General features: G+C 45.6%; 1 protein-coding gene and 3 long non-coding RNA genes across 5 annotated transcripts; 1 reads left to right on the top strand and 3 right to left on the bottom strand.

Annotated features, from left to right (window-relative positions):
• Positions 1–1,279: 1,279 nt before the first annotated feature.
• On the bottom strand, positions 1,280–54,022 carry Gm2694 (predicted gene 2694). 2 transcript variants are annotated; one of them, NR_033430.1, is made up of 4 exons: positions 53,874–54,022; positions 5,021–5,098; positions 2,407–2,538; positions 1,280–1,602 (listed from the first exon to the last, which is right to left on the bottom strand). It is a non-coding gene; the product is annotated as a predicted gene 2694 (long non-coding RNA). The 2 variants fall into 2 exon arrangements; NR_125722.1 differs by lacking the exon at positions 53,874–54,022 and adding an exon at positions 53,604–53,718 and having other exon boundaries at positions 1,282–1,419.
• A 219-nt stretch (positions 54,023–54,241) lies between these two features.
• Positions 54,242–57,981, top strand: Cbln1 (cerebellin 1 precursor protein). Its single transcript, NM_019626.3, has 3 exons — positions 54,242–54,857; positions 55,023–55,142; positions 56,383–57,981. The coding sequence occupies exons 1-3, from the start codon at positions 54,594–54,596 to the stop codon at positions 56,578–56,580; spliced, it is 582 nt and encodes a 193-aa protein (NP_062600.2). The 5' UTR covers positions 54,242–54,593; the 3' UTR covers positions 56,581–57,981.
• A 5,060-nt stretch (positions 57,982–63,041) lies between these two features.
• Gm19872 (predicted gene, 19872) lies at positions 63,042–66,315 on the bottom strand. Its single transcript, NR_166506.1, has 2 exons — positions 65,970–66,315; positions 63,042–63,327 (listed from the first exon to the last, which is right to left on the bottom strand). It is a non-coding gene; the product is annotated as a predicted gene, 19872 (long non-coding RNA).
• Positions 66,316–67,396: 1,081 nt separating this feature from the next.
• On the bottom strand, positions 67,397–68,396 carry 4930535O05Rik (RIKEN cDNA 4930535O05 gene). Its single transcript, NR_166505.1, has 3 exons — positions 68,249–68,396; positions 67,894–68,087; positions 67,397–67,675 (listed from the first exon to the last, which is right to left on the bottom strand). It is a non-coding gene; the product is annotated as an RIKEN cDNA 4930535O05 gene (long non-coding RNA).
• Between the last annotated feature and the right edge of the window lie 53,500 nt (positions 68,397–121,896).

Here is a 121,896-nt window from a genome sequence, read left to right as displayed (position 1 = left end):
TGTTACCTGAAAAAGAAATGCTGGGCTTGTTGCTTCTTGCCAGCTGTGTCCAGGGTCCTGTCGTGTCTTTGTATACTCTCCCTGGAGGCTCTGTGTGGTGCAGGGTGGTTAAGGAGACCCCAGGAAGCTTAGACTCATTCTTCTGATTTAATCATGAGCATTCAACTCCCTTCATCTCAGGCACTCAGTTTTCTTCAAATAGGTCAGGCACATCCCTGCCCTGGGATGCTGGCACTGGCTCCTGCAAGTGCCTGGAAATTCTGCCCTTCCCCTCTACAGCGATCCCTCCAGCTCCTCCACCCTCTCGTGGTGGTCTGGCTCACATTTGCCTTCTCTGTTTAAAGCTGCAATTCTCAGTCTTCTTACATTGCCTCCTTCCTTCTACTGCAGTCGCTGACTAACCCAGTCTAACCAGCATTTATTCATTACTGCTGTTTGAGAGCCCACTGGAATGCCTGTTTGGTTCACTGGTAAATCCCAGAGTTCTCCTGCCTAGTCATAGCCCAGTGTGTGAGATGAACCAATGAAGCAGACAGGTACATTTATCTAGCATTCAGACATTGTGCATGTAGCAGCGAATGAAGCTAAAGATCTCTGAGTGTCTGTGTTTCCCTTTTCTGGTAGGAAGGACATGATCCATTCCATAAGGCTAGAAGAAGACATTGTGACACTCACTGGATCACTAAACCAGGCCCACAAACCCAGAGAGGTGTGAGCGAGCTGAATCTGCCATCAGTAAGAGCTGTGGCCTTGAAATGGGCCACATCTGTTTTACCTCACTATTGTGGCTCTCACTGCGCAGCCTAGAAACATATAATACTCTTCAACTCCACTGTTACTGCTAATACAAGTAACACTTGTAAAATTCATACCCAATAAACAATTTAGAAGTGAAAAAAAAATTAGGAAGAGGTTCTACCTGAGATTCAGGTAGCCTACCTGCCGGGTAGGCAAGCAGGGCAGCTGCTCAGAGACGGTCCACACCTCTGCTCTGTCTTGGAAGCAGAAGACAAGCAGTTGCTAAGGATAGCAGTGAAGCGTCTCCCAGATATGCTTGTAAGTTGTATTCGCTTTATCTTCATTCCCACTCACTGGGGTATGGGGTTAAGTGGGCAGCTCCCCGCCAACCCACCATGCCCTTGATATTTCTCACTCACATGGCTTGAATAAAGGAAAGTGCAGGCTGACCAGGAGCTGCTGGAGTATGGAAGCCTCTCTTGGAGGCAGCTGGTGTGTGGAGAAGCAGAACCCAGACCAACAGGAGGAATGGACACACTCGGACATTAGTATCTTTTTATTGACAAAAGTATTTGATCGAAATTGGTCTCAGGGGTAGAATGTCCATCTTCATATTGACTTAAAATATAAGATAATGCAGGGTGGGTATCCTGTTTACGTGCTTTGGACCTCTGCATGCGGCTGTGGATAAATAATCAATATTTTATCACCAAATTATGAGCTAAGCTTCAATGTTTTGCAAGAAGAATCTGGCGATGCACAGTGAAACACAATAATGCTTTCCATATGCACAGTGTACTTTTTACATTTCAGGAGAAGCAGGCTCCTCTTGGCTTTCCTGAGCAGGCAGTATCCCCTCTGGTCCTAGGAAGGACAGGATGAAGTGACAGCAGGCCTGAAGGCTGCCTTGGCTTTGCTGTCTGTTTGGATGGTATGCTGGCTACTATTTATGTCATCTCAACACAGCTAGAATCAGTTGGGAAGAGACCATCAACTGAAAAAAAATGTCCCTCCACAGAATTGGTCTGTGGGACATTTTCTTGACTGATAATTGATGTGGGAGGGTCCATCTCACTGTGGGCAGTGGCACCCATGGGTAAGTGGTCCTAGATGGTATAAGAAAACAGGATGGGCAAACCATGAGAACAGGCCAGTAGGCAGTGTTTCCTTGGTTTCTGCTCTAGGTTTCTGCCCTGGCTTTCCCACAGTGGTGGACTTAGAAGCTGTAATGTAAAATAACCTCTTTCCTACCCAAGTGGCTTTTGGTCACAGTATTTCATCACAGCAGTAGAAAGCCAGACAGTTGTACTGACAGACACAGGCACCCCACCCAGGTCCTCATTGCTTCCTGCCATTGCTTCGGCACACATGCCTGAGTTTCTGTGTTCCTTGAAGAACCCTGCAGTCTGACGTTTAGGAGTGGAGGTGAGGGGGACAGCCCAACTCCAGTGCTCTGCCCCCTCACCCACCCTTGTCCTATCTCTATTCCCTTATTTTTGTCCCCTGGAACACTCCCTTCATATGGCACATGAAGTCTCATTGCCAGGTCTGCTACTGGGGACACCAACACACTACTCATTCCACAAATATGAGCAGTCTACTTACTGCTTGGCAAGCACAGAGGGGAGAGATGGGGGCAGAGTGGGAACGGGAGTAGATCTGACCAACCTGTGTTCAGCTGGGGACAGTGAGCAAGGAAACTGCTCCGGAGAGCTCCAGGGCTGATGCTCCAGCTTCTCAGACAGGGGCCCGGAGAAGGGCAGTTGTTTCTCTGTTCACTGATATATGGTGTGGCTTTGCCTGTGGGTTACAATGCTCTAGATATCACTTTTAGAAGAGACAAAACTGAGGAAGGAGAGACCAGCCTTTCTCTTCCTTCCTTCCTTCCTTCCTTCCTTCCTTCCTTCCTTCCTTCCTTCCTTCCTTCCTTCCTTCCTTCCTCCCTCCCTCCCTCCCTCCCTCCCTCCCTCCCTCCCTCCTTCCTTCCTTCCTTCCTTTTTTTTTCCCCCAAGACAGGGTTTCTCTGTGTAGCCCTGGCTGTCTTGGAACTTACTCTGTAGACTAGTCTGGCCTTGAACTCAGAAATCCTCCTGCCTTTGCCTCCCAAGTGCTGGGATTAAAGGCGTGCACCACCACTGTGCGTTGAGACCAGCCTTTCTTTTTCTTTTTTCTTTTTCTTTTTTCTTTTTCTTTTTCTTTTTCTGTCTCTCTCTCTCTCTCTCTCTCCTTCCTTCCTTCCTTCCTTTGTTTGTTTGTTTTTTTTTTTTTTTTTCCGAGACAGGATTTCTCTGTATAGCCCTGGCTGTCCTAGAACTCACTTTGTAGACCAGGCTGGCCTCGAACTCAGAAATCCACCTGCCTCTGCCTCCCGAGTGCTAGGATTAAAGGCGTGCGCCACCACACCCAGAGACCAGCCTTTCTTATGGCTTTCTCTTTAAATCTCAGATACTATCCCTAGAAATGCTTTTACTCTCTAGCAGTTTACCTTTGCCTCATTGGCTTGAGAAAGTACCACATTTCCTCTTGAGGCACTGTGGGGGTGGGGTGGGCACTGTAAGGACCCTTTGTTCTGTGAAGCCTGCCTAGGACCTATGGGTAGGGGTATATATACCATCTTGTAGGTTTAGGGGTAGCCAAGCTGGTGATATCTTAATGCCACTGGTACTCTGCTAGGAAGGGAAATGGTTGTTGTAGCTGATGGGGAGCTCTGTCCCCTGCACCTCTAACCTCTGGCTACATAGCTTGTCTGTGATTTGATGTGGTCAGCTTCCTGTAACCAGAGGGCAGCCTCTTGTCTGTTCCACTCTGTGTTGCTGTGGGGATACTTATGCTCAGTAAAGATCTGGCGGATAAGGAGATGTTGAAGCTGAGTGAAAGCATGCATGGATCTGTGTACTGTGGTACAGATGCAGAGAAGGCTGGGGTGGGTTGGTCATCTTCTCAGTGTTCCTTGAGGATAGCAGGGGTGAGGACCCCGGTGAGGGCAGCAGCTTGGGATAGAAAGCCTCAGCCCCTGTTTGGATCTGATCCTAACCCAGCAAGTTCCTTGCTCTCTTACTGTTTACTCTGGACACAGCCACTGGACAGCATTGTGAGCAACAATTATATGAAGGCACTGGGGCTGCATGCCATTAAAGGACAGGTATCGGGCAAACACAAGGCTCTAATGCTAGACACAGAGCCTGCACTCTAAGCCATTTTCAGGGGTATATGGGCCTAACCTGTGTAGAAAGGGGATACAGGTGGAGGATGGGCAGGACCGGAAGCCACATAGGGGAGCCAGGCTCACCTGAAGTAAACACAGCTAGCCAGGTTGGCCCTTGAGGGTGGGGAGCATCATATGAGAGGAGAAAAAGAGCAGCTGGGGACTGGTTGAAGGCAAGCTGCAGAGCCCACACACACCTAGGATGCCAATAAACATGGTGAATGCCCTGCAACTAGATTCCAGGGGTCTGGGTGGAGCACAGGCCTTGGCAAAAGACACTGTGCCACATACGGCCAGAGGAGGGCTTCTGCAGTTGAGACAGGAAGGCAGTTTACACTGCAGCATAGCAGGGTATAAGAGTAAAGTGAGCAGGTCTGGGGGACCTGGATCTGCAGACTCAGGGGTGGAGGGCAGCTAGGAATTCTGTTATGTCTGGGCTTCAAGGACACTTGTTTCCCCACTGCTTTTACTGAGCAAATAGGCCAGTTATACCCAGCAAGGAGGATGCATCCCAGGCGCAGTAGAGAGAATCCCTCATTCTGTGCTCAGGGAATGAAGCAGGAGTAATAATACAGTTAAGAAAGACCGCACCACAATCCATCACGCTGGCTTAAATTAAGGGTGACGTCCAAGTGGGCTGCTTGGCAGAATCCCACGGCAGAGGCCAAGGTGGGTTATCAGCACGTCTAGGTTGCTACCCTTTGAAGTTAGAAAAGTGTTCAGGATTTCCGGAGAAATGAACATTGTGTTTGTATGTGTGCACGCGTGTGCTTGTGTGTGTGCACACATGTGTGTGGTCTAGAACTTAAGCATAGTATTTGGGGCTTAAGTTCTAGACAAACATCCTGTAATGTCATGGTAACTATGTGGACTAGAATTGCCTTTGATGCTCACTGGCAGGGTGACCTTGGTGGATCAGTTATCCTCTCTGGCTCCTTCTTTCCTGCCTAGCAGAGGGCGGTACCAACAGTTGCTCTGAAGGCTCCTGTGGGTTTAGATCTATGTGTCTTGTCAGCTTATAAGCACAATAAATGCCAAGGGCTAACAGGAAAGCCCCTTTTAAGCAAAAGCACCTACCTGGGGATACTGCTGAATCAATATTTGCTTGGAGACGTTAGGCTGAGAGTATCTTCATCTTCAGGACATGCTTGGTAACTATGTAGGAGTAAAAGACAAAAAAAAAATGTTCAAATGGGTTCGAACAAGCAGCACTTCTTAGAGAGAGGCAGGGGCCTTCTGTAGGTTCCTCTCTTAGAGAGAGGTAGTAAGTAGCCTTTTGTTGTTGTTTTTTTTTTTTTTTCTGGACAGCTAGAGTTTGTCATCTTGACATAAGGTAGAGTCATATGGGACCTCCATTTAAAAACCACTGCCATCACACTGGTCTGTAGGCAGGCCCAGGGAGCATTTCCTTGAGTCATGACTGATGTGGGAAGGCCCAGTCCACCGTGGGCAGGTGGTCCTGGGTTGTATAAAGAAGCAGGCCAAGGGACTGGAGAGCTGGCTCAGCTGCTGTCTCTGAAGACTCAGGTTCAGTTCCCAGAACCCAGATGGTATCTCACAACCACCTGCAAGTCCTGCAAGTCGATTACAGGGAAGAAGCTAATGTTTCCTCTTGGCCTCTTTGGGCACTACATGCATATGATGCGCACACATCCATGTTGGGCAAACGCATACACAGAAAATAAAAATAAATCACCTTCAAAAAGGCAAGCAATCAGGCTGAGCAAGCCATGAGGACTAGGCGCATTTTTCCATGGCCTCTGTTTCTGTCCCCACCTTTACTCGGGGATGGAGAGTGACCTGAGCTGTGAGCTCAAAAAATCCTTCCCTTTCCAAGTTTCTTTGTGATTCTGTTGTGGGTTGATCACAGCAACAGAAACCGAACTAGATCATACCCCACATCTGTCTTCTTCCTCTTTAAAACCTGAACTCAGTCTATAGTCTGAGTAAATGACAGCTGCCTCCCCCTCTCCCTGTGTGTGTGTGTGTGTGTGTGTTCGAGTGAATGTGCAGTATATATGTATGTGTTCATGTCAGGTTTATTATTCGACTACTCTACTTTATAAACATGTTTTCTCTCTGAGCCTGAAACCCACGGATGTTTGAAGACTGTCAGGACAGGAAGCCCCAGAGATCCTCCTGCCTCTGCCTCCTTAGCCCAAGGACTACAGGTACACAGAGTTGCCTCTGCCTCTGCCTCCTTAGCCCCAGGACTACAGGTACACAGAGCTGCCTCTGCCTCTCTGCCTCTCTGCCTCTCTGCTCCTCTGCCTCTGCCTCTGCGTCCTTAGCCCCAGGACTACAGGTACATAGAGCTGCTGCTTCTTTCCTTTCTCCTCCCCTTCCTCCTTGCCTCTTCAGCTGCTGCTTCTCCTGGGTTCTGGGGATTAAACTCAAGCCCTCATGCTTGTGTGGTATTTTATCAAGTGAGCCACTTCCTCAGGTTTGATGATGGCTGATCTTGTCTAGCTGACTGGGTGAAGAGATGCCTGGAGGACTAGTGGAGCATGACTGCATGTATGAGAGGAATTTCCAGAGATGATTAGAACACCATGTGTCCCAACATGATGCTGTTACCGGGACGTGGTGGCAAGTAGGAAGTGGGGCCTGGATACAGGAAGCATGTCACTGGGGAATGGGTTCAGGACTATATGTCACCTGAGTCCTTCCTGAATGCCCTCTTTCCAGTTTCTGGCCCACCACTATGCAAACTTCCACCATAGCCCCTCACCATAATGTACTGATACCCCTGAAACCAGGACCCAAGAGAAACCTGTTCTACAGTGATAAAAAAGTAACGACTACCAAGAGCAAGGGCAAGGATAAGCTCCATAATGCCAGCCTTCATGTGTCTGGAGCTGGCAGCAGGCTAGGGAGAGGGAGAGGACTAGCTGGAGAAGGACCTCCTCTAACAGGGGCTGGCCGACAGAGAACACATCCAGTCCCCCAGCTCCTCGACAGCTAAGTAGGAAGGTGTCACATCATGGGCAACTCCCTCCTTTGCTGCAAAGTTAAGACAAGTTGGTCTTGGAAACTTTGTCCGTAAAGTCATAGAGATTATGTCCTTGTGACTTTCCAACACGAGCACCTAAGGATATGTCAGGGCTGCTTCAGTATCAATGGCCTCCACAGTAGACAGAAGGAAAGTCAATGGGCAGGCACAGCCATACAAGAGCACCCTTGAGGCCACCTCCCATTCTGAGGCCCCGAGGCTAGGAGACTGTCTTGTCTCTGACCACCACCAGCATCTCCCCTTGCAGTTAAGGACAAAGAGGGCCTTCTTGTTTCATTTCCTTCACCATATCTTTCTCCCCCTCACGTTCTAGACTTCCCCTCTGGTGGTAATGAGAAGTAAAAATCAGAGGAAAAAAGGAAATGACACTGAAGTGGAGGAGGGCCTTGACAGGACCATGGCCTCATGGGAGAGGAGGTAGAAGCCCACGGTGTACTGTGTTCATGGAAATCCAGATGCTAGCTGATGGGTTTTGGAGGCATGTTTGGCTTTTAGAGCAGACATAGTCTGTCCTAGCAGACCGTGGTGCCCTTGATCTGCTCTGTACTTACTCTCAGCCTGTGTGTGGTGTGTTACTGCCTACAGGCAGCTCCTCGGGGCACTGGTCCCGGAGCCCAAGGTTGTGAGACGCTAACCCACATGGAACACAAATATGTCCCTCTATTCTTCCTTCCCAGCTTGGGTGGGATATCTGCTCCATAGCTATAGCTACCCCAGGTCAGGACAAGCCCTGGAGTGTGGTCCCAGTTCTCCTCATGGCTGCTCCATCCTCCCTTATGGATCTGTTTCAGAGCTCTGGAGAAGATGGAGCTATGATATCACACAAGTGGTTTGGGATACACACAAAGCTTCATGGAATGTTGCAATGATCCCAGACCACAGCACGTGAAGGAACGTTGCAGTGAGCCCAGACCACAGCACATGAAACCTGGAAGCTCTCAAGCTCCCCTGCAGGTGAACTTGCGATTGAGCTGCACATGTTTAGCTTCTGACTCAGGAAGGACCAGGGAGCCAAGTGTGTGCAGAAACATAAAGTCCTCACTCCACAACTACCTGGTCCTGCTTTGTGTAATTCCTGCAGGGCTAGGGATCAAGAAGTCAACAAAGGGATGGGATGTTTGCTTGGGCCTGGGTCCATCTTGTCCCCTGAAGTCCACTAAGGGTCCTTGCCCTTTGTGATACTAGGATTCGTCGAGTGTGTGTCCCAGGTGATATCCCTTGTTATCTATTTCAGTCATTTACCTGGAATACATCAGCACTTCCTAGCCCTGTTATACATGAGATTCACTCCAGAGTTCTTCCAAAAGCACACATATACTCAGCCCCATCTTCATCCCACTTTCTGCCCAAGCATCTTCGGTACAGGCAGGTTTTAAGCTCCTGTGTGACTGCACCATACAGACAGCTGAATACTCAGAACTGTACCTCATAGGGAGGAGCATGGCCTCGAGAGCCACCAACTGTCAGGTCTTCCTCAGGATCACATGTACTGAGGTTGTCTTCCTGTGACCCTAGCTTGATGGCTGCTTCCACTCCCAACAAGGGGCTGCAATATACACATGGCATTCCTCCTATGGCCCTCCTGGGTCATCTTTGTATTTGGTAAAATGCTGTGTTCTTTAATAATTTACATCTGAGGTTTCTCTAAAATTATGGTTCCTGCCACTTGATACCTGTGGCTTTCAAGGTGACCAGTGGGATGAATAGCTGGCAATCCAGCACCGCTCCCCTTGATGTCACAGGTGACACTGTGAATTCAAAAGATGGAAGCATTGGCTGAGGAGGGCTATACCTCCTGTGTATGGAACTTCTTAGCACATGCTACTTTGCTTTTGTGAAGAACATATTGGATTGCAGACAGTGTTCACAAACATCACAGTTTATCACTATGCTGGACTATCACAGAGGCCCACAGTCATCTTCATCTTCAAAACTCATGGCCAACTGAAGAACATAAATTCAGCTATCACCTACCCACACTTTGGGCCTACTTGCTTCCATAATTAGGAAAGTCTCTGTCTTAATAAAAATTCTTTATTTGATGAAGTGTCCAACATTTAATACTTGGCTTAAAAGAAAGCCATGGCCACTCAACTTAGCCCCATAGAAGGAAAATAATTGTTTGATGAATGCTATGTGCAATTTTAAAATCAGTTCTTTGGAGGTAGACAATAGGGAAGTGGGCCACTTATCTGCTGTGTGACTAGCCTTGGTATACTACAAACCCTGTTTTCTGTGTACAGTTACACACCAAAGAAACATGCCAGCCATCGACAGCAATTCTTTGGTTGGTTTGTGGTCTTGGTCTTCTGCAGCCATTCTTCCGACAGGCCTGTGGGTCTCAACCTGGCTGTTCATAAGCAGAGCTTAGAACTTAAAACATTCTGGACAGATGTGAAATCCCTGTCCCAGAGATCCTGACTCAGCTGACCTAAAATGGGACTTTGGTTCCAATGATTCTAACATACGGGTGGGGACAGGAACAACTCCCAAAGACTGCCAGCTCTTGCCAGCAGCTGAGCAGCATGGCTTTCTCCATTTGGCTTCTCTGGCACCTGCTATGGGGCCAGGAACAAGACAGACTCATGAGTCCACTGTGAGTTATATGCACAAAGTACTTGGAATCTTGTACCATCCCACCCCAGCGCCTCCTTCGCCAAACTGCTCAGATGCTCTGCACAAAGCAAGTCCTAGACTGTCAAGCCCATACAGCAGTGTTACTCAATTGCAGTGCCTCATCTGGGTTGGTCTCATCTTGTAAAGACAGTGCCACAGCACTTTAGTCAGTTGAAGCAAGTCAATGTGTTGAGAAGACCTCATATAGGGTTTAGAAATGTATGCCAATAGATTGTACTGGGTGAAGCCAAACAGCACAAATATTAATGCCACCTGGTCAGAATGAATATCCTTTTCTTCTATGTGGGTCCCTGGAAAACATTTAAATAGCACACAACAGCAGAGCTCCCAGCCTTCCTCTTCAGATTCTTCACTGATCCGTTCCAGCTTCCTTAGGCCCTTCACGGGGCAGGTATGTTGTAGGCATGTGGACACAAAGCTGACCTTGAGCAACACATGCTGGGGTTCACAGCACTCAGAACGCAGTGCAGACGATCCTGAGAACCAAGTTAGCAGATAGCATGTCATCGAAGCAGAGCAAAGCAAAGCAACGCTGAGATCCCTGGAGGCAGGGGCTCTCTGAGAAGGTGTCTGGGGCACTGAGGACTGCATTTCTAAGGATCACAGACAGCAGAGATTCGGGGTAAGGTCAGATGACCTGAGGTGAGATGAAAGCTGGGAAAGGGTAGTGTGTCCCAGAAGCAGAGGCCAGTCTCGTCTCATCTCATCTGTGTGCCCTGGTTGAGTGTGAAGGATGTGGTGACAGTGGCAAATGAGGCCGTGTGTTTACTTAAACCAAAAAGCTATGACAGAAGGGTCTATACAAGATAAGTGACAGGGTGGGCTTTCTGGTCCTGGGAAGTCATCCCAGTGGGTTGAGTTTCACCTAAGCCATAATTAACTAAAACCAAACCAAACCCTCATACGCCAATTTATGTAGGGGTTACATCCCAATAAACCAAGTTAGGGATACCTTAGGAATGCCTTTAATACTCTTAATCTATAGGACTCCTGGCTCACATCTTAATGACAGAGAGCTTTCCTTAGCCTAATGCTGGGCCGAGATCTCCAACACAAAGCCTATTTTTAACAAAAGTGCTTAATATCTTATAGGATTTGTGGAGTGCTTATATCTAAAATGCTCCGAACATGCATGTGCCCTCATGATTATGTGGCTGACTGTGGGCCGCTGCTACTGTCTAGCATCATGAGGGAGGGCGGGGCCTTCCACCAGCTGGAGAAAAGATTAAACCAAAGGACTTTCTACCACATGCTTCCCTCCCTCACCTGTGTAAAATCTGACATTCCCAAGTAAAACCATCCGTCATCAGGTGCTATCTACAAAGGAATTCTCTTTCTTCTTCAGTGGTGGGTGGAGACTGGGGTGCTGGACCCAAAGCTTTGCATCCTTAGATCTTCATTCTAACTTCCCTTCAGATGTTGACAGCTTCTCCCAAGCTGTCACGTATGCACCTGCAGCCTCCTGCTGGGTTTTGTGGCTGTATACTAAGGGGATCACACTATACAGCCATCTGCCCTGAACACACTGGAATGTCATCCTGAGGTCACGGAAGGCCTCTGCAATGCTTTCTGCTGTGTCCACCACAGTCTAAGGCACATGGAGTGTGCTCATCCATTATTTGTTGAGTAAAATTGGAATAAACAGCATTCGGTTCTGTTGCATTCTTCTGGGCACTGAGGACTGAATGGATCCCCAGTGTTCCTGGGCTCTCGTTCCCAAGCACGCTCATGTCCTTTCTAATCTTCCTGCCTTAATCACTTTAAATGGGCTGACAAGCACAATTGACCAATTAATAGTGCTTCTGCTCTTGTTACATCATTTGTAATCCATGGTGCTCTTTCTGTTTGCAATGGCCTCTCAATTTTTCATGACTCAAAATGGAGGACGTGCATCATGAATACAGATAGCAAATTGATTAAATGTAACGCACACCCTGCTGCTTGCTGGGTTTATGCCTGTTATTAATGACAGAAATCCAACAAATGATCATGAAAACCCAGATAACATACAACCTCAAATGCAGGATTTTGGAGCAGTAGGGCCCTAAATTTCCCTAATTACAGAGTAAAAGCAGACATTAATTTCTCAGACGGCAACCTCTGTAAACAAGAACATGGCCGTGGCTTCTTTGTCTGAGTGCTTGTGGCTGAGCACAGACTTCCAAGCAGCCCAAAGACAGTGTGAGTCTCAAAAGCAAAAACAAGCCACTTCAAGGAACCGCCTTACAAGCAAAGGCTAAAGGACACTTGTGTGGAATCAAACGTATTGTCTTCTACGAGGATTGCATTTTTCCCTGGTGCTAATCTGCTCTGATCTAGTCACATCCTTTGCTGGTGCACTGTTCTGTGTGTGAGCATAAAGTGCAACAATGGAGGAGAAAGGAGGGGACCTGGCTGGACGTGTACTAGGGCCTTGGAACGCCAAGGGACAAGGTGGTATCCTGAAACAGGTTGCAAGGAGTACCCTTATTTCTTAAGGTAATTTAAAGTAAACGTACCTGATTTACCTATTAGTGGGAGCTGTGGGGAGGCAAGGGTTTTCTCAGCCTCAGACTTGTGTTAGTTAGGCCTGAATGGTAGAGATGGCTCGGCATGGTGGCTCCCCCACTTCTAATCTCAGCACTCAGGTGGTTTGGGAAAGGAGGACTTCTGTGAGCTTGAAATCTATCTGAGCTCTATACTGACTTCCAGACCCATCTGGACTACAGAGCGAGTCCCTGTCTCAAGAAACCAAACCAGACCCACCAAGTACTCACGTGCCCACCCACCCAGAGGAGATAAAGTAGGTAGGGGTAGACACTGGGGCCTAGCCATGCTCAGAAAGCACACACTCACAGTGCTGAGCACACCAGGCCAAGCTCCTCTCCTCTCCTCCTCGAACACAAACTGGATATCCCAAATTGCAGGAGGACGAGTCAGGGAGGGATCAGGTAGCTGTGACCCAAGGCCACTCCCACTGAGGGCTGCATATTAATAGGTATGTACTCATGATGAGCTTAGCTCTGTTCCAATTTTAGTATATGTGCTGCCGAAGTGAGCACATGAGCTTAGCTCCGAATGTTTGTCTAGGAGTTTGGCAAAAATGTGTCTTGGCAACTTAGGGTCCACAGTGAATTTGGCAAAACCAAACTTAAGACTTTTGTTGTGGGAAGTGTACAGTCTTAGGATGGAAGCCCGAAAAGAGATCTAGAATGGAGCACTTTGAAGTGAGTGGTTGGTTGAGGGTGGCAGGTGCTGGGGAAACTCAGGGAGAAGAGACAGGGACAGGTGGTGGCTGCTGCCGGATCACAGAGGGAGCACTGGTCAACCTCAAACCACATGTTCCAGAATTGCTGGATACATACTTTCCTGGCAGTGGCTGGGTAGGGCTGCCTCCAGAAATACGATTCAGGGGCTTCTATCCACTCTACGGACAAAATGGATTCCAGAAGCCTATAAGACAAAACACGGTGGATGTGGGTGAAGTATCAACTAAGATGGCTCCCAGAGTTACCCGAGGATGTGGAATCCCCTCTGTCCACACAAGCCCGCCCCATTTCACTCCTCTGAAGCCTTCACTGTGCTCAGGACAAATGTCTGACTGATGTATGTGGCATATTGGACATGCTACTGAGTACGATTTGGAGGAAGCTGAGACTACTGGATGCTCCTCCCTAAATTTCCACTCTTTGGAGATAGCAAGACAGATTTCTTGTGAAAATTTAGGAAATATGCATGCTCTCCTCCCCCACTGTCATATGTCTATGTGAGAGAATAAAGAATTCACAGCTAGATCTAAAAACAGAGTCAAATTAGGAAGAGAAATACATTTACAGACCACAGCATAAGAGAAAGCAGCATACCAAGACAGGAAGGAAGGGATGAGAATTTAATTTATTATAATTAAAAAAAAAAACAACACCCAAACTCTTGGTACCTTTAAGCATCTCCCCCAGGTGAAGCAGATGTGCACATGCCTGGATAGAAGCGTCCTAATGTCAGATGGTATCTGACTGTCAGCTCGGACACATTCTATCCTGGGATTCACCTTCTAAAGCCAAAGAATTCCCCAGTGTCTCCACCTCTTTTGATATTTCAATTGTAAAAATATTTTTCTTAATGCTTAAAATAAAAACTCCACAAGTTGGCATTACTTCCTGCTAAGTACAAGTTGTTTTTATATGCATGAATTCACTTAACAAGCCTGTGGGAAGGTCTTGGTGTCCCTGTTCACACAAGAGGGAGCTGAGGCAGGGAGGGGTTGAGTACTCGCCTGGTGCCACTAGAAAAGTGGAGCTGGGTTTGAGCCCAGGTGAGCAGACCCTACCAGCTGTGTCCTGCATGCTGTGGTCCAGGAAATTTGTCTGGGGATGAGGGAGTGAAGAAAGCACAGGCACACAGGCACACAGGCGCACAGGCGCAGAGACAAGCTGGGATCAGGTGGGCCAAGCTCTGCTGGAGCAGCACCAACTCTACAGCAGACACGTGTGCAGCACAGTGGGCGGGGTTAGCTAGTCTCAGTTGGACAGGCTCAGGATGCAGTCACTTAGGAGGAGGATGCTATGGTTGAGAGCTTCTGCACATACTGCTGACATTCGAACTCAGACCAGAGGAAGGGTTTCTCTGAGCCTCACCCTAGGGACAGCTTTGTTTGCTCCCATGGGTCTGAGGCATCAGGCCCTTGATATGGCTGCACTCATGTCAATAGCACACCCTCACTCAAGGCTTCCTCAGGCCCCATACACATTTTATATCTCTATATCATCTTTCTTCCCTGTGCCCTATTACCTGACTCGATAATCAAATGTTTTGAAAAGCATAAATCCTGCCATAATTGGTTGAATGTGTCTTCATTGATTTGGTCATTGGTCAACCAGGACAACACAGGAATAACATCCTAGAACAAGAGCCTATTCAAGTAGCAAAGACACCGACATCCCCAGCATGCCCAGACTGTCCTAGCAAGGCTGTAGAAATCTCATCTTACATCTATCTCAAAGACATCCGGTCTTGTAATCCAGGGAAGGTCACAGTGGGCTCCAGGAGACTGAATTTGACTCTCTATGCAAGCCTGCTCAGTGGCTGGACTCCACACTGGGTAGTGTACATCATGCAAATGGCACTGCCTCCTCCCCAGCTTTCACTGGCATTTACTAGATAAAAGAATGCATGTGATTGTAGATGCGAGGACTGCTTAGAAAGCACTCGCACACTTGCTTACATTCACATTTATTATAGTGTGATCCGGAGCCTAAAAAAGAATTGACATTTTACAGCAAGCAAGCTTATCAACTCAGACCGGAGAAACCTCTCATTCTCCTAACCATCTCCCCAGGAGGGATGAGAGAAGGAAGCCTCCGGCCTCCACAGCGATGCTGAAAGCCTAGGGTTTGCTTTTCCATGGTATTTCTATTACCACCTAAGTGTGGCTGTGGCAGAGCACATATGCACAGAAATGCTCTTTGCTAAATTTAAAAGAAACATTCTTTTCCCACTTACCACAGCTAAGCACTTATGAAAGATAATGTCTGGAGAGCCAGCGAAACCCACCACTCAACACGGATAAAAGACCCTCTCTGTTTTGCTAAACACTAGAGAACCGGTGGGGTCTGAGCACAGCAGCAGCTGTTGGTTACATGGTAGGGCGCATCTTAAGAGCAGCATCCCTGCCTGCGTCCATCACACTCTAGAGAGATCCAGCAACGCTAAGGCAGGCACTCAAGAACCCCATTGTCTTGTCTTGTCTTGTCTTGTTTTTCCCACATGCTCAGTAATAGCAGCAGCTTTGGCAGTGTCAGGCCTCAATCAGTCAGGAAGATTTGTTTAGAAATTGTGACCGGTCACAATGTACCCCTACTTAATCTTCACTTTTACAACAAGTCATTTTGATTACTCAGGCTGCTGTTTGGTGGAGTGTGGCCTGCCCAACTGAAACCACATCCTCAGACACCCACAGAGCCACTGTCATGGATGCCTGCAGGGCACTGATACTCCAGAGTGGGAGGTGGGGTGAGTGCATCTTTGACACTCTTTTGACGGTTGCCATATCTGGTGTGGCCCAGGCCTGGTCTATATTGACAATCTAATGGTAATGGGGAAATTTTGATTTTAGACTCATGTGCCTCATTTACTTGTGAGGTTGACAAACCCTTGTAGATATAAGATTAGGTTGTGACAATGTGCACAGAAGTCTCCCATGGACAACATTATCTAGCCCAAGATGACTATGGTACTTAGTGTTTCTATTGCTGTGATAAAATACCGCAACCAAAGGCAACTCTTGGGGGAAAGGGGCTTATTTTAGTTTTCATGTCCTAATTACAGTCTACCTTGAAGAAAAGCAAGAAAGGTAGGAAGGTGGAGACAGGAACCAAAGCAGAAAACAGAGAGACTCCGCTTACTGTCTTTCTTCCCATGGCTTACTTAGCTTGCTTTCTTATAATAGCTTGCATTCTTACACAACTGTGAACAACCTGCTTAGGGGTGACGCACTGTTACTTGGGCCCTCCTACATCAATTATCCATCAATAAAATGCACCAAAGGCTTGCCCACAGGTCAGTTTGTTAGGGATGCTATCTCAACGGAGGTTCTCTCTTCCCAGATGATTCCAACTTACCAACGTATCAAGATGACATAAATTAGCCAGGAGAATGACTAAATTAAACAGTAAGTTAACATAAATTTCAAAAGCCCATTAGCCAAGTCACAGCTACAAAACACTCTGATTAAACCTTTTCAATGGCTTATAGTCTTAATAACAGAACCATGGCATGTGACGATGGTGACAACCCAGGCAGATGATGCTAAAGGGAAGAATTTCCAAACACTAATAAAACAGACTGAAAAATGGAACAGAAATGGTAAATCAGGAGTCTGTCCCTAACAACTTGGAAATATTCTATATGCCACAGATGTTTGTGAAGCTGGAATACTACAGAACACAGGGGTACTGAGTTAGGAAGGGCTAGAATAAGGTTGCAAGCGTCGCTAATGGTGTGGAAGTGTCCCAGTAAACAGCTCCGGCACAAGATGACTGTGGCTTTGCAAGCTCTCTAGCAGCCCTGTGGGCTGGGAAGAGGACAGTTTGGAGGCAGAATTTAAAGCTGAATGGAGAAAAACTGTAGATTTTGTCTGAAATGAGATTCTAGTACCGGTGTAGACTTTAGGTGATGGTGACCCAGGGAGATCAGCATGGGGGCAGTGTCACGGCTGCTGTCCTGAGGGCCAGGAGGCAGCCAGGAAGGCTTCTCTTTCCTCACTACTCAACTGCTTTCCAAAATCACAGCGTGCTAACACTGTCATTAACAATACATAGTAATATAGTAATGCTTATAGAAGGGGTCTTTCCTCCTTGGAAAGGGTAGACTGGATAAAATGCTGACGGATGGAACAAACCTTATTTTTATTTTGTCTGATGGCTTTCTGAACTCACACCAACGCTCACTGCACTCACCATGGAAGAGGGTAATTCATGGTGTTTCGTAACAGTCAGTTTTATCATCTTAACGGCTCGAAGAGACACTGTGATGACAGCACTTTGTAGATAGAACACCTGAGGCCTGGCGAGCTGGGGTTTCTTGCCTAAGACCACACGGCTAGCAGGAGCAAAGCTGCACTCCCAGCGACCAGGCTCCATGGGACCTGAATTCACTGTGTGATACTGCCTTTCAAGCAAGGGGTGGGGCATGGTCTGACTTTCTTACTCTAATTTCTCAGGTTCTGAACATTCAAAAGATTAAGTCAACATATGAAACAGTTCTAATGCTCTGGGAAAGGAAAAATAGTGAGAAAACTCAGCCTTAAAATGCACCTACTGTCTTCATAAATTATACATTGGACCTTAAGAGAATTATACATTGTACAATATATGTATATACACTGACCCTTAAGGCCAAATGTATAAAATTATATATATGTATGTACATATATATGTATATATGTGTACATATGTATACATGTATATATGTGTATACATATATATAATTACACATTGGACCTTATGTATCCTTTTGAGAATTAAATTGCCCAAAAATGAAACAAAAAGATAGACAGTTGGAGAGACATTTTTTTTACATAATTCCATGATAATTTCACACTGAGATCAGATTAGAAGAGGACTAGGACACATCACCAAGGATAAATTCCCCCAAGTGACATTCAGACTGATCCTAACAGAATGAGGCATGACAGCATTCGTGTGAAAGTGCTCCCCGCCACAGCAGCAGGGCAGGTGCTAATGTTAACAGCTCCCAAAGAGCTGCAGCCTGAAAGAGAGATGTCCTGTAGGGTAAGCTGCCTTTCCCTGTGAACACATCAAGAAATACTGTCACCTGTAGTCTTGATTCCCAATAAAGCAGCACCCCTCACCCACTCACTCGGCAAATGTCTCCAGCACTCCAGTGAGCCTCCAATTAACAAGATGCACTTCCTACTCCACAAGAAGTCCACTTAGAGGATATGAGTTTGGATAACCAATTACAGTTCTGAGCTAAACATTACCAGTGCTTCCATGAGCATTGGTGTCTTTAAGAAATGGGCAAGAGTCTTCAGCCCCTACTAAAAACAAAACAAAACAAAACAAAACAAAACAAAAAACACCATGCGAAGTGAGGAAAGGAGAAGAGAGGATGCACAGGAGGAGAAATGAATCAAATGGACCAAATCATCCCAGTGAGCACCCAAAGGCATGCTCAGAATGTTAAGAACACACACACATACACACGCGCGCGCGCACACACACACGCACACGCACACGCACGCACGTGTGCACACACACTTCAAATTCATATTACACAAACACACACACACACACACACACACGCACGCACGCACGCGCACACACACTTCAAATTCATATTACACAAACACACACACACACACACACACACACACACGCACGCGCACACACACTTCAAATTCATATTACACAAACACACACACACACACACACACACACACACACACACGCACGCGCACACACACTTCAAATTCATATTACACAAACACACACACACACACACACACACACACGCACGTGCACACACACTTCAAATTCATATTACACAAACACACACACACACACACACACACACACACACTGGAGATTCGAGAGGGAAGCATCAGTGAACGTGAACATGTAGATTGCCTATAGAAAACATTAGCCATGAAACACAAGCGAGAAGGATTTTATAAATCAGAGAGCAGCATAGGCTCTGAGGGAACTCCCTAAGGTTTAAAAATGAGGATCCTCAAATTCCAATTGTAACCAAATAATAAAACCACAGATTGATGAATTGCAATGGATACACAGCAAGTTCCAGCAGGGTATGCTATTGCCAATCTGTACGGTAAACATAATGCTGCTTTCCAGGCAGAAATAACAGCCATGAGAAGACAGTGGCCCGTCTTCTCCCTACCCCTTACAGCACACAACAGATACCAAGTAGCTTCTTACTGAAGGGGATTTTTTTTTAAAACACCCAAACAAGTGAGGTGTGCAATTTTATATCACTGCAATTTCTGAGTCATAGAAATACAAAGAGGATCCCAAATCCCACACCCCCCAGAAACAATCGAGTCACCTACAGTGGGCGGAGGACGACAGTGGCCTCAGACAGATGTCTCCATAGGAAAACCATAGTGAAGAAGAAGAAACGGAAGGGGTGATGGTATTGTATAAGCTCCCACCTGACCCAGGGGAAATGTTTCTAGACATTTAAAGGTAGAAAACTACTAAGTAAAAGTGTGAGCATTTTATTTTACATATAAATCAATAAAACCCAGCAGGTCTGCACATAGACTGGGTTACAACTGCCTGCCTTTGGGAGTGTAACCAGGGGAGAAGATGGGCCTGTGTATAAGCCAATAACTAAAAACCTACTCACACGACCTGTCTGAAAGAACTCCAAAATGTCTCCTAATGCCATGAGATGGTCAATGAGCTGCGCACATGTGCCCTGCTGTGACACCTCAGCTCAGGGCAGAGGGCGGTGGAGTGAGCTGACCACAGACTGGAGTCTCTGGAAGCTAAAGTCAGCCTTCCTTCCTCACCACAGGATGATTGATGGGAAGCTGACTAGGGAAGCTACGCCCTGATGTCAGAATTTGCCCGTCAGTGGGATATGCACGCACTTACTCCAAAACCACGGACTTGGGATTCCACAGACGTTCCAGCCACTGCCTGTGCCGTGTGCTCCCAAGTGTGGGAGAGTGCATTCCCAGACTGGCTTTTGACCCTGCAGCTGAGTCTGTCAGGAAGCAGGGGATTCCTCTTTCCGTTCTCCCAGGAACTCCTGTTATATAACATTACCTTTTGTTACTCTGCGTGCCTCCAAAACAAGATCCCTGCCTCAGAGTATGAGAGTACCCTCCTAACTGTGTGCACTCTGTCCACTGTGTATTTATATATGACAATAAATAGCTTTCTGCGGTGACTGTAATAAGGGTTGAACTTTTTCAGTTCATTTATGATTAGAAGTAGGTAATTTAATGACATGGGTGGGGGCTGTCATTAGGGCAGGCCTTGCTAAGGTAATTTCCAAACCCCATGTGAGGACATGTCTACCTATAGGCCTATCTTTACTCCCCCTTACTGTGCAGGTCCCAGCAGGACAGTGAACCCGAGAGGAGGTTGGTCTTACTCAAGTCTTCAAGCTGGACACCAGAGCATTTTCTGGCTGAGCCGCTGAACTTGCTCGTGGTTTTTAATAATCACCCAATTAAATGCAACTGTTGAGATATATCCCAATTTAAAGTGCACAATAAAAACCTGGAATATAGCTCTGGGAGTGTGGAACAGTTTCTGAAAAGCAGGCAGCAAGGAAATTGCTGAGCTAGGTTTTTCCTTCCCAATCACACACACACACACACACACACACACACACACACACACACACACGCACACGCACACGCACATGCACACACACGCACGCACACAAAGACTCCCGTGTATAATGAATGCATGCATCATTTCCACACACCCTTCCTACAGACCTCCAGCCTGCGACTCAGACACAGGTATGGGAGGCATCTGCCACTTCTGGCGGCTTGAATGTGAGATGTCCTCTTGAGAATTACATGCTGAACACTTGGTCTCCAGCTACTGCTGGTGTTTGAGAAAAGTCTGGAAATGTTAGGAGATGGAGGTCTAACAGGAGGAAATAGGCCACAGGTGGGGGGGACACCTTTGAAGGTAGCTTCCTCAGTCACAGGCTGCTCTCCTCTGCATGCTCCTGTGGACGCCATATTCTGCCTCACTACAGGCCCAGAACCAAAGGAGCCAAGGACGGTGCATTGAATCCATGCAAATCATGAGGAAAGGAACCCTTCCCCTTTCAGTTGTTTATATGTCAGCACAGGGAAAGTCTAACACAATGCCCGGCTGTTCTGCCACTGGGCTGGGAAAATGGGTGCTGGCGACAGATGCATCCCGTATCTGCAGGAAGTGCTTCCAGCACCCATCACTGCAGTCGCAGCTCCAAGCTTCAAATGAGCACAGCCATTTGGAGGCATCACCCACGTAGGATCATCCTGCCATATGGGTTCATAAGGCAGTTTGGGTAAAAGAATAAGAACGGGAAGAGACAGCCAAGGTCAAGATCAATGGGGACAAGAGATAGCATAAATGAATCTAAAACAGGAGATGTGATCTGGGAAGAGGTTAGGACTTGCCTAGCTGACATGGGATCATAATGCAGGATACACCCCTCCACAAATACTAACACCCCACACTCTACCACACACCCCACATATACTACACCACTACACCACACACACACACCCCACATATGCTATACCACACACACACACACACACACACACACACACTCACACATACACTTACTCTGCATAACTTCCACGGATAAGTAGGATAAACATCCCAACAGCAAATGGGCAAAGTGTTCGAGTGGGTACATCATAGGTAGGAAATATCAATAGCTGATAAACATGAAAAGTGGCTCGGTCTCTTCAGTAATAAGAGAAGTATACACGGAAGCAAATCATGCTGCCTGGCAACTATGGAAGGTAGCGACATTTCAGTGTCTAAATAATATTAAGAGTTGGTGAGGATGCAGGGAAACAGGTGGGAATACAGACGGAAACCTCCATTTTGGAGCGGTTTGCTGTTGACATCACTTTCTTATATGGTGAGCTCTGCATATTCTAGGACCCAGCAATCCCACCGGCAGGCGCACAGCTAGAGAAATCACAGATGTCAGAGGTTTCTAACAGCAGAAATCCGGGAGAGCCAGTGGCCTGGGGTGGGAGAAGAGCTCTGCAAACTACAGCCCAGGCATGCCGTGAGAATGAATGGGAACCAAGTGGATCCGGCAGATTAACGATCATGGGAAGGATGTAAAAGGCTGGTTGCAGAAAGACACACAGACAGTACTGGTAGAGGGGACAGGACCTTTAAAGAACAGATCTATCTAGCTGCCCAGTGCTATTGCCTTCACACTGTGCTTGGATGTATGGAAGTGCAGACACTGATCTCGGAAGGGGAAGGAGTGACAGAGGAGATGGAATAGCGATCTGTCTTGGGAGGAGTCTAAGTGACTAAGTTCTCTGTAATGCTTTAGTTATTTTTCAAGGCTTTGGTATTTATGCATTATTGAGTAATTTAAACCACACACCAGGAAGTCGAAGGGAACCGTGGGAACGCTCTAAGAAGGGCAGAAAGAGGGGAAAGAGGTGCCCAGAGATGCAGGGTCTATCACCTCACTGAATTCCTAACAACAATGACTGTCCCAAAACCATCTTTGGAAGGCTGCTGGCATGGAACACCCCCTCCCCCAGTCCTAGGCAACTCTGTAGGGCTCACAGGTATCCTCTGCCTCTGGGGGCAGGGAGGGGGTGTGCTCTCCTCTCTCCACAGGAGAAGGTTGAGCTCCAACTCACAGGACTCAGGCTGCAGTCTAGGAATCGCAGTAGGTGGGAGCTCACAGGACGATACACTGTGGGCAAAAGACTCTTTATCAGCTCCTGATTAAATGGTTACATCCACGTAGCAGCCAAAATAAAGTCCCCAAATGTAGTCTCAGGGTAATCATATTGCAAAACAATACAAAATGGCAATAACTCTGGTTTCTTAAGGTGGAGGTCTGAAACCTAGTTTTCACCAGGAGCTCCAACTTGCTATAACGCACAGCCGTTAGAGAGCAGATTTCCTTCCTAAATGTTTTGAAATCCACGTCCTTTTTAATTGCCCAGAATTCATGTCACTTGTGTGAAAAAGCTATAAACATACACAATCATAAAAACACACTTAGACATCCTGCACAAAATCAATGGCGTATTATTGTAGTTTATTATTCCTTGTGGAGTTCACACTGGTCTTCCTCCTTTGATATTTATTTATAAGGAAGAAGCGAAAGAGCATAAATGTCACACTTGGGACAATACTAACACTAGAGCTGAGCGGAATACAGACAGCAGCCGCCTTAATTTAGGAAAGTGGAGCGGTCTCTGCGAAGCAACCTCCCATAATGGAGGACAAAGCTGAAGGTCACGGTATTATTCATTTAAAAAGACACTGATAAGGGTGAGAATTGAGGTTCTTAAGATCTGGAGTACAGTTTTCTTGCTTAAGTGACTAGTTCCTTCATGCCTGGTATGGCAAGGCAGCAGGGGTGGGGGTGGGGATAGTAAATACTGTAAGAAAGAAGACAGTCCCTGCTCCTGGGTTTTGTGGTTTTTCTACCCTCAGGGAAGGTCTTCTTAACTTTACTGCTCTTACAGAAAATTAGCTGTAACCTTCTCTTTAAGAGAAAGGTCTCATTTTACCCGAGATTGACAAAGTGTTGTCAGAGCAGAGCGAATCCCTCTGGGGAAGCATCCCGCACACCAACACACTTACAGCTGAGGTTCTCTCAGTTCAAAGACGGCAAGTGAAGACCATACGCAGCCTGGCACAGGCAGAGAACACAGAAGCAGCCAGCCTCAACAGCAGGCCCCACTCTGCCTCCTTCCCTGGTCCCTTTACATGCTAGGCCTGCAAGTTCTCGTTTGGCAGGCCATGAGAACACTGTGGTGATGGGAAACCGTGAGTGGTTATCTCATAGGCAATGATTTCAGCTGAGCCATGGTGAGCAGGAGAGGAGCTGAAGGAAGAACTGTGCTTGCTCTAGGGTGACGGCCGGCCGGGACGAGGAGAATGTGGTTTAGGTCCTTTTGTATGCATGCTGACCGTTGTTCTAACGCAGCTGTGATGCTCAGAGTAATTTTGGGGAGACTCCATTCTCACCGTTCTCCTTTTGATGTTAACCGCACTCCAACTTGAATGGTGGTTTCTTCCTCAGAGCTGAAGAAATAGAAGCGGAAGTTGGGAGGAGGGTTCCCTGATTCTGACATTTGGCTTCTCACCCTGAGTCCCGTGCCTGACTGAGCTGGCAGAAGGGAAGCCTCCTACAAGGCTCCAGGGTACCCTTCAGCCAGGAACTGTGCAAAACAAATGACAAGATGTTTGCTAACAGCAGTGGGGCCCCTTTCTCTATCAGAATGGTTACTATACCAAGGAAGATCACAGCTGTTAGTGAGGTTGTAGGAAAAGAAACCTTTGCCCAGTGCTAGACTATGAATGTGAATCAGGACAGCCATTGTGGAAAATAACCCTGAACAATCCCCCAACACAGCTGCTTTCCCAAGGAATGGAAATGAGTATATTGAAGAGATATTTGCTATCCATGCCCACTACAGCATTGATCACAAGAGCCAAGATGTGGAAGCAACCTGTATCCATCAATAGGTGAATGAAGAAAATGTACACACAGACGGTAGACTAGACTCAGCCTTTAAAGGGAGGAAATCCTGTCATGTGTGGCAGGGTGGATGAACCTAGAGGATAGCGTATTAAGTGAGATAAACAAGGCGCAGAAAAGCAAGTACTGTCTCATCTTGTTCACATGAAACTGAAAAATAGCAAGCTCAGGAGTAGACCAGAAGTGCAGGATCCAGAGTCAGAGCAGAGGGGAAACAAAGTATAGAGCAAAAGCTACAAGCTTTCAGCAAGGTGGAATGTGTTCCTGCAGAGTGAGGACGGAAATGCTAAGGCAGAGTGTATTTAAAAGCCAATAAACAAATAAACAAACAAAAAAGCTGATAAAAAGTAGATCTAAAATCGTTTTAATCCATAAAAAATAAACACAGGAGGTAATACATTTGTTACTGTGATTTAATTATCAGCAATTCAGAAAATATTGTCACGCTTTATCACAAATAAACTAAGATATACAATTATTAGCTGTCAGTTAACAACAAAAAGATGGGGGGCTTCCCCTTCTCTGAGAAGGAGAGGGTGAAGAGGAGGGGGAGGGGTGTGTAAGGGTAGAGCTGGGAAGAGAGGAGGGAGGAGAGGCTGAGATTGGGATGTAAAATGAATAAACAAACAAATATATGGGAAAAGAAAGGAAGAAAAGAATAGCCGCCAACCTGATGCTAAATACTGCCTGGGGTTACACAGAGCTTGTCGACTAGTGGAAGAAATGAAGCCAAACACATCTTACTCAGCCAGCTATACAACACAGTCACATGTGTGAAGGACTTTATTTTGAGATCACACACACTCTCTCTCTGTGCTTGTACACACACACACACACACACACACACACACACACACACGCACGCACGCACACGCACGCACGCACGCACGCACGCACGTACGCGCACACTCACACACACACCACCCCACAGATATCTTGCCAGGGTTTCCTTCATTTTCCATTTACTGTGTTGGAAAGCACTGAGCTTGGGTGGCTGCAAGAGTGCAATGGGTCTCTCTGGGAAGACAGCCACACCCAGCAGTGCTGTGTCCCCGACAGGCTGACTTTCCTCATTCACTGATGGCACAGAAGGGCAATCAGTGATGGTGGCTGCACCTTAACTAAAGCCACCTTCCAGAGGGCACCAAGCTTGTTCTCACTTATGAGACTCTGAAGCCACCAGATGGGCGAACACCATGGCCTCTGTGGTGTGTTGCTTCCATACTGGGGTGCTGCTTAGGGTGCTCTGATGAGGCAGAGTTCCGTTAACTGCCAGAGCAGCCCCAGGAGGTCTGCACGGTTACAGCAGGTAGCCCATCTTACAGATAAGGAAACCAACTAGTAAGTTAAAGTGGCTTGCACGTTCCCATGGGGCAGGCAGGAGGAGAGCTGGGGTTCAAGGTTGGTGAAGTGACTCTAGTCTGTTGTAATCTCAGACTGAAGAGAGATGGTATTTAAAATACTTTTAAACATATGAAATTCATTCTTAGTGTAATTATAGATATCAGATCCCAATAACTTATATTAAAAATCCTCCAGGAAGCAGCACCATGAACAAACAACTGCAAAGAGCAAGAAACGAGAGGCAAATCAACTCCTGCTTTAAAATCGATTATAAGGCTTTACCACCATCAACGTTTTATTATTCGATATCACAAAATCATTACCTCTATAGCACGGCATTTCACGATGACATAAAAATGAACTTTGTTCCTTACGGAAAATGCTATAAATATGCACAAGGGAAGTTTTTATTCTTTCAGAAATAGTAATCAACCGATAAATCAGGACACCACAAGTCAGCCCTATCTCTTCTAGAAGACTCCATAAGACTTGTAATCAGTTCAACAAAAAATGAGAGATGTCTCAGAAGCCACCATGAAATTCTAAACCTTCATCAAGACAAAATAAACCACAAAATGGTTAAAAGTCTGCTGCAAATGGGGGGGGGTAAACATTTGCCACAGAGTTGGCGAACAAGAGTGCTGACTGGATTATATTGAACCCCACAAATCAATCACACAGACCACTCAGCACACAAAGGAGCATCCAAGAATTTCACCAAATATGAAAGCTCAGGTGTCCTGCTGCTCAATAAGGAGCAATGAACCTCACTAAGAACCCTGGCGACACAAACGGAAATCACAGCCACCTATCTCAGCTCAGCCACTTTTAGTTGGCCAGTGGGAGCCGATGTTGATGGAAGGCAGGATGAAGGCTCCGTAAACTCAGTGGTGGGCGTCTGAATGGCACGCTGGAGCATGCGGGATACTGGGAGTACCAGCTTCACAGACGATGATCACATCCTGCACCCTCAAGTTATCTTTTCTGAGGAGCATCCAAATAGATGCACTGGAGTATACAGTCCCTCGTCACAATTAGAAGTATGAGAAACTGGGCACACCCTAAAAATATTCATCAGCCAAGGAGTGGTTAATTAAACATGGTATATTATGTAAAACTGATGTTTCATGACTTATGTATCAACATGTATGGAGCTCAGAAGTAACGAGTGGTAACATTATAAAAATAGTGTTGACATTCATACACACAGTAAAGATATCATCATTTAATTATTCATCTATCTATCTATCTATCTATCTATCTATCTATCTATCTATCTATCTATCTGAGACTGGTCTCCCTTAGCCCAGGTTGGTCCTGAACTTGTAAGCAGCTAAGGATGATTTATAAACTTCCAACATTCCTACCTCTACTTTGCAAGCTGGCTTTGCAGAATTGCACCTTCAAGCATTTCTTCTGACAAAAAGGAACAAACGTATGTAGGCAGCTGTCTTCTGGTGTGTTGTTGTTGGAGATTAGAGCAGTCCAATCCAAGTCGTGGATGACACTGCTGGAGGGTCTGAGCCATTTCTTGGAATCCTGGAAACAGGTTGTCCCTTTGGGCTTACAGGACAACTGTGTGACGACTTGAATGGCACTTTGCCACTCTGCCAGGCCTGTTTACAAAGCTCTGCAGTAGAGTGGTCCAACACAGCATCAGTGTGCTCTTGTTTAAATGTAAAGTGGTTAAGACTAGACACAATTAAAGTGGGATTGAGGGCAACCAGCCATATGTCAAGTGATAAGTCACCACTGGTAGAGAGTACTAAGTTGGATACCACACACATGGGGTAAACCCATCGTCTTCCTAGTCATGCAGAGCACTGGCTCAAGGCCTGGGTCCACGAACTCCACCGAGACTCTGGCTCCAGCTGTGTCACTTATGAAATATTTCCACAGGCAATTAAAAATAAACTGTTTATGCTTTGTTGGTTTATTTCTATAACGGGGACATCATGCCACCCTTGCTGGGTTGTTGCATTGATATGATTTAATGAGTTCCTGTAGAGCTCATATTAACATAGAGAACAACTATGCCATGAGCCATTACTATTACCTTTGGGTTGTCAGACTGATATCAGCATTATTACTTCCAGAGCCACCAGACATGGGAGAGGAAGAAGCCATGCTCTGGTAAATGGAAAGAGAGACTTGTTCTCCTGAAATCATGCACTCAGCGAGGCTCTAGATGATTATGTGACTCTGGCTCATGATTCAGTAATTTTTTTCAGTTGAAGTTCACAAAGTCTTCATTCATTCACTCAATACCTAAGGAGCACCTATTCTGTACAGGCTGTGGGGACAAGAGTGGTAAGGGTCCATACCTTTATGGAAGTCCCCTCTTAGTGGAGAACACCAGTGTACCTAGAGTAAGTTTCCCAGAGCATGGTGGGAGGTATGGAGGCTAAGGCAACAGGTGGATGAAACAGTAGACATAGGAAAGGGAAGGCTCTGAGACAAGGTGCCAATGAGCCAGGACTTGAGGGAGGCAAGTGGGAGCTGAGAATTATCAGAAGGAATTCTGCTCATGGTAGGCAGTGTGAAGGCCCTGAGGTGAGCAGCCAGGAAACCATGGGCTAGAATACAGTGAGGAGAGGAAGAAGGTTTGAGAGGGCTTAGAGATATGGGAGTGAGGAACAAGAGGGGAGAGACCCATGCAGTGGAAAGGACATGGGCCCTCACTTTATGAGATGGGATCTTGTGGGGCCTTTTGAGGGGGGGAGTGACATGGCAGTGGTAGTAGCTGTGGAGCTGAGAACAGGCTAATGAGGTCAAGGGCAGGTGGCAGGCAGGCAGGCCAGGAGGCGGCATGGTCATTACCCAGGGGACAGAGTGTGTGTGAGAGCTCACCCCAGGGGAGGTGGGAGAAACCAGCAGGCTTCATTTTATTACATTCGTTTGTTTTGGTTTTTGAGCCAGGTCTCTCTATGTAGCCCAGGCTGGCCTGGAACTCTTGATCCTCCTGCCTCTGCCTTCTGAGTGCTGGGATTACAAGCACCAGTGACACTACACTCCTAGTGTGTACCACCATAACGGCACAAGAAGAAAAAGAATAGATTATACTTTAAAATGATTTTTTTCATGCAAAAAGAGAATGGGGAGATGCCAGACCTCAGCTATATAGATTCCTTGCTTTATAGATTTGACTTGGCAATCATGTAGACACTTTTGTATTTATGAAGAATTACAAAATTGAGAAAAAGAATTACTAAAACTGCAAAGGAAAATGAAAGGACTGGACCTCACTGTATAAACGGTCGGTGGTCTGGCTACAGACAGTCTGCTGTAGGTGATGCCTGACAAACAAAGGAGACGGCAAACAGATCAGTAGGCTCACTGCTGACCACATCTGGATGCGATTAACCGGAGGCTCTGAGCAGTGCCAAGGACAGCCAACTGGGAATGCCTTGGCAGGACTTGGACCCAGGGTTTCCCTTATAGGAGAGGATGTAAGGTCTGTGAAGCCAGGTAAAACCACCACTATCCCTAACGCCAGTTAGTTGCAGAATGGATTCATTTTTCTCTTTAAAAAAAAAAAACACCACTATACACTTTCTATCTTTGTTCACTGTAAATAATAACCAGTCCCTGTCTACCAAGACTGCGATGACTAAAATTCCCACTAAAGGCTGTGAGGGAGGTCTGGGGCTGGAGAGGGGGCTCAGCAGTTAAGTACTCTTGCTGTTATTATAGAGGGCCAGTGTTCTATTCCCAGCACCCATGTTAGGCAGCTCACAGCCACCTGAAACCCTAGCTCCAGGGGATCCAATGCCCTCATCTGGCCACCAAATGTGAGGTCTGAGGCAGAATATGTTCACGGTGAACCTTGCCTTAGAGAAAGGGACTTTTGTGTGGTGAGAGGGTCTCATGGATCCCAGGCTGGCCTTCAACTTGATATGCAGCCTCGGATGATCCCGAACCTAGGATTCTCCTGGCTCCTTCGCATGGGCATGTGGCACAGTCCCCCAGGGATTTATGTGGTACTAAAGATGAAACCCAGGGCCTATACATGCTAAGCAAGCACTCTACCAACTGTCTACATCTTCAGTAAGGCAGCTTTCAGAGAGAATTATGGTCCTGGAAAATGCACTCAAGTTGATGTGTTTCGACTTCCAATAGGCAGAGACACAATTTAAACAGAAATAAATGTTGCCAATGCATAAAAATATTAAAACATAGTACTGGTAAGACTAACAATAGAATAAAAGCAAGCATGTTCATTCATTCCTTCATCATTTTTGAACTGTACCAGAGAACAACTCATTACTTTGAAACCACTTTGTAAAGGGAAATAAAAAGCAGACTTGTCCTCTCTCGTGTGACTTTACCTGACAGAACACGATAGTTAGAGAAAACTCACAAGGGCGTATGAGCATTTTTACAACTCCTAATAAATAAGTGACCGTATTACATGAAAATAGACACTGTAAGACATCGCAAGCCGATCCGGAGGATGGAAACACTGACTCAGAGTCTTAGGATGCTGAGTCATGCTTTCCCAAAGGATGCTTAAGGAGTGATGGCAAGATAATTGTTTCTGCTTTCTGGGTTTCTGAGGTTGTGCCCAGGGCCTCTTGCATGCTAGGTGAACACCCACAACTGAGCTAGTCTCTAGTCTTTGACCACAACTGAGCTAGTCTCTAGTCTTTGACTACAACTGAGCTAGTCTCTAGTCTTTGACCACAACTGAGCTAGTCTCTAGTCTTTGACTAATTTCCTTTTTGAGACAGGGTCTTGCTAAGCTACTAAGTTGCAAGTTGGGTGATTTTGAAATTTCTCTATAGCCCAAGTAAATCTTGAACTTGCATCCTCCTGCCTCAGCTTTTTGGGCAGCTAGAATTATAGGTCTGTGCCATGATGCCTGTTAGTTTATTATTAGTAGTAGTGCTATTAATATTGGTATTATTTAATTATGGGTTATTTTCCTAGAAAGCTAAACACTAGAATATTTACAAATGAAATAAAAAATGGGGGCAGAGTGTGCAATGGGGAAAGGACCATGCATATTTGAATTAGCCACTGTTAAATGCAGGCTGAGGTGTGTAAATGGAAGCTGGGCATTTGAGGGAGGCTGAACAAGGGCATATACCTGACAGAAATTCACATTTATGTATAAATTGTACTTACAGGTAGGATTCAGCAAATTTTACAACAAAACAGAAAGGAGAAACAATCTTACATAGTGTGATGGCTAATCTTCATTGTCAGATGGACTGAACTCAGCAAAACCATAAAAATACCCCTGTGGGTGTCTGTGAGGATGTTTCCAGAAAGGTTTAACTGAGCAAGGCAGACCCACCATTATTCCATAGTCTTGAGTTCCAGACAGAAGGGAGAAAGCATGGCCACTAGGATTCTTCTCTCTGATTCTTGACTTTGGATGCAATGTGACCAGTTGCCTCAGGGTGCTGCTGCCACGACTCCCCTTGGTGATAAATTGTACCTTCAAACCTAAGCCAGATAATAGTTTTCCTTAAATTGCCTTTGTCAGATATTTAGTCAGAGCAGGGAGAAAAGTCATTAACACAGGCAGTAAATGCTGAAGCACTAGAATAAATTTAAGAGCAGCTCAAACTGCCTTTTAACTAATTCTGACCCTGCATTTAAAACAAATATTTATCATACGATATTTGTTAAGTGCTGACAGCGTGGTGACTATAACAGTTCTAAATATAACGGGTCTGGTTCCTGCCCTCATGAGTCTCACAGTCCGGTAGGGAAGACAGACATTAGGCAAGCTCAACACAAACAAAGGTTCAGGTGCTAACTATAGCAGTCCTGAGGAGAGGCGTAAGTCAGAGTGATCCACAGACACGCCCTTGGGGAAAGCTCACTGAGAACAGTGGCAGAAGCTTTTACTAAGTGAGGACGGTTGGAAGAACTCACACTTTCTCATAGTGAGGAGGAAGGTTAGGCTCACGTAAGTAAGGAGAGCTAAGGGCTCAGCCCGATAGAATCAGAGGGTTAGGATCTTGTAAGGCTACGGACTCAGCCAGTGCTTACCTGCATCTTTGCAGAACAATTCTCTTGCTTGCTTGCAGTGACCCTTCTGAGCCTGATGGTCCAGAGCTCACTTCTCTACCACACGGTGATCCATGATTAGGCCACAAGGAGGGGCAGCAACATCATGTGAAGAGACTAACATGGCCCAAGCTGGCCCTACCGCAGGGTGAAGCACAGGAGTAGCCGCTGAGGTTTGGCAAACCCATGTGGGACTCTTCATATGTCCGGGATGGTACTGGAAACCTGTGACTCTTATGTTTGCGGTAAGTACCAATCGCACTCTTTTCTTGGACTCCCCCTTCTAACAAAAATAAACGGGCAACTGATGTCTACAAATGCTATGACAGAAGCCACAGAAGGAATTCTAAGTATTCAGCACCAGCAGATTCTTTCATCCAAATGTTTCCTAATATAATAAACCAAATTCCTACGTTGGCAGGAGAGCCGCATGCGTATAATTAACACGTAAGGGGCGGAAGCTGCTCGGGAATAAGGTCCTTGGAGGTGGCTGCCATCGGACAGAGCCCAGAGTACTTTGAAATGTTTGTTTTCAGTGAGACACAGCCTCTGCTCCACCAGCTGCTGGCCTGGACTTTGCAAGAGCAGCAGAGTTCAAACTGTCTTAATGTGGGTGTGGTGGTTGTGCTAGTTAAGTGGGGGGCTGAGGTGGGAGATAGGAAGGTGGTGAATTCTAGGCCAGCCTGGGCAGCACAGTGAGCTGTCTGTCTCTCTCTCTCTTTGTATTTGTATATGTATATGTATGTGTATGTGTATGTGTGTGTGTGTGTGTGTGTGTGTGTGTGTGTGTGTGCAGCAGATAGTCAAGGTGGCACACACCTGAAATGCCAGCACTCAAGGGTCTTACAAAAGAATAGCAAGTTGAAGGACAGCCTGTGGTACATAGCAAGACCCTGTCATACACACACACACACACACACACACACACACACACTTGGAGAGGGAGAGGGGAGAGAGAACACCTCAGCCCCACAAGGACACAGCATCACAACACGTAATCACACGGATTGCATCTTTTTCTACCGCACTGCAAATGTCGTTGTGAGGCAGGGGTGGAAGAGGGCACACTCCTGCTCTTTGCACTTGTTTTTATCACCTGCTGTTTTAAAATAAGAATTATATTAATGTCATTTTAAGTAGGAAAATCAAAAGCTCTTTTATCTAGATTTCTCACGTGATACTTAATTCTACTAGTCTATGGGACTATAGCTGGCTTCCATTCTCTGTGAAGAACACAATATGCCTCTGAAGAAGGTGGTGAACCAGGCCCAAGCATTCTTCACTGGACTCGGAGTTACAGTCGCTGAGTCCTTTGTGGGCCTTATAACTTCTGTTAGTGACACGGGGCTTACTGCAATGGCAGTCCTTATATCTACCACTTTAGAAGGCTAGACACTAATACAGAGCAGTGGGCTGACAACAAGAGACCACATGGGTAGGACCAGATGGAGAAGGGATTTCTGCAACAAGGTTTAACAAGATTCCTGACATCGTGTCTGCACAGGCCACACAGTTCACTCTTGTCTCACAATCCTGGGAAAGAAAACATAGGCCTGGCTGACCTTTGCTCACCTTTAATGGTGCAGGCTGCTGAGGTATACAAAAGAACGTTCTAAGTTTCAAACAAGGGGTAAGAATAGCACACCCTTAACATGCAGCACCAGAACACTTGAAGAATGCTGTCTTGGGGTCTGGGGTACTCAAAGTGCAAAGTGACACCCTGAGCGGAGACACTGGACAAAAGAAAAGAACAGTGCCTGTGGAATCCCAGCAAGACTCAAGGGCAGCATGTCTGTCTTGCATTTGTTTCTCCTGGTGGCTTTCCCTTGGTCAGCATGCTTGGTACTTCAGTGTGGGTCAGTAGGGCAGCAAGCATGGGCTTACTGGCCTCTGAGCCTCCAGGAGGGGTGGGGTCCTCAGCAGGGTCAGGAAATGGAGGGGATCCAGCATATCCACTTCTCTTGTCCTTACTCCAGGGGGATGACTGGGGACCGTGTCCCTTAAAACAGCCCCTTCCACACCCCTGCATCCCATGTCCAGATTAGGGAGCCAGAATGTCCTCCTGTCTCTTGAGGCTTGTGGTTAGAGGCTCTATAGTGGTCACTCTGAAGGCCTGTCCCTTATTGTCTTCCATGGCCTGCCCATCCTTTGCTAATGTTACCTTTATTTAGGATTAATTTGAACATGATAAGGATTTCCAATCACACAGAAGCCAGAGGCTCACTCTCCCAGCTTTATTGCAGCTTGGGCTTAGATGTGATCCAGGCTCAACCATCAGATGGCCTGAGTCTTGGCATAATTTTAGGCAGACAAGGATCCCATGTCGAGTGGGGTTTGCTGACAACACGGTAGCAAAGGAAAGCGTCCAGAGGGAGTGACAGAGTCAAGAGTCAGGCTCATGAGTGAGTGACAGAATCAGACCCAGAAGTGGGCAAAGTTGGTCCTCTGAAAAGATTTCTTGCCTGGCTCCTCCTTCTGTGATATCAAAGCCTCTTTCCTTTTCCAGCTCAAATAAGCCACAGCTGTTATACAGCTCGAAGCTAAGAACAATGGATAAAGACTGAGCCCAGTGTCCAATATCCCAAATCACTGCAGTTAAAACAAGTCCATTGTTTGAGCCTCTCTTGTACCTTCAGTCACTGCACTAAGTGCTACAAAGCTATGCAGGATGATAAATCAAAAGCTAAAACCGACAGGATGAATATCCTGATGGCTCTTGGCATTTGGAGTTCAGGCACAAGTATGTCCTGTAGGAATGGCTTGGGATGTTTCAGATCTAGGCAGAGGGAAGGCACAGATGAGAAATGTTGATGGGATTGTGCCAGTATATCACAAGAATGATGGTGCCTTTGGAGAGACAGGAAAATGGAGGGCCTTGGGAGGCAGGGAGAATGTGCCAAGGGTACTGTCCACTAGGTTCAGAGAACAGACTTTGAAGTACAGTTAAGAAGCCTGCTGGGTTTTCTGAAGGGCTATAGTCACAATAGAGGCTTCAGGACTGAGATGCAACGTCCAGGTCTGAGATGGGGGAGAGGGTGGAGCCATGTTGATGGTAAAGTGATGACCTGGTCCCAAGGTTCTCTGAAGGTCCAGCATGAAGTGTGGGTGGAATAATGTCAGAAACACATATAAAGAATACCCCAGCAGTTTGGATAGGAGGGAAAGGGTGATGACTTCAGGGATACCCTGGTCCTGTCTAATAATAGGCACTCATTTGTTGAAGTTGGTGTTTGTCTCTGACCATTGCTCTACCCAGAATCAAGGATTAAGTCCCTTTAAACCATGCCTGCTATTCATGGGCCACTTTATGTGCAAGGGTTTATTACAGCCTGAAACTACATGGCCACCTAGCATGTTCCTAGGTAGGCAGCTAGGAATGATGGTACATGGGCTCTTTAAATGATCCCCACACAAATCTTTTTCTGGGAAGGTCTCAGTGTGACCTGGTTGGGCTTATCTACCCTACCCACACTTGGTCTCCCCAGAGACTCAGGTTCCTGTCCCTGGATCTCACTAGCCTTTCCCTCAGTCTGCCTTTGACTAGCTCTGTCCTATTCATGGCCTTGACTTTTTCTGCCAAGCTTCATTCTCCTCTCTTCCTGATGACGAACATCGGCCCTGCTATAACTCCAGCTTTCAATGCTCAATTCTGAGAGATGTGCCCAACCATGGCTTCCCGGAGCATTCTTTTCATGTGAAATTGTAAACTTCAGGAACACATGTGGCTCAGTCTGTGAGAATGCTAAGCCTGACTCGGAGAGAATTTGCCTTTGTTGTAGCAGTGAAGTTCTTCTAGTTAGCTTTCTGTGGCATAGCTGATGACATTTTAAACCTGGATTCACAAAGTGCTACCACTTAGCAAAAGGAAGCCCTTAGACTTTACCAGTAAATGACTTTAGGACATTCTCAGCACAAAGGCTAAGACCGTGCAGCAAACAGCCAGTGGTGCTACTCATTTCTGAAAACAAAATGACTGTTGCTTTACAGACATTTTTCTGGAAACCAAGTAACAACAGTTTTGTTCCTCCACAACGAGGTAAGCGAGATGAAGTAAGTCCCTTACTTTTGCTTCAGTCTGCTACCGATTGATTGATTGATTGATTGATTGAGATAGTTTCTTACTACATATGCACAGGCTGGCCTCAAACTCTTCTTGCCTTAGACTCTGAAGCTGTGAGATGCTGGGAAAAGAGGCATGCACTACTACATACTTAATGGCTTATGTTTACTTCATTCTTCAGTAATCTTCTATAAAGTTAGTGTAAGTCTTTGCTAGACCATGAGCTGCAAGGGCAGAATCAGTTTCAAACCCACATCTAAATCCACACCACTCAGAATCAGGTTCAACTCAGCATAGTGCAAGCTATATGACTGGTTCAAATCAAAGCCACTTGCATCAGTCAATGACCTGTGGCAAGTGCAGTCACAAAGGTGGGGCATTTCTGAGCTTCCTGATTAGACAAGGGAAACCGTCTTGTCAGTGGAGGGAGAGCTGATGACCACTGACACGTGTAGCAGGCATTTCTCATTCACAGAGCAACTGTACCTATGGAGAGCAACACACTCATCAAACCAATGCTGTCTTGGAGATTGTTTTGAAGTCATAACCATGCTACATGAGCAATAAATTATGAAGACTGCATGTATGAATCAAGCCTACTGTTGTAAATTTCATGACAAAGTTAATCTGGTGCATACTTAATGGCATGCGTAATCATTATTAGACAGCATTGTAATCAGCATTAATAATAAGTGGTTCACACCACTGAGTGCAGGACTCCTGTGTTTAGCCAAATGAACTGTTTGGCAGTTTTTTTATCCTCTTCTTAGCTGCTCGTTGTTCCCTGCTACAACAAAGCCTGAGATAATGAGCTGCTCAGGAGACACAGATAATCTAATTCTTCCCAGCGTGTTGCACAGATACCCTTACTGAGGATGGTCTCCCAATAACATCTGCTCTGCTCCCACCACCTCCACCCTGGGAGACAGTACATGGGAGCCGTCCACAGCCTTCAGCCCTTGCTACTCCACAGGCTCCTGCAATGACACACACACTCTCTCTCTCTCTCTCTCAATTTCATCTGAAAGACTTTTATGAAAGCAAAGGAAGCTTGGATGACTCACTGTAAGCGCTGGGACTGAGAGGAAATAACCATTACCAAAGGCTGGGAGCTTGTGGTTAACAGCCTCATCCAACCTGCATCTCAGACTCCCAGGGAGCCTGAAGGCTGCCTACCTTCCAAACTCCTCCAAGAGTTTTCTGCTTAATGTCTCTCTCGTTCACCAGCATCTCATGGCATCATCTCTCAAATGGACTGTGCTCTCGGATCCTTGCTTCTTTTGGTTTCTGGGGATCAACATAAGCTAGGTGTTGACGGTACTTTACAGATGAACTGAAGGTCTCAGAGGTTTCCTGGGCATTTCTCAGACATTTACTAGGCTACAGTTTGAATCTGAGGTCTCCCACAGGCACGTGTTAGTTGCCTGGTTCCAGCTGATGTCACTATTGGGAGGTGGGAGGACAGGGACAGGGTTTAGAAGAAGTAGGTCACTAGGGGTCCATCTTTGTCTCTGCCTCTCTCTGCCTCTTGTCCTCCATGATGTGATTGCACCGCTGTGCTTTCAGTGTGTGGTGGACTGAAACCTTTGAAACCAGGAGCTAAACAAATATTTTCCCCTTTTAGGTTATTTATGTCAGACATTTTGTTCCAGCAACTGAGAAAGCTAATGTATATCTTACAGGTGCTTCCTGCTCCACATGCATGGTATATGTGAACACCACACACACACACACACACACACACACACACACACACACACAAAATGAGCCTAAGTGAGAGCGCTAGCCAGTCATATCTGGGTTCTCTGGGTACCAGGTGGTTGCAGACAGCAGAAGGGGTATACTTTAAGCCTGTATCTGTTCCTGGGGACAGCTGGGTCACCATGCTGCAGGACACAGGAAAAATCCAAGATGTGATTACTACAAAGATGAAAAATGTTCTCAGAAAAAACTGGCAAGAAGAGGAGAGCAGGAATCCACCTGACTTAAGCAGAGAGGGAGAGAGTGAGCACAGGCTGAGAGTCCGATGCTGAGCAGAGAGGGAGAGAGTGAGCACAGGCTCAGAGTCCGATGCTGAGCAAAGGCTGCTGTGGATGCCAGGTAAGCATCAGCTGCAGTGCAAGCGTTTACAGGCAGTGGGTCTCCAGTGGTCCGATGTTCAGGCCAACGACTCCTAGCTCCTTCTTCCTGTCCAAGGAGCCAGGATAGCCCAGAGACCTTCACTCTGCAATCGGAAGAAAGGAGTGAAGCACAGATAGCCTTGGGAAAGTCACGAAAGCACATTCAACCTAAAGTGTAAATGACTCACAGGCCTTCTATTTTTACGGTGGGGAGGTGCTTTAGAACACAAGGTACTAATGAACCAAAAGGGCTGGAAAGCATGTGCTTGTACAGTCAGAGAAGGGAAGCTAACGGTGACCAAGACAAAGCCTTTGTTCTCCGCCTTGCCAGATCTCCCTATTGTAATGGGGATGGGAAGAAAGACAGGCCACATGTGGAGGAGGCATACTCTCACCCCTTCTGCAGTGGTGCATGGTGGAGAGAAGACAACGATCAATGAGATCCACAGAGTGCTCACTCTAAAGCAGAGACAGAACTGTAGCTAACATAGTTAGATACTCCAGGCCATAAGAAAAGAGTGGTGGTAGCGATCAGGGATGAAGGACCCCCTTTATCAAGGGGTCAAGACCACAGATGACTGTCAAGACCACAGATGACCCCAGCGCCTTCAACTTTGGGTGTGTCTCTGGAAGCCTTTAGTGTTTAGCTTTGTCATTTGCAACAGAGATAATATAAGCCATCTATTTGCATTGTGAAGTAGGTGGGGGAGGGAGGCATGTGGACACAGCTGGGCTTGTGTGTTGTGACTAGCCATGAACGCAGTCTCTAGAGTTGGAACATGCTGGAATGTCTACTCAACACATCCCATGGGATGTAAGACATTTTATTTGTTTTTCATTTCCTCTCCTGCAAAATGAGATAGATGTACCTAGTTCATGAGATTATTCCTACGATTAATTGAAACAACGCACATAGAGAATTAAGCATGGTATTTATTGCATTGGCTACCAAAAGCTGTATGTAAAATATAGCGCATTGTATGGGTATTCAGCACACTGAAGATAACCTCTGCTGGCTGCAGGAGTCTGGAGCCCTTTTGAAAGCTATAGTCCAATTTTATCAATGTAAACATGGCTGCTTCTTTTTGCTCATATAGAGAGTACTTAGCCTCATTAGGACCCCTTGCTTAGTGAATGGTGAGCTGCCACAAGGCCTAACATCTAGGTGCAACTCTCAATTATTTGGTTCTAATGGCACCTAAATCACCAGATTCCAGATTGTGTTAGTTGACAAAGTTTTTTTTTTAAATATGTCATAAAGAAGCTAAAACTGGTATGCTAGCTGCAGAACAGATATACACTTTCAAGGTATATTAAAACTAAGAGTCTCTATAGTGTTGTGTTTGTTGGTACAGAGTTCAGAGAATTCTGTAGGGCAAAAATACACTGAATGAGAGAAAAGTATCCAGCATTATGTTAGGTTTCATTTTCATATCATGTGGTTTAAGTATACAGAGACACGTTTGTCATTTTCTTCTCCTCACACTATTGGCTCACTACCTAGTGGCCTGATACAGACACATCAAAAGTAAAAATGTAAACTAGAAATTACACAGACATGAAAGTGATGGCAGTAACCATTGCTTAAAAGCACCCTCTCGGAACTTAAAGCCCTCAAGTGCAAGGGTTGGAGTTCAGATCTCCAGAACCCACGTAAATGCCAGGTGGACGTGGATGTGATGGCTCACCTGTAAGTCCAGCTCCCAGAAGACAGAGGTGGGCTCTCCAGAGCAAGCTGACTAGTCAGACCAGCCACCCTGGTGAGCTGTGGTTTCAAGTGAGATTCTGCCTCAATGAATAAGATGGCAAACAATGAAGAAAGATTTGCAATGTCAACCTTGGGTCTCCACAAACATGTCCACACACATGCAAAGACCCATACACATACACACACACACACACACACACACACACACACACACACACACACACAGGGGAAAAGTATCCCTACTATGGTTCTTCCAAGCTAGCGTGCCCGCCGCCAACACATGAAAATGGGACAGATGTATTTTGTCTGCTTTGATGGCTATGCTGGTGATCAAACCCCAAGGCCTTCTACATGCTAGACCAGAGCGCTACCACTGAGCTACATCTCAGCTCTTGTGTTCTTGAGATAGTGTCTGTGTAGCTCAAGCTGGCCTCAAACTTGTCATCTTCCTGCCTCAGTCTTCCAAGCACTGGGGCTGTGGGCATAAATCAACATACCTAGCTAGCAGATGCATTTTCAAAACAAAACAAGATGAACAAAACATACCTAAAGCCATCTTGTAAGTATCTTGTGTATCGTTCACGTCTATGTGTAATGCCAATGGTCACAGTACACTTTTTTAAGATGCCAATTTTGAACACTGCACAAGGGGAACTACCATTCTTAAAATGCCTTTAGGAAGCTCAGGTTGGAATTTATGATACACAGTTCTCTGCGGGAGGGCAAGTCAAGTCCACTACTTTGTTGCTGAAGAAAAGATACCAAAAGGCTCACTTATATATACTATCATATCATCTGCAAAAAGTGATATTTTGACTTCTTCCTTTCCAATTTGTATCCCCTTGATCTCCTTTTGTTGTCTAATTGCTCTAGCTAGGACTTCAAGTACAATGTTGAATAGGTAGGGCAAGAGTGGACAGCCTTGTCTAGTCCCTGATTTTAGTGAGATTGCTTCCAGCTTCTCACCATTTACTTTGATGTTGGCTACTGGTTTGCTGTAGATTGCTTTTATCATGTTTAGGTATGGGCCTTGAATTCCTGATCTTTCCAAGACTTTTATCATGAATGGGTGTTGGATTTTGTCAAATGCTTTCTCAGCATCTAACGAGATGATCATGTGGTTTTTGTCTTTGAGTTTGTTTATATACTGGATTACGTTGATGGATTTCCGTATATTGAACCATCCCTGCATCCCTGGGATGAAACCTACTTGGTCAGGATGGATGATTGTTTTGATGTGTTCTTGGATTCGGTTAGCAAGAACTTTATTGAGGATTTTTGCATCGATATTCATAAGGGAAATTGGTCTGAAGCTCTCTATCTTTGTTGGGTCTTCTTGTGGTTTAGGTATCAGAGTAATTGTGGCTTCATAGAATGAGTTGGGTAGAGTACCTTCCATTTCTATTTTGTGGAATAGTTTGTGAAGAACTGGAATTAGGTCTTCTTTGAAGGTCTGATAGAACTTTGCACTAAAAATTCTACCAGAGAACTCCTAAGCCTGATAAACAGCTTCAATGAAGTAGCTGGATATAAAATTAACTCAAACAAGTCAATGGCCTTTCTGTACATAAAGGATAAACAGGCTGAGAAAGAAATTAGGGAAACAACACCCTTCTCAATAGTCACAAATAATATAAAATACCTTGGCGTGACTCTAACTAAGAAAGTGAAAGATCTGTATGATAAGAACTTCAAGTCTCTGAAGAAAGAAATTAAAGAAGATCTCAGAAGATGGAAAGATCTCCCATGCTCATGCATTGGCAGGATCAATATAGTAAAAATGGCTATCTTGCCAAAAGCAATCTACAGATTCAATGCAATCCCCATCAAAATTCCAACTCAAATCTTCAACGAATTAAAAAGGGCGATCGGCAGATTCATCTGGAATAACAACAAACCTAGGATAGCAAAAACTCTTCTCAAGGATAAAAGAACCTCTGGTGGAATCACCATGCCTGACCTAAAGCTGTACTACAGAGCAATTGTGATAAAAACTGCATGGTACTGGTATAGTGACAGACAAGTAGACCAATGGAACAGAATTGAAGACCCAGAGATGAACCCACACACCTATGGTCACTTGATCTTTGACAAGGGAGCTAAAACCATCCAGTGGAAAAAAGACAGCATTTTCAACAAATGGTGCTGGCACAACTGGTGGTTATCATGTAGAAGAATGCGAATTGATCCATTTCTATCTCCTTGTACTAAGGTCAAATCTAAGTGGATTAAGGAACTCCACATAAAACCAGAGACACTGAAACTTATAGAGGAGAAAGTAGGGAAAAGCCTCGAAGATATGGGTACAGGGAAAAATTTCCTAAATAGAACAGCAATGGCTTGTGCTGTAAGATCGAGAATCGATAAATGGGACCTCATAAAATTGCAAAGCTTCTGCAAAGCAAAAGACACCGTCAATAAGACAAAAAGGCCACCAACAGATTGGGAAAGGATCTTTACCTATCCCAAATCGGATAGGGGACTAATATCCAATATATATATAAAGAACTCAAGAAGGTGGACTCCAGAAAATCAAATAACCCCATTAAAAAATGGGGCTCAGAGCTGAACAAAGAATTCTCACCTGAGGAATACCGAATGGCTGAGAAGCACCTGAAAAAATGTTCAACATCCTTAATCATCAGGGAAATGCAAATCAAAACAACCCTGAGATTCCACTTCACTCCAGTCAGAATGGCTAAGATCAAAAATTCAGGTGACAGCAGATGCTGTCGAGGATGTGGAGAAAGAGGAACACTTCTCCATTGTTGGTGGGATTGCAAGCTTGTACAACCACTCTGGAAATCAGTCTGGCGGTTCCTCAGAAAATTGGACATAGTACTACCGGAGGATCCAGCAATACCTCTCCTGGGCATATATCCAGAAGATGTCCCAACCAGTAAGAAGGACACATGCTCCACTAAGTTCATAGCAGCCTTATTTATAATAGCCAGAAGCTGGAAAGAACCCAGATGCCCCTCAACAGAGGAATGGATACAGAAAATGTGGTACATTTACACATTGGAGTACTACTCAGCTATTTAAAAAAATGAATTTATGAAATTCCTAGGCAAATGGATGGACCTGGAGGGCATCATCCTGAGTGAGGTAACCCAATCACAAAGGAACTCACACAATATGTACTCACTGATAGGTGGATATTAGCCCAGAAACTTAGGATACCCAAGATATAAGATACAATTTGCTAAACGCATGAAATTCAAGAAGAATGAAGACCAAAGTGTGGACACTTTGCCCCTTCTTAGAAATGGGAACAAAACACCCATGGAAGGAGTTACAGAGACAAAATTTGGAGCTGTGACGAAAGGATAGACCATCTAGTGATTGCAATATGCAGGGATCCATCCCATAATCAGCTTCCAAATGCTGACACCATTGCATACACTAGCAAGATTTTATCGAAAGGACCCAGATGTAGCTGTCTCTTGTGAGACTATGCCGGGGCCTAGCAAACACAGAAGTGGATGCTCACAGTCAGCTAATGGATGGATCACAGGGTGCCCAATGGAGGAGCTAGAGAAATTACCCAAGGAGCTAAAGGGAACTGCAACCCTATAGGTGGAACAACAATATGAACTAACCAGTACCCCGGAGCTCTTGTCTCTAGCTGCATATGTATCAAAAGATGGCCTAGTCGGCCATCACTGCAAAGAGAGGCCCATTGGACTTGCAAACTTTATATGCCCCAGTACAGGGGAACCCCAGGGCCAAAAAGGGGCAGTGGGTGGGTAAGGGACTAGGGGGGTGGGTATGGGGGACTTTTGGGATAGCATTGAAAATGTAAACGAGGAGAATACCTAATTAAAAAAAAAAAGATACCAAAAGGCAAAGCAGTAATGGCGGATGAAGAGGCATAATGGAGAGCTTTCCGCTAAGTTATAGGAAAACAAAACAAAACAAAAAACGGGCACATTTCAACAAAAGGGAACTTAACAGTTGGAAATGGTATGTCTTTAAAATGGCAGGAAAATGAAATGACCCACAACCTTAATCCTCAAATGCTGTGAAATCCCCAATTGGGAAGAGCAATGTGTGCGATGTATACATTCAAACTCACTTTGCATACTGAGACATCAAACATTTCAATTTAATGAAGTCACTTCTCATTTTGTTACTAATATGCCTTACAAAAGGATATATTAGTGTATATATACATACATACATACACACACACACACACACACACACACATATCATCACTAGGCACTACCATCTAGCCTGGTACAAAGCCCAGAGATTTCCTGTGTGTGAACTCCAGAACTACAAGAAAAGCAAATGCCCTCTCATTAAGTGGTGGCCAGATTAAAGCTTCTGGATTCAGTCTTCGAGCAGAAAGAGGTTAAAGCTGAAATATTAAACAGTAGTGCAGGATTAGTAACACATCACCCCCGCCCCTGCCACCAAAATGGCAAACGGCAAAAGGGTCAGCTAACTGCTTTTAGTTTATTCCTCTGGCTTCCTCTTTTTTCTAAGCATCCCTGCAAGTGTGTGCGTATGTGTGTAGGGTGGCAGACGATAACTTCAACTGGTACACTATAGTACTGCCACATTCATTCATTTATAGAGGGCCTCTTACTAGCCTGGAACTTTCCAACTATTCTAGGTTGGCTGGCCAGCAAGTCCCAGGGACCCAACTGTCTCCACTTCCTCCATGTATACCACCAAGCCTGTTGGTTTTCTCCTCCTCTTCCTCCTCCTCTTCTTTTAAAATCTTTAGCCGGTGATTTGGGGATGGAACTCAGCTCCTTTTGCTTGAGAAATGAGCCAACTGAGCAGCTCCCCAGCTCCCTGCCAGCAACCATTCCTAAGATCAGAAATACAGTTTTTATGCTGCAGCTGTAGAAATGAATGGAAGGTATGGGCAAGCCAATAATCCCAATCTCTCTCTCTCTCTCTCTCTCTCTCTCTCTCTCTCTCTCTCTATCTCTCACCTCTCACCTCTCATCTTTCATCTCTCATACCATTTAGGAACGAATGAGAAGAAAACAGGGATTTATTTTATTTTATTTTTTTTATGACCCTTTCACACAAGTATTGATAGGAATGTCAATTAGCTACTATAGAAATATACATGGATGTTCTTCAAAAATAGTTACCATATAGCCCAGAACGATCAATGGACGCTGAGTCAATATTTCACTGAGATACTTGGGTATCACAATTAAGGAATCATTATCCCAAACCACCAAGTGACAGAATCAGTTTTGATTTCCCTCCACAGATGAATGCTAAGGAAAAGGCATTATACCGAGATAGGAACAAAATGATGTCATTTGTTTGACAATAGATGAGAGTGGAGATTGTAAAAAAGACAAATGAAAACAGGGATTTATAATCTTTAAGAATTTTCAGATTAGACCGAGTATAGTGGCACATACTCTAATCCCAGCACTCGGGAGGCAGAGGTAGGTGGATCTCTGTGAGTTCAAGAACATCCTGTTCTACACAAGGAATCCTGGGACAGCCAGAGCTACGTAAGTGAGACCCCCCCAAACAACAACAACAACAAAAGAATTTCAAATTCAGCAACACTGCTTACAAGAAAAGGGTATATCATGTTTAATGGTAAGTGAGAGCCAGCCAGGACTTGGGCCTGAGCCAGGGCCACTGTCTTGAGGGACAGTGCTGTAAGAGAAGTGAACAGACTTTGCAGGGCTGAGGCAGAAAACCCTCCCACCTCTGCAAGCTGAAAGACTAGGGCAAGTGCTGCCTCTGCCATATCAACCCTACACACCCAGACTCTGGCATCAAAAAGCACTCTCAATTAATCCTATAAATTATTAATTCTATTCAGGCAAACATGGACCTGTGCTGGCTCTGAAGGTGTCTCTTTAGTGTGTTAACAGTTTATGGATAAGATGGTCTTCCCAGTGGAATTAACCCCTGATGCTTTTCTTAAAACATGGAACCTTGAGTCCGTCCGTCCGTCCCCCCCCCCCACACACACACAAATTGCTTTGGTTCGAGCAGTGCTCATAAATAAGGTTATCCTAGTTTCTCAGACGTTAAACACCGTCCACAAGAGAACTGCTTTTCAAAGAGATGTGTTTGTGATGGGAAGAATGGGTTTCCGCTTCTAATTGTGAATGATTCCGTGGTGAATCAGGGTTTGGGAGGCACTTCCATGAGTATCCTCAGGTGTGGTTCGCAAGGTGAAAACCATGGGCAAATGCCCGGGTAGCACCAGCGGGCATTATGTGAATGTTAACATATTAAAAGGAAACCCTATGACTTAGGCATCTAAGAAAACAGTATGAAGACACACTTGCTGTGTGGAGTGGAGACACCAGAATCACAAAAGAGGCTAAAGGACACAATCTTAGCCTAGGACAATGATCATCGTGCTGCTATCTACTCTACCAGCATTCTTTCAGAAATAGCTGACAGAAATCCTGTGCTTCCTTTAAATGCATCATGATCCTGGTTAGTATCAAGTAGACTTTTTAATGAGCAGTGATTTGGAAATTGTCTCAGCAACATAGGACAATTTGATATAATAGAAATAATTCTTCAGGCAATAGCTATATCATGGAGTTTCAAATGCTTCTCATCTCTGTGGACAACACCAAGCCTGTTTTCATTTAGAATGGGGTGGGAATAATCAAACTGATTTCAGGCCTACCTATTTATGTTCTAGGAAAGAAAAAAAAGGGTGGTTCCATTTAGCAACGAAAGAGAAAACTAAGGTGGGGCCAGTTCTTGTGACTACTGAACCTCATCTGTTTTTTAAGCTCCATCCTTTAGGTTTGAAATGAATCTCTCTGAAGCAATGTTAGACTTTTGCCAAGTGACTAGGATATAAACATCCTTTTGGTTGCTCAGCAAGACATATGCTCAAAAGAAAACTGGGCTCAAAACAGGCACGTGAGTTTCTATAGAGCAAGGGAGAACCCTCCACAGGGCTCCATCTTCCGAGTCTTGTCTGAGGTCTTTGTTCTCCTCCGTGATGATGGCAATGTGCGGATTTCATGATCCCATACACTAATGAACTGCTATAAATTTGGTTTGGAGACTCCAGAGACTGCACCAGGCTTCTGGGCACTGCTGAGGGTGCACCCTGTATTCCAGCCTCACCTTTCACAAGGTATACTCAGCACTGTGGGCAATTTCCATGGGAGGACATTCTATTTAAAGAACTACTCTTCCAGCATAATCCAAAAAGTCATTTATGGAGAAACAGGAGACACATGAGTGAGCTCTATGTTTATGTCCAAGCTTCCCTGTCACTCATGGGGTGAGGGGGTGAGGCTAAGAGGGTCCCTCTATACAAAGGGAGAAGAAGATCACGCAGTGCCACAGCTATGGGACATGGACGATCACATACACACATAATGAGCACGAGGTCTCACAGGGATGCTGAGAGCTCAGAGAGGCAGGTTCTCTGACTGAATGTAGTCAGAGACGAGGAAAGCTGAACCAGTGCAGCCATCTCCGTGCATCCTGCTCCTGACCTTAAACGTAGGTATCATCTTCCCTTCTCAGAGCACATTTTAAATAGAAGGTTTTTTTAAAAAGTAATATTTAAAGGCCACATTAAATTTATTAAAATGATATTTGCCACAGACAAAAGCCCAGGAAACCACTCTAAAAGGCAGAATGTACAAGAGCAACATTCCCAGCTATCTCCATCTTTAATTTGCAGGCAGCAGAGCCACAATCCTTGAAACTTAAAAATAGAAACAACAACATAAAATTTATAATGCTGATTTTCCAATTAAATCCCTAGTTAGAAATGGCAAAAAAAAAAAAAAATTAAATGTCATCTACAAAACAGCCAAATCTTGGCTTGTAAAGTATCTCTTTAAGGATGCTTCGGCTGAAAACAAATGTATGGCTGTCATAATTGTGTCGCAGGCTGGATCAGGTGGTCAGTCTGACCTGCAAGATGAGGACCTATTCACTATTTGTGCAGGGACATCACAAGGAGAAAACATGGCTGTAACAAAACCAGATATTTCCTCGTGCTCTAGGTTTGTTCACTAACAAATGTTCAGTCCTCCCAGTAAATTAGATGTTCTGTGGAAGGCAGTCAATACACATTTCTTGAATAAATACAGAAAAAAAGGATTTGGAGTTTGCAAAACTGTCAGTTATGTACACACTGTTACTAAGTACACAGGTAGTCTTTGTTTTAAATTTGAAGGTCAAAGACTTTATATTAATACTAAAGGAAGACATTGTCTGGACGTTCATATGCTAAGAGTGAACTCAACTCATCTGGCTTCGGGAGGTATGCAGCAAGCACGGGGCAGTGGAGATGAACCTGGGTTAGGTGTTGGGGGACCACTCTCAGCTATGCCTAGCCAACAGCGTGAACTCTCTCATTCCATCTTCACAGACAAGCTCTTAGGGTAGACAAGTGTTACTTCTCGAAGAGAGGTGACAACTGATCAGATGCCAGTCTAGCAAGCGCAGGAAAGAGACTCCATTCTCTCACATTCTGCTCCTGGAATCACTACAGAGAAGCCATGTGTGGTGCACTCTGAGGACTTACACTCCAGAGCCATCTGTAAAATGCAGGCAGATGACTCGGTAAGAACTAAGGCGCTCAAAAGTTTAGGTCTTACCTGAAAAGGCTACAGAAACCTTATCTCAACACATCCCTAACACCCTGAATAGGCATCATTTCAGACTGGCACCAGTTTCATAGTAACTGAGTAGATTAGACAAACATTCAGGAAATCTTCTAATATGGCATGAAAATCAGATAAACTGTGATACATCCACGCTTATTTACAGAGTCATTACAAGAGAATATTAGGAGCTCAGCCAGCTTGTTCTCCTTGCCTGTGAGTGCTAGTCCTGAGTAGTGACGTCACTGAATTGATTCTGGCTTTTGCTACTGCATGCAGATAGCTTATTTGTCAAAGGTTACTTTTTAATTGCTTTGCACTCTCTGTTTTGGCAAGAAGCTCAAGCGATGTAAGCAGCAGTTATAAAATACACAATTAAGTTAAATGGCTGATGAAAAGAATTCACTCATAAATATCTAAATATTGATATATATGATATTGTGGCTTGCTTCAAAGCTCTTACTTTAAAAATCTAAATCATCACCTATTTTATGTAATGACAATAAAATCCTATTTGTTTAAAGTAGGCACAGATAAAACTTTACAAGCTTAAAAACCAACAGCAAGAATTGTCATGCTTTTCCAACAATGAAGATATTTGGCAAAGTCTCCATATTTCAAATACACAAGAGAGCTTTATGACTTCCCACGACATTAATACCTGTCTATGTGGTGGGGACACACAAGCTTTATTAATGGATTCAACATTGGCTAATACTTAAATTATTCCTAATATTTTTACTTTAATATTCGTAAAAACTACATAATCTTAATTTGTTCATTTGAAGTGTATAGCTTTGGTATGTCACGCAGCTGACCTAAACTTGCAGTAAGTAAGCATTTAATCCATACCCACTGGAAAAATAACTATACAATTAATGCTCCTACATTAAGAATGAAGTATATTAAATGTATTGGTTGTCAGGACACAACATTTTATATACTGAGGCAAATTTGTGAGATCACAGGAAGAAAGGAATGAAACGTAGGCGAAATGGATTTTTACCAATCAGGTGTTGGCAGGCTTAGAACTCATTAGCAGATGTTGAGAACCCGCAGACTGACAGACCTCCTGGCCTAGGGCAGAAGATGAAAGTGTTCCCAGAGCACACTAGCACTCAGGGGAGGAGACAGGGCCCCTAGGTAGGAGCTGATTATTAAAGGGAGACAGCACAGCCAGGATCTTCCAGGGTCACTTCCCCGACTCCCCCTGGCTGCACTAGAAGAGTAGAGGCAGATACCTCAGCCTCTTTCCCACCCACCTATGACCTCTTGCTGCTGTCTTCCACTGGGCAGAACCAACCAAAAAGTCATGAGGTTGGCTGCCAGGGCAAGAGCAAGGGAAGGAAGGCTGGCTCAGTGGAGGGGGGGGGGTACACACATGGGGAGCTCATTGGCTTCTGCATCTGTCACTGAGGCCTGGCGTGGGGTGGAAGGACTATGCATGTGCCCCTGACTTAATTTGGAAATATTCCTTTCTAAACAGAGTTTTAAAAACATAGTCTCTATTCTCATGTTTCTGCATTCTCCATCCTTAAAGGTCCACTCAGGTTTTTTTTTCTTTCATTTCTCTTTTGAGGGATGGAAGGTTCAACAATCTCTCTGGTTAGCAGCCATCTCAAAGACCTAGTGGAGAGCCTTCTGAGCCATGGAAAGTCTTCATATTCATGTAAATGAATACACAGTGAAGGAATGTGCCAAAGCCCCCAGCTAATAAAACAAGATAGCTCTTCCAAAACTGTAATCCAGCCACCCACAATGACAATACCAAACAGCTCTCTAACACATTAAATCTGAAATATACACTCAAATCATCCGTTTGAAGTTCTCTCATTTATTAATTATGTGTGTGCAGGGTACGTATAGGGTTCATCTACCTTCTGATCATAGGATAAAGGTAAACATGCAGAAAGAAGAGCCGGTGCCACACTTTTCAAGAAGCCTGCTTAGCAGTCTTCTCACTGGAGGCAAAAGTGAGAAACGGTGCACACTGCTGACTGCAGCACGGAGGCCTGATTTCACAAACTGCTGGCACTCCCTGGGTGCCTGCTCAGTTGGCTAAACCTTGGTTTGTCTCCATAATCAACTATGAAGAACAGCTCATTATTTCTTTGGGGTGGGGGAAGCATCTGGTGTTTTAGGTTTCATTCATATATGTGTATTTTTTCTTTCTTTCCAGAGCAGGTCTGTAGGATCACATTATATCTTTCCCTGTGACCTTAAAGGAAATCTCATTTATTTGAAGAAAATTTTCATATGAAATTCCTACCTTCACATGCTACAGAATACCTAAGGTAATCATTCTGAAAATTGTGTTGCAATTTTTAAATTAAGAAAACAGTGTTTCTTTCAGAACTCAGACTAAGAAAATGTAGAACCTGATATTAACATGAGAGCCAAGAGCAAATCACAAGTATTCTTTTTAAATAAAAAATTAATAACAAGATAAAAAATGTTACAAACCTGGCCTTTACCAAACAGAAGACCTGATGTCTAGTTACAAAGTTAATTTTGAAAGCTAATCCTTGGTCAGGGAAAGAACAATGTTGCATCTGATTTGTGTCTGAACAGGCAACAGGAAGAGAGCTGAAAAGACTCTTACTTCGGAGTAATTCAGGAACAGACCAATGGAGGATACCTACCTCTCAGGAGCTGATTGGAAATGGCCTTTAGTACCCTAGATGTACGCTCTTCTGAATAAAGAACCTTCCCTTTTACTTTAAGGAGAAATGAACCAGATTCCAGGGATCAGCACTGACTGGCTCTTTGAGCCAATGCTACAGAGATGAAATCCTGTTTGGTGTGGAGAATGCATTTTGATATAACAAAGGGAATGAATCCTGTGAGAGAATACTGCCTTTCCTGGACCTGCCGCTCATTCCCAGGCTGTTCTCCCTGGGGCAAAGGCAAGGCCAACAGGCTGGCTGCCTGGAGCATGACAGCTGGGGAGGCTGGTGTTAACTCCTCTCAAAGCTCACGGAGGATGGGAATTCAGAGCACAGCCCAGGAAACTGCCTTTGAGTTCACCAAAATAAGAGGCCATACTTAAAGCTAATACTAAGGATAACAAAAGTTCAAATTCATTATGGGTAATCTGTAGTTCACGAAATCTTTCTACCATGTTGATTGACAAGGATTACCAAAGCAGCTTTTTAGTCCCTTAACAGTGTTTTAGTAACAGAAGGCCGAAACAAGTTAAGCACATGGCTGTTCATTCCAGAAATGATTCATTTTATTGCTCCAAGTCAGTATTTCATTTGTTCTTATCACTTGATGAATGTTAAGGAATCCAAGGTATCTATCCACCTTTCTGGAATAATAAAAATTGAAAAAATAAAAACTGATTCCAACAGTTTTTGAAAAGATAGAGTGTGGCAATGAATTATTGTTATTTATTTGGTTTTACCATGTGAGGTGCATTTTAGCTCTAAAGCTAGAAATCTCAAAAAAATTATCATGGACAACTGACATGTGACTCAAACTGTCTCGTGTAAGAACAATTCTGAAATTTGAGCTGCAAGTATTGACAAAGGGGGCCTGTTTCTTACAAGGACAAAGGTAACAGTGCCTTCTAAAGATTGGTATCATATAAAAACAGTCTGAATACGAAGCCAGAAGTTGAAAAGAGAGGCTAGTGTCCTAGTGACAGGTCCAGCTGCTGTACCTTAAACGGCAAGACACTCTAGGCATTTTGCAATGACCAAGTAAACATTTTATGGCAGTTTGAACTGGTGGTGTCACCTGCCCCTAGAAGAATCCTTAGTCTAAAAGAGTGATGGAGTTTGAGATTTGTAATGACTTTCCTGTCTCAATTAGATGGTATTCATTAGTTATCACAATTCAGGAAAGCATGGACGTATAAGCATTACATTAGCATTCATTTATTGTTTTAAACATGGTACACAGGAAAGAGGTGAGGGAGCTAGGGGCATAATGGGACTTGAAATCATGGAGGGAAGTGGAAGCCTTCACAGACACTCATCAAAATGAAGGCATAAAGAGGGTAAAGGCAAAGGCTGGAAGCGATTCAATGATTTGGGAATAGTACACCACCGGGCTCCTGCGAGTGACCCAGGCTAGCGATCTGAGCCAAAGTACAACTGTCTGAAAATGGTTCAAGCGGGACACAGGGATGGAAACTGGTTCCATGTGGGAGGTTCTGCCACCAAGCGAATTTAAGTATACTCGCTGGGACAGGAAAAGAAGGGCCGAGTTTCAAAAGCAGGGTAGAAAACAAAGGATGGGTTAGTTAATCACATTTGCAGAATGTACATGCAAAGAAGGCCTTGCAGGCCGAGAAGAACAGCTGTAAACCAGAGAGAAGGGATTTGCTATCAGAAGCCAAGGAATTCCTGCCATCAGGTTGACAGTCCAGCAGTGGGCACTGCTCACCAAAAACCTCATCAGAGGACAGGATGAACAGGTTGGCGACCACCTGGGTGGAGGCAATCTTCCCTAGACATGTCCTCTATGAAAAGAGAATTCCCCCTTTGCCCCACCCCCAAGTCTCCTTCTCAGTTGCACCCTCCACCCCCACTTGTCTTGTTCTCAGTTGCACCTGACCGAGCATCACTCAGCAGGTGCTAGGGGACATCAGAGTGGCTGACAATGTCACTAGTGGCTAGGATACTGTGAGGCTAGGTTAGGGCTCAGTGGGTGTTTCCCAGGCCTTTCAGGGTTAAAGCTGTAGCTTCATTATCCAGTTCTCACCCCTTATTTCATGCCAGCGCATGAGTATGAGAACATCAGGTGCAACTACAGCTGGTTTCTGGGGATTTCTCAATAGAGGAGCTGTGAACTGCTGCTTGCTCTAGCTCCTGCGGCACTCACAGGCAGGCTTCAGAAAAGAGGCAGACGTCTGCTGTTGGGTTTCCTACGGTAGTTCTTTAAATTGCTACTAAAAAACCACCTCTCAGAAACAGAAGAGGCTGGGGGTGGGGTGGGGGTGGGGCGGCTAGGTGAGGCTGTCTCGAGATTCGGAGGCCCGCCAGGGAAAAGCTGCCTGCCTTACCCCGGAGGCCACCTCGGCACCGAGAGCCCATGGCCTGCATCGCTGCAGCGAGAGAGGCTCCCGCAGCGGGTGGCCTCTGATGAGCTCCAGCACATCGACCCTGCCCGCTTGGTCTGGATTCCATGCAAGCGGCCTCGGCCTACCTGTCTGCGTTCCTGCCGTGAGGTGCGGGACCGGCCCACCCCCGCAGCTCCTCACCTCATCTCCCACTGGGCGTGGATGTAGTTTCACTTTGTTTTTCGAATTCGTGTGTGGTTTAAATCTACCGTGGACAAGTGCACGAGGTAGGCGGGTAGGGCGCATAGCTCCTACCAGCGCGGGCGCAGAAGCAAAACACCATCCCAAGAACCAAGAAGGAAACTGCCGGCGCTTGCGATGCCGGACGCGAGGCTCGCCTGGCCGGTCTGCACACCTACCCTCGCGCGAAAGAGTCCACGCGTGACTCCCGGTCGTTTGGATGTCTTCCCCTGAAGCCCCCGGTGTCCACTCCATTTCCCGCGACACGTGCGCCCCGAGCCCCACGCAGGCCCCGCCCCGCACGTACGTGCCCTTAACCAGCCCGCCGCTGTCGCTGCCCCGCGCGCTCGTGTCCACGGGGGGGCGCTCCTGCCCGCCCCCCACATCCACGCCGCGCCCCTCGGTCGGCGCGATGCTGCACTCCCGACCCGCCGCGCGCCGCCTCCTACCTGAAAGCCCACGAACCGGGCACGCGAGGTGGTAGAGGCAGCTGTGTTGGCCAAGTAGAAGGCTCGGGCGAGCGGCTGCGGAGAACTGTCCGGGAGCGCGCGCGCGCTCCCTCGTCTGACTCCCGGCCGGAGCCCAGCCCCGCTGCCCCGCGCCTCCCGCCTCGCCGCTCCTAATAACAACGGCGCCCTAGGTCAGGTGGCCGCGCGCGGACAGGGCAACCATTGGCTCGGCGGGGAGCGCGGTGCGTCGCGATTGGCTGGAGGGTGGGGCTTCGGCAGAGGAGGGGCGGGGCCGCTCAGAGAGGCTGGCTGGGAGGGGCGGGGGCGGGGCCAGGCTTGATCCGCGCCTTTGTGCCCGGCGCGCGCTCTCCGCCCGCTCCGGCTGCAGCGCCCGCTGCATCAATAATTCAGAGCGGCGGCGGCAGCAGCAGCGGCGAGTGCGGACAGGAGGCGGCGGCAACAGCGGGGACCAGGCAGCAGAGGCTATGCATCCAAGTGCGGCTGGGCGGCCGCGGCACCCCTGAGGCCCGGGCGGGGCTTCGGGCACACGGCACGCGGGGACATTTGTTCTGGAGTGCGAGGGAGAGGCGTAGTGGCCCGGGAGGCGTCGGCAGAGCTGCGCACAGAGCTGAGGAGGGGGCTTCGGAGCAGGGCTGGGGAGGGGGGCGGCTGGCGCTGGCAGCCCCCGGGGTGGGGGGCGGGGTGGGCGCCGGAGGCGCGATGCTGGGCGTCGTGGAGCTGCTGCTGTTGGGGACTGCGTGGCTGGCAGGCCCAGCCCGCGGGCAGAATGAGACAGAGCCCATCGTACTGGAGGGCAAGTGCCTGGTGGTGTGTGACTCCAACCCCACGTCTGACCCTACGGGCACTGCTCTGGGCATCTCTGTGCGCTCCGGCAGCGCCAAGGTGGCTTTCTCTGCCATCAGGAGCACCAACCATGAGCCGTCCGAGATGAGTAATCGCACCATGATCATCTACTTCGACCAGGTGAGTTCCCCATTCTTTTGCAGCACCCAGAATGGATTGGTGAGGGGGTGACAGGGAGAGCTTGGAAGGCGGATGTGGGATATACTCTCCAGGGACTCTGCAGAAGCGCGAGGCCACGCTCGGGCGGACTCCGGTCTACCCCTTTTCGTTCCTGTCTTCTTGTAGGTACTAGTGAACATCGGGAACAACTTTGACTCAGAACGCAGCACTTTCATCGCCCCGCGCAAAGGCATCTACAGTTTTAACTTCCACGTGGTGAAAGTCTACAACAGACAGACCATCCAGGTCAGCTGCCACCTGGGGGCCAGGGTCGCAGTAGAGGGGGTCCCTGGCAGTAGGGCTCTGTGGAAGCAAGCGTCAGAAATCAGTGGCATAAGCTCCCACTGCTCCGGGAACGTGGTAGCAGGGCCTCATACATTGCTCTTTGGCTTGCACTGCCCCTTAAACTGTCCAAGGTTCCTGTGAGAGCATCCGCAGAGACAGTTTCCTGCCTTCTCCTTCTGAACCATTTTGTAAAGATCCCTGGGTTTCCCTTAGGGACTTTAGGGACTTCTCATAAGGACTGTTAGCTTCACAGACAGCTAAGGCCTCTGTAAGGTCTCCTCCACGCTCACCTTCTCGCTTTCTAGGCTCAACAATCAGGCTCCAGCCCAAAGCCTTTCTGCCTGCTTTTTCCTTTTTTTGTTTTTTGTTTTTTTCTTCCCCCACCGCGGACAGAATCGCGTTCACTAACCCCACATCCTTCCTTTGCAGACTTGTTTTTAAACTTGAATCTCGTAGGGTGGACAGAGAAAAGGGGTTGAGGTGGGGGTGGGAGAGGTGGTGCTACGCCCTCCCGGGCCAGCCACTTCAGAGCCAGCACCCACCCGCTAGCCAGGTCCCCAAAGATGTCTGCGTTTCCTTAGAGCACCCGCAGAGGCCGAAAACGCGACTGGGGACAGGGCGCCTGGCCCTAGGCCGACGCTGGCACTGCAAGGGCACAAACAGGCGATGGCGGGCGCGGCAGGATCTGGGGCAAGAATTGAGAGGGTGACTTGGGAACGAAGCACTAGTGCAGTTTCGCGGATCTCGGAAGTGCGGACAGCCACTCCTGGCTGCTTCTAATCTGTCCTGACCACAGACCCCGGGAGAGGCCCGGGGTGAAGGTATTTGTTTAGTAATTCAGGGCGCTCCTGGAGCAGAGTTGCTCCTGGTAAGCTGGCGAGAGGCCAAAGGTCTCGGGACTCTACAGCCACCTGCGGGTTCACTAAATTGGATCGTGTCCAATCGGGATTCGCTTGGCCCGCTCGTTTGAGAAACAGAAAGGAGCCTGACCGCCCGTTCTGGAGAGGCAGACCCTTCCACTACCTAGATACGGCGTGGGTCCCTGTTAGAGCCTCCACAGTGAGCAGCCAAGCCCTCCTTCGCCCCGCACACCTCGTGCCTCATCAGGCCTTCGTGGCTGCCAGCCAAGCACCTAGGTTGGCTCGCCGCCGCTTGGGTACTCTTAGATGGCGCTTCTGATATAGGTCGCTTTCTTTCTTAGGTGAGCCTCATGTTGAACGGGTGGCCGGTGATTTCAGCCTTCGCCGGTGACCAAGACGTGACACGCGAGGCCGCCAGCAACGGCGTCCTCATCCAGATGGAGAAAGGCGACCGAGCATACCTCAAGCTGGAGCGGGGGAACTTGATGGGGGGCTGGAAGTACTCAACCTTCTCTGGATTCCTCGTGTTTCCCCTCTGACTGGCACGTATCGGGAATGGAGGCAGGAGAGAGGCAGGAGGGGAGTGAGAAAGAGGCCGAAAATTACCAGGGCGAGGAAGCGGCGCCACCGGAAACTTCCTACGTGTTCGTAGCTACACTGGGTACCAAGGTGCGCGCCGCCGGCGGTCCAACTTCGTCCGCTCCCTTACTAAGAGAAGTAAATTTCGCTTAGCTCTGCACACTCCCGTTTCCAAAATTAATCTCGCCTTCCCCAAGCCAGTCGCAGTAATCGAGGAAGAGACTTGCCTTGTCATTATGGTTCCTTACCCACGTCCATGTCCCTAACAATTAACGAAGTAATGTGAAATGTTTCTCCCGACCCGACCCCCCTCTGAACCCTGCCACTTACTGAAACTTAGTATGCCCCCCTGCCCCAGTTTGAAGAGGGGGTCAGATTGTTTTTTTGTTTCTGTTTCCGAATGGGGCAGGTAGTTTTAATAACAGATTTTGCTCTTCAAACACCGCGCCAGTTAAGCTGGAGAGAATTCGTCCCCGCTTGTTAGCGAAGGAAAGACTCACCTTCGTGGTGACTGGTTTGACTATACATAAATATGTATATGTATCATTTGTACACGAAGAACTCTTCCAGGTGGACGCTGGCTGTATTCCGTATTTCTGTCCTGTTCGGAGTGATCGTGAAATCTAAGGCTGCTTGGTGTTTGTTCTCTGATGCTTGTCAATGCCCCGTGTTCTGTGGCTCCACCAACCGCCAAGGAGGTTCTTCGGGACGCTTCTTCTTCCTCTGTAACATACGTGTGAATAGCCAAATTTTAATTTTGCTTTAATCCAATAAAGTCAAAGTGGGACTTTTATTTTTCTGAAACAGCTTTCTAAACTTCGCCTTTTCCGGGTTGCGAGGTTGAGGCGGGCGGAGAAGCAAGAGACTTGGAAGCTGCAAGGAGAGGCCAGGGCACAAGGCCTTCTTCGCAGAGCCATTTCTGCGCTGTCTCCCGCAGCAGGCTCCCTTTGCCTTTCCTGTGTCCCCTGCTTTGGTGGAAAGTGAGATATAAGACCTAAATCCTGCTAGGCGTGACCGAGGGCCTGGAAGCAGTTTCTTGCTCACCCTCAATTCCAAATGCATCAGGAATTATTCCCAATCCTAGTACTCGAACCCGCCTGCCCCGCGTGACTGTCTTCACGCCTACTTTCCTTGGATGTCTCCAGCTCTATCCGCTCCGCGGCGCCCGAAGCACCTGACACTTTGTACCAGCGCCTCTGAACCCGAGGTCCACCCGCCAAACAAACCCGGGCGGCCGGACTCGCGATTGCGCTCATTCGCAGGACTTTCAAGGGGTTCGTCCAGAAGTTTTGATTGTACCGAAACATAATGTGCAAAGCAAAATTGAAATAAACGACTTCGTTTTAAGTCTGGAACGCTGACCCTGTGTTGAACGCGGGTGACGCAACGCCAGAAGCGGGAGGAAGCGGAGGGTCCAAGACCGAGATACGCAGCCCGGGTGGGCGCTGGTGGTCCTGAGCCCTTCTCCAGGGTTTTCATGGGCTGAGGTTCAGTTTCAAGTTTCAATGTTTTTTGAGTGAGGGGTGGGGGAAGCAGGGCTTAACAGTACCGCGGGCAAAATTTCTGGCATTTCTGTCTTCTGCCCCCACCCCCATCTCCGGCTCTTTCTTAGCTTAAAGTGCTTCTGGCAGCCACGCCCTTCCCAGGGCTAGGGGCCCAGGGGACTGTAGGGGACAAAAGGGGGGTTTCTGAAGTGAGATGCAGTCGAATGTCAGTCTCTTCCAGCCCCACCGTTCCCTTCTTTTCTCTTTTCAGTCTCACCGGGAGAGGGGCCTTATGGGAAATTTAATAAAAAAGCGAATTCTTTTCCTTTTCCTTTCCTTTCCTTTTTTTTTTTTTTTTTTCTTTTTGATAAGAGCTTTGTCTTCGGTCTTTATTCTGGGAAAGACAGGTCAAGGACAAGAGAGTCTTCGCTCGGGAACTACCTTGATCAACAACTCAGCTGCCTGAGCCTGCCATTCTAAGTGTAGCTCCACTGTCCAAGGCTTACAGCCAGTGCAGTCAAGGCTAAGTGCCTGCTACTAATGCAAATGTTCCCAGAACACCTTGGAACTCGGAGGACTTTCTGAATGCTGTCCATTCCTTTTCCTAAGTGCAGAACTATCCCAGGTCTAGTGTCCAGGGGCTCTGGTCCTGGGGAACCACCAAGCTGGGTTCCACCTGGGTGACTTGGGCAAGTCTCCCTGCCCTCAGGCTACCCCTCTGTCTAAAGGCAGGAAGGAATCTAAACATCTCTAAGAGTCCCTCCTGTTCTGGGGACCCAGCCATTCTGGAAACAGGGGCATACAGGTTCCATTGCACTACACACTGGATTGAAGGGCAGGGGTTGTGGGTTCCCACTGGGCCCAGATCAGAATCCCAACAAAGGAAGAAATGCCAGTGGGCCCAGAGAAAGAAGAGGAAAAGTTCTTCCTGATTCTCTCGCGCTCTGCATGGCCCCTGGTAGGACTGGGTCGCTGCTTCTGAGGATGCCATTGAAACCCATTTTCACCTGGGTCCCCACCTCTTCCTCTGCCTGTCAGCCTTTTCCTGTGCCTCCTGTGTTGATCTCTCTGTGTACCTACATATGCCACCCCAGCCTTGAAATTGAAGCTACACTTTCCCTTTCTTTCTTTCTTTCTTTCTTTCTTTCTTTCTTTTTCTTTCTTTCTTTCTTTTTTTCTTTCAAAATCACATTGGACAGTGGACCTAAGTTCAGCTAGAAGGCCACCTCTCCTTGGGAGCTGTCCCAACTCACAGAGCAGCTAATGCTCTCCCTAGGAGGCCTACTGCCTGTTAGCTCCTTGCCTTCCAGGGAGGGCCCAGTCTGGTGCTGGCAGGGAAGGAGTCATTTGGGGCTGGGATTGTCTCCCTTTTTTGCTTTGGGTTTCACATAGAATGGCCACCCACATTTACCCCATGCTCCAGGCCTGTGACAACTGGACTTCTCTCTCTCTCTCTCTCTCTCTCTCTCTGTGTGTGTGTGTGTGTGGTGTGTGTGTGTGTGTGTGTGTGTGTGAAGATGGAGCCTGAATATTCCTTCCGTCAGAGGCAGGTGAACTGACCTATGCCTGAAAATTGGGCCACAGATGGGGTCACAAGAGACACCAAATGGCAAGTTGGAGATGGATCAAGAAGAAAAGCCCTGGAGAGCTGCAGTTCCCTGGAGACTTCCTTCCTGTCCCAGCTAGAGGCTTGGGGAGTAGGTGGGAGGGTGGGTGGGGTGATTTAAAAAACCCTACACCTCACTTTGGTTCTCTTTAAGGCTTTGAAGCCTCTGATCCCTGGCAGATCAGGGCCTTACCTCCTGCTTTCATCTAAAATAAGTGGCTTCAGATCCCAATCTCTAAGGGTTCCAGGACCACCCCAAAGTTTGCTTCACTCTGGTTCTGAATAAACTCCCCACCCTACCCCCACCCTCTGACCACGTTGGGCACTTCCTCCTCACCTGCCTGGATCATATGCAGTTCTTCATTCTACAGAGGACAGCAGAATTGTTATTCTATTCCCTGCCTACCTCTAAGGAGTGTGGAGTCTTACCTAGCCCTACCACTGCCCACCCGCCTCTGCCTCTCCGAGGGCAGAGGTTAAAGGGTTATTCCCTGTGGCAAGAAAGACCTGTAGCAAGAAGCACAGTGATGCGATGAGGGGAACCCAGGGATGCTTCATAAACTACATCATGCCTAGCCGTCCTGTGGGTCAGTAGGCAAGGGGGCTACCCATCCAAGTTCCCTGGAGCCACCAGGAGCTTGCAGCACTGGGGAAGCCCACAGGGGACCATGCCCAAGCACTGGCAGCAAGCAGAGCTGTGCGCTGTTGAGGATCCTAACGAGAACATAATTACCCAGGTGTAGAGAGAGCCTCACTGGCCTCTAATTACTGTCTTAATGGAGGCAGGAGAGGGGAGGGGCAGGCACTGGTGGAGAGGGGGTGGGCTAGGGTCCTGGGGTCCCTGGGACCTAGGTGGAGGCTCCTCCCCCTCTGACTGTGATTTTTACACTGTCCTCAGCACCAGTTTGAGTCTTACTCGCCTCAGCTCCAGAATGCTGAGTGGGCTACCGTTTCTGGTCGTTGGTCTAACTTCTCTATTTGTGCCTGAGTGTAAGTCTTCACTTCCCATCGTTCAGCCAGTTTCCTCTCAATAGGCAGGTGCGGTCCATTTACAGTGATGTCAAACAGCAAAGGCCAGGACTCACCAGGACTGTGGGGAGGGAGTAGCCAGTGGAACCACCCAGGTGCACCTTCTCTTCTGCTTTCGAATTAATACCGCAGGGGAAATATTTCCCAGAGACTTGAGTTCTTTGCACAGGGATCATCATATAATACAACTCTCTCTTGAGCCTCAGTTTCTCCTACTTCAAGTGAGGACAATGATAGTCTTCACTATGGTAAAAGATATTCCATGCTCAGCAAGTACCAGGTATTGTGGGTTCAGGACCCAATCCTGGGAGGGGGGCACCACCAGCACTGGGCCCAGCTCTCACCCCAGATAGCTTTCTTCATTCTTGTTGCTTATATAATTTGCATTTTCAATGCTGTTGAATATTTTCTGTCTTCAGGCCTGTGTGCTCCTTATTAGACCCCTAACACTGTTCCCTGCTGGCATGTGTCTGTATGCCTTTGTGGATGATTCCTTTCAAAGTAGTGTCTTCATCTTCCTCTCCTTCCTTGACTCTGTGGCCACACCTTACCAGGTGTCCAGCCAGTGTCCTGTGCTGATGTCATGATCTAAAGAAAATTGTTCCTGACACAACTGCAGGGCATGAGCACAGCCAATGAAAATGTTCTTTGGAGGGCTCACAGCCCCTCCTCCTCCTATGTCCCCAGCAGGACCACTGATATGGAAGTATCCTCCTGACCTAATGCAGCTGGGAAGAGCTTCCAGGCCCTGCCCCCACTCACTCTCCCCATTCCACCAGAAGATGAGTCTATCCCCAGGATGTCCCAGTTGTGACCCTAGGATGGCAACACACAGGGACAATATGGAAGAGGCTAAGAAAAGATTCATGGGATTATGTTTGCTAGGTCTTGCCTCCCAGAAGGCGCTTTGCTTTGCATGACTGAGACTGGCTGAGAAGTCCGTGGACACACCCCAAAGCCGACGGATGTCATCTTCCTGAGGATACAGTGATGGGTTTGTGGTAAGGGATGAGAGAGACATTTCTTGATATGATCCTTGAGGACTTTCTGGAGGCTTTTGAGGCTCCTAAGCATCTTTTCTTAGCCTCTTCCTTATTGCCCCTGCCTCTTGCTATCCTAGGGTCATAACTGGGACGTCCTGCAGATAGACACATACTCTAGTGGAATGGGAAGGTGAGAGTGAGTGGGGGTGGGGCCAGGAAGGCCTTTGAGGCTCCAAACTGACCTCAGGATTCTGCTCAGCTCCAGTTCATCTGCACATTCTTTCCTAACTGCAACCCAGCAAACTGTCCCTTCTCTTCTCCATCTGACCTCTTAGTCGGATTATGCCTGCCCACAACACTGAATAAGAAGAGTATCTCCTGATGACAGAAGAGTAGTCACAGGTACACTGGCTATGGGACTCACTGGATTGTAAGAGTCTGGAGTGCTGACTCAGCACTAGGCTCCTCCCCTAAATCCTCACTGTCTCTTTGGACACTTGTGTTAGGGTGGATTGCACTGTATCTGTCGTCTATAGTTGACTTACAATTCATCTTCCCCTGCTGTTTGCCCAAACACATGCCCAACATGCTATGAGCACCGTTGTGGGCAGGCAACAGGCTGTATTTTTCTTAAAGGACAAGAACAACTTTGTCTTCACTCTGGCATCAAATACCATGAATCAGGATAAGCAAGATGGCTCACTAGTGAACGTGCTTGTCACACAAACATGGCGACTTGAGTTCGTTCCTGAACCTTATAGAAGGAAGGCGCTGACTTCCCAAATAGGAATATAGTATGTGGCACACACTGATAATAAATACAATTTTAAAATCTTTTTGAAAATACCATGGATTAGTCAACCGACTGTTTCAGGAATCCAGGATTAAACTACTTTGTTTATAGTGAAGTGTGGGTACTGAAACACCTACTAGTTACGGAGAGCCGACAGTGCCAAGGAGCCGATGGAGCTTAGTAGGTTTCCAGGTATAAAGAATAGCCTTGGCCAATGAAGGGGCTGATAATTCCACTCATGACCATCTCTGGGATTTCATTCTAATTAACAGAGAATAGACGCTGTGTTCCAAAGCCTGCTTTAGCCTGCTCATCAGGTAAAACACTCAGTGCCCTTTCTTCCATGGTCAGAAATTACTGCAAGCGTTCAAAGAGGAAAGAGGGAATCACTAACCAAAGAGAGGCAACTGGGCATTCCTTCCTCCTCATTTGAAAGGAAGCTGTGTGTGCTGCTCAGATCATGCAGTAAAGACTCTCCCTTGTATTCTGAGAGGCTCAGAAATAAACTCCCCGCTGTATACTTTGCTGAGTGATCAGATGAGTTTATAATGACCAAGTGGGCCCAAATATAGTGTGAAGATGCCGCAGCTCACAGCCCTCGATGCTGCTGACTGCTTCTGCCCAGCTTGGGCTTCAGCAGTGCTTCCAGCCCTCTCCCTCTGTGCTGAGAGACAGGGCATGCTCTCGATACCAGCAAGTCGAAGGGTGCCTATCTGTGTGGCTTCTGAGGGTTGGGTACTTTTCCTTCCTTCTCTAGGCTCCTGAGGCTTCCTAGGTAGAAGACAGCTCTGGAGGTTCACTGGTACCCAGGCCTGTGGGGGAGGGGTGGGAGAAGCTCTGAGTGACTTGTGTAAGGAACACACACACACACACACACACACACAGAGAGAGAGAGAGAGAGAGAGAGAGAGCCCTGAAAGAGTGTGTTATTGATGTGAGTGTGGTCATGGCAAGGACTTCACTACCTCACACCCATGGGAGTGGCAAAGCCTTCCCCCAATTCCAGGACAAATGTTGACAAAGTTCCCAGAAAGCCTGCACTGCAGCCTCCTCCTCCTCTTCCTCCTCCCTTTCCTCCTCCTTTTCCTCCTCCTCCTCTTCCTCCTCCTTTTTCTCCTCCTCCTCCTCCTCTTCCTCCTCCTCCTCTTCCTCCCCTCCCCCTTCCCCTTGATGAGACTGCTCTCCTGCAGGGACCTCCCATGGAGACAATTTAAGGACTCCCTGTGCTGTGTGTTATAAACTCACTGAGTTTCCAGGTTGCATAGCAGGTGTTCATCTGATTGAGCACAACCCCTCCAATCCCAGCTTCTCTGTACACATACCCCCTTTTTTATTCATACCCATGTTGCCACAATCAAATTCCCAATCCCAAGATGTGCAAGACCAGAAACAGACCCAAACTGTCTCCCGTACCACTGTGAGTGGCTGTGAGCTTCTGTGAGGCTGGGATGCTTTTGGCTGCCTTCCTCCACAGCCTCAGCGTGGCCCCTGCTTCTGCCATAAGAAGCATAAGAAGCAGGGCCTGCACTGAGAACAAACTCAATCAGTGAGCTCCAAATTCAGGGAGAGACCCTGTCTCAAAAAATACAATGGAGAGCATTTCTGATAGCCACCCAACCTCTGCATGTACACACACACATTTACTGACACATACATACACACACACACACACACACACACACACATATTCACTGACACATACACACACATTCACTGACACACTCACACACACTCATACACTACACACATTCACACATGTGTGCACACACACTCACAAAAAACACACATACTTACACACACACTAATATACTTACACATATGTGCATGCACACACATACTCACACACTCACACATATACACTCACACACATACACACTCATACACACTCCAACATATGTGCATGAACACACAATCATACACTCACAAATATACACACATGCTCATACACACATCACACATGTGTGCACACACACTCACATACACACTCCTACATGTACATTCACACCTATGTGCACACATATACACTCATGCTCTTTGATGATGAAATGAGTGTACTCCCTCCATTAGCTTTTCCCTTCACTGACTGCCCTGACCCAGAAGCACCTCCACTGCCTTTACATAGGGAGAGATTTAGAGACTGGCAGGGCACTTTTTTAGTGTCAATGAAAGACTGAGAACTTTGCCGAGACTTCTTGGGGAGATTTGAACAGTAACAACAGAAGGGCTGGAGTGTCTGCAGCTCTCTTGAGCACCAAGGAATGGAAACTGTCACATGTGCCTGCTGAAGACAGCAACCAGATGCCCCGATTGAGTTACATGATGACCTCTGCCTCTCACGCATTCTTTCTGGCCTTGTAATTCCACAGTAAATTGTCTTCTCAACAAAGAAAAGAAATCCCAGCTGATCCTAATTTGATTTATGTATGGGTACTATCTGTGTGGCTTGGTGCCGTTGCTACTACATAGGGCTTGTTAGAGCTGGGAATTTTCAGTCCCCAGCCTGTATTTGAGGAACGAGAATTGGTATCTCAGAAAAATCTGCAAAGGCTCTGGATCCACAAATTAGCACTCCTGGGCTTGTGCTCCTCTGAGGAAACAATGCATGCTTTTGGTGATGTCACTATGCCAGGGCCCTGACAAAGACTGTGTTGGGAGCCACAGTGAGAGCTGTACACAGTGCCCATCTCACAATTAACCTGGCTCCCCAGCAACACAGAGAAATGCCTTCCGTTCGCTGGTATGTGACCATCACAGTGGGAAGACGGCTGAGAGAAGACACTGGGTCCATGAGGCAGGAAGCATCTCAAACAATGTGACAAAGGTTACAGCATTCAGTGAAATACAGGCTTTTGCTTTTGAGCTTCTACAGAAATTTTAGTTTCCATATTTATGGGCGTTATCTCACTGATACTAAGTAGAATTAGATTTCTTGTTCTACACATTGTATATGTGTTTGTGCACGTGCAGGTGTATGTGCGTGTGTGTGTGTGTAAGGGTTTATGTGCATGTGTAAGTGTATGTTCACATGCAGGTATGTGTATACGTGGACAGTTGTGTGTGTGTATGTGTGTGCATGTATAAGGGTGTATGTGCATGTGTAAGTATATGTGTGTGCATGTGTAAGTGTGTATTCACATACAGGTGTGTGTATTCATGTATAGGTGTGTGTGTATACATGTACAGGTATGTGTATACATGTGTAAGTATATGTGTGTACATGTATAAGGGTGTGTATATACACATGCAGGTGTGTATACATATACAGTGTGTGTAAGGGTATGTGTGTATACACATGAAGGTGTGTGTGTGTATACATGTACAGGTATATGTGTGCATGTGTAAGTATATGTGTGTATACATGTACAGGTGTGTGTGTGTGTGTGTGTGTGTGTGTGTGTGTGAGAGAGAGAGAGAGAGAGAGAGAGAGAGAGAGAGAGAGGCATGAGGGAGGTACCTTTTCTGCCTAGCAACATCAGTATCATTTTCCTGGGGTCAGGACTCTTGAATCAGCTTGATTCTTTCTTGCTTATAACCAACATCCTATCCATCAGCCAACCCTGAAAACATCATCACCATCAAACTAACCCAACCACTTGGGTAAGAGCAGAAACAACCTGGTTCTGTCTTGTTCTCTCATGTCCTGCATTTTTCCTCTCTTGGATGGCAAGGCATGGTCCCACTAAAAGGCAAATCAGGCCTTGCCAGTGTTCAGCCTCAGAACCTCGGCCTGTTCAGAATCCATGTGAATTAGGTATCTTGTCCCTTTGTCATCTGTCCCTTGCAGCTTCTTCACAGCCCTTGAGAAGTGCACCTGCTAGTCCCTGACTTTGAAGTCTGATCCTGTGAGTCTGGGCGAGAGGCTTCTGTGACATCACTGGTTCTAGAGGGATTGGCTGCCCAGACCTGTTTTATTTGTCAGTTACTAGTACCTGACTTGGGCTGGGCGGGGTTGGGGGTGGGGGTGGGGCATAAGGCAGCATGGGTTGTGTCAGTGGCTCTATGCAGGTGCTTGCTATCCTGGACTAAGTGGAAACCAGAGAATGGGCCCCTTCCCATAATGAAACATGATTACACACAGGCTGTTACAGTGTCATCCGGAAGGGATCATCTGAGCTGTGCAATTAGCTCCGGTTTCACAGGAGAGAGGCGTCTTGTCCATGTAGGCAGCAGGCTCACCTCACACAGGATGCTGGGGAGGCGGCTCTTCCTGCAGTGTACTGACAGCCCACTGCATTGCTCCATGTTCCTGTCTGGCTTTCCCGAGGTAATGAAGGCAGCTTCACAAGGGCCCTTGTACCAGCTGTGCCTGCTGGAGAGCCCACTACACTCCTGTCAGTCTAGCCTGTCACTCCACACTGTCAGTTCCACATCTGCTGTCCCTTCTTGCCCTCCGTCACCTTTGAGCCTGCTTGTCTCCTTGAGTATGACTCTGCAGCTCCTACTGTATGTCCCCCACTTTCTGGGCTGTGCATCTCAGACCTCTGACATGTCCTGGGTCCACTGGATCCATTCTCACCATCTCTGGTGTTGTCACCATGACACCTACCACACCCTCTTTTCGTTAGGTTGTCAGCTTAATTTCCAAGTCTAGGGAGCCTGTCAAGGGGACATGAGAGGCCCCAGTCTTCTGATTTGAGCATCATCCAGGTGTTCTAGAAGGGCTCCGGTTGAAAGCAACAGGAAATGGCTTCTTTAAGGAGAATGGAAATCGTTCCATGCACCCTTGGGTAACTCAAAAAAGCAAAGGATGATGACTTGAGAAAAAAAAAAAAAACAAACCACTTAGTACTGAGTTGGAGGATCCAGGGACAGGAAATGGTGATAGAATCTTTGGGCGTCACCTTTGAGGTGCAGCAAAGAGAGTCCTTAAAGTCACAAAGATGACATTCTACACTCCCTGGGGAGAGGATTTCATTCCAAGCTCTCTTTGTCTGGGGGGCAGGATGGGGATGGGGGTGGGCAGCACTGGGTTTCCCCACTGTTTCCCCATGATAAGACAGCAGTCATAGGAGCTCCCTTGGGAAGCTTCCTCAGGGAAGTGATTCTGGAAACATGGGCCTCTCTGGGTGTAGCCTGGCCAGGCATTCTGCTTGGTGCTTCTCTGGCAGCTTCCAGCAAGGGTTGTGCTTCATAGCTTGGTCTGGGACTCAGTCTTCTCATCTGAAAATGGGAACAATCAGCAAGGCTGTGGTGAGGCTTATTACGAGACAGAGACACACTCACTCTAATGAATGCCAATGGTTAGTAGCAAGACAAACAGTAGAGGGAGGGCAAAAAGAAGAGAGGGAAGAAAGGAGAGATAGAAAGAGGACTTATATACTCTCAAGGGATTGTTACAAGCCCCCTCCCCACTTCCTCTTTTCCCTGTGGTTCCTTACCCTCTCCACTTGTGGATGTGTAGCCTCAAGGAGGGACCTCAGGGATTTCCTGGCTGATAAGCCTCACACCCAGTGCAGACTCACAGGATCAGAATGGAGGGACACCAGTCCTATTAACAGTGTGGGCTTTGGAGACAGCTATCCTAATTCTGACACAGTTTTATGATCTGGGTTCATGGTAGGGTAGCACTGAACTGTACAGGAAGCAGAGAAACAAAAACTTGCTTCCGATGTGTAGGCTTATATTTTTCAGAACCTACTTTAATAAGGGTTCTTAACTGAGTCAACCTCCCTTATAGCCCACTGACCAAAGGTCATGGGGAAAAACAGCTCATAGGACAAGGGGGATTTGGACCTGTCTAGAAGTAGTTCCTTGGGGTGACTCCAATCTTCGTTGTCTGCAGTCCAGTCCACCAGCAAAACATAAAACAGGAATCAGCAGTAGTGGCTCAATCCAGAAGAAACCCCAAAGCTCCGCCAGTCAGCAGGAGTCTGTCAAAGTGGCCAGAAGCAGTGAGAACACCACCAGAAGTTCTCTGGTGCATTTCTCTCTATGAAGTCACAACAAGCAAAGATCAGAGAAGAAAGCAAGGTGAACCAAGGCCAGAGCATCGTCCACTGTTGGGTTGTACTTAACACTGTTTCCAAACGTCCTGTGTCCTCTCAAGTGTCACCTCCAGCAAGATGTCATGTGCCCTTTCACCAGGCAGCTTCCAAAAAAATATAGCATGTGTCCATTTTCAGCATCTTCTCACATGTCTTCAGCAAAATATCCTCACACATGCCTCCCATAAGACTGTTTCCAGAAAAACATCACATGACACACCAGACATTTCCACTTCTAGGGTTGACAGGAAGCACTGGCATCTATGTAAAAACCCATGAGCTCCTGCTCTAAGTCACATGCTGTTCCAGGGGCTGGTTTACAGTGTGGCAGGCTAGCCCCCCTGACCTGGCTTGGGCTCACGGGTATCCCTTATGCTGGCATCACTACAGAGCTGCACAACTACTGGTAGGCAATGTAGAAGGGGCTAGAAGGATGGCTCATCATCTAAGACAGCGATTCTCAACCTGTGGATCATGACTCCTAAACTCATCAGAAAACACGGATATTTACATCATGATTCACAACAGTAGCAAAATTACAGTTATGCAGTACGAATGAAAATAGTTTTATGGTTGGGGGTCACCACAACATGAGGAACTATATTAAAGGGTCGCAGCATCAGGAAAAGGTTGAGAACCACTGATCTAAGAGCTCTTGCAAAGGCCCTGGGTTCAGTTCCCAGCACCCACATTATGGTTCAGAATCACCTGTAACTCCAGCTCCAGAGAACAAAAACCTCAGCCTTCTGCTGTGCAATGCACATAAACTCATGAAAGCAAGCGCACACACATATAAAATAGATACATACGTCTAAAGGCAGTTTCAGAAGACATGGTCTCTGTTTTCAGGGAACCTTGGTTCTAAAGGGAACAGATCTTTCAATTACAGATCGGCTCCCCAGGGTTGGTTAGGTGGGGTGCATTCCAGCCAGAAGGAAGTATATCCAAACTCCTAAGACTGGGAAACACCACGTTGGAACTCTGAAAGACTGAGAAAGGAGAGATATTCTGACCCACAGTGGAGCAGGGAGGGAGGTCAAGGTGAGGCTGGTCGGGGAGAGGGTTTGACCTTCATTCTAAGAGTTCTGGGCTCTGGGAGAGGGGTGAAAGCAGGAGACCCTGGGTTGTCTTTATATAGAGCAGGTGCCATGCTAGCTGCTGAGGAGAGAAAGGCCTGGAAAGCAGGCATGGGAATATGCAGAAGGGACAAGGCTGTGACAGCAACAGTGGGCTGAGGAACACAGACAGGAGTGCTAAGGCAGTGAGCAGTGGTGAGGCCGGGGCATGGACGATGCAGCTGATTCTTTGGGCAGAGTGAAGAATGAAGTCAGGAGAATGAGGGAGAGGCGTGGGGTCTGATTTCCCCATGAGTTCTGGTTTCTAAGGGGGAAGATGGTAATGAGGCAAAGGAAAGGGCGGCATTGCAGGGTACCCCATGTCTCCATCAGCTTGGTGTTTAATGGACATGCAGGGTCAGAGGATGGATCTGAGCTGGAGGATTAGGTTGGGGCCACAGCAGTGGTATGGTAGGTCTTGAAGCCATGAGCAGAAACAAACTTGTGGAGAAACATGATACGTGTGAGGGGAATCTCTGGGTGAGTGTGATCCTACTGTGGCAGAGATTCAGAAGGCTTTGTGTGTGTGTGATGTGTGTGTATGTATGTGTCTGAGTTTGTGTATGGTGTGTGTGCCTGTGTGTATGTACGTGTCTGAGTGTGTGTATGTGTGTGTATGTGTGTCTGAGTGTGTGTGTGTGTATGTGTGTGAGATGTGTGTGAGTATGTGTGTGTGTGTGTATGTACGTGTCTGAGTGTGTGTGTGATGTCTGTGCCTATGTGTATGTACGTATCTGAGTGTGTGTATGTGTGTCTGAGTATGTGTGTGTGATGTGTGTGTGTATGAGTGTGTGTGGTGCGTGCTTGTGTGTATTTTATTTGATCCTTTTGTCATCTAATAAAGGTTGGACTTCAGAAGAGGCAACACAGCACAGGCAGAAGGAGAGAGAGAGCAGAGGGTATGAGGCCCAGTAGGGGGTCTGCTCACCTACACCAAAACACACAAACAATTCAAGCCTGACACTTTGATTGAACTTAATCTCTCCTTTTCTAACGCCTTCCTGGGAAGAATTATGAGCTCAGTTTCCCTTGACAGCACCAGGGGAAGGACAGTATTGGCAATGGCATAAAGTGGAGAAGAGAGACAGGGGATGTGAGAGATGGGACATTCATCCTGAGCTGAGTCCTGGAGCACCCTTCAGACGGAGACAGAGAGAAGCCAAGGGCTTTAAAAATAGAAGTGCTTATCTGCTTTGGGGGACAGCAATCCAGAGGAAAACTCAGGCTCCTGATTCTAGCCAAGCACTGGATCTCCAGGGATGCAGAAAGAGTCCCAGTCCCTGGGTAGTGGGCAAGGCCAGGCACAGCCAGGACTCTGAAGACAGAGAGGTCAATGCATAAGAGACAGACATGTTTCCTTACTAAGACGGCAGTGTGGATGGGGATGGTAGTAGTCGGGATAGGCTATGCTGGGGTTACTGGCAACACTTGCATGTAATTGTACTTCCCTTTTAATTCAGTGTGGGAGGGATGGGGCTGAGAGAGGCTCAGGTGCTAGTGAAATCAGCACAGGTAATAGGCAGTGCTGTGTTAGGTCGAGGGAATGAAAGTCCCATGAGATCTTGGTAGAGGCAGGAGACTTCCCAACAGCCTTTCATTTCCAGGAAAGTTTTAGCTTTGCAGAAAAATTGAAAAGACATCACAGACTCAAGTGCCCCCTAAAGGCAGAGAAGGGCTGAAGGTTTTAGAAGGACCTCTGTTCATGATAGTGGGAAAGGCGTGACCCCACAGGTGTTTCTGTCCGTGGTGGCTTCAGCGTGAGACAAAAGCTCCTCACAGGGTGGGTCAGAAAACAGAGCTTGCAAAGCTGGAAGCAGGAGCCAGGCATTTTCTAAAGTACTTCTCCTAAGGATCTACTTTCATAGCTTTCAAAATAGTGCCACAATCTGGGTGCCCAGGAATCAAAACAGGAGCCAGTGGGGAATTCCAGATCCTGACTTAATCACATCTTACACTGGTGTGGTGTACTCATCATGATTAACGAGCTGGCTTTCTTTAGCTTAGCCTGATACCCATTTCTCTCCCATTGTACCACCCAGGACACCATAGTATATTTGACCATCATGTTTCTCTGGGCTCCTCGGAAGTGCAACATTTCTCAGACCTTTCCTTGTTTTGATAGTCTTGATACTTTCGAGAACTGACATGTCTTCTTGTAGGATGTCCCTTGGGGATCTGTCCAGTATTTCCTCATTACTGGATTGGGGTTAGTGACTAGGGTAGGGGGACATCAGAAGTTAAGATGTCGTCTCATCACATTGTTGTAAAGCTATACCTTAGTTTATCACTGTTGCTACCAATCCTTATTGGCAGAACGGAGTGTTTACCGGGCTTCCCATGATGAGCCATCTTCACTTCCCTGCTGCCAATGTCTGTTTGTCTGTCAGAGCATCACATGCAGTCTGTCTGCAAGGAGTGAGTGGCAGTCTTCCCTCCATGAGTGTTGATGGCATCAGTGATGGAAGCTTCTTTTGTGTGTGCGAGAGAGCTGCCTCTCCTCTGTTCAATTGTCTTTGTATGGATTTGTGGATCTGGTTTTATATACTGTGTTAAAATGCTTCCAGCCTAGTCTCTGAGGCCTTTTCAATTGGCAGTCGTGTTTACTTGACACCTCACTCTCAATGGGTTTGTATTTTTAGAGCTATTTAACCTTGGACACATCAAGATACCACAGCCTCATTCTAAGTATTTTCCAAGCCAGTCATTTCTCTACAGAGAACTGGTTCTTTTCATTGAATAATGACATTGGAAACTGCTATGACGACCCTAGAGGGAAGCTGAGTCTTTAGGCCATTGGGGATGTGCCCTCAGAAGGGGCTGTGGAGGGTCCAAACACCTCTCTGCTTTCAGACTTGAGGTGTGTCTGCTACTCATCACTGCCTCCCACTGTCCACCAGATGCTCTGCCAGCTGCCTCAGGGCCTTCATCAGATGCAGTGAATCTCCAAAACGGAATTGAACAAACCTCTTCTAGTCATGAATAGTTTAATTTCAGGTATTTTGTTGTGGTAATAAAAAGCTAACACAGAAACCAAGTGTCATTGATTATGGGATATCTTAGCTGGCAGAATAAGTGTTTATAAACCACACACACACACACACACACACACACACACACCAGTAAATATACATAGGTATCTCTACCTGCATTAAGCTGAAAATGATAACTCCAACTTGAATCCAGTATCATGGGGACTGTTCCAGCCTCTGCTCTTGTCAGTAAATTTTCACTCTAACAATAAGAAAACTGGCTTTGACTGTATATCACCTATTTACCAAGGTTCAATTATAGCACATGTAGTGGGCTCAGAGCTGTGCCCATGTAGGGACTCGCTTTATCAGCCCAGGTGCTGATGCTCCATTTCCAGTTACTTAGCTCTGTGTCTTTTCTTCCCACCCCTTCACCAAGGTTAGACCTGACATTCATAGCATACTTTAGAGTCTCTGAGAGTCATGGTGAGTGTTCAGGATTTTCCTACCCCCTAATATAAAAATTTGCATATTTTAAAGGTTGCTGTTTATGCTGAAACCTCCTGTGAGTTTTCAAAATTATATAATTCCACTCATCCACCATAACCATGCCACACATAAAAATTTGATTGTCCTAAAACTATCTTACGCTTCACATATTCATCCCCACTCTCCTGACCCTCCAGCATTCACTGGTCTCTCTACATCATGCCTAGAATGTTATATGATTGAACTTGTGTGGCACATAGCATTCTCAGATAGGCTTCTCAGGCAGTCTGCGTTGGCTCTCCTGCATCCCCTCTCACGTACCACAGCTCACTTATTTTCATTAGCACACATTGGAGGTACCTGTTGGGGTACATTGTAAAGATGTGTCACTGTAGACTCAATTGTTCATTTCTGTATTGGCAAAGAGCTGAGTGCTGGCCAGATTCTGGTATTGTTCCTATGGCCCAACACCAGGTTTTCTTTTTTGTAAACATTCACCTTCTTTACTTGGCTTAATAAAGATCTGAAAGCCAATGGCTAGGCAGAAAGTGGAGGGCAGAATTTCTTTCATATATATATATACATATATATATATATATATATATATATATATATATATATATAATACTTTTTATTAGGTATTTTTGGAGGGCAGAATTTCAAACATAAAAAAGAAAGGATCTCCCTGAGAGAAGAAACCAGAAGCAGGAGATTCGCCAGTGCGGCACAGAGGTGGACAGACGTGAACAGGTGCTGAAAGACCCAACCACATGGCTAGACTAGTTGGGTTAATTAAGATCGAGTTAGCCAGGAGGTAGCCCAAGCTAAAGGCTTAAGCTATAATAAAAGTTAATAAGTCTCTGTGTCATTATTTAACCTCTGGCAGGCCCAGAGAGTCCCACTATATTTAGCACCTAATGTGGGGCACCACATGTTGGCAGACACTTTAGCTATTTTATTGGGTTCTATTATCTACTACCCTGCCAACCCCTGTTCCACCCTAATCTCTTCCACCGCTCTCCAACACTAGCTGAGAGAAAGGTTAGGGGGGAAAGGGGATGTAGACCTCTTTAGACGACTTCCTGATGATTAGGGGCATCAAGTTCCTCGGGGCAAGTCCAATCTCTATCGTCAGGAGGATAACTCCAACCAGCAATCCAACAAATGCAACAAACCAGGAATCCAGAAATGCAGCAATAGCAAATGCAGCAGCAGGAAGCAGCAGCAGCAGCAGCAAGGGAGCAGCTGCCACCACAGGCCCTCTCAGGGCTCTCACATTTATACTCTCTCAAGAGTCCACAGAATTCCAAACACGAACTATATGCAGCTGGCAAAACAACAACAACAACAACAACAAAACAAAACAAAAAAACCATGCCCTTTTGCCAGAACACGAGGCAATCATAGCTACTCTGGATAAACTGAAGCAGCCTCATATCCCACATCTGGGATTAAAACAAAAAAACATATTCATAAAACATAACAGGTTTTTAAAGACACCAAAATTGCCATTACAGATACCAACTTTATTTCCTTCAGCTATCGCAGGCTTTGCTGATTGCTTAAAGTAGGGGCAATCGAGGTGATAGCAGAAGCACTTGCATGCAGCTCTTGTGTGGATGCAGCTCTTGCATGCAGCTCTTGTGTGGATGTAAACTTTCAGATTGGAGGCTGGGGAGATGACTGAGTATGTAAAGTACTTGCCTTGCAAGCACAAGGACCTGAGCTCAGCCTCCAGAACCTACATGAGGAAAAGCCAGGCACGGTGTCACACATTGTACTCTTAGCACTGGGGACAAAGACTCAAGGAGATCCCTGGTGCTCAGCAACCAGCCAGCCTGACCCACTTAGTGGGCTCTAGGTCATCAAGTGGCTGTCTTAAAATAGATGGGCAGTGTGTTTGAGCCTGTTGTCTGGACTCCTCACACACACATAAGAACACGTAAACACAAGCACACACTCATACATATAATAAAGGCATTCAGATGAATTGGGAAATTCCCCAAAGCATAAGTGTTTGATCCTAGTGAAGCTTTGTGTCATCATTAAAAAAACAAATAAGCAAAACCCCAGCGATGTTTGAGTGTGTCTGTTGCTCTGCATTGTCACCAACATTCAGTGCTTTGGGGTTTGGGGATTTTAACTGCTTTAATATATAGTGATATCTCATTTTTAAAAAATTCAGTAACTTACAAATTTCAATGGTGCTGAGTATCTTTTATCATTTAAAAGTTTTTTTTTTCTTTAGTGAGGAATCTGTTTGGATCCAGAAAACAGATTTTTGTGTGTGTGTGTGTTTTACTGTTGAGTTCTTAATGGTCTTTGTATACTTGGGATACAAGTCTTTTATTAGATCTATATGCTTTGAGAATATTTTTCTGCCAGCCTGTGGCTTATCCTTTCATTCTGTAACACAACACTCATTTATTTGCACAGCAGAAATCTTAACTTTTAATAAAGCCCAACTTGGTTTTTCTTTCACAGACTGAGCTCCTGATACTACTACATCTCATAGCCCGTTGCCAGGCCAGTGGCCACCTGTCCTTGCTCACATTTCAGAAGCTTCTGACTCTGCGCTTGACGGGTAGCTCCAACTGAACACAGCGAGGACAAGATGAACTCTGTGTGAGAACCAATTCTTTCTTCCCATGCTGCGCATAGATGCATTTTTCACCACCGTGGTTTAGTTTTTCTGTGTGCAGATAACGCATATATTTTGTTGGATTTATATCTAAGTATTTGCCATTTTAGTGTGGTTATAAATGGTGGGTTTTTTTAAATCTTCACATGCTGCTGAAATGAAGAAAAATTTTCATACTTATATTTTATATGTGTGCGACTTTTATTTTGTTAATTCGTTGTGAGGTTCACATCATGCACCTAATCCCACTCATCTCCCCATACCCCCATAACCCCTCCACCCTTGCAAACTCCCCCCCAAAAGAAAACAAAATCTAAAAATAAAACAACAGTAACAAAACCTGCGGTGTGTCACTGAGTGTGACACAGTATAGCGCTTTGCTCAAACAACTTCTCTTGCAAATGTTCATTGCATTGGTCTGGTTTGAGGCCTCTGGCTTCTGCTACACCACCAATACTGGATCCCCACTGGGGTTCTTCTCAGATATCCTTCTGTTGCCCTGTGTCATGGAGATCCTAAAGCTTTGATTCTTCAGGATTGGTCCCTTCACTCGCTCCAGCAGTTCATAGATGGGGTAGATGTTGGGGCAGGACAACTCAGAGTGCTGCATCTGGTCCTGGGTGGTTGCTTTTTTGTTTAGCAATCCAGATCTCCTGCACTTTCACCACCAGGGCCAGCTTTCCAGCACAGCCTTGGCTAGGGGCTGGGCCAGCAGAGTAGTGAGGGAGGGGTGGGGCTGGTTCTCCTACTTTCGTGCCCTTGGGACTATTCTCCCATGTTGCCCAGGCAAGAGAGGCCAGCTTTCGCAGATACTACAGCTGGTGAGGAACGGGGCGAGCTCTGCACAGCCCTCAGACATCAAGATGGACCCAGGAGGCAGCCCAGACATCTGCACGGCCTTCAGTGATAACATGGGTCAAGGACATTGCCGCAGATTCCTGCTGCTTCAGGGCCAAAGACCCAGACATGGCCCTAAGGGGCAGTACTGGCTAGGACCTAGGCATGGCCTCAGATGGCAGCAGGAGCTATTCACCTCTGGCTGTTCGTCCCCCCCTCACATCTCCAGTTCCTCCTCTCTCCATAGTGCGCAAACCGTCCCCACTTCTCTCTCAATTCTCTACCATACTTGCTCATCATAGTGGCGCCCACCTGCACGCCACCATGCGGCGGGGTGGGTGTACTTCTGAGCATCTTCTGTGTGCGTGCCCACCAACCATCACAGCATGGCAGCTGGCGTGTCTCTGGGTTTCTTCCGCATGCTCCTGCTGCTGCGAGGAGTGGAAATTTTTGTATAAATATTAACTTTGTAACTTGCAGCTTTGCTGTAATCACTCGTAAGTTCCAGGATTTATTGTGTTGATTCTCTGGAATTTTCAACATAGGAGATAACATCATCTGCAAACAAAGACTATTTTATTTCTATCTACTCTGTCTTTTCCTTTATCCTTACTGCTCGCGCAGGACTCCTGGAGCGTCCTTTGCCCGTGTCAGGGAGGGGAGTATCCAGTTTCTTACTTCTCCGTGTAGTGTTAGTGTGGGGTTTCTGTAGCTGTCTTTAATCAAGTTGAGAAAGTGCCCTTTTATTCCTAATTCATCGGGTCTTTTAATTTTTTTAACTTGTTGTTGTTTTTCGTTGTTTTAATGGCCTTTGGATTCTGAGCCATCCACTCATACCTGAGTAAACCCACTGCCTGGGTCATAGTGGGTTTTTTTTGTTTTTGTTTTTGTTTTTTTCCCATAAGTATCTTTTTGTCTGTGCTGGGAAAAGGTCTTGGCTTCGAGTCTTTCTTCTTTGAACACCTCTGTCTGGTTTTAGTATTACTCGCATGGCAAGGATTAGAAGTGGCCCCTTGCTTCTGTTTTCTGGAAAGGACTGTAGAGAACCAGTCTAATTTATCCCTCAAGCCTTTGGTAAAATTCACCAATGTTTTTTCCTGGACCCTCTGCTTTCTTTTGGGGACAGGCTCTTGCTCAATCAAGAGCTTAGGCTGACCTTGACCTCCTGGTCCTCCTGGTCCTCCTGGTCCTGCTGGTCCTGCTTCTCCAGCAGTTGGATTGCTAGCCTGGCTTCTAGTATGCCCAGCCTTTTCCTGGAAGATGATTATTTATGGTTCTAATTTCTTTAATAGATGGTAACTGCTTCAGTTTTGGTAATATCCATGCCTTACAAGAAATGAGTTCATCTCATCTAAATTATCAAAGGGTGGTTATGGTTATTCTTAGCTCTTTGTGGATCATGTTTTTTAAAACTAGGTTGTTTGTTGTTTGTTTTGTTTTCTTTCTTTCCTTTCCCCCTCCCTGAGACGGGGTTTCCCTGTGTAGCCCTGGCTGTCCTAGCTCTGTAGACTGAGCTGGACTGGAACTCACAGAGATCCACCTGCCTCTGCTTTCTAAACGCTGGGATTAAAGGCACATGGCACCAGGGCTTGGCTCCTTTGTGGGTTCTTTTAATACCCACAGAATCATCACTGAGGATTCCTGTTTTATTTCTGATTGGAGTAATTTGTGTCTTCACCTCACCCCTACCCTTTGTTGGTTGTCCTTGTTTATCATTCATTACATCAGTGTCTTTAAGGCTGTGTATAGATCTTTCACCTGTTAGATTAAGCTTATTTCCAAGTTTATTCTTTTCTTTCCTTTCTTTTTTTCCAAGTTTGTGTGTGTGTGTGTGTGTGTGTGTGTGTGTGTGTGTGTGACAGGATTTCTCTGTGTAGATAGTTCTGGGTGTCCCGGAACTCACTTTGTAGACCAGGCTGACTTCAAACTCTACAATCTTCCTGGCACTGCCTTTCAAGTGCTGGGATTAAAGGCGTGTACAGCAGTGCCCAGCTCTTTTATTATTTTCAACTCTATTATAAAGAGGATTTCTTTCTTTTTTTATTTTTCAAATAGTTTGCTAATGTGGAGAAACACAACTTGGTTTTTCGTGTATCGACTCTGTGTCCTACAATTTTACTAAATTCATTTAACATGATTTTTGTGTGGTCTTTAGCATCCTCAGTATAAGGATTACTTCTCTGCTGCACTGAACAATGTTCCTTCTTCCCATCTGCTCTGGATGTCCTTTATCTCTTTTGCTTGCCTACTTGCTCTGGCTAAAACATCCGGCACTATGGTGCATAGACTTTGTCCCTAATCTCAGAGAAATGTTTTGGCTTTTTCCAAGGAGTGTGCTATTTGAGGTGGGCTTATAATATATGGCCCTTATTACATTGGAATATATATTTTTTATCTTAATGTGCAGAGAAACTTAATGAAGAAAAGCTGTTGAATTTTGCCAAAATGGTTGTTCTGCATGGAATCAGGTTAATCACATGGGTTTCTGCCTTTATTCTGCACACATATTATTGATTTGCATGTTGAATAATTCTTGTGTATCTGGGATAAACCCCATTTGCTTGTGGTTCATAATTATTTGAATGTGATGTTGCATTAGGCTTGTTAGTGCCATTGGGGATCTGTATTTCTGGCCATCAATCAAGAGAACTGGTCTGTGAGTTTCTTTCCTTATAGCATCTTCGCATTTAGTATTGGTCTGTTTGTTTGCTTTTTGAAGAATTTTGACTTATATTTTTGCTGTAAAATTATTTCTAGTTGAGAAATAATCATTGAATATATGTGTGGGATATAATTAGTATTTCAATACACAAATGATGTGTCATGATAAATCAATAATTAACCTACCTATTTATCCTCTTAGGTATTTATCATTTGTAGCAGGGACACTTAAAATCCTTTCAGTGAACTGTTTGAGTGCACAGTACATTATTATTATTATATTATTATTTTATTATTTTATTTTTTTATTACGTATTTTCCTCAATTACATTTCCAATGATATCCCAAAAGTCCCCCATACCCTCCCCCCCACTCCCCTACCCACCCATTCCCACTTTTTGGCCCTGGCGTTCCCCTGTACTGAGGCATATAAAGTTTGCCTGTCCAATGGGCCTCTCTTTCCAGTGATGGCCGACTAGGCCATCTTTTGATACATATGCAGCTAGAGGCAAGAGCTCAGGGGTACTGGTTAGTTCATAATGTTGCACCTACAGGGTTGCAGATCTCTTTAGCTCCTTGGATTCTTTCTCTAGCTCCTCCATTGGGGGCCCTGTGATCCATCCAATAGTTGACTGTGAGCATCCACTTCTGTGTTTGCTAGGCCCCGGCCTAGTCTCACAAGAGACAGCTATATCAGGGTCCTTTCAGCAAACACTTGCTAGTGTATGCAATGGTGTCATCATTTGGAGGCTAATTATGGGATGGATCCCTGGATATGGCAGTCTCTAGATGGACCATCCTTTTGTCTCAGCTCCAAACTTTGTCTCTGTAACTCCTTCCATGGGTGATTGTTTCCAATTCTAAGAAGGGGCAAAATGTCCACACTTTGGTCTTCGTTCTTCTTCAGTTTCATGTGTTTTGCAAATTGTATCTTATATCTCGCTATACTAAGTTTCTGGGCTAATATCCACTTATCAGTGAGTACATTTCATTTGAGTTCTTTTGTGATTGTGTTACCTCACTCAGGACATTATTATTATTATTATTGTTATTATTATTATTATACATGACTTACATAGAAAAGGGGTTTATTTTGAAACGTCATTTAGTATGTTTACATCATTCATATTTCATGTATTTTTTGATAACTAACTTGTTTTTAATTTTCTTTCTTTGTTTCTTTATTTCTTTGTACCTTCCTTTCCTTCTTCCCTTCCCTTCCCTTTACCTTTCCTTTCCTCTCCTTGCCTTGTCTTTTCTTGTCTTTTCATTTCTTGGAGACAGAGTCTCATGAAGTCCAGGCTGTCCTCAAACTCACAGAGATTGTTCGCCTCTGCCAGTGTTGGCATCAAAGGCCATGGCTACCTGGCTGTGATTTTGTTTTTTGTTTGTTGTACTTAGCTCTACACATTCCTTCTGTTTTTCTGGTTTTGGTCAAGTATGACACCCTGTTCCATCTTCTTCCACTCTTTGTATACTAGATGTGAAATATTTCATGGTGATGTATGGCTAAAGTCTTAGCACTTGGGAGACCGAGGCAGGATGATTGTGAGTTTGAGGCTATTCTGGGAAACCATAATGAGAACCTGCAACAGCAAAAAGAAAAACACACTTTTGAAAAACCATTGTCCCGGAGCTTGCTGCATACCTTTGCAGAAAATCTAATTGTATTCTCAAATAACACTGATACTTCACCAAGTACAGGTGTCTTACAGCAGGGTATTCCCAGTGCCCACATCTCTTATGGAATTGTTTTTGTTTGTTCCATATGCTGTAAGCATCCATCTTATATGCTATGGGTCTGTGTGCTACACCCCAGAGTTGCTTGATGCTGTTGTTGCTTTGAGCAAGCATCTACTTATAGGAAAAATAATACTGGAACAATGAGAGTCAGTATCTCACCTTTACCTTTTCCTTTGATCACAAAAACCAGAGTTTCTGACCTACATTCTTTCCCTATCCCTGTAGACCTGTTTTTAATAGTTTCATATGGGGAAATCTACTGACTATGCGTCCCCTCAGCTTTAATCCAAGGAAGCCTTTCTTTTTCCTTGTCTGGGAGGATGGTTTGCTAGCTGAGGGGTTCTCAGCTGGTACGCCTCTCCATGCTTCTCTTTCCCCCCTCCCCCCTTCTCCTGTTGCTTTCCCAGCTTCTGACACAACCTGCTGTGATTTGCATCCTCCCTCTTCCTTGTCATTTTCTTTATGGGCTAGTGTCCAGTGTCTGCCCTGCTTGTCACTGTCTTTATGGGCTAGTGTCCAGTGTCTGCCCTGCTTGGTGGCCCCGGGACTTCTGAGATCTGTGTCCTCATTCCTATCATGAATTTTGAAATTTTCTTGGCCATAATCACATCAGGTGTTTTTCTGCATAATATGCTTTCTTCTTGTTAGATATCAATTTTTTTTTGAAAATTAGTCCATAGTTCTGGAATATTCTATTCTTTTTACATTTTTGTGTTTAATTCTCCGAGTTTTACATTGACATTTTCTCGAGTTTACTGACTTCTGACTTAGGTCCAGTGTGCTGATGAACCTGGCCCTGGGGTCTTGGTTTCTATTAAGGTTTTGACTTTTAGCTTGTTTTTTGTTTCTTCGGAGATTGGATGAGATAGGGTGCAATCATGGTGGTATGGCCATAGACATCTTTTGGTTTCTTTTTCAGACTTCATTATCCTGTCCCCATTCCCCATCTGTTTTGTTTTTTTTTTCACATTGTCTACTTTTCCTATTGGAAGTATTAGCATAGTAATTGTTTTCACTTATTTTAGATGTCTTGTGACTTTTTCCTTTTTAAATTGAAAACTGAATACAGTGTATTTGACGAGAGGATCTTAGGTGTGTAGGCCTTACTTAAGAGGGTGTATCTGAACCCAGCTAAATGTTGGTCTGCATTTAAAGTTAGCTGTAGCCGCAGGTGTTATCATGTGACCTGCATGTGTCCTGAAAACTTGCCTATGAATGAGTGACTGGGATTGGATGGGCTGTGCTTGCAGGGAGATGCACTGACCAGATGTTCAGGAGGCTTCCTTTTTTTAAATTAGGTATTTTCTTCATTTACATTTCCAATGCTACCCCAAAAGTCCCCCAACCCCTCCCACTTCTTGGCCCTGGCGTTCCCCTGTACTGAGGCATATAAAGTTTGCAAGACCAATGGGCCTCTCTTTCCACTGATGGCCGACTAGGTCATCTTCTGATACATATGCAGCTAGAGACATGAGCTCCGGGGGGTACTGGTTAGTTCATATTGTTGTTCCACCTATAGGGTTGTAGAGCCCGTTAGCTCCTTGGGTACTTTCTCTAGCTCCTCCTTTGGGGGCCCTGTGATCCATCCAATAGCTGACTGTGAGCATCCACTTCTGTGTTTGCTAGGCCCCGGCTTAGCCTCTCAAGAGACAGCTATATCAGGGTCCTTTCAGCAAAATCTTGCTTGTGTGTGCAATGGTGTCAGCGTTTGGGGGCTGATTATGGAATGGATCCCTGGGTAAGGCAGTCTCTAGATGGTCCATCCTTTCGTCTCAGCTCCAATCTTTGTCTCTGTAACTCCTTCCATGGGTGTTTTGTTCCCAGTTCTAAGAAGGAGCAAAGTGTCCACACGTCTTTGTTCTTCTTGAGTTTCATGTGTTTTGCAAATTGTATCTTGTATCTTGGGCATTCTAGGTTTCTGGGCTAATATCCACTTATCAGTGAGTACATATCATGTGATTCTTTTGTGATTGGGTTACCTCACTCAGGATGATGACCTCCAGATCCATCCATTTGCCTAGGAATTTCATAAATTCATTCTTTTTAGTAGCTGAGTAGTACTCCATTGTGTTAATGTACCACATTTTCTGTATCCATTCCTCTGTTGAGGGGCATCTGGGTTCTTTCCAGTTTCTGGCTATTATAAATAAGGCTGCTATGAACATAGTTGAGCATGTGTCCTTCTTACTGGTTGGAACATCTTCTGGATATATGCCCAGGAGAGGTATTGTGGGACCCTCCGGTAGTACTATGTCCAATTTTTTGAGGAACTGCCAGACTGATTTCCAGAGTGGTTGTACAAGCTTGCAATTCCACCAACAATGGAGAGTGTTCCTCTTTCTCCACATTCTCTCCAGCATCTGTTGTCACCTGAAAAGGGCTCTCTGGAGCTAATCTATGTACGAAAGCAGTTGGTGGGGGGTGTGGCCATGCAGTCATTTAGGAAGAGGAAGCTGATCTTGATACTTGTGGTAGGTTCTGTTTTTAGGTAAAGGTCAATCATTTGGCCAACATCAGTACTTGGAACAGAAGGTCTTGCCATTGCCATTAGTCTGAGCACTGATGTCCTTCACGTGGTGGTAGTCAACAGTACACATTAACTCAGGAGTTTATGGGTTCTCCATCACAGTATGGCTTCAAAGTTCTCTAATATACTTGCTTTTGTCTTTCATCATTGGATTTTCTTATGCTTTTCTTTCTAAATAGGGTTTGAGGCTTGCAGCACTTTCTACCATAACCATCTATTGGGAGCCGCATTCTGTTGGGGAGCGGGAGCAGTCCGTAGCTTGTGATTAAATCTCAATGCTTTGGTGGGCCTGCCATCTGAGCTATGACCTTCCCAAGTGTTTCTTGCCTTTCTTCACAGCCCATTAGGTGAGATGGAGAGGCTGGAGGCGTTGCAGGTGAGTAATTGGTCTCTGGCTCTGTGAAGCAAGTCTTTTCACTAGAGAGCAACCCTTTGTCATGGAGAATGTACTGGGCATATTTCAGAATGGTTGCTTGTCCTCTTTCTTTGCCAGAGCATGAGGGAATGCTGGTTTACTTTTAGCTTTTTGCCATGAGAAGCTGGTAGAATTTCAAGAGCTAAAACTTGAGACAGTTACCTGGAAGCTGGTCTCTCCTCAATCTGCAACTCAGCCATTTTAATGTCTTGCCATTATGCACTGGGGATTCCTCTCCAGGTAAGGTGACCTGGACTGTGGCTCCCCAGTTCTCTAGTGGAAAACCGGGTCCAAGAAAAGCCATTGGTACTTCATTTTCCCCACATTATAGGACAAGAGAGAGAGCTTTCAGGTTTTTAAAATAGTATCATATCCCTGGATATAGAAGGCCAAGAGGAACACTATGAATGGGGTCCGGAAGGACAAGCATGGTTCTTCCAATAGAAAAAGTCCCTTCACCACACTCTTTGGCTACCCCCATTCTGAGACTGCTCTAGGCTGCAGGCAGTCTCACCTTGTCTAGTTTTCCATCTTCTTTAGTGTCTTTATCTTGGGATGCATCCAGAAACTCATCTAGACTGGCCTTTGCCTAGTAATGTCTGGGTTTTGTTCCTCTGGGGGAAATCACTCAGGAATCCACTTTTAAGAGGAAGTCATGAGAGATTGATACCGACTCTGTCCTGATCGTTCACTCAGTCGGCTACTGTTCACTTCTCCTTTAGAGGCAGCTTTCAACCTTTCACTAGAAGCACCCTCACATCCCCGACACCACCAATCTATAGGCTTCAGAGAAGCCAATTCCTTTTCTCTCTCCAGGCACGTGACTACAGTGTAGCCAATCAGAATCTTGATTCTCTTGGCCGTAGAGATGGGCTCAGTGATTCCATGGAAGCGGGTTTGATATGCGAGAATCTGTTCTGGAGCTGCTAGAGGGGATGGCTTTTGACAAACATCACCGTCCTGCTTCCTGCGGAGCCTCAGAAGGCTAACTACCCAACACTCTTGGTGAGCCACAGCACAGCGTGGATTGTGTGCTTCACTTCTTGACTGTATAGCTGCAAAATTTGCTACCACTGCCCAACATCCTGGGACAATATACTACAGGCTACTATCCTGGGGAAAGAGGATCATTTGAAGTATGAAATGTATCAAATGTATATTAGCTCTGCAGCATCATACACTAGAGCAATCCTAAACTGGACTGAGGGATGTTGTTCAGATGGTAGGATACTTGCTTGGTGATATGTAAAATGTACATAAACACATATTATTTATAAATATAGTATATTATATGTTATATATAGATAAAATTTTCTTGAAGTTGAGCTTTCTCTGAACCTTTGTATCCTTTGTATTTGCAGGCACCTACCTTTATTTAACACGACAGATAAACCTGTCGATTTTACACAGCCTAGAGTAACCATGAAAAAGAGCCTCATTTAAATACTTGTCTTTGTTAGGTTATTATCTGTGGACATGCCTATGAAGGTTTGTATTAAGTAATGTGAGAGGGCCCAGCCTAGTGCTTTTCTGGGCTGTATAAGAAATCTAGCTGAGCCTGGGCCAAAGAGCCAGCAGTGGCATTCTTCTTTGCTTGCTGCTTCAGGTTCTGGCTTGAGTTTCTGCCCTGACTTCCTTCAGTGATGAACTGTGGTCTGGAAGTATAAGCCAAATAAGTCCTTCCTTCCCCAGGTTGCTTCTTGTTATAGTGTGTATCACAGCAACAGAACGGCAACTAGAAAAGCTTGCTTCTAGCTCTCCTGAGACACGTACAATCCAGGGCATGGAATCTGGTGAAGCAGTGTGCTGTAGTGCATGTGTGTGTGTGTGTGTGTGTGTGTATGTGTGTATGTGTGTATGTGTGTATGTGTGCTATACCAGCCACAGAGACAGTGGGAGGGGGATGCTGCAGGATAATATAATGACTTTAGAAATTCCACTGGCAGCTTGGCAATCATTCAGCCCAGGGGTTGGCAAGCTGCAGGCTAAATCCAGCCTACCACTTACCTTTTTAAATAGGTGCAAAAAATGCTCAAACAACCCTTATACTTCACAACTGGCAGGAATTATGCATGAAAATTATACCTCAGTATTTGTAAATAAAATTTCATTGAAACCGGTGAACAGATTGTATGATTAATCTCACTGAATAATGGCAGAGTTAGCTAGTGGTGAGAAAGACTAGATAGCTCACCTAGCCAAATACCATCTATTACTGAGTCTCCTTTAGAGAGGGAATACTGTCAGCTGTTGGTGAACTGAGTAAAGCATAGAACTGATCATTAAAATGGATAAATCTCAGTAAGCCAATGTTGAACAGTAAAGCCAATTTCAAAGGTAGTGTTTATGTCAGACTAAAATGCGACCCTGAGATTGTCCATGATAGGTATAACGTGACACAGTAACACTGCCAAGGGATGCAACCAGGGATAGAGACAACACACAGCAGCTTTCCGTGGCTGCTGCCTCTGGGATGGAGTGTGGAGCCTGAAATCCTACAAAGCACATTCCTGTGAGACTTTATGTTTTGAAAAGAAAAAAACAAAAGAGTTGAAACTAATAAGGCAGACTATCTGCCTAACAGAACATCTGTTAAAGACAAGGGTACACAGATACAAGTGTTCATTTTGGCACTTTTTTTTTGTTTGCATACTTGAAATAATTTTTTACAGGCCAAGAAAATTTACTAAGAACAAATTAACAACAATGTTTAGTAAATATAGTGGGTTCTCCAAAAAGATATATTCAAGTCTTAATCTCTAATAGCTACGATGGGACCTTATTTCAAAATAGGACCTTGGTGTCATAATTGGGTGAAGAGTCATCATGGTAGTGTAGGATTTAGAGTTGGCCCTCAACTCATTCTCTGACACTGCAAAGTGTGGAGACAACACAAAGGCACATAAGAAGGGACGTGGGGTTTGTGTTTTTTTTTTTTTTTTCTAAAAATCGGAATCATACCCCAAATGACAATATGCAGTTATAAACAATACAACACACTCACTACATAGAGTGTGTTGGATTTGTAAGTCAATATGACTGGGTCTTAGGGTTTCTGCCACTGCAGTGAAATACCATGACCAAAAGGTAAGTTGTGGAGGAAAAGGTTTAATTAGCTCATACTTCCACTACACTGTTCATCATCAAAGGAAGTCAGGACAGGAACTCAAACAAGGCAGGAACCTGAACGTAGGAGTTGCTGCAGGAACCATGGAGGGATGTTGCTTACTGGCTTGTTTTTCCTGGCTTGCTCAGCCTGCTTTCTTATAGAACCCAGGACCACCAGCCCAGGGACATCACTCACAATAGGATGGGTCATCACTCATTAATGACTAATTAAGAAAATGTTTTACAGGTCTGCCCAGCCTGATCTTACGGAGGTATTTCCTCAATCTTTTCCACCCTGTAGATGATTACAGTTTGTAGCAAGTTGACATAAATCTAGCCAGGACAGCTGGTGTCCCTGAAAGAAGTGACATGGAGATAATGCAGAAGAGGCAGGGTGACACTCCCACAAAGCAGGAAATGCCAGGAGCCACCAGAACTGGGGGAGGCAACGTGAGCCTCTTGCTGGGAGCATCCAGGAGGAACACAGTTGTGCTGCAGTGTTGATTCCGGTCTTCTGAACCTCACGATGGTGAGGCGAAGTCTTCAGTTCACGTCACTCAGCTGGCAGGGTTTGCTATATTGCGTTGTGATGGTAAAACTCAATGGACGGTTATATCAGTTACTTTCTCACTGTTGTGACCGAATACCTGGCAGGAATCAACCCGAGGGAGGAAGGGTTTCTTCTGGCTTACTCTGTTCCAGGGGATCACTCCATAATGGTGGGGAATGGTGGACAGCTGCAGGAGATCATTTGCTCACATTACATTTACAATCAGTAACAGCAAAGTGAAAGAGGGCATGTACTGTGACACCTCTATGCCTACCCTGACTTTCTCCAGTGAGGCTCCACACATTAAAGGTTCTACAACTTTTCCAACCAGTCCTACTAGGAAAGACCAATGTTCAAGCACACGATGGAGAGATGGGCACTTCATATCAAACCACAGTGAGGTCTGGAAACTCCAAGGTATCACAGTCTTGGGTGGTAAGGGTGGTTTTTTCTTTTCTTTTTCTTTTTTTTTTTTAAATATTAACTGAAGTGGGGGGACCTGACTTCTGAATTGTGGCATTTGTTGGCAGGAATAAGCAGCAAGCTGGTGACAGATTGGCTACACGGAGCCACTTCCATCATAGAACAGGCAGCGTTTGGTCTTTACGGGAAACCAGACTTATTCTGCTAACAGATTTGACTTTCTGACATGTAATGTTTCCGCCCAAACTATCATCCATGGACTTACAGTGTGATATTCACCATTTTGGTATTCTATACAACGTGCTTTCTAATCAAAGAACCCACTTCACAAGTAAAAATGTGGCAGTTGGTTCAAGTTCATGAAATTCACCGGTCACCGGTCATACTATATACCCCCCCACCCCCCCCCCACACACACATCATTCTGAGGCATATGGCTTAATAGAATACTGCACCCTTTAAAGACACAGTTTCAGCACCTTGGTGGCAGTTGCCTAGAGTTGGGGATGTTTTCCAGAAGGTTGTGTGTGCTCTGAGACGGGGTCTAATACATAGTATATTTTTCCATAGCCAGGTGTTTTGTCACTTTAACTATGAATACGTACATAAATGTCTACTCACCAAGACTGGGGACTGATGATGGGCCAAAGAAACAAGTTCCCTAAGTCTACCTAAGGGAACCATGAATTGGAGTTACTAACAAGAGCATGGGAGTTGGGTTGCTTTCAAAGGCAATGGAGGTGGGAAGAGTAGTCTGGATGGAGTCCAAGACATCTGTAGGACATCTCTTAGTGTTATCCTGTTCTGTGGCTAACATCAAGGGAAACTATATCATCTGCAGATAGAATGATAAATAGTCTAGACCCTTCAGGAATGAAGGTAGGGTCTCATCAGCCCTGCTGATCTGCTTGCTGAGAGTGGAAAGAATATGGGATGGATAGAAGGTTGTTATAAATGGCAGCTATGGTCACGTGACCAGCTCCAGGGAGCAAAAGGCTTGTAATTGTCATGAGTGTTTCTAACTATTTTGTTACAATTCTTTTTGTGCATATATTGACCATATATCTGTGCCTTCCTTTAAAAAAAGTTCTTATTTTAAAGGTTTATTTGTTTAGTTTATGTATATCAGTACAGTACAGCTGTCTTCAAACACACCAGAAGAGGGCATTGGATCCCATTTCAGATGGTTTTGAGCCACCATGTGGTTGCTGGGAATTGGACTCAGGACCTTAGGAAGAAGAATCAGTGCTCTTAACCACTGAGTCATCTCTCCAGCCCATATCTGTGTTTTCTTTCCTTTCACTTTACCATGTAATATAACACCGATTGAATTAGAATCAGTTCTTCAGGGTTACCTCACTTAAGTTATGATACATTAAAAGAGTAAACATTCCTCGAGGACGCTGGCATCTATGCTGGGAGAAAGAATTGTTATGTTCTTTTTCTGTTTGTTGGATAGTTATATCATGGTAAGTAGAATTATGATCTTGTTACTATCTTCATTTAGAAATTAAGCACAACATATAGAGATGTGATCAGGTAGGAGGTTGACAAGAGATGGACATGTGCTGGTTAATTCTGATTGTCAGCTTGATGGGTGGGATCTAGAATAACCCACGAGAGAAGCACATTAAGTATGTCTGTAAGGGTGTTTCCAGAGAGGCTTAACTGGGGGAGAAGACCCAATGTCAAAGTAGGAAGAACTTTCAGTGGATGGTCTTGATATAGAGAGGTCTGAGGAAAAAGAAATGTGAGCTGCCTTCACTTCTTAAGCGAGATTGCCTACTGTTTCTGCTGTGATCCTTTGCTGCCAGGGCCAAGGCCACCAGCCTCCAGCTTCTTTGGCTTGCACACCAATATGGACTCAGCACAAGTGACCCTCCAGAGAGCTTCCAGGTCTCTAGTGCCGGATTGGAGTGCTGTAAATCTTAACCTTTGTACCCCATCAGACTGATTTTGCTGCAAGGTGAATTTCTATTACTGCCCAAGTATGTTCTGGTCTCAGACCAGTGAACCTCTTACAACAAAGAATGACACCAGGCGTCTTAGCCAGCTTTAGTTGCCATTGTCACTGCATACTGGACTTCTCAAGCAAGAGACAGTAAGCCTCAGAGTTCAGGAGGTTGACAGTCTGGACCAAGGTATCTACAGACTTGGTTGCAGCTGAGGCCTTTCCCTTGGTTTGTAGATGTCTACCTGTTTGCTGTATCCTCACATGATCTTCCTTTTGTGCGTGCATGGCTCATGTTTCATTATCATTATTATGAGAGTATCAGTCACAAAGGCTATCTTAGTTAGGGTTAATATTTCTGTGATGAAACACCATGATCAAAAGCAACTTGGGGAGGAAAGGGCTTATTTGGTTTACTCATCTTGAACTACACTCCATTGAAAGAAGCCAAGTCAGGAGCTCAAATCAGCTGGCAAGCTGGAGGAAGGAGATGATGCAGAGGCCATGGAGGAGTGCTGCTTACAGCATATTTCTCATGTCTTGCTCAGCCTGGTTTCTTATAGAGCCCAGGACCACTAGCCCAGTGCATCACCCACAATGGGCTGGGTCCTCCCTTGTCAATCATGAATTAAGAAAATGCTCTGCAGACTTGCCTTTAGCCTGATCTTAAGGAAACATTTTCTCAACTGAGGTTCTTTCCTCTCAGATGACTTTGACTCGTGTCAGACTGACATAAAACCAACAAGGACACAGACTTAGGGCCCCACCCTTAAGACATCATTTAGTCTTAATTATATTTCCAAAAGCTGTTCTCCAAATTCAATTACACTGGGAATTAAGACTTCAACATGGGGATGGGGTAACCATCTCTCAGCTCTTCCTGGCAGTGAGTTGGGACTGCCTGGGAGGAGGGGAATGGAAAGCTCTAGGGCTACAATGCTGCCCTGCAGACATCTCTGTGCCAGCTCCTGTGCCCGCTTCATGGGGCACGATCCATCCCGAGCAGACATAACAGCCTAGAGACGAGTACAGGTAGGAATAGCCTTTCTTAGGCATGCTGCTATCACAGGCCTCTTCTTTCCTCTTAGGTCTGGCATCTTCTAAGCAGCTAACCTCTCCCAGCCTGTCTCCCTTCCCCTGAAGATGCCCTTGTGTGCTTAGCTGATAGGGCCTGCAGTTGCCTATGCCATGGCCTTCCTTGACTGTCCCTGGAAAAACCATCCCAGTTCACAGGGAGATAACGATATATAACTCCCTAAGGGAGCTGCTCTCCCAGGGCACAGCGCAGGAACCACATGGACAAGGGCACAGTGGTGGAACTGGAGGTTTCCGGAATAGCTGGTCCAAGGACCCATTCTGCCAATCTTCTCACAGTGTAGAGGATGTTGCTCCAACAGACAGATTTGGGAAGGAGTGGCCTTGGAGCCGTGGAACATAGTTTCATAGAAGACCATCCCATTAAAGACCTGACATTGACCCTGGTGTGTTATACAACCTTGTACGACTGTCCCCCTTTACCTCAGTTTCCCTGCTTGTGCAATAAAAAGGATGATTCCCCATGGATGCTGAGATAAATGTCATTATCAGGCAGAAAAGTGTTTTAGACAGAAAGTGTCATAAAATAAATTCAAGGTGTTATTATTTTAAGGTACAAGATCAGAACTTATAAAACCAGGCATAAAAATGTCCTCTTGGATATATTTTCATTTTGTAGAAAATTAATGGCTACATCTGGGGCTTGGATTTTCCATAGAGTTAGTCCCGGTTTGCTGGCATTGGAAGATCCCTTAGAGACACATATTTCTACCCAAGTCTGTGGTCCCGAGAGGGAAAGGACTTGTTTGGTTACAAAGCAAATTAGGCTGGGTAGACCTTGTATTTTCCTCCCCCCATTTTAGTCTTCCAGCTTGTGGGAATGATAGGGTAGATGGCTTTTGTTTGAGAGACAAGTCTGGGTTACACCTGGGGCTTGAGACCTGCCTCAGCCTTTGGGCCGTAGCTCTCTGTGCCTCTTACACCTCAGAGGGAAGTCTTCCTGTAACAGCTGACCTCAGCTCTTCAGCACTACTGGCTGGCTGTGACTGGAAACTGCTGCTGGCCCCCACCACTGGATGGATCCTGTACAGTGAGGCTTGGTTTGCTCTGAGTGCAGGGGTAATTGCAATATATTGAGGTTTGGTATTGTAATAAAAATAGGGGCCATTACAGCTACCATTTATGTCATTAGTATTTAGTGGCGGTGTGCTGCAGCTTTTTTACTGCTCATAAAACTGTCGCTGCTTGCAGATATGTCAGGGTGCTGATATAAATTTAAAGGGTTGGAAATCCATAAGTCATAAAAACTAGATAGTAAATAGCAACAGAACAGGATGGACAAGAACTGTTGCATTAGGCATGCAAATGCTTATGGATTTGCATGTCTAGTGCTCTATTCGCATAATGAGAAGCACATTTACATTACAGATCAACTTGATTAACTGGGTCCTTGTAAATAAAGTCCACTCAGCCTAAATAGGGGGTGTTTGGGTCTCTGAGAAGGGATTGTTCTAAGACCCAAAGGGCAAGCAGAGTAATTTTTCGTCTTTCTCCCCTCTGAAGGGTGTTGATTTAGTAGCGAAATCCCCAGAATCACAGGTGACATCCAGATGGGAACGGATTTGATAGAACAGTAATGGCTACCACGCACCAAGTTCTCCCTGTAAACATTTAAAAACATTAGCTCCCTTACTCCTTGCATAGCTTTGCTGTTTTTCTTCAGATGGGAAGCTAAGATATAGAGACAACAAGAGAACTTACCAAAGTCCAACCATTAAAGAGTGGGAGGGTCTGGGTGTGACCAGGTGATCCGTTTCCAAATCCCAAACCGTTTCCATGACTGTCAACACGTAGTATGTGTGTGCGGAAGCAATTTTTCTTAAGCATCTTCTACATGCCAGGCTAAGGATATATATATATATATATATATATATATATATATATAAAGTAAGATAAGCAAATTCTTTCTTTTTTTGAAAGCTGGCATCTAGATAAGAAATTAAGAAGAAGACAAACATTCCTACATTGTATTCAGAAAGGCAATCCCTAGGGAAGGTGAGTGGAAAAAAAGGCTACTTGAAGAAGAGGCCCTTAAACTGAGAGTCACAGGATGTATGAGACTACTTGTTTAGGGAACAGTGGGCACAAAGCCATGGTACTGGGGTACCTTCCAAAAGATGTTGTCTTTTCACACAGGAGCATGGGGTACACAAAAATATAAGGTAGAGGGCAAGTGGCTATTCCTGAGAATCTTAGCACATGGGAAGACTGGAAAGGTCAATTTATCCTCTGTTCCTTCACCCTTCTCCAAATAGACAAGGCAATAGGATTAGCATCTCAAATGTCAGCTCCCTGTTACAGAAGCCTGGACCAGTCCTCTTTCCGATGCCCCCTTGCTTCTTCAGCCATTTCATAAATTCTTAAATTTCCAAGGCCACAGAGACTGGCCCTTTAATAGTGTAGAAGTTCGGCCATACCAGCAATCACCTGCTGGGTTTCTTGCTTCAACCCCAGGCAGAAGGAGAGTATAAACACTCACTAGTGACACCCAGCTAAATGAGAAGTCTACAGAGTATCCAGAGTTCCAGAGTGCATACTTCAGTGTGTATCTGTTTCATGGATTTTTACTTTAGTAATAGCATCTATTAATAAATGTACTACTCACCCCGTTGTGTGTGTGTGTGTGCACATGCACATATGTGTGTATCTATGTGGAAGCCAAAGGTTGATATCGGGTGTCTTCCTCCCTTGCTCTTCACTTTAGTTTTTTAAACACTGTCTCTCATTGAACCTGGATCTCATTGATTTGCTACTCTGGCTGGCCATTGAGCTCCAGAGACCCTACCTTACTCTACCTGACTCTAGTACTGGTGTTACAGTTGTGCATTGTTGCTCCTAGCTTTATACATAGGTGTTGGGGTTTCAAACACAGGCCCTCATGCTTGACAACAAACAGTTAACCTACTGAGCCATATCCCCATCCCTTGGGGCACACTTGAATGTAAGCCTCTTGTACGTGTTTTGTATGGTGGTAGGCAATGTGTGGGAGATGCTGGGGGATTCTTGGTTGCTGATATTCTCTGCACCATTCTAGGGAGCATAGGTGGGTATGGCTTTAATGGCAGGTTTGCTTCCCTTCTCTAACATCCCAGACAGCATATTCCATGAAGCACACTTACCAGGGATCCCAGCACCCTGCCCAGCTTCTCCACTGCTTGGAAGCTGCTGGCTCCTTTCTTGACAGTGATGCTTGGGCCTTCACTGAGCATCTAGAAGTTGTTGTGTAGTCCATAACAGGTGCCATGTGAGGACATTGGGCCCAAGGTTTCCATGAGAGGTGACATGAAGGCACATGGAAACGAGAAACAATGGATGTCTTGAAATCAGTAGATAGTCACAGAGATATGGTAGCAATTTCACAGGTAGAGCTTGGTTGTACATAAGGGAGAAGGCCTGCCCTTTGTTCCTGGTGAATTCTAACCACTGTCCATCTGTGGTCTTTCTGGTATGATTGTCAGTGCAGTTGGGATGAACTTTGCCATACTCTTGGCCAAGCTTGGTCCGTAGAGAGAATCTCTTATGTACTGTGTCGAAGCATCACCTGTCAATAGAAAGCTGTTGGTTTATTAGCTTAGGCAGGAAATAGGAGGTAGGAGTTCCAGTAGGGAGAGAGGATTCTGGGATAGTCAGGCATAGGAAGAAAGCCACCCAAACTCTGAGGAAGCAGATGCATGAAACTGAGAAGAGGTAACCAGCCAGGTGGCACTCAAAGACTTGAATAAATAGGTTAATTAAGTTATGAGCCAGTCAGCGAACAAGTCCAAGCTTATGGACTAGGCACCTATTCATATATAGTTAAGTCTCAGAGTCACTTTTTTCAGGAACTGGGGCATGAGTGGAAAAGCCCATTTACACTGGTCAGTTAAAAGTTACTTGAAAACTCCTTTCTGGGAAAGCTGGGTTTTGGGCCAAGAGCTCTAAGAAGCAGAGAGAACTCCTGCCCACCATCTGGGGACAGCAGAGCCCCATAGCTGCCAGCTTGCTTCCATGGAGTCTCTGACAGGTGGGCTTTCTTCCCTGTGACAGGACACTATGTCCCTGTTTTGCCTTTCCTCTTCTCCACTCTGGCCATTGACAATGCTTCTAGAATTGACTTGAAAACTACATTTTAGTATGGAGATGTTTTCCTGGATTCTCCAGTTTTAAACATGCTGAACATGTGCTCTAGTTCATAAGAAGGTCACTGCTTAGTGACATTTTATTAGTGTACATATATTGTGTCTATTTGTCTCTTGTTGGATGTACATTAGTCTTTATGCACAAATCTCTGTAGAAACACAGAGCTATATGAGTAGAACAGTGTGCAGATTTGTGTAGGTATCTGTGTTCACTAATTCCATTGCTATGCACAGTCATACATACTTGTGTGTGCTGGTGCATCAGTGCATGCACTCATCTAGAAATATCAGGACTGTTAAGCTGGTGTGTGTTATAATGTAAGAGCGGATGCTATAGTTTTCTTGTCGGACTTACAGAGCTTCTAAGAAAAAAACATCCCCACAGGAGGTGGCAGCTTGAGTATAGCTGGGCTGTAATCCCCTTCTGTTACCCCAGGGCATTGTCCCAGGCATTTGCCCTGGCCCTGTGATTTGAATGATGAAATGATCTTCAGGAAGCCATGGGGATGCTGGGGGCTGTAGCTGGAGGAAGTAGGCTCCAGGTCTTTTTTCTCTGAAGTTCCTTCTGTCCACCAACTTTAACTCAGGAACTCAGAATGAAGGGGAGACCACTGCAAGTCCCCACTGAGCCAAGTTTCATGCATGTGAACTCATGATTCTCTCCATAGCTCCAGGGGAATCATCAGTCCCGATTTCTAGATGAAAGCATCAACACAGTACTTTTAAGCAGCTCGCCAGCATTGGCTTCAAATGCTAGTCTTCTGTATATCAAGTTTTGGGATGAACCACATAGCCTGGAGAGTTCTTATTCCCAGTGAGTAGAGGTAAGTCTTAGCCAGAGGGCTGGCTCAGAGAAGGCTAGCCCAGCAAAGGCTAGCCAAGAAAAGGTTTGGGCTCCACCATTCTCCTCTTACACTGTCATTCTTCTCTTGGCTCCAAAGTGGTCTACAGTTCATCTGTCAGTACGCAGAGCTCCCTAAAAGGGTCACTGCTGTGGTTGGAACTTGCTCACCAGCAGTATATCAGCCCTCAGTTTAGCTTCAGAATTACATTTGGTGTTGACATGCTTTCTGCTTCCTATAGTGTTTCCGTACTCAGCAGATTAATCAGCGCTGAGTGAGTGTATCTGCTAATGAGCTTGAGCACTGCATGTTCCTGGGGCAGAGTACAGGAGCTGAACGTGCACTCTAAGTCCATAAAAGCCAACCTTTCCAGAGACACTGAAGGAATGGGCTGTCTCATATCTACATACATATCTACACATCATACATACCAAGATGGTGTATTGGCCTTAAACTCAAGTTATGGGCTTCCAGATTTAGTATTAGTTGGTAGGATGAGAAGAATACTAAATCTGGAAGCCCATAAGTACAGTTAAATGATATTGTTATTTATCTACAGTTAAATGATATTATTATTATTATTATTATTATTATTATTATTATTATTATTATTATTATTTGGCAGTTCTGGGTATTGAACTCAGAACTTCATATACAGTAGGCAAGTATTCTACCACTGAGCCATTCTCCAAGCCTGTTTTACACTTAATTTCAAAGAAATATCAGACGGTTGAGTGGCTCAGGCATCATGGCTACCAGCAGTGAAGAAGCTTTGGCTTTACTTTGGGTCTCTGTCTGTGAGCAAAGGCAATTTTCTTGGTGTTAGGCAAGGAGTCAACCAGAATGGGCTCAACAGAACCATTTCTTTTCTCTCTCTTGGAGATTTTCTGGTTTTATATTTTGACTATAAATTGAATATAACCTTATTGTAATAAACTCACAAATGAAACATCACACAACTACACTAGGGCAGCCACTCAGACATTTGCCCTGTCCCAAATTCTGTACATCTCAGTGAAGTTCTGTGTAGTTCTGAAGCCGTGGGGCTTCACCTTGGGTTTTATATGTTCACCATCAATTACATTTTTATGCACTTATCTATAACAGACAGGAAAGAAATTAGGACAGAGCACAAACTAGAGAAAATTTGCTTTCTTCCTCTTTCATGATACAAGAATCATTTCTGCCTGCATTCCGAATGCCCTTCCTCATAGCCTCATGCTATTCTCTCTTGGTCTTCTTTCTAGATGTTATACTTACAGATATTTACATGTAAATGTGTATGCATTATAGGCTAGAAAACACATATAAGGAAGAATACATGTTTTTTCCTCTCTCTCTGACCTTACTTAATATTACACATTCTAAGTCCATCCATTTTTCTAAAAAAAAAGTATCTTAATTTTTTCAGACCCTAATAATATTCCATTTTATATCTGTGTCAAATCTTCATTAACTATTCATCTGTTGATAGATATCTAGGTTTGTTCCATTTCCTTGTAACCATCAATGGAGCAACAGTAAGCATAGATATGCAAGTGTCTCTATGGTAAGCAGTAGAATTCTTTGGGTATTTAGACAGGAGAGGAATAGCTGGGTCATATGGTAGTTCTATTTTACATTAAAAGAAAGAAAGACTTTCTGAGTACATAAGAAAACCCTCAATATGAGAGGTTTCATAAATCCAAGAGGACTCAGGGTGTCAGTCACGCAAGAACCAACAGGTTCTTTCAAAAGTAAGATAAAGAAAAAGAAGAGAAAGGATAACTCGATTGCAGCATTTGGGCTAAATATTTGGTATCATTCCTTGACTAGGCACCTGTACCTGGAGGGCAAGTCTGAGATAAGGGAAAGATGAAACGCAGGTAAGGTTTAGCCAGCACCTGTAGGCTGAGCTCTCAGTGCTTCCCACTGCCCACCAAGAGTCCAATAGCGACAGTGTTCAACACATTTTCAGCAAACCTGGCTTTGACATTACCTGGTTAGGGGTAGCCTGGGTTCATTTCATTGTTGGATCCCCTTAAATGCATGGCTGAATTAGCAAGCATCCACAGACCTAATCTGGGGGATGGGGAACTGGGGGGGCGCCTTCTTGCAACACAGCCTTTCCTAATGAGGTCCCCACATTCCTATCAGGCTTTAAAGGGCTCAAGGACACCAGATGGCTCACTTCACAACCATTCCCAAGGTTTTCCCATCTTCCAGAAACTCACGAGCTGCTTAAAATGAATTTCCAAATGTGTGGTTAGGCTCGATTTACGTCTGGGTTGCTGCATATTAAATGCTGATTATTAAAAGCATTTGCATGGTGCTTTACAGCGATAGATTATGTATCTGTTACCTAAGTCTCAGTGAAGGCTTTATTAATTCATTATTATTTTATCAACATACAATAAACTGTTCTATTAAATCTAAATTAGACAGATATTTGGGGAGGGATCATCTGAAAGGACCTCAGCCGAGACTATCCCCAGGGAAGGACTTAATGAAGTTTCAAACAGATAATAACCCTTAGTTCATAAATAAACCATGGGTATTTAAAGACCCGCAAAATACTAAAATAAGACATTGAGGCTCTGTAAGGGAGGTGTGCAAAAGCTCTCATGGTATGGCCTCATATAGCTCACCCCATGCCCCCCCCCCCATCTGTAAACAATATTTACGGGCTATCCAAGAATATGTGGCTTCTTCCGGATGAACTCTGACCTTATCCCCAAATGCCTAAGGAAATGAACAGACAAGCAGCCTTGCAAAAAATCTTTCCCTCTTGTCAGATAATCCAGTTTTGACTTATGGGTATTCTGGTGGAGATGAGCCTGGAAGAGAGAGAGATTCTACTGAAGTGTGAGAGATCCTGTTGGCGAGTTTTATTTTTGATGGTTAATCCTGTCAGTGTGACCGGTTTGACAGATGTCTCAGAGATTAGTAGAGCACACCCCTGGGTGTGTCTGTGAGGGCGTTTCCATGTGGGACAGCATTTGAGGGGAGGATTTACCCTGCGACTCACCCTGAATGTGGACAGCACTGTCCAGCAGGCTGGAGGTTGAGAGAATAAAGGGGAGGACAAAGCCCGAGGGTTGGACATTCTAAGCAAGAGTGCCAGTGGCTGCTTCTGTCGCCTGTGGACATCAGCTACTTCTGACGCCTACAGGGACTCAATACCAGTGGCCATCCTGGGAACTTCTAGGCCCTTGGCTTCAGGCCAAGATGTGCCATTGGGCCCAGTTTTTTTCCTGATCTTTCCAGATTCTTGGACCGAGTAGTTATTAGACTCTCTAGTATGCAGGTGGTCATCATTGGACTGCCTAGATGCCAATTAAGATAGTTCAAAAGCTCCCACTTATAATTATGTATATATGTACACACACACACACACACACACACACACATATACACACACACAGAGCTACATCATGTGTGAGCTCCAGTGCCAAGTGAAATGCAAGGCCTCTCTAAGTGCAAAGTTCAGTGGGATTATAAAGGTTGGGGAAACTAATTACCCACTAGGAGATGGAGTGTGGTATTCTGAACAGGTATTTCAGGAAGAAGAGTAAGGAAAAGTCTGAAAAGGTCATAGAGCTATGCTAATGGGACAGGCTGTTCAGGGCAGAGGGCACTGACCTTCAGTCTCATGGCCATTGGTGGGTAGGCCAAGTAAGGATGATATCATTGGGTAGGTTTTTGCCCATGGCTGAGATCTGTGCTCCAAAGCTGCCCAGTTTGGGGCTCCACTGAGAGTCATCACTGGCTTTTCTACTTTTCTTTTCAGCTTGAGACCCTGGTGAATATGTGTTCCCTGAATGACGACTGACTGCAAGGGAGTTGAGCTTTTCTTAACTTGGCTTCCCACGAAAGAAGAGGCTGAGACATCAAGTTGAGTGTAAATGGTTTAATTATGGGTGACCACATATGCAGAATGAGGAAGCAGAAAAAGCTGAGAGAAAGAAAAACATCGGCCAAACCAACAGGAGAGGAACCTGGGGTTCCTCTGAGAAACTTGCAAACTCCATCATAGGCCTGTCGCCCAGAGGCTCAGCATTATCCCCCAGAGGATAAACAGGGGACACCCTTGTAAGAATTGTCTGGGTACACTTCGGTCTTCATCAGCTGCTGGGTGAAGAGCAACGCACACTTGATATGATGTTTGGACTGAAGGAGATGGAAACATGCTGAAACACCTATGACATGAGATGCTGGTTGTCCCTGAGGTGCCCCATAGCTGCAGTAGAACTGAGTGAACCTATGGCATAGGACACTGGTCACTAAAATATTTGTAATGGATGGGCAGAGAAGCATGTAGACTTTTTCATGGTCTCGCCAACACAGGACTTGGTCTGCAGGAACACAAAGATGGTTGGAGATGTTTGGGAGAAGTAGTGGGCTGTTTCCAGTTCTGGCTGGGTGAGGGGGAGGAATATGTCCTAGATTAGGACAACCTAAAATGTAAGAGCAAAAAGCCACCTTGGAGAGTACACAGGCTTTTGTAATATCTTTCTCTCTCTATCACATGCTTGGAAGTTTACTCCTGATTTTTCTGTGTGGGGATGCCATCTTAATGGTACCTTCAATGGGAATGATAGCTTAGGCACATGGATTTCTGGCATCATGGGTGGAGGAAGAGAGGCACATGGCTCTGGAGGTCAAATGAGCATCTGTCTTAAGTGTTTGTGCTTTGGGGAGGATCAGCTCTGGCTTCAAGCTCTGCCACTTGTCAGTTATGGGATCTTGGGTAGCTCATCTAGTCAGACAGAGATGAACTAAGCAGCCATCGAGCATTGTTTCTGTTGTGGGCCTACAGAGCAGCCATGAAACCTCCAGGCTAGAGAAGGAGACTGATGATGAAGGAAGGGAAACAGAAGAAGGAAATAAGTTGTGACTTGAGCATGAAAGGCGGCTCATGTGGAGAGATCATGAGTGAGACCAGAATAAAACATGAGGCTGGGGTAGCAAGTTGTGGCTTCTGAGGTTGGGGGAAAGAAAGAAAGCTACTTGGGAAGGGTGGGGTTGGGTCAAGTCCAGGAGCAGAAGCACCATGGAGCAAGACTATGGACAATGAAAGCTGACCAGTCATGGCAAGGGTGAGGAAGAGCTATGAGATGCCAAGAGCACAAGAGCAGGGTGTGCTGGTTAGTGGGACCCAACAAAAGGAGAGGCTTCTGAGCTTACATTAACAAGAAGGGAAATGGCCAAAGCATTTTGAAAGTAGAGAATGTGGTCAGATTTATTGACACTATAAAGTGATTACCTTGGAAGATGTGTAAGAATAGTCACGGGGAGATGATGGCCCTAAGAGCATTCTGTGGGAGCTGAGGGTGTACTTAGGTGTCAGAGCACCTTTTTACTGTATTTCAGGTGACCCTGCTAATGGATAGCAAGGTTGGGGAGAGATAGGTGGGCTTAAGGTATATCTGGGAAGTAGAGTAATGTAGTCTGGGCAGTCAGCTGGGCATTGAGGTGGAGACAAAGGGAGAAGGGTGGCATCCTAGAGAGACAGATGCCATTTCTTGAGACAGGTTAAAAGTGAGGTAAAGAGCAGGGTCAGGAGAGGTGCGTACCCGTGGAGATGAAACAGGTGGATGTGGGCTTGAGAGATGTACGCAGTACACAGCAGGAGATGGCACATAGACAGTAGCTGGAGTCTAATCTTGGGAGCTGCTGGCATAGAGGTGGTGCTGGAAAGCATGGAAGCAGTAGCCTGTTAGAGGAGACAAGGTCTAGCTGCAGAGTCAGTTGAGTCACACACGCCTACCCTCTTCACTCTGTCCTTTCCTCTCCTTTCACCATGGGAGCTGGAGGCCCCTTCGAGGTTTGCTTGAAACTCAGTGAGAGGCTGGCCTCACAGGATAGTTACTGTGCAGTTTCTGTTCAGCCCCAGCACCAGGCTCATTGCTTCCCAAGTCCCCATTTCTGAGAAACATGATGCACTGGGCTGTGCCCAAGGACTGTCAGAAGCAAGATGGGCGTGATCCTTTGCCGTTGAGTCATTCTTAAGACAGGCCACACTGATTCATCTTCCCTTCAGTGTGTGGAGCTGAAGAGGAGCTGCAGGCCTTGGTGTCAGGAACTGAGAGGCCCACACAGAAAGCGACCGTAAGCCCACCATTTGATGCTGGGATGACAAAAGGCCTTGGTTGCTAGGAAGGAGGCATTGGAGAGGCCACACATAGGCTGTTTGCCAGGAAGGATTAAATGTATATTGAAATATAAATCATTGGAGGCCTTTTAAGGACTGCCACCTGGTGTATGGAAATCACATTTATCCTCCAGTAGAAAATGGCAGCAGGCATCAATTGTTAGGGGACAAGGCATGAATGGCAGGTCTGGTACCAGGCTTTGTTTTGTATGTTATGTTTTTGTTGTACAATAACAGTTCTGCACAGTGTCTGCAAATCAAGTGTTCAACACACACACACACCAGTTGTTTATTTATAGATAGCTTAGAGTTTCCTTTGACCTCTGAGAGAGGATTTAGAGCCACACACTGCTATTGCCAAGCACGCTAGAATATTTCTACAACTGAAGACAACATCAGTTTGACTATAGCATTCCCTTAGACGCCTTTGCCCTGCACCCTAAATCCAGGAGTTCAGTTTTTAACCCCCAGTGGAATGCTATTTGGAGAGAAAGGCTTAGGGTACAATGGAGACAATTGTCCTGCTAGTGTGGGGTGTAACCCTTCAAGGTGTAATTAGTGGTCTTTAAGATCAGAGGTAGACATTGACATTAGCATACAGAGGAAAGGCCACATTGTAGATGTGGCAAGAAAGGAGTCTTTGTGCTACCAAGGGAAGCCCTGAGTAGACATGGAATTGGCTGACACCTTGACTTAGGGCTTCCAGCCTCCCAAACCTTGAGGATAAGTCCCTATTGTTCAAGCCACACTGTCTATAGTATTTTGTTATGGAGCTGTGTAAAGTGATTAAGTCCCCACTCAACGTTCAATGCACCTTCAGGACCTTGGGAACATAGGTGCAAATCTCAGATCAATGCTAGGGAATGGGAATGAAGCACCAGGGGGGTAAATGGAATTAAGGTGTGGTCTGCAATCTCCTCTTTCTAGTCCTTTATTTTGTTTCCATGGTGTTTATGGTGTCAAATATATGTATATAAAATATATTTTCTGACCAAATATCCAGTTGCCTGTCTAAGGAAACTTGGGTGTTACCATTTGACTCACTCAGCCTTTATCCAATTCACTTAAGCACCCAAGGAGCTAAAGGGGTCTGCAGCCCTATAGGAGGATCAACAATATGAACTAACCAGTACCCCCCAGAACTATGTATCTAGTTGCATATGTGGCAGATGGCCTAGTTGGCCATCAATGTGAGGAGAGGCTCTGGTCTTGCGAAGATCATATGTCCAGTACAGGGGAATGTCAAGGCCAGGCAGTGGGAGTGGCTGGGTTGGGGAGCAGGACAGGGTGGGTATAGGGGACTTTTGGGATAGCATTTGAAATGTAAATGAAGAAAATATCTAATAAAAAAGAAAAAAAGAATATTGCTTTTAATTTTAGTATGAATTTAGTCATCTCTAAATCACTCAACTGTTGTTGAACACCTACTGTGTGTAGGGTGTCCCAGAAAAAAACTGCGATCACTTTCATCACAGTTCTATTGGCTTTCAGGCCCTCTGCAGCATCTTCGTGGCATGGAGTATGCATTCCCATGTTTGCCCTGGAGCCCTGCATCATGTGCACACTAGAGTGTTCTCCGCTCTTCTCCTGGCATCTGGTCCCACCTCAGCCTCTGGGGCTCCTGTGACCCTCTGTGTTTATTTCGTGTTACACAAATTTAGTAGTCTGAAACGATGGAGATTTATTCCCTTCACAGGTTAGGCAAGGCTCAGCCTTGGCTTCTCCAAGTTAAAATGAAAGAATCATCAGCCTGAGCTCCTCCCTGGAGGTTCCAGTGGAAACTCTTTCTGCATCTTCCTGGTCCTGTATGTTACTTTCTCTCTTTAGCTCCAAGACTGATTATCCTTATCACCACGACAATCAGATCACATTCTGATTTCTCTCTATTCACAGCACCTTGGGACTGCCAGGGAAGGGTCTCAGCCTCTACTAAGAGTTTGTGTTTAGATGTGGTCCTTGTGGATAATCTCCGCTTTTCAAAGAGCTTCATGTGAATCACATCCACATGGTCTCTTTTGTCATGTGAAGAAATGCAGATGCCAGGGCTGGTATCTGTGCCTTTTTTGCTGGGTAGCCCTGCCTGTCACTGTCCCTCACTGGTCCCTAAGCGGGACCGGCACCTGATGGAGTCAGAGCATCTGTCACTGGGCTTTGGCACGAGTGCAGGCGAACTTTATGTCCTAAGCTAAGAACAGCAATAATCGTGAGCTCAGTTTCAGTGCAGTGGACGGGGGCTCTCCAGTCAATCAGATTAGAGTCCAATCAGTCCATTTTAATCACTCCTCTGGAGAGAAGTAAAACCCTGTGTTGAGGAATACGCAGCAATTTTATTGATGACAAGTTTAATTGTTTCATTTTTTTTTCCTTACCGTCTATACAACACAGCTGACTTTTCATCAGTGGGAGCTGAAGTTCTAATGAAGTAAAGTCCACTTTTCTGCAGTTCACAACTAGCTGGAAATAATTGGGCTGAGACTCCCATCCAGACTCTGCAGAGCCGCTGGCATCTTCCTGAAAACTGGCCTTAATTGCTTTGCTGATGTTGTTAAGTAGTCCTGAGGGGTTGGAAGGAGTAATGCTGCCCACATATGCTGGGGAAACAATACCCCAAAATGTCTTCAAAGGGTCCTCAAAGTCTGTCCAGCAGTGGGGAAGGCAAAATAAAATGGAGCACGTTTTCTGCTGGCAGGGCCTTGAGGGAGCATGGGGAACCATAACATAAACACTGTGGTTGGAGCCGGGCGGCACCAACATCAACATCATCAACGATGCCTTCTCATCCTTTGAAAGCTGAGTGAGATCAAGAGCAGATGTCAGTGTGCTGACGCTTGTGCGCCCATGCCTACCTCTGAGGGGCTGTTTTAAGGAGTGTCAAGTCTTTAGGGGCAGGTGGCTGGCTCTCATCTTCAACAAGAAGTCCTGATGGTAGACTTGAAAGATTTGAATACATGCGTATCAGCCCTGAGAGGATGCTGAGACTGGCCAGTGGGTTTGGAAGAGTGTAGAAGGCTTAGACGGAACAGAGATTTCATCTTTATTTTCTCCTATACTCATGCAGTGTTTGCATCATGTCTTGGGGATAAGGCTAATATTAGTACTCAGTGGCAATCAGGAGTAACCGGCTGGGGCTTACTTGCTTACTGTACAGATACTTGGACGAAGTACTTAAAAAGTGTTCTGTTATTCCTCATAAGATCCAATAAATTAACTGCTATTATTATCCCTCATTACACATAAAGAAAACAAGTCAATAAGCAGGAGAATTCTTGCTGCCAAGACAATCCAGCATCGAGCATGCTGGAGGTGTGGGTGGTCAGGCAAGCCTCTGAGAGAAGGGGTGAGATCTGAATCATTCTCAGGAGCCAATCAGGCAGGTGTCGTAGGGGAAAGGTAGCAAATGATATTAGGACATTGAGGCAGGAGGGGGGGGGGCTCAGCTTGAGCAAGAAGCAGGGCAGTGAGGCTGCACATGGTAAATTAAAGGAGCCATGCAGGACTTTATGACTGCATGTGTCCCCCACCCTGACACTTGGAGGTTGGAATCTAAGCCCTGACATGGTGTGCTGCTGTTAGTAGGTGGGGTCTTTAGGAGGCGATAAGGCCTTGAAGGTGGCCTTGTAAAGGATACCTGAGGAATACTGTCTCCTCTTCTAACAGGAGAGAATGTCTACAGTGACCATTTATAAGGAACAAGCCCCACCATACAGTAACCTTAGACCTCACAGGTCCTAGAACTAATTGTAAGACATAAATTTTTATTGTAGCTACCTGGTCTATGTCATCATGTTACAACAGCAGAAGCAGATCAAGGGAAGACTTAAGGAGAGAGGGAGAGAAAGGCCTTTCTGTAGGATAGGAAGGAGGAGGCTGGAGAGCTGGGATGGCCCTCTCATCGCAACAGGATCCACCCTGGGCTCTAAATGATGACCTTGGATTTACTTTCGTAAATGACTTTTGGGGAGGGGTGAGTTAAGAAATGAATTTTGAAACTGGGAGCTAGACTAGGAGGTTCCCACTGAAGACATACTGGGATCTCAGTAAACAGTAGATGGCTGTAGTGATGACTGCCATTCAGAAAGGAGCTAGACCCTGTGGAGAGACACAGTTAAATTTATAAGTAGGAAGAAATGTCTTGGCCAGTTATGTGAGGAGTACAGTGGGACTTTTGAGAGCCAGTGCTCCTGGATTGTCATGCTCTTTAGTGTGGAGAGGAGGACAGGCAAGCCTGTGAGACAGTGATGGTGAGCCGGCTGACATGGGCACTGCAGCATGCTGGCGGGAGCCACAGCCAAGAGGGGCCTTGAACGAATGAGCCTGAAGACCAGTATGTCCTCAGAGTCTCATCCTGGGTTGGCTCAGGCAGCATCCTAACCTGTGTGGACATCCTGCTCAGACTGCATTGCCGATCTCGCTGAGTGAGAAAGAAGAGAGCTCTGTGAAGGTCGAGTGAGACAGGAATGTGTTTCATATGTTTGTGGTATGAAGGCACATGCGTCTGTACACGCATGGTTATCCAAGGATCAGACGGAGGAGATTCTCTCACCACATCCCAAGCCACAGAAACAGCTTCTTGAGACATTTCTGCTCATTGTGTATTAAGAGGAAAATTAAAATACAGCAAAAAACACTGTAGGTGGAAGAAAAAAAAAAGAATCACAGAAAGAATGACAATCTCCTGGCATTGGTTTCAAGGCCGCAAAACAAGTAAAGAATGGCAGCGTGGAGAGATTCTTCTCGTAAAACTGGGTGTCAGAAAGTGCGCTTCATTTAAGCAAATCAATATCTTTAATTTTGTCCTGTAGCTCTGGATTTAGAGCTGGATTTCCAGGGAAACGAAGAAAGAGTCAAGCCTCATAACTCTGCACAGTGTCCATGAAAAGGAAGGAAAAAAAAGAGCAGAAAGGACAAAATGCTCCTTTTAGAGACAATTTGACATTCTGTTGCTTCTTGGAAGAGATCATTGGGTACGGAAAAAAAAAAAATAAAAGAAGAGGATTCTTGAGGGTGATTATAACCATTGTGAGTGGTGACATCTGAGAAAGAACATGAAGAAGAGGCAGGGAACAGGGAGATGTGGATGCTTGTGTGCATGTAGGGGTGGGTGGGTGGACACCAGGCAGGAAGCTCAGGGCAAGCAAAGGCTCCCAGCCTTGTGTAGGCTTGATTTGTTGGGAGAGGAGTTGAGTGTGGCTGATGTGGTGGGTCGAAGAGTGGAGGGTGAGGTTAGAGGTGAGAGCGCCTGGGCTCACAGGGCTTTGCGTATCACGTCAAGGACATTCGTTTCCATTCTGAGTGAGATTGGAAGCTCTCAGAGGATTCCGAGCCCACTTTGTCCATGAGCCCCTCTCTGATCCGTGGTGAGAGAACCTGGAGGAAGCAAGACAAGAAGAATTAGAGGGGTCATTACAATTCCTGGCAGAGGTTCTGAGAACTGGAGGGACTCCAAAAGGATTGGAAACCCAATAGGTTAGATGTAGACCTCAAGAGAAATGATAGATTTATTGATGATTCCAAATTTAAAGTTGTTAAAAGAATAGAGTAACCACTGGTGATGATGCAGGAGAGTGAGGTGTGGGTAGCAGAGGGCAGAGGTGCAGAATGCAGTAAGTGTGAGCTGTCTTATACATTCAGAAGATGCTGTAAAGGCAGTTAGATGTGGGTCTGAGCTCAGCATGGATGTCCAGGGGGAGATCCAGATCTTGGAGACATCAACATCAGGATAATGAACAGTATGGGATCAGATGAAGGCACAAGGACACACATTAAAGAGGCTCCAGCTTTGGAGCTTTGTGGCAGTGATTATGGCAAGTTAGGCAGTGGAATACGAGAGAACAAATGATTGGAGGGAACTGTTGTTCAGAGCTTTCTTACTGCAGTTTACATTTCTGTGGGTATCTCAAGTATTTTTCAGGGCACTAAAACTCGGGATCTATCTATCTATCTATCTATCTATCTATCTATCTATCTATCTATCTATCTATCTATCTATCTATCTATCTATCATCCGTCCATCTATCATCCATCCATCCACCCATCCAAAATGCCTCTCCTGCATGACATGAAAGACTGCTTAGAATCGTACAAAAATTCACAAATGTACTATAAGTTACTCAAGTACACATCTGATTTCCTTGGCCCCAGTTTCCCTATTAGACAAAGACGGGATGACCCTATGAGATAAAGAGGATACCTCTCCTATAATAGTCTGTGATCTCCAAGGACCTTCTTCATGGGAAGGCTTGCTCTTTGCCTCCTGCAGCCTTATGTACTCCCGAGTACACAGGGAAGGCACACTTACAAAACCCTTGTCTTTGGGTCTCAGATTCGTCTTTCTCCAAGTCTTTGAGCTTCCCTTTGCTCCGAGGATGACTTTGACTCCCTGAGGTAGTGACATTCAGATGCTGGAAGGATGCTGAGCAGGCAGTTTGGGGATCAGAGTGTCACATTGTCCGGGGGTGGGGGTGGGGTCGGAGTGTGAGCGGTTCTCGCTGGGACCACTTGCGAATGGATGCTTGCCAGTTGGCCCAGCTCTGCTTGTGATATTATTATTTTAGGGACAAGAAGAAGCCAGCAGGTTTAAAAAAATATGGATCTCAGAAGTCTTCTTTGTCATCAGTCAAGTTACGACAGCTCTTATCCATATGCATGATGTGACATCAAGTTGCCTTTTAGTTTGACCTCCTAGGTGTCTCCTTTGAAAGAAATAAGCTGAATCACTCACAAATATAGGTCAAAGACCCTTTTACCTACTCTGTCTCAAATATCTGACTAGGCTTTAAGGTTTAGACCTTGGAATTGGGGGTCATTCTTGGGACACCCATCTTTCCAGCTTCACCCCATCGAAGGATCTACATATTTATACATTATCTGTCCCCTGTCCCTCAAGTCATGTTACTCATTGTTGGTAAAAATCCTTAAAATAAATGACCACACACAGCACCTGGGTAGAAAAATCTTAGCCCTGGGTCACCTTGGGGGCTGTAGCTGCTGGTAATGGGTTAGAATTTGGCATGGGCCAGGAAAGGCATGCCTAAGAGTTGGCTGTTGGCTTCCAGGCAGAACCTGGGCCTCTGGCCATGAGCATCTTTATTTATGATCTTCCTTTCAACCTCCCTCGGGCAAGGCAGTTGTCATAATAGAGTAGGTACAATTTATTTTGGTCTTGGCAAAGGAATGTCCCCCTCTCCCAAGCTTTCGTCTTCTTTCTCTCTCTTCCTCTGACATTATTTGTCAAATGATCTGAAGGTAATTTTTAATACCTTTACATTACACAGAAGCAAAGTTGTGCTGGGCTATAAATGATTAAATATCTTCTAGTCATCCACCTGCACAGCCTGTAACAAATTATCCCAAAAGGAGATTAATTCCTTTATGATTTCGAATATGAAGCTGACAAGAGCATGCCCTGGAGCCTCCAGAACTTCAGGGTTGCACTAAAATCCTCTCAGAGATCTGCAAAATGTTGGTTTTTATGGAAAGGGTTTGACTCTCTCCTTCAAAGATCATTTAGCAGGGATGTAATGGGGGTCCTCCTGGGATGCTGGACCTGTGTATGGCACTATGGGGCTGGGTGTTCAGGAAGATGCACACAAGAGGCCTGAGAGAAATGCAGGCTGTCAGGTCCTCCCAGACCTACTGAGTCACGGTGTCTATGAGTGGAGCCTAACAATAGGCAGTTATTATTACTTAAATTCTAAAGACATTTTAATTAGCATACATATATATTAATCGCACAAAATAATGTGTCTGAAAGTGAGATTTTCATGTGTTTACAGTGCACTCTACTCATCTTCACCTTCATATTACCTGTTCTGTTTTCACTGCCTGCTGGCCTGATCCTTTCTTCTTTCTCTTCTACTTTCATGTCTTCAGAAATAAAATCTAGATTCCACGGTAAGACAACATATAATTTTTATCTTTCTGAATCTGGCTTATTCTGGTTAATGTGATGACCTCTAGCTCTATCAATTTCCTGCAAATGACATGTTTTTGTTCCATATGGCTAAGCAAAAGTCCACATTGTCTTTATTTAAAGAATAGCCATTGAGAAAGAACTCCCCAGGCATTTCTGATGCAGCCACCCCACAGGACAGATTTTAGAATCTGTGCTGTGGACAATGTTGGAGAGGCTGGCCTTTTGCTCAAGGGCCGAACAGTCCAAACAGTCCTGGGATTTACTAGGATGCTTCCTCTCATCTTGACACCTGTTACATAGAGCCATGCTCCCTGCAGCTTCAAAGGTTAGACCATTCAGACCCCTGAAGAAAAAAAGCAAGTCCAGCCTCTCCCTCATGCACACAAAGCGAAATATTTGGTTCTACTGAGTACCAGGTTCCTTGGCATGGAGTCTGTGCCAGGCTAAGTCAACTGGTATGGAACATGTCTGTGGCCAGGAAAACCAAGAGAAGTCAGAAAGACCCTTTGGTTCAGAGGATCTCTTTGTAGTCCCTCTTCCTCCTATAGACCCTTCATCATGCTGACCACGGTGGCAATCTTTTACTGTATTATTTTTAGTACAGGACCTTCGTGGGTTTTTGAAGGCCAGCCACCCCTTCTCTGTTGAAGTCCCCATCAAATTATCTCTGATATTATGCTCTGTCCCACCTGATTGCTCTTCTACTTTTAAGACCTAACCAGAGCCCTCTCCACCCTGTGGTCAAGAGGCCCCATCTCTTACTAAAATTCATCCTAAGGGGTGATCAATCTCTGCTTCCTTCTCCACAAGACAGCCCGCCATGCTGACTGGCATTTAATTTATAACGATATCCATATCTGGATTTGGAGAAGAATGTGCTTATTTTTACTGAGTTATAAAACTGTGTTTTGGAAGCACAGCATTATAAACAGGTCTCCAACAGCTTTGGAAATAAAAGCAACAAATAAGACCTCATGAAATGAAAAGGCTTTGGCTCAGCAATGGATTCTGTCAACAGAAGAGGCAGCCCATAGAATGGGGAAAGTGTTGGCCGACTTTGTAACTGACAGAGGGTTGATATCTAGAATATACAAAGAACTGAATAAAGTAAACAAAATGAAAACAGCCCAGTTAAAAATGGTCTTCGGGGGCTGGCAAGCTGGCTCAGTAGCTGGAGATGATTGCAAAACCAAGCCTGTTGATCTGAGTTCTAGCCCTGCAGCCCACATAGGAGAAGGAAAGAACTGACTTCTGCAAGTTGTCCTCTGACTTTCATATATGTGCCATGACATGCATGTGCCCATACACAGACACACATGATAAACAAAGTGAAAATATTAAAAACAGGCTATAGGACAGTACCAGTTTGCTTAGTCAGCATTTGTCTTCTCGCACAAAATGCCATGACCAAGAAGCAAGCTGGAGAGAACAAGGTTTATTCCGTTTACAGTTCCACACTGCTATTTAGCACCAAAGAAAGTCAAGGCAGGAACTTGGAGGCAGGAGCTGATGCAGAGGCCATGGATGGTGCTGCTTACTGCCTTGCTTCCCCTGGCTTGTTCAGCTTGATGTCTTATAGAACCCAGTTCTGCCAGCCCAGGGATGGCACTACCCACAAGGGACTCCCTCCTTGATCACTAATTGAGAAAAATGCCTTACAGCTGCATCTCATGGAGGCATTTCCTCAACTGAAGCTCCTTTCTCTGTGATAACTCCAGCCTGTGTCGAGTTGACACACAAAATCAGCCAGTACAGGGACTCAGCACAGAGTTCTCAAAAGAAGAAATGCAATGGCTAAAATAAATACTTTAGAATCTATTCCACATCGTTAACCACCAAGGAAATATAAATTAAAGTTACTCTGGGATTCTGTCTTACCCAATGGCTAGTATTAAGGAAACAAAAGATAAGAAATTGGTGAGCAAGGAGATAGGGTCGGAGCAGTGTAAACCGTACAGCAACAATGCAAACCACAGTGTGGAATTCTCAATAGATAGACAGAACCACTGTATGACCCATCTGGTTCAGGGCACTCGCCCCAAAGATTTCACACATTCAACACCTTCATTGCAGCTCTATTCATAATAGCTAGGAAATGGAGTCAGCCTAGATGTCTATCAACTGGTAGTAAAAATGTGGCCCACAATACGATTCTATTCATCACTAGAGAAGAATAAAATTATGGGGCTGGTTAGGTGGCTGAGCAACTCAGAGCGCATATCATCCTCATAGAAGACATGGGTTGAGTGTCCAGCACCAACATTAGGTGGCTCAAAACTACCTGCAACTACAGGTCCAGTGCTCTCTGTCCTCTGTCCTCTGTGGACACCTCGACTCACATGTGCACGCCCACACACAGAGACACACATATACACATAATTAAAAATAAAAAAATAGAGGTAAAAACTTGCAATAAAATGGATGGAACTGGAAAATTGTATGCTTAGGTAATGTAGACCCACAAAGAGAAACACAGAATGATCTTTTTTGCATGTGGATCCTAGCCTTGAATTTTCTAGATGTCTGTGTTTAAGTTGAATGGAGTGCTTCTAGAGGTCAGTGAGCAAGAATAAGGCTATGAAACATGACGGCGTGGGAGCAGGAGAAGGTCCTTGGTGAAAAGAGAACATGTCACACATGGTGTGAGACTAGTGGGGGAGAATAGTTTAAGATGGGGTAGGGATAGACTTGGGTGACCTTCTGAGGACACTGATGAAGAACCAAGCTGTCATTTGAGTAGAACCGGGGAATTAAGCATAGGCACACCTTGTCATCCCGACTGGTGGGATGAAGTCTGGTCTAATGCCCTCAGTCTGTTCCATCTAGCACTGGATCACATAGCTTCACTGTTGAAGGCCAGTATCTTTCCAACATACGCCTGGTGCCAATGGGTCAGGCAATTTGTGCTGAGACCTACTCCACTGTTTGGCTTTGAAGGAGTCTTTCTTCCTCTCTAGGTCTTACTTTTCCCATCAGTGCGGGAAGGGGCCTGGATGACCTCTAAAATCTTTTCTGAATCCAACTCTCTAGGAAAACATGAGCCCACTTTCCTGCCCTTGCAAGGGCAGGCTAATGCCTACAGAGGACCAGGAGACTTTCAGGCCTCATCCTGAAGCTCAATTTCTGTTACTTGAGGACTGAGGGGAAGATACTGCGAGTGCTTTGGCTGAAAAGATAGAATTTCAACTCTGTGCTGTTTTTTTAGATTACCTACATCCTTTTATCAAAAGTGGGTGTAAGGAGCAAAAAGTTTGGGTGACATTGTATCTCCTCATGACTACCCGCAGTAACAGAGGGGAAACATTGTTGTTATGTATCTACTCACGACTAGACTATCCGCAGTAATGGAGAAAGCAGGGTCTTTTACAAGCAAAGCTTTGCTGAGTGCCTGTTATTTAGCGAGCTCCATGCTAACTCAATTAACTTATAACCCCCAAAATTGGAATGCTCCGGCAATTTTGTGCGTTACAGTCTTGCTTTCCTCATTAAGTCAGATAAGTGGTAGGAACCAGCAAGCGTTCCTTGAGCTACCCAGACTGATGAGAAAGGGTAGCTAGTAATAAGGAGATTAAAGATGGACCATCAGACATATTTTTTCAGGGTCTTCTCTATGAATCATGCTCAGCATCCAGTTAATATCTTTGGTCCACGACATTACAGTATAAGAAACCAGAGCCCAACTGCTTCCTGTCTTAAGCCTACACACTTCACACTTGTGACTCATCTCACAGGCCATAGTGTTTGTCTAGTCTCCGATCCAGCTGTGCTTCATGCTAGTCACAAATGCTCATGGATGCTCTGTGTACTAAGCAGTCCTCTTTCTGACATTGTCACAGTGTTGATGGAAACACCAGGATTTTACCCACGTCTTTCAGAAAGGGAGTTTGGAAATCCCTTAGTTTACTAAGCCATGTGTCCCAGACTGTAAAACAAATAGGAGGTAAGGAGACGATGGAAACTTCGGCCTCTCCTGGTATTGGCCTCTCTCTTCCACTGCGACCCCTTAGTTGAGATGGTGAACATGTGACATCTCAAGTTTATACTAAGCCTGACTGACCAGCTTGACACAGGTGGATCAGGACTATCCCAGCAACTGTCAGCTCGATGAACAATGCTTTAGATATTGTGTGCTTGATGCGGAGTTATTGGTAATCTTTATTTTGGAAGTAAGCTTTGAGAGATTATATGAAATAGTATACGAACATAGGGGCTTTCTTTCCAGAACATTTCTATATAAACTTAAGGATTCGAAGCAAAAGCAAATTAGAAAATGCCTCCTTAGAGTTACCTGGTTATATCCACAGAGACACAGACACCTCAAATCTGTGAGGTTTTGCTTGCTCTGCAATTGCCACCAAAATGAATTTGAGACCAAATGCACCCCAGCAGCTTGAAAGACGCACCGGGCTTGATTTTGCATTCAAGACAAACAGTGTCTCCTTTGTTTGCATTTAAAATAGGAACAGTCTATCAATAACCCCAGTCTAACCTCACTCAGCATCTGCAGAGGAACCAGAGAGGGGGAGGCGGGCATAACTGAGTATGTGACATCAGCTCCCAATAAAGGACAAGGGTAAAAGATGGCTTCACCCTTGTGAGGAGTTTGTAGGAGAATGCTGTTGTGAAGGAGGATGCAGGGCTTGGTTGGATGCTGTAAGTTCATGACGCAGACCAACAACACAAAGGATAGACTTGAAGTCATGGTAACAGCTGAGGTGTGTCACCTGCCTGGGTCTGGCTGCACAGTGTCTCTATGCCCTGTGACAGCAGTGTTAGGAAGAAGAAAGGGAGGCTGAGGTTCCCTCCCAGCTTGTGGAAGTGGGTCCAGAGAGGGGAAAGAGCCTGTTCACAGTCACCCAGTCTGTTGATGGGGTAGGGGATTGACAGCAGACTCTGAATCAGAGCTTACATGCCTGGAAATGCTTGCCTCACTTAGGCTCTGATTTACATTCTTTTCCTACCAATGCTCAATCCCCCTAATTTCTAACTTTCTTGATGAAACTTGATTAAGTAGAATGGGGTCTTGAAAGTTTTAGGCCAAGTGCACTGGTTCACACTTGTGATCTTAGCCCTTGGGAGGCCAAGACAGGAGGATCTTAATCTAAAACCAGTCTGGGTTACATAAGGAGATTCTGTGAAAACAAACAAGCATGCATACGTACAAACATATGTACACCATACATACATACATACATACATACATGCATGCACTCATTTAGAGGCTTAGACTGTGGCCTAGGTTTGTCCCCCATGTGAGCTCAGGAAAGATTTAACTTCTCTGACTTCAGCATCCTCACCATTGAAAGAGCGATGGTAGCACGAGCCTGGGTAAAATATGATGTGTTACCTGTACAGTAGGTGGCCACTCAGAGCCCCGGCTCCGTACTGTAATAATTGTTCTGGATGGCTTCATCCAAAGGGATTGACCTGAAGATGAGATCGTAATCACAGTGAAGGTAATTTGGGGTCTGAATTAGTGGAATGCTAACGCTGGATCCTATAGGAAGTTCTTTTCTGCCGCCCAATTGAGATTGGCATAGTAGAAAAGACTGCTGTGGCACCCACAGCATTTTTTTTTGAGACCCAAAGATAGAGAGGGGAGTCTGATATGGTTTGAATATGTCCTGAAGGAGCTCTCTGCTGTAGGGTTGATTTGTATGGCAGTGTTGAGAGTTTTTGTGGAATCATTAGGGGATGGGGTCTAGTACCAGGTCTATGGGTCATAGGGGTCATCGGACGAGAGAGTATAATTCTTGGAGGAACATGGTTAGTTCCGTGATAGAGATAGAGAGAGCTTGGCCCCTCCAAAGTCATTGGCTCTCTAGTTCAGCATGTACACATCCTGTTTTAAGTTTACTTCTGCCATGGTGATGCCAGTACCATTTGATCTGTTGCTTTGTACCAATCCAGTTGCAGAAACAACCTAAGAGAGGGGATTTATTTTTGGCTTACCACTCCAGAAGGCCTGGTTCATGGTGAGTTGGCCTCATGTTCTTGAGTAAGCCATCACAGTAGCAGGAATATGTGCTCGAAGACAGCTGTTGACTTCATGACTGATGACGAATCAGAGAGAAAGAGGTATTTAGAAAGGGTCAGGGCAGGGTGTAGCCCCGAGTCCCCAGTGAATTACTTCCTCTAACATGTGAGTGTCTGGAGAGACATTTAGAATATCCTTTTGGAGCAAGAAAATTTGGCTCCAGTTCTGGGCTGGCTGGGGTGGTTCATACACAGAGTTTGAGTTCCTTGCTGTTTGTAAGGCTGCTAGAGTGTCAAATGAAACAAGAGATGTCAAAGTTGCAGGGCACACGGTGTAATGCTGAGCCTGTCTGTGGCTGCTCTTAGGTAATCCTTTTTCTATACATACTGGGCACTTCTATCAGCTAAGGAATGGCACGGAGCAGGTTCAGAGTGGCCTGAATGTGGAAAAAGGAGGAAGTGTTTATTTACAAACTTTAGTTGTTCAAGAGCAGTGTCCTCTTCCTCTTCATCTCTCAGCTGTTTCTGTCACTTGGACTCCTCCCACAAGGAGGCTTGGCAGCCTTGGGTGTGTGTTATACCAGGTTGGCATCTGTTTGGATTACAGCAGATGTCTTTTCCAATTATTCAAGCAAACGTCTCATGATAGAATCTTATTGAACCAGTGATAGTTACATTTCTTTTCTTAACCCATCCCTGTCTTGTGTGCAGAACGAAGGGACATATTATCTGATTAGAAGTGGGTGATGTTTGCCTCTTTGGAGTAGATTAGGGTCACTTGTTTCTGTACCATAACGTCACATTCTAAGTTGGGTGTGTGTGTAGTTAACTTCTTAAAAACTAAATATCTACCTCATTTTTAAAGTTTTTTATTTTGTTTTGTTTTGTTTTGTTTTTCGAGACAGGGTTTCTCTGTGTAGTCCTGGCTGTCCTGGAACTCAGTCTGTAGACCAAGATGGCCTCAAATTCAGAGAACCACCTGCTTGTGCCTCCCTAGTGCTGGGATTAAAGGCATGCACCACCACTGCTTAGCTTAATTTTTTAGTTACTAATAAGCTAAGATTGTCCAAAAAATTAATCTTATTGACTAGATAATCAAGCAGAAAACAAAAAACCAACAGCTAATAAAAGTCCCCTCACAGGCTGGCTTCTGTTCAAATGGAATCAGCGCCCATGCTGACAATGAAGACTTTTCTTGCTCTTCATTTAAATAGCTCTCTTTATATCTCTTTGATCTTTGACTTGCTTAGCCCTTTCCTCCTGCCGGGCTCTTGGATAAGGACAGGAACAGTTGAACAGTTGCTAAGGCAGGTACTGTTCGTTTTTTACCAGAGTCTAGGACATCTATGGGTGATCACGTATCATCGACCAGGGAGACTTTGAAGACATAGCCTGGAGTTTCTTGTTCTTTGCAGGAAAATCCAAGAGGAAAGAAAATTGAAAGCCTAGATTATTATAAAAAAGAATTTTGAATGTGAAGGTGTGTAAAAGTCCCAGCTTATCTATCTTGCCAAAATTGAAGTCGTGTGTTTAGGAAAAGCACACAAGGGTATGTGACCAGACAGTCAAAGAGACTAGATGCAAGACATGTACTACAAACCACCTGGCAGACATGCTGCCAACTTGGGCTAAAGGAGGTAGAGGGGATGAGATGAGACGATTTGGACGTCTGATTCTACAAATCAGGAAAGAACACATCTCATTGATCTACTGTCTCCAAGTTACAATCTTCTCATTTCTGTCTTCTTCAGGGGAGGAGAATTTCCCAGCATGCTCTGGTGCAGTGATTTGTTCAGGATTGCTTTGGTGACTAGCAGATTGCTGTCACCCTCTTCTGCTTTGCTCTCAGGACAACAAGGAAGCTAGCTAGTGCCCTATGGAGAAAGGATGCTTTGACACAGACCAACAGGTTGTGCCATGCATATGCCACTGTCTTCTTCAAGCTACCACCATCTTTTACCCTGATGACTCACACCTTGTCTCCCGCATACCCCAATCTATTAGCAGCCAGCATGGTTGCTCACGATGGAAATCACACCACACCATACTTCTGCCTAACAGATGTCTTCTCACCAGCCTAGCATGACCACCTCCGTGAAGCTCACTCACAAGAACTCCCTGCTACATCTTTGGCATTTTCTCTACATGGCTTTCTGAACCATGAATCTACTCCAGTCCCACCAGCTTTTGTGGTTATTTTTTCAAACAAGCCAAGCTTTCTCCCGTCTTTCTCTTGCCCTTTTGGTTTCCTTTGTTCAGGAAAAGGGCAAAGGAAATTTCTCCTTTTTACCTCCCACCTCTCAAAATGAGGTATAAGTTAGAACTTCGTCTCCACAGATTAGGCTTCCTGGATCATTAGACATTGTTCATCTTATTTTGATGTCAGGGAAAGAAAAGTTCTGAAAGATTAACAATTTATTTGAGTCCCTAGAACCAGAGTGCAGAAGATTGGAAATGAGAATGCATTACAGTGCCTTTAACACTGAGCCTTCTTTACCAGAATGCATTGAATAGAAATATAAACACCAGTTTCTCTCACCCTGGGAAAGGTGAACATTACTTAAGCCTTTCCTCTTATCTATCTCTCTCACTAGGGAAGACCCCCCACTCCAAGCCAGATCAGTAGGATGCTCTTCGTATTCTTTCTCCATCTATCTCGGTTTGATTATTATGTGATGAGCGCCTGGCTCTTGAAAGATTACAGCTCAGCTTGGGTGAGCAAGAGCAAGAGGCAGAGCTTGGAGGAGCATCCTGAGTGCTAGCCAGACATCAAAACAGCCTCTGAGAAGGGGGCAGCTAGAGCCATTCTTTCTTGGATATAAAGCAGATACAGCCACCCACTCTGACAGTGGCATATGCACCACAAGACCTGCTGGTCTGTTTGAAAGCATCCTTTCTCCATGGGGCACTAGCTGGTTTCCTTGTTGTCCTGAGAGCAAAACAGAGGAGGGTAACAGTAATCTGCTAGTCACCGAGGCACGCCTGGACCAGTCGCTGCACCAGAGCATGCTGGGAAATTCTCCTTCCCTTCCTTCTGTCTCTCCTGTCTCGCTTCTTCTACAGCAGCCCATCTGTTCCTGTTTCATTCTGTGCTGCATTAAAAAGGTATGACCAAAAGCAACTTGGCAGACAACAGAGTTTATTTGGCTTTTACTTCCAGGTCATACTTCATCTCTGAGTGACGTCAGGGCAGGGACTCAGGGTAGGAGCCCGGAGGCAGGAGCCATGGAGGGGCTTTGCTTGCAGTCTGACTCACTTCCAGGCTCAAGCTTAGCTCGATTTCTTCTTACTTTTAATTTTTAAAATAACTTTTTGAGAACTTTATACATATGCACTGTGTCTATACCACACCCTCTCCCCTTCTCTCCAACTCTTCCCATCCCACCTAAATGCATGGTCTCTTTTAAAATTGTTATTGTTATGTGTATGTATACAACATGCAACATATATACATGTATACATATATACATGTAAAAATAACACACACACACACAAACACATACCCTACTGAGTTTATTTGATGTGTTTGTATGTACATCTGTCTAGGACTGGCCATTTGGAATGAGATAACCCAGGTGGGAGCTCATCACTAAAGAAAACGAATTTTCTCTCTCCCAGCAGGCCTGGGCCACCTGAGGGTCTTCATCTAGGGGCAGAACCACATGAAATTTCCACTGTCTATGCTGGCACGTCAACTGATGTCATTATGCCAGGCTTTCTCAGGCTACCAAATCTTCAAGATGTCACAGGTGCATTTTCCTCGTTATGCCTTGGGGAACCTATTTAGCAATAGACGTTGTGGGCTTCTGGTTCTTCTAGCCTTTCCACCTGAGCTTCCATGAGTTCTCCTGGCCTTTAGAGGTTTAGTTCAGATGCATTAGTATGGGTTGAGCAGCCCACAGTCCCTTACTCTCTTCATTTCCTCCAGTTGTGAAACTGAAATATTCGCCATCTGTTGCAAAAAGAATCTTCTTCGAGGTTCTCCTCTTGGGTCTATGAGTGCTCCATCTATGGATATTTGGTATAGTTTTACTGTACTAGGCATGAATTCTCTCCCACTGAATGGGACTTAAGTCCAATTCGATAGCTGTCTGTTATCTGTTATCCCAAAAACACCGCTATTATACCATTGTGCATATTTTGCAAGTGCAAGCATGGTTATAGTTTATAGGCTTTACACTTCGGTAGGACTCCCGATGGCTCTACTCTTTGGAAGCTTACACAGCAGCTTTCTGATACCATGAGAACAAGTTCTTAGGGAGGAGGCTTCCAAGCCAGTTCCAGGTAGTTTCCTCCAAGTCTTGTGTCTTGAACTGTGTTGTGTTTTTACTAACAAGGCCTGGCCTTCCAGTTCGGGGAGGCAACCAAGAACACTTGTGATAGTTCATATTTCTCGGGTGAACTCTTTGTATTCCTCTGACCAAAAATTTGATGTGAGGTTTCCCATGCTAAGCACTAGGATTTTTGTTAGTTTATGGCTCTTGGTGGGGGAGCATCATCACTTCATATGCTTTATATGCACATACATGTATACGCATACATATCATATATATAATGTATATGTTTATGAAATAATATGTTGCCCTATGACTTTTTGAAACATTCTTAGCACTGTCTACCCCTCCCCTCCTTTTGCCCTATATTATCCTTCTTCCCTGCTTCCCTTAGCTAGCTTTCTTATACAACCCAAGACCATCTGCCTAGGGATGGTACCACCCACAGTGGGCTGGTTCCTCTCCTATTAAGTAATGATAAGACGCTTCCTCGCAGACAAGGCAATTACTTAACTGAGACTCTTTCACGTGACCCTAATCTGTATCAAGTTGACAACTGATGCTAACTGGGACACCAACTGAATCCCATCTACTTTAAGAAGAGGCTCCGTGTGAGGAGGTTGACTATGGGTTCTCACTTATCTATTTTCTCACTCTTCTCCAGTTCTACTGGCTTCATCATTTGCTTCATACGCTCCACGGCTCCCCAGTGCTGGAGGCTGGCAGAGTCTTGCACATACAGCAGTAGATAAACTGGCAACGCTGTTGGGATTTGTGGGAGAATGTACAAATAACAAGCAACATCTTGCCCTGGAGAGCCCTTGATCCCGGATATGGAAATCACACTGAGGGGCTTACCAGCTTTGATGTTCTTTGGCTCAGGGAGAGTGAGGAGCAGGAGCGTCATCCTGTGTTTCACCCACATCCTTGTTCTCCTCCACATTCCTATCACGAGCCACTTGTCTAAAATAACTTAGCAGCTAGAAATGATGGAATTGTTCAATATCATAGATTCTGAGGCCAATGACCACAGCAATCATCTTGCACAGCAGCTGCTCATTGCTGTCCTCAGTGATCAGAAGAATAAACAGGGCTTCCAAGCACAAAATAGGCAACATCAACATCTCGAAAAGGCATCTCCAATATTGCTGTGGCCAGGCCTGCCCTGCCTGGCCACCCTGGGAGGCCTTGAGAGCCACAGCCCCAGGGCTAAGGCTATGAAGTATACCTAATATATCTGATGCCAGGTTGAGTTCACCCATTCACCAATGCTCCCGCCATTCACTTAGCCCTTTTCTCATTTGTTCTGTTCTCTTTTTATTCTTGCAGGGTCTGATATAGGAATGCCACTGTGGTAGGCTCTAGTGATGAGCAAAACCCAGATTTCCCAAATGTTTTTATAGGGCACACGAATGGGTGGATGACACAATGTGTTGGTCCCTTCTCCACTTAAAACCGAATGTCACACTCTTGAAGGACTTTGATAGTTTCCCATGGCATGTAGGATAATCTCCAAAATCTGCCCCCAGCTCAACACCCCACTCTCAGCTCTATAACCTGGACATTTGTAACTCCTGCTTGTTACAACTTTGCATACACATCCCTCCCCCCCCTG

Source organism: Mus musculus, chromosome 8 (assembly GCF_000001635.26).
Source record: "Mus musculus strain C57BL/6J chromosome 8, GRCm38.p6 C57BL/6J".
Lineage (NCBI taxonomy): Eukaryota > Metazoa > Chordata > Mammalia > Rodentia > Muridae > Mus > Mus musculus.
The sequence above is the reverse complement of the archived record's forward strand: the minus strand, read 5'-3'. Positions and strand labels throughout refer to the sequence as shown.

What these genes read in the sequence shown, in the direction of transcription:
- Cbln1 (NM_019626.3), top strand. Translation starts at nt 54,594, where the DNA reads ATGCTGGGCGTCGTGGAGCTGCTGCTGTTGGGGACTGCGTGGCTGGCA. An exon ending in TGATCATCTACTTCGACCAG is followed by an intron (nt 54,858 to 55,022) that starts GTGAGTTCCCCA and finishes GTCTTCTTGTAG; the next exon opens with GTACTAGTGAACATCGGGAA. An exon ending in ACAACAGACAGACCATCCAG is followed by an intron (nt 55,143 to 56,382) that starts GTCAGCTGCCAC and finishes TTTCTTTCTTAG; the next exon opens with GTGAGCCTCATGTTGAACGG.